The 144,179-nt window shown below is 37.9% G+C and overlaps 4 protein-coding genes across 4 annotated transcripts; 2 read left to right on the forward strand and 2 right to left on the reverse strand.

Moving 5' to 3' along the window:
• Nucleotides 1–1,198: 1,198 nt before the first annotated feature.
• Nucleotides 1,199–29,078, reverse strand: LOC139736814 (annexin A13-like). The gene is made up of 12 exons (XM_071647476.1): nucleotides 28,938–29,078; nucleotides 15,531–15,606; nucleotides 13,387–13,481; nucleotides 11,854–11,967; nucleotides 9,845–9,901; nucleotides 9,012–9,045; nucleotides 7,743–7,822; nucleotides 6,925–6,993; nucleotides 6,073–6,174; nucleotides 5,421–5,496; nucleotides 4,634–4,746; nucleotides 1,199–3,425 (listed from the first exon to the last, which is right to left on the reverse strand). The coding sequence occupies exons 1-12, from the start codon at nucleotides 28,953–28,955 to the stop codon at nucleotides 3,306–3,308; spliced, it is 954 nt and encodes a 317-aa protein (XP_071503577.1). The 5' UTR covers nucleotides 28,956–29,078; the 3' UTR covers nucleotides 1,199–3,305.
• Nucleotides 29,079–40,662: 11,584 nt separating this feature from the next.
• LOC139736819 (annexin A13-like) lies at nucleotides 40,663–68,771 on the forward strand. The gene is made up of 13 exons (XM_071647481.1): nucleotides 40,663–40,803; nucleotides 51,722–51,766; nucleotides 55,699–55,774; nucleotides 56,744–56,838; nucleotides 58,522–58,635; nucleotides 59,754–59,810; nucleotides 60,276–60,309; nucleotides 60,929–61,008; nucleotides 61,649–61,720; nucleotides 62,539–62,640; nucleotides 63,345–63,420; nucleotides 64,630–64,742; nucleotides 68,118–68,771. Exons 1-13 carry the CDS (start codon nucleotides 40,783–40,785, stop codon nucleotides 68,253–68,255), a joined length of 1,023 nt encoding a protein of 340 aa, XP_071503582.1. The 5' UTR covers nucleotides 40,663–40,782; the 3' UTR covers nucleotides 68,256–68,771.
• Nucleotides 68,772–71,690: 2,919 nt separating this feature from the next.
• LOC139736799 (uncharacterized) lies at nucleotides 71,691–95,609 on the forward strand. The gene is made up of 26 exons (XM_071647463.1): nucleotides 71,691–71,801; nucleotides 72,877–72,919; nucleotides 75,509–75,604; nucleotides 75,919–76,089; nucleotides 76,714–76,884; nucleotides 77,351–77,512; nucleotides 78,651–78,818; nucleotides 79,413–79,583; nucleotides 79,973–80,136; nucleotides 81,024–81,080; nucleotides 81,721–81,828; nucleotides 82,474–82,743; nucleotides 83,299–83,487; nucleotides 84,237–84,369; nucleotides 85,152–85,202; nucleotides 85,638–85,930; nucleotides 86,399–87,026; nucleotides 87,746–87,861; nucleotides 89,185–89,353; nucleotides 89,928–90,038; nucleotides 90,581–90,744; nucleotides 91,649–91,756; nucleotides 92,628–92,739; nucleotides 93,411–93,507; nucleotides 94,807–94,889; nucleotides 95,509–95,609. The coding sequence occupies exons 1-26, from the start codon at nucleotides 71,691–71,693 to the stop codon at nucleotides 95,607–95,609; spliced, it is 4,047 nt and encodes a 1,348-aa protein (XP_071503564.1).
• A 5,658-nt stretch (nucleotides 95,610–101,267) lies between these two features.
• LOC139736820 (monocarboxylate transporter 7-like) lies at nucleotides 101,268–109,891 on the reverse strand. The gene is made up of 6 exons (XM_071647482.1): nucleotides 109,710–109,891; nucleotides 105,850–106,146; nucleotides 104,876–105,336; nucleotides 102,661–102,886; nucleotides 102,244–102,387; nucleotides 101,268–101,789 (listed from the first exon to the last, which is right to left on the reverse strand). Exons 1-6 carry the CDS (start codon nucleotides 109,885–109,887, stop codon nucleotides 101,533–101,535), a joined length of 1,563 nt encoding a protein of 520 aa, XP_071503583.1. The 5' UTR covers nucleotides 109,888–109,891; the 3' UTR covers nucleotides 101,268–101,532.
• Between the last annotated feature and the right edge of the window lie 34,288 nt (nucleotides 109,892–144,179).

Below are 144,179 nucleotides of genomic sequence, written 5' to 3' on the forward strand. Positions count from 1 at the left end.
AACAAGCTCAACTTGACTATCGCATGAATTTGAATACACATCAGGGAATGCAATACTCCCATTTGGAAATTGAACACGTTGTCCGTGAATTTGATTTGATGGAAAGGAAATAAAAGTGCCCATTTAAAAAACAAAAAAACAAAAACAAAGATGAACTTGATCGATCGGATTCTGCATTTGAATGCCCGAATATTTTCGCGTGCTTGCGATGTGTGAATTTGAATGCACATTCATGCATTGGAACGACGAAAGAATGAAATTGACCCGGAAAACCTGTATTACACATTGCAAGCTTGTTTTGGGGGAATTGTGGCTCTACTAAACTAAATCGAATCTGTATTCTCAAGAAACGAATTGTGCGACTCCTAATCCATGCGGGGTCATTTCAAACCCCGTTGGCGCAACCACACCACAGCCCCCCCCCCCCCTCCATATCCCGGTTCTGTAGCTTTGGTTACGAATTTTGTGTTCATAATCATGCGTATTTTTTGTCTTATACAGTGTATATCACACATACAGCTATCAAAGGTCCAGTTTACCTTTGGGAGCAGTGATTTTAAAAATGTTCAAGATATCATTTAGATTATCACATTTGATGCATATGTGTAGGTTTGTTGTATCACAAAACATCCTACCATATAAAAGTTTTGCAATAAAGCCTTAGATATAAGGAGATATCAGTATTTTTCTCATTAAACCGTAACTGTAGACGGTTTAGTCTAGAAACATTTTTATTATAACTATTGTTCACATTTTGTGTATTTAACAACACTTAACATCGATTATAAGGATTCAAATTTTTACAGTGGTTGTTTCTATCCCTAACTCACATTTCAGAACTATTTTGACACACTAATGCTGGGGTTTTGTTTCTTGTGCAAATGGTAAATTATGCCTTTAATAACAAGATACTACCCTCTCGATAATTTGATATCCATTTACTGTACATGTACATGTAATTCATGTATTCAATTTCTGTAAAATATTCATGTTTCTGTTGGAAATGGGGAAAAAAATGAATGAGTGAGTGAATGAATGAAAGCAGCATAGTGTTGGCAATGTGACAAGTTGATAAAGGTAGCAATGAAAAATGTGAAAAATAGAGGGCTTTTTTCTCCTTTTTTCAAAATTCTGCGCACAGTGAGCAAAATGTTCAGTGCCAGGGATGTGGGAAAAATTCAATGCGGGAGACTTATGATTCTCTTTTCATTTTCTTTTTAATTGAATTCAGCCTTACCTTTATTTCCAGCACATATGATGTCTTTTCCTTTACAGATGTACTTTACATTATTACATAAAATCATACCTATAATTATAGTATTTTTGCATAACTTACAAAATACGAATAAAGATACTAAATTGAACTCTTTGTTAATTTCCGTTAAAAGGAAAAAAACGCACAAAAAGGGAAGTAACCGCGCAGTATACGCAGAGAATATGTACACGTTCCTTGGATATGCATACAATGTATGCATGTTTATTATCTAAAGGTGTTATATCCGCATCCACGGTTGCCTTTACACCATCATCATGTACTGATCTGTTTAACAATCGAGGTCTTCTTGTAAATGAATTTATATGGGCAAGTCCACACCGAATTCCAAAATAAATTTGAAAAAAGTCACATTCATTTTGCAACCGAGACGCCTGAATATTCCGATTCCATAACGCGTATAGTATACAAAATATTGACTGCTCATGAGGATAGATAGATATCGATAGATAGAGAGGCAAGCGACGTGCACAAGCGGGCAAGCATCATCAATCAGCTGTTGCTAGGAGATGAATTAAGGGATGAGGAAGACAGACAGACGGAGATATAGATGGATGGAAGAATTGACCGGATAGACAGATAGGAAGAGAGCTGATCAATAGGTATTGAGAGAAAAACAGACAAAAATGAAGACACTTATAGATGGATACAAGGATAGATGGACAGATAGATAGATGATGGACAGATAGATAGATGGATAGACCGTCAAACATACATAGATATAGAGATAGATAGATAGATAGATAGATAGATAGATAGATAGGTAGGTAGATAGGTAGATAGATGGATAGATAATTATGAACGGATAAAGGAACAAAGATAGACTGACATATAGATGGAAACCTAGATAAACATATAAACATAAAGATAAAAGGAAAGATATAAATAGAAGATAAATAGAACAAATAAAGAGAGAGACTAGGAGAGGTGGATCGATAGAGAAAGGGAGAAGAGTTTGTGGACTGAAGAGGGAATGAACAGACTCTTCAGACTGGTGAGGGAAATGCTGGTTTTAAACAAGAAATCATCTGCATGTAATTATCATAATATTCTCTTCTACTGAACCTCTTGAATAAAACTACGTACATATTCCAGGTACGAACTTCTCATCAGAATGAAGTATTAAATCGCTGACACCACATTATTATCATCATATTAATGCCTAAAACCACCAAATTCTACCTATCGTAGTTCAAATCCATCACCTCTAAATTTACAGATAACCCATTACCTCAAAATCTGCTGTGTTTTTCATATTTCAGCCTACGAAAATGTGACGACAAAGATTCGTTATAAAAAAAAAATAAAAACATGCGTCTCCTTTGCTTCCTAAGTGACAGTTCACAAATTCTTGGAATATTGAGTTCCATGACTCCCATCACACACTAAAAAATAAAACAAAAATACCAATTCAAATAGAAAAGATATTGCTGTTCGTGTACCATTCGAACTTTTGAACATGCTAATAAGAATGATTAAAAAATGAGAAAGTTATTTCAAAATATACTCTCAGACACATTCAACATACGTTGGTACAGTCATTGATCTCGGTGACAACGAGCTATCTGTAAGTTTAAATACAGATAAATCATTATCTGGATTATTCATTGAAACATATTTCGCAGCTATTTAATTTAATAGACAGTTTGCAGTAATATAGAATGCAAATTAGACTCGTCTTTTCTTCAGTTTGAAAATTTCAAACTACGACTATCCTGCTAAGTAGCTCAACCGTCTTGTCAAAGCACAAAATATAGAAAACCCTATCTAATATCTGGGTATTGACTTGTCACAAAGCAAAAGTCAGATATGCAGAAAGAAGATACTGAGATAGGTGCTAAGAACTAAAATGTTAATTCAGACGCTCTTATATTGTATTGTTGACATGACACGATGAAAGACATAAGAATGTGGCATTTATTGGTGAACTACAGAGGGCGCTTTATCAATGGTACTTTCGCCATTGTGCTCCAATCCTATTAGGTTGACAAGGTAGTGCAGTGCAGCCAGACGGACAGTGTCGGGGACGATCTTATGACAAGATGGCCTGCAGTGCCCTTCGGAAGTCTCCGGACACCTCGCTCTTCACAGCATCGGCCAGACTCTTGCTGTGGTGAGCCCGGTAGCTGTGGGCAATGTCACCGAGATCCAACTGGTACCCGACGTGACAAGAACCAAACGAAACCAAAAACATTAATGGCAATCATGAATCAGGCGGGTTGCGTGCTCCTAGACAACGTGTGCTAGTCATCAGGTAATTCTGAAAGTCTGAGCTCGTTTAGTCGTTTGGTGAATGAATTTTTTCCCTTTATTTCTTTGTGCTCTAACTGAGATGGTAACAATTTGCCACGTCACCCCTTTCCCCAAATAGAACATTATTAATGATGATAAATCACAATTAAACAATAGCAGAGTCAAGGTTTAGCTGTGTCGCTAACCGAACTCCAAAGAGCTCAACACACTAAACACAAAACAAAGCAAAGCAAAACAAAACAACAATTAAAATAAGACAACTACACGCCTATCCTAGTCTGGCTGAATCTAACTTCGTGAGAGCCAATCAGATCGAAATTGAGTCGAATCGAGTAAAAACATCGAGATGAGACGGATGTGGGCTTGGATCAAGTCTTTGTCAAAGTCAAGACGAGACCAATCGGGTATGTCAGGAAAGCTTATCCATAGTGATTCCTGGTTTTTGATTGACAATACACACTGGTCGTCATTCTAGCATTGATTTTTGTAGTTTGGTGTGTAGGTAGCCTATATTGCTCAGCGAAAGTGGCAAATCATTTTTAACAGACGAATGTGCTTCTGTGTGTGTCACCATGTACTGTGGTATGTTACTTTCTATGGGACTACATTAGACCAAGTGAGAAGTAGACTAAACGGGCATTGGACGAAATTGATACAGTAGTAGACCAAATGGCCCGAATTCATGAAGGTGGTAGGCCTACAATCTTTCTCCATGGTTTAAACCATGGACAAAGACGGTAGCTTTAGTATCGGGCGCCAAGTGTCGCATGGCCTATTTCGTTACAAAATCAGTCATTTCGTCGACGAAATGTTAACATTAATTTATAACATCATTCTGTCGACGAAATGACTGATTTCGCAACGAAATAGCATAACATTTGTCGACGAAATGACTGATTTCGCAACGAAATAGGCTATGCGACACTTGGCAGCCCATACAAAACTACGGTCTCTGTCCATGGTTTAAACCACGGACAAAGATTGTACCACCTTCGTGAATTCGGGCCCATGAGTTTAGCCGTAGTGGTGTTAGACGAACTGGGAAGTAGACCATCTGATAGTAGACCAAGTGGCAATAAACCGTTATTTGCGGGTTACTGCCCTCACCTCAGAGCGCATAATGAAGACCCGGATGAGGCAAGCTTCGTCCGTTCCCGCCCCTTTCATGGCCTTATGGAGCTTGTCAACGTAGTATTCCACGGGACCGTTGATGAATCGCACTAGAGGGACGAGTATGATGGAAGACAAATTCACGTGGCATCAAAGAAGATATTGACGGTATGGTCTAACAAAATAGTCTACCAGCATTCTAGTAGTATTATGTAGCCCGAGGGTGTGGATAATGATAATGATATGTGAAGCGAATGCTTTACAGAATTTTACGGGCAGAATCCTTTTCGTGGCCTAATTTATGCAGCCGTGACTATGAAACAGCAAACAAAAGCAACGATCATTTCTTAAGTCAACTGATGATCAGTAAAATGTTTTGGTGGTGGGCAAAGTGAATCTAGAAGTTAATAAAATTTAGTACAAATAGAGTTTATGCAAACAAACGTTTGGCATATGAAATGGAGGAAAAAACGCTGGACAGACTGACAGATACACAAATAAACAAACAGTCAGGGAGGCATTCAGACGGACAGATCGTCCCACCGCCCGACCGACCGACCGACCGACCGACAGACAGACAGACAGACAGGCAGGAAGGCAGTCAACAAGACATACACACAAACACACAGAAAGACAGCCACATACAGACAGGCTAAACAGACAGACAGACGGAGAGAGACCCAAACAGACAGACAGACAGATAAACGGACGGACGGACAGATATACAGAAGAATGAAGATGAGGCTAAAGACCACCCCAAGATGGCAGGTGTGTAAATTCTTACCGATGTTGAGGTATCCCGTCTTGACGTTTCCGGACATCTCACTCTTAATGGCGTCCACGATAGAAGTCCCTGTCAGCTAAAAGGTTGCATGAAAATAATGACGTCATTATTTCCGTTTACCAATGACGAAATTTAGTTCAAAGTCACATGGTTTATGTGTACTTCCTTTATGTGTATCATGAATGTATGTGTGAATGCTTGTTATGCACATTTGTGACTATCGCTATACAATAGGTTAACAAAGTTCGTCTTTCCGATTTTGGTGTCCGTTTCTTCTTCCTCTTCTTTTTTTTTCTTCTGATAATTCATCTTTAATCAAGTCATTTTGTTTTTTATTCACCTTGATGCTTCATGTTATTGATGCAGAGCAAACAGGGGAGTGTAATTATCAAGCTCGCGAAAATGACATGACCTCCACTGCTGTCATACTTATTGCAAAAACACAACTAAAAAAACCCCACACACATGAAACTCTAGTTAGCATCATTTACTGTCTGATAAAGATAAATTCCAATGTACACGAAGTTATCAGTGCATGAGTAATGATCGCTACCGTGCATGTATTGAACCTATCAATGAAGATGAATATTAAATTAGGTTTAATCCAACCAATGTTCCTACATTGTCTCATGCCGTTGTTTCCGAAACTTACCGAGCCGTAAGCCGCGAAAACCTGCCGAAGATGTTCGACACTCCGTCCAACGATAATCCGCTGGAATTCGGATTCGTCCGTGCCGAACTGGGCAGCTCCCGCCTGATAGAGGGAGACAGCGAGGGAAATAAATAATTATGTCTAGGTTAGCCAGCTTTTCTTATCGAGACTGAATAATTAGCTTACATGCTAGAGACAGAGTTATACAGGGAGCCTAGCTAGCAAAGCTATGGCATTCTCTCCACTTGTTTCTATCATCAAACATAAACCTACGTGACCCGTAAAATATGAGTGGTATGATATTGATTCTCAATTCTTGGTTGACAACCGAGGTAACAACAGACAAAGGAAAAAAAATCATAATTTCACCAGGTTGAGGTATCAGAACATTGCTGAAGGTGGGTCGTTATTTTGAATTCTCAATTCTTATTCTTATCAATTCACTGTGTAAGAAAGAATCATTTGTGGTATCATTTGGAAGAAAAATACAATTAGCCACAGGTGAGAAGTGACAAGTAGACAGAGAAATCGCGTGACCATAAAGTTCCGGCATTATAAAAATCATATTTCACAATACTATCATCAAAACTTTTACTCCCGATTCTGATTTGATGAATTCTACTCGTTTCTTTCTTAATGCCCTCGACTGCTTGCACTTTAAATGAGCTTTCTTGTCGGACTCAACTTATTTCCAGTGCTACTTCAGGGTTTCATTTCATTGTTTCCTTTTCATTTCTTTTGTAAAAAAGAATAAATGAATGAATAAAGAGGGGCCCGCGCCCGGTGCCCCCCCCCCCCCCCCCCCCTCTGCATCCGCCACTAATCCGTAAAAGATCACTCTTCGTTGCTTACATCGTAGAGGGCTTTAGCGTCGGCCTGGACTTTGGTGGGGTCAACTCCAGCACCCTCATCCCGGGCTCCCTACAGGTACGTAAAAATGAGATTGAGGTGAAAATGGATTATTCGTTTTCTTTAAGCATCGAAAAGCCAACAGCCTACTATACAATACACCTTTATCGTCATCCTAAACTCACAAGAATTGTTCAGTGCAATAGAAGGTAGCTATATAGGAGTAGCGAATGAAAACGCTCCTGAATAAGGTCATACTAAGCACTCATGTGAAAGATCGACATAACAGAGTAATCAACACGCACAAAATCAGTGCCTCAACCTACGAATCTGTTCAATTTATCGCCTACAGAACAAATGAAATAGATAAAGAGGAAAAAAAAAGGAAATAATTACGCTTCGCATTACAAACTTTCATCACTTTGCTATGATATCAGCTGTTTAAAGAGTATAATTGTATTATTTGATGATTACCATGCAGCCACAATGCCACATGATGACAAATGTCTTAAATGAGATAATGACCAAGAAAGAAACTCTTTCTCGCATATTTTGGGAAGCCCACTAAAAGGAGAGAAGATTACTACATTGAAACATATTACATAAAAATTTAAAGTTATTGTGAAAAATGTATGATAGACTGTACGAGAACTTTATAATGTTTAATGCAACAGTGTACATTATCAAGATGTATTTATTTGGTATAACGTTCGGGTTGCCATACAGGTAGCACAGCTATGTGAAAGGTAAATACAGAAGAATAGATATGGTAAATTGATTGTTTAATATATTTCAATAGCAGATAAAATATGCCCACATACCACCGAGAGTCCAACCAAAAGTCGCTTCAGGTCCCCGCTAGTGTCACTCTTCAGATCACTCTCGAGGTCACCAAACTTTGCTGCAGTCACAACAACAAAGACAATCCAATTCAATTCAATTCTTTCTTTTTTTACTTCATACTTTTCGTATACATCAATACTACATCAAAAGTAATAGCACAAGTTCTTGTACCTTGTCAATAATGTACAAAACAAACAGAAGCAACATACAATATAAATACATGGTATATTCAGTAGTTATGATAAGAATTAGTCGAAATCTTGGGTTGGGTTGTACAAAGAGAAATATGACGGGACATACATGAGCTAGAGCAAGCTTGTTTGGCTGTAAGCCCCGAGTAATCAGTGTTTGTGAAAGTGAAACGGAGAACTGATAAAAGTTAAGACGAGGTGATTTAATTAAACCAAAAAGGGAAGCCGGAAATGCTTATATGATTAAAAAAAAACAAAGAAAAAAACCTATGGTAAAATTTGAACCATAATTGTGACAAACGAACGTGAAAGGGAAAAAAATGTTTTTCCTCTTCCCCCATTTTTGTGATTGTAAAAAAACAAAACAAATAAAACCAATTTAGACTATGAGAATATTGATGACTCATTATGATAAAGCAGAGTTTGTACAGAATACGAAGGCTTTTAAAGTTGCCAGTACCCTTTGAATATGGATTATTCATCTGGCAGGGCGCTCTGGGCCCCGTTTCACAAAACTCGTTATCTTTATTAAGTAACGATAGTTGTTACAAGCTACTGAACTCCATGAATCTGATTGGCTGAGAGCAAATCTATCATAGAAACGTGGCAGTTGTTGCTGATAACAAGTTTTATGAAACGGGACTCTGGTCCATCAGTGTCAACACTGCAGAGGCTATAATTATACCCTGGATAAAGAGGGTCATGTTATTATAATACTTATCACTATAATCTGCAGAGAAAAAATGATATTAAACTCGCATGTATTCCCTCAGTCAACAGGGAAAAAAATTTATCAGTTTTAGTGCTTTTCTAGTTTCCCTAGTTTTGTTTTCCTATGGCTGGTCTACTAGATAAGACCAGTAAAAAATATCCAGTAGTTATATCAACACACACACAAACACACACAAATACTCATACACGTATATTCATTACATGCACATATTATTATAACACTTTTGTCTAGGACCCAAGTCTATTTTTTCTGTCTCTGAACAAAAATTCGTCTTCATTAAATTATTGTTACATGTATATCCTAAAAGACTATTTGTTTCTTACCCGTCTTGTAGGCCTTCTTGATCTCTGCAATTTGCTGTCATTATGAGAACAACAAAAAGAAAAAAAAATGATAAAAACAAACCCGAACAATGAAAATTATTCAGACTCTAACAACTAAGGTTTTGATGAAGTAACGAAGTATGTAGAAATCATACTACCAACATCCGCTTACACACAAAAATGATGTAAAACAAAAGAACAATACACTACTTGGGTGTTGAATAGTCATCAAGAAAAAACAAATTCTTAACAATGAATTAGAATCAGCTCAGTGCAAATCGTCTTAAATGGGGGTTAGACGTGTCATTTGGCAATGGACAAGTTTCGTACCTAATGGTTATACTATGTACATGCTAAAATGATTTTCTTGTGATTCCTGTTCAAGCAGACAGAATAACTGTCACGTTAGTTTTCATGTAATATCACCATTTTTCAGTTTGACGTCGAAAAGGTATTTAAAGACAGAATGATAAGAAATGCCTCAAACGTAAATTATTTGAGACTATCAATAAGCATGATTATTTCTATGTAGGGTTGTGACGTCATCGGACGCCATAGCACTTGTGTTATTTGATTTCAGATGTATAGTGGTTACGGAATTTGATTTTACACGGATCTACATATAGTCAAACTGAAACCAGGTTTTAGGGTTGCAGAATTTGATTTTACACAGGTCAATAGTCGAGCTGAAGTCCCCTGGTTTTAAAATTGGAAGCTTCTTCAGTTTCATAACCTGGTTGATACTTTCATTTTTTAAAATCATTCTTACAGCGCCAAAGGGCTCTGACCACACACCATGGAGACAATGTTTGAAATTATGTCACTCAACTCACCGCGTTGTTTCGGGCACACAGGATTTCCAGAATAGCGTCCTCATCAGTTCCCAGACCCTTAGAGAGAGAGAGAGAGAGAGAGAGAGAGAGAAGGAGGGATAGAAAGTTCGGTAGCAAGTTGACACAAGTGACGCAGCATAGGACTCAGCCCAGAGTTTATTCTATTTTCAATCTTATTACTACCTTTTCCTTACGATCATTTAAAAAAATAACGAGATACATGATTGCAAACAAAAAGCATATACACACAATGTCCATTAATGAACAGAAACAAGAGTAACATGAAGGGGAATCTCCCTAAAGAACCGGTGGTTTTAAATGTGTCTCTGCATGATAATTATATACAATCAATATCACAGGCCGACAAGCGGCCTATATCGACAGAATTAACCAGGCACCAAGCAAATCTATCTATGTACACCCCGGGAGGTTACTTATAGCATGACAAGGCACTGATGACGCATGATATCATTTGTTTCTACCTCATGAAGCTAGATGACCATCATGACTTTCCTACCAAGTAATATCTCGCTGACTCATAATTGTACTAGGCATGCTGAGCAAACTAAAAACCCAAACCCACATTTCGTGTTCCGTATATATTCCTGCCTTGGTATCGCCCTGGTATATCAGATCAAACTGATAAGATCCGCACTGATATTGAGTTAGTCCCTGCACTGCGGGTTCGTTTTGTGACGTTGGTTAAAGGCCCACATCACCTCTTCCGCTCCCATTAACAACAGAAGACGAAAAAAAAAAAACGACAGGAAAGACAATCAAATAACAATAAAGCAAGCCGCCTGATTGGCAAACTGCCTATGTCAAATCCATTGATATCTCAAACTGATCATCAAGCGACGAAGAGTTCATGTCGCCTGATTCTACTCTGAGCATATTTCAGTGCTTGGATTTTGCTTTAGATTATTGACTGATGCCAAAGGCCTATACATAGACATATATCAATGTGTTCATTTTTTACAGACTTCAGACTTCATTTGGTACTGTTTTCAACTGTTTTGGAAGAGGACATCAAAAAGTCATACCATTAAATGATATGAAGTGGAGCCTTTTCTGACTTTTGCGAACATCCTTCCACAAAATAATCATGCAAGAATAGTACTTATCATGGTACGATATGCATGTGTGCGTTCGTGTATCTGTAACAGTGAGAATCAACTGAACTATCAGGTTGACTATCACTGACTTTTATGTTTAACAAGACCACTAAACAAGCAAGCATGGTATTAAATCTTTAAGTCCCCCAATCCCCCCCCCCCCCCCCCCCCCAGTGACATGTCTAGAGGTACAACCAGTGCTGCCAGGGAACTCGAACCAGGTATAACTTGATTCAGAGTCCGTAGTTTTATCCACAACATCTTTTTTTGTGTTGTTTGAAGGTTTGCATGGTGAAGTAAATGAGGGAGAAAGATTTGCGGTGACACCATGTGTATGTAGTCCTTAACCGGATCGTTGTTTGGCAGAAGAGCCTAGAAAGAGGAGAAACGAAGAGGGAAGCGACATATGGGGGTTGTGAGGAGGGCAAAAAGTGAAGAGTGGGAGACAGTAATGGGCTAGAGGTTGAAGTTGCACAAGTGGAGACGGTAGAGAAAGGAACACAGAGAGTGGTAAGGAAGAATAGTGTGAGAATCAAGTAAGATGTTCGGACATCGTTAGAAGGGGAAAGATGAAATAGAAGGGAAGAGGAAGAGGAAGGAGTTGAATGTTGGAGAATCATGGAGATAGGGGAGAGCAGTAAAGATTCATGAAACCAAGAGAAGAAAAACGAAGTCGGCGAACAGAGTGGCTATGGAATGCGGAATCAATGGAGAAAGGACGAATAATCCCTCGAAGGAAGGGTAAGTAGAGGAGAGATGAGAATATGTTGATAGAAGGGAGAGAGAGAGAGAGGCGGGGGGGGGGGGGGCAAAGAAAAGAAGTAGAAAAGAACAAATTGAAATTCAAGACATCTTTTTTATTGTGTTTTTTCTTCTTTTCTATTCCCACCATACCTTCATGGCCTTCTTCAAACACCGTGCGTCGTACATGGCGGGTGGGTCCATCAGGCCCACGATCACGTCTTCGAAGTCGCCGCTGAGCTCGCTCTTGAGATCATCGATCAGATCCTAGAAGACAAGAAAAGTAATGATGATCATTCAGCGTTCGTTCTGCAAACAGGGAGTCTTCTAGAACTCGTGGGTTCTTTGTTTGTTTGAGCGCTGTTGTAGTTGTAAGGTGATGGATGCAGATCTGGCATTGGTCAAGTTACTGACTTTTATACTGGTCAGATTGAAAAGACGGTCTTTATAATCCTGCAAGTCATTGGTCATTGGCCTACAGTAATCGGTTGGTCATTCAATACGTCACAACGCCTATGTGTAATTGGTCATAATACGAGTCAACATTACTCATGCGGATCGTCTGGTTTGGTTCGGTCGCTGCGCTGGTTTGTGTTATTGTGTTATGAATGCTGACCTGGTAGTGGTACTGGTCAAGAACTGGCCACACTTGGCTTAAATGAATTGATGTCATTGATCTTCGAAGACGGTTCATAGTTGATGGGTCCTTTACTCCTGGTCCCATTATGGGTAATTTCTCATTTGGTCTAACATGACACTATCCATCCTACGGATCATTTCTGTCTGCGCATCACTAGTCCTATTGTGTTTAGCCAACAAGTTATTTTGGATCGTATCGTGGATACTGTCAATATGTACTTCGTATGATAAATCGTTAGGCAAACTCTTCATTTGCACAGACTTAGGGTCCGACTTTCCGACGTAGAACAGGGTATAGCTCATCGTATGGGAGTCAAAAAGGTGTCAGATGTAGTGTGCAAACGCTCTGACCATGACGATGACCCCTACCTTCCTTTGTGCTCCGACGATCAGATGGAGGCTTTACTTCGTGTGAGATTATTACAATGGGAGACTTGTTAAGCTGGAAGGCGTCGTACAAAATATTCTGTACACGTTCAAGTCATCTTTTATTAAATGTTGACTTTACTATTATCTATTCTTCCTCATCCCTCTCCCTTTCTCCCTTTCCTTTTTCTTCTTCTCATCTACTATCATCATTCGTTTTCTTTTTATTTTCTTATTCTTATCATCATGCTAATTATGATTGTTATTGTTAATCATCATCAATATCACTACCTAGTACTATCACTTTTATCTCTACCATTATCACAATCATGCTCTTGTGATGAATTGACATTACTCCTATAGTAATTGGCTTGGGTTCTCAGTCACGGTATAAGAGCCGCAGGCTATGGAGCCTCTTCTAATTGCGTTGTCACAATCGTGTTCTTATGTTGACTTGACTTTACTGGTGTATTCATTTAACTTCTCACTGTTTTTCCCCTATGGAGTCACAATATTGTAACTGATCTGGGGTATGAACGCAACTCTTCGGTATGTATTATCTATCTGCACTATACAAAAGGATGAACTGAAAGAAATTGGCTCGAGTTTCTCCGTCACAGTATAAGAGCCGTAAGGAGCCTCTTGAATAAAGTAGCTACGTTGTCACTCGTTGAGACCTACCCTCCCGAAAGCAGTCTTGTAGTGAGCCTTGATTTCCTGGCGCTGTGCGTTGCTACGGTAACAGAGGACATCTATGATGGCCTTCTCATTGGTACCTTGAGTGGAGGAGAAAGAGAACAACACAGAGATTTTAGGATTATAGTTAAGACCATCTGACTGTTCAGACATCACTGCTGACTCATGTATAATAACAGAGAGGTAATAGCATTTTGATTTCCTTTGAAGCAACAATACAACAAGATTGCTTTGTTTTGAGTTTTCTCAGCCATTTCAAAACCGCTTTTCATCAAACCAACTTTTAATGCCTCTTAGAGTTGTCTGCTCTTTCATATTTCATATAAGTGGATTCTAATTATCTCACAAAGAGTTAAAACCCGAACCTCCATCTCAACCGAAACTACAAAACGGGAAAAGAAAGGGCAATGAAGCACCCCTTCAAAGGAGAGAAAGGGAGATAGAAAGAAAGATAAATAAAAGAAGGAAAAGAAGAAACTGAACGAAACTGCGGAGATTCATACTCGTGACAATGTGATAAAGCCAAACCCTTGAGAGTCATAGTTAGAGTCAAAGTAATATACTCGAGAAGAAAGTACAGGAAGAAGCATTCATCATTTCCCGTTCTCTGGACAAACACTTCCTGGTGGTATTTCTAACTACTTTCACAACTACTGCCTTAATGCACAGGCTGTACTACAGGCAGACTATGTTGGGATCTTATGGTTGCCGAGAGTTCAAATGCGTGTCTGATTGTGTTTTTGATTACTATAATATTATATCATGAGTACAAGGGATAGAATGCAATAATACATTTTGAAAATTAGAGGTGTCAGATTCTGATGTCAGAGTTAAACATACTCTCCTATTTGTTTGTAATTGTGTGTTTTGATCTGTCTTTGTCTCATCCCATTCTTTACGTTTTGCCTGTTTTGAACATATTGGCCCGAATTCACGAAGATTGAACCCATGGTTTTAACAAACCATGGACATGTTGTATGGAGCGCCAAGTGTCGCATGACCTATTTCGTTACGAAATCAGTCATTTCGTCGACGGATCATTTCGTCGATTAGAAGAAAAAAAAGAAGGACATTTCATTTCTGGCTGCTGCATACCATATATGCACTTATTGTCTATTTGAAGAACTTGCTTCCAAAAGGCGCTAAATCCATCAGGCGCTAAATCCATCATTTTTCAAAGGATTTAGCGCCTTTTGGTTGCAAGCTCTTCATTTATTTTTGCTACTTTATTTTTTACTGCTTAAGTGATAAGTATGTAAACACGGTAACTGTATTCTAATGTCGATGTTTGTATTTATTTGTAACTTGTTCATTGCGTCGGTGAAATGACGAAACGTGAAAGACATTGCTTTCTCACCCCTTTCAATCATTCTTTCTTCCACTCTCGTTCTTTATCACTTATCTCTCTCCCTCCATTTTCTTGAGAAGAAATGGCGACAAAATTTTATTAAGCGAGAAATAAAAGCAGATCATTAAAGCTTTCACTCCCTGCTCCTCTGACAATACATTCAGACTGAAACACACACCATGAAGAGACACTCTCCATTAGACCCGATAGACTTGTTATCTTCTGCTCAAGAATAGAAACACATACTAGATAGATATATAAATAGATAGATAGATAGACAGATAGATAGATAGAGAAGTAGATAGAAAGATAAATAGATAGATAGATAGATAGATAGATAGATAGATAGATAGAGAAGTAGATAGATAGATGGATAGATAGCTAGATAGATAGATGGGTAGGTAGATAGATAGATAGATAGATAGATAGATAGGTAGATAGATAGATAGATAGATAGATAGGTAGATAGATATATAGATAGATAGGTAGATAGATAGATAGATAGATAGGTAAATAGATATATAGATAGATAGGTAGATAGATAGATAGGAAGATGAATAGATAGATAGATAGATGAATATATGGTTGGATAGAAAGAGAGATAGATAGACAGAGAGAGATAGAAAGATGGAGAAAGCAAGTTCATACCAGTTGCCCAATAATGGAAGAGTAAACGAGATACGTAGCATAAACACGCCATGGAGAATAATAAAAAAAAAAACCAAAACAAATAAAACAAAACAAAACAAAACAAATAAAACAAAACGAAAGATTTTCTTACCAAGTCCTTTCATAGCTTTTCTCAAAGCTTGCGCATCGACGTCCTTGTCGAAATGTGGCAAAGGGACAATCGTTGGCTGCGTGGGAAAGAGACAAACGTGAGATAATTATAACAACGTATTGTCATGAACATGTAGTAGTGTACAAAGTGGATGTGACACCTGTTCGGCCCAAGACATTGAAAAAGAAGATGGGTCGAGGGTGGGACGATGGCGCTTGAGGCGAGGGGAAGAATAAAGTTTACTTTTTACTTTAAGTTTGATATCACTGGTAGTGGTGATTTGTTTTGTTGTTAGAATGTTTAACATGTTGTTCGGCCACCAGATTTCTCTCCCTTCCATAATAGTATCATAGTAATCATGTTTTATCCAGCCGCCCTTGCTACCCAACTGTTGCATCACCCTCTTCGCGTATATTCAATCTTGCCTAGATGGATCGGTTTTCTTAACCTTCTTACTCAATTTCCATACATAACCTCATAACAAAGGGTGTTAGTGACAAAATACGGTCAAGAGTGAAACGATGCTCAATTCGTGACGAATTGACAGGGTAATCAAAAAATAAGCGCAAGATTTCTTGGAATTTGCATCTCATTGTTGATTGTGATAATCAGTGGAATTTTTTGTCCATACGGGCAAAAAAATCTCGAGTGCAAATACATCGAGATTTCAATCCCACTTAATCACCTATGTGTGAATTCCACTATAATGTTCATAAACTGGAACAGAAACCGTCATAGTCCTATCAAACACATTTCGCGCGCAGAATAGTTGTTGCTTCTTCGAGTAAGCCTTTGAGGTTGTCTAGATCTAGTTAATTTCAGTTGATTTGTTAATTTGAATGCATACCGAACGCAGTCCATAGGTCAACAGAATATCTAATATGAACGTTTAACAACATTCAATACATCAGTGCGGGTATTTTCAACACTTTTAATAAATTGTGACAGGGTACTTGTATTCATTGTCTGTTTGACGAGGTCTTTATTTCCAATGTAATATTTAAGTTCTGAGCTAGTACTATGAATATACACTCAGGTCATAGAGGGTGGTACATTTAACAAAGGTTTTCTATCCATATACCGGGAACACATCACACAATCTATCCAACAAAAGTCGTGATGGTTATAAACAAAATTCCGATGCATTGTTGGAGGTGTTCTGGCAGAGTGGACAAGAGCATTCGTCTCTGGCGTGGTGGTATAGGCTTGTAGCCCCATGTCATGCGTTCGTGGGTTCGAGCCCGTGCGAAGCCCGACACGTTTGCCCTTGGCAGGGCACTTTGTCTACATTGCTGCTCTTCACTCAGGAGAAAAATGGGTACCCGGTAGGATGGGAATGTTTATGTTGCTTGATCAGTATGTGATCGCCTGTAAAATGGTAACACCCTGGAATGTTCCCCAGGGAGTGGAGAGTGAACATTACCATGGTGCTGGTTGGAAATAATGTATCCAGTGACCGGGGTAATAATAGTTAAAGCGCATTGAAATTCCTTACAAATCTGCAATGCGCTTTATTAAAGCTTAGCTGTTGTCATTAGACCGGGGAACTCAAATCGCATTTCACCTCACAGGTGCGACTAAAATAACTGGCATGAACGTTACACAATAAATTCTTGGGATTCTTCGTTGAGGGCGTAAACGTTCCACATACCAAGAAGACATGGGGAGACTGATTTCAAGTGACATTTAACTATTCACCCCCCTTCTCGATTGTTACGTTATTGTTTCTTAAAAAAAAAAAAAAATTATATAGTTATCACAACAAGCCTGGCAACTGTGTTCTATATGTATGCGTCTGTGCGTGCTTGTGCGTGTGAGTGTTTTTAGTTTTGTTTTGTTTTATCCGTGGGACGTTAAAAGTGCTTTGGACATATCTCATGTTGAGGAAATGGAGAATTATCTTTACTCCAACATACAGTTCTAAGAAAAAGCAATGCCTACAAAAAGATGGTAAAGATTGTCGGTTCTCATGTTGTACAATAATAACAAACGAATGTAGAGAAACAAAACCCAAAAGATCCATTAAATAACTCGAAACTTTCTAGCCGATTGCTCAAATTTCCTGAAACTTTCACTGAATATTTCCCAAATATGTGTGTCTTTGTTGAATGTGCGTAGGTCTAATCTATGTTTCAGTAATCCTCACCAATGACACATTACTTTTTTTTCTGTTATATTACATTATCATATTATAAACGGAAGGAAGCGCGATAATTTTATGACGTATATCTCCTTTAATTGGCTTGTTTGTTAGCTCTTTGTGAACTTTCGCATTGTTGCAGCCGCCACAAGTCGTGACTTTGCGATGCATGAAGTTCTATGTGATCTATCAACCGATGTGTTGCTCTCTCACTACCCCCTCTCTATCTCTCTCTCTCTCTCTCTATCTATTCATCTATCTCAACCTATATCTATCTATCTCTCTGTCTATATCAATCTATCTTTCTATCTATATATATATATCTATCTATATAGTACATTATACCTTTCTTTCTATCTATCTATCTATCTTATATCTATCTATCTATCTATCTATCTATCTATCTATCTATCTATCTATCTATCTATCTCTATCTATCTATTATATCTATCTTTATCTATCTAGGTATAGATTGTAATTTGTATGCACTGGAATATTTGCATTCGAATTTAGTTTTATTGACAATATCCTTAGGTGGATACAGATCAGTGATTTCAAATGTAGCTGAGCCATTCATTCTTCCTTTGATTTTTCATGTTTGTTTTTCTTTGTTTGTTTTTTGCGAAATGAAACGACAAAGGAAAAGAATGATTTCCCAGGTATTAGTATTGTATTTCTTTCACACGTAGTAAAAATGGTATATCTTGCTAAAGAAAAAAGTTGAGGGGGCGAGATTAGACTTTCTTTTTTCAGGAGAAAATAAACATTTGATATGGTCTGCGATCTAGCCTCTTTTTTTTTTAAACAAGTCAGAGTGCTAATCGAGGGCCACGTATGTGGGTTGCCAAACACAGACTAGTACTACCTACATGGTACAATAGCAGCTCCAAATGAAAGAACATATGGCAATCTCGAAGTTAAAGGACAAGTTCACCTTCATAAACATAAGGATTGAGAGAATGTAGCAATATTAGGAGAACACGTCATTGAAAGTTTGAGGAAAATCGGACAACCCGTTCAAAAGTTATGAATTTTTGAAGTTTTTGTGTAGTAACCGCTGGATGAGAAGACTACTGCAGTGTATGAATAACTTAGATGTCACATGCGTACAACAATATAAGGAAAATATAAAGAGAATTTCACAAAATTCCATCTTTTGAAAAAAGTACATATTCCCTTGACTCGTTACCGACATATGTTAGGGGTAATATTATTCCCCCTGCTTTTAGAAAGAGACAAGTCAAGTGCTCTTTTATTATGCGAAAAAAGTGAAAATATGTTGAATTTTCTTTACATTTTCTTTATCCTGTTGTACGCATATGACTCACAAGCTGTAGTAGTCTCCTCATCCAGCGGTTCCAACACAAAAATTTTAAAAATTCATAACTTTTGCATCGATTGTCCGATTTTCCTCAAACTTTCACTGATGTGTTCTACTAATATTGTTGCATTTTCTCAATCCTTATGTTTATGAAGGTGAACTTGTCCTTTAACTGATCACATCATGACCTCGAGAAAACCACAGCAATTATCGAGCTTAATCTATTATAGTGCAAGAGTGAAATATGAATCTACCTCAGCATCCCCCACAAACAGAACGAAATGAAAAACAATATACTCAGTCGTGACATCAGATTCTAGTCGTTTTTGAGAGATTTGTACGGGATAGATCAAAAGAAAGACTACGTTTCAACCATTAATTTGCAGACAAGTGATATTGTTTTAAGCCGGCATATAATGCGTCTAGACAGTGAATCCGCAAGTAGTGACATAATAATATTAAAATAAAGATACTAATTACGCAAATATCCATTAAATGTCCGATGGAGTCTCGAAATGATCTCGTCCTTGTTTATCAAAAAGGAAACGCATGCGTTGATCTCAACACGGCATTGATCATTTTGTTCAAAATCAACTATCATCGTATCCAAAACGAATGACGCACCTCGAGTTATAGCCATCCAATGACAACCAAGAGCATTCACAAGCGAGAGAAATGAAGATATTGAAGCTCTTCTTAAAGTTCCTAACGCTTAAAGGGATGGTACAGTATTGGTGGAGATGAGGATTGGGCTTTTCACTTTTTGCGAGATACCAAGAAAACACTTATGAAATAGTACAGAGCATACCATTTTAAGAGGAATTCAAAGTTTATTTGATGAAAATCAGGTTTGGAATGACTGAAACATCCAAACACAAAGTAAAACAAAGCGATCATGATAAAGTGTGGGTCCCACACTTTATTAGAATCGCTCTTTTTTGGATATCTTATCCATTTCAAAACCAATTTTCATCAAATAAACATTGAATTCCTCATAGAATTACATGCTCTTTCATATTTCATAAGAAGTTTCTCATCATCTCACCAAAAAATATTAGAAACCTGAAATTAGGTATCAACCAAAACTGTACGATCCCTTTAAATGTTGGCACAAAGGGGGGGGGGGGGGGGGGGGTCATGAAGCGTTTTGTTGGATTTCTTTTTCCTGACAAGTTTACTCTCAGCCAATCAGATGCAATGATTTGAATAGCTTATAGTTGTTTGTCAGGAAAAAAAATCTGAAACACGATTTATGAAATGCCTCTAGAACTATAACCGCATTTGGCTGAAAAAAACCAACACAACATGTTGTGCCTATAGCTGATTAGTAACCCATGTGATGTAGGGCCTATAACTTTGTATCGACTGTTCTAACAGGCAAAGCTTTGATGACAGAAGTCATATACTCCTTTCCTTTCCCCGTTTGTCATTAATTTTTGTCTGCTACAAGGTCCGATCTCTGTGCAATTGGCTTCTTCCTTCTTTTCTTTTGTTTTATCCATTCTAAAAGGTTGCAAGCAAATCAAGTTATATGCTTTGACTGAAGCTGTAGCCTTTCTATATTATTTATTTCAAGGCTTATTCACTTTTGTGACGCATTATAAGTCCAGATGAGACAAAAATACTTTTTAAACTATAAATATGTTACCAACTTATCAGCGCATGTGTTCAATGCTAGCGCAGGAACCAATCAAATCAATTCATATCAAATCAAGTCAAATCAAATCAAATCAAATCAAAATCTAGGGTGTGTCAGTTCAAAAGATAATGATTAATCAATTTTAGGCAGTCGTCAGAATCCTTTGTAAGCAAATCTCTTAATATTCCCCTGTTATTCTCAATTCGAATTCCATTCTTTATTTAAGTTAACACCCCCCCCCCCCGAAAAAAAAAATGATAAAAGTACAATCAGATAAACAGAATGGTAAGATTGCATTAACATCAGACTAAAAAAAATGATAAATACTGGATTATGGTATCTTAAAGTTTAACATGCTTTCAACGAAGACCGAATCAAACTGGCGGTTATATCACCAACTTACGTACATCTCTTGTATCTCAACAAATACATGATAAAATCATCTGTGTGTGTGTGTTTGTTTTTTTTCTTAGATGACGATCTAAGAAATAAAATCCTTTCTAATTCATTCCTTGAGTCATTATATACATAGGGTATTGCAAATCATAAACAACAATGGATGATACGAAAAACTTATATTATGTTTTCTTTCTGGAATCAATGTCAAAAAGTGGCATTTATAGTGAAAAGTTGTGTGCAGGCCACCTGAAGCCACATCACCACGCAATCGTACTTGTTTGCATATTTTGTTCATGGTGGCTATATTATACTAATATCGCAGCTGTTTGACGGACACGTGTGAAACAACAATGTTTCATAACTGTTTTCGCATATCAGTAAAAATCCTACTATGAGTACACCTCTACATTTTTGTTCATTTCATTTCACTCTATTTGTTAAACCCACATTGTTTAGCATGGCGCGGAAACGTAGTCGCTTATACTTTCAGACGGTTTTAAATTGTCACTGCATGCTACATAGTCCCAAGCTCTGTCATTTCCTAGTGATGTTTTCGCAATATTTTATGTCTCCATTTTCACGTGAGTTATTGCTAAGAAGTTTTTATGACTGTCAAATTTAAGATCACTTGCTCGAAACATCACATGACTTCCTATTGTTTTTTCACCATATTTTACGGTCATTTCCACGCGTGATTGAAACAGCAAAACAAAGCCGCAATTTTGTTCACAACATGAAAGCATTGAAAGTAGGTAATAATGCTAGTGATGTGGTGGATTTACTGAGATCAGGGAGGTGTGTGTGTGTGTTGGGGGGGGGGGGGGGGGGGAAGGGTACCACCTCCCTGATCACCACCTCCACTTCCCTGCTGAGATGAACGATTATGCACAAAACGACCGAAGATATCAAGACCTTTACTCATTCACACCCGGAAACTCTCTTTTTGACACTGTAGACTGTCAGTATAAGGAGATCAGGAACTTGGTAGGAAATTGGTTAAGGTAAATCGAGGGAGACGTCATGAACAATCAAACACGTAAATCGCTTCAGGGAAATGTAAGTAGAATGATTTAGCCAACCATGCAGAACCATCGAATGATTATCTTTCCAAAGATTTTTAGCCCATTGTTGTGGTGAGCGTATTTCGCATGCCTTGATTCTTGCATCGCGCATTACTATAATCCATTTCTCTCCCACACACGCGCCCGCACACACACACACACGCACGCACGCCCGCACACACACATACACACACACACGCACACACACATCTTAAAATACAGCTGTAGTTGTACTCATTAAAATCTACTGCAGTCACGCTTCTGAGTGCGTTACAAACACATTTCCAAGCGACACACAAGCACGCTTATGATGGCCGCGCTCCACAAATTGCTTCTAATGTATGAATTCACTTCCTCTTTCTTCGCCCGTTCTTGCTGGTTTATTCCATCAATAGAGTTCCTTAGAAACTGCTTCCCTTGAGAAAATATGAGAGTACAATCAGAATTATTGAGCTAAAGTAAGCAAATGTATAGGGGGCGGGTCCACACACCAAAGGCAAACTGTCGAAATTACGTATAACAACAACAAACAAAAATAAACAAACAAAAAACAAACAAACAAACAAACAAACAAAGAATAAGGAAACGATGTGGTCTAGTGGACGCTCCTCTGGACTCTGAAACAGTGGGTTCAAAATTCGAATACTGCCAGGAGCCAGTACCTCAACATGGACAAGCAGCTATAAGCTTTACCACTAAATGGTTCAGCTGGCAACGTTTGTATACAATGATAACTACAGGGCTGCCGTGTCCTGAAAAAATATGGAAGATGTGTCTGCCATGATTGATTTGCAAACACTCATCTTGTTTCATTGTATTAAGTGTTCAGTGCCGATCATGGCTGTATCTGTGATGTAACCCCTCCCCCTCTCCCACACATTCTGCGTCTCGTATAAAACCATAACACCATGGTATTGAAATTTCTATTTTCTACCACTATAGGGAGGTTACCCCCCCCCCCCAAAAAAAAAAGAAAAGAAGAAGTAATAATAACAATAAATAAAATAAAACAAAAACAAAAATAAACTAGATCTGTCGTTTTTGGGACACGATACATATGGTATAAGTTTGAAATTGATAGGCAGAGGACTTTCTGAGCTAACCTCTGCACAACTTTTGAGGAGAAATAAAGAAGAAGAAAAACAAGGAATCAGTACAGATACAGAAGGCGATCCGAGAGGATACTCGGATCACCTAATAAAGATCAAACAACATGGTTGCCAAGGTGCAGGGAAGACTTGCTATCCATCTGGGATTGTCTTGACAATCGATTCACATAATTATGGTCATGTATACACTGTATCCGTATTACTTTAGCCGATATCCTTTTTTCGAGTACTTTCAATTTCTTCAAACTAATACATTCTATTTTCGATCTGCATGGACCGTTTACAAGTCCTCCAGGGACCTTTTCCCAATCGGATTTGGAGGTTACCGAAAGGTCACAAGAACTGCTCTTGAAATTTCCTTAAAGCGAACGCGGAAATTTATAGTAGATAGTTTCTGCATTCATCAGTTGTGTAGCCATCTTTGTCTGAGATCGGGTGAATAGCTCGCTGTCAGTGATTCAATGTAAACTCATGAATTTATAATAATAATAATAAGTATAATAATAATAATAATGATAATAATTATCATTATTATTATTATCATTCATATTAACAATAGTATAATAATAAGAACGCTAATATTAAAAATAAATATAATCATAGTGGTAATAATAATAACACTAATTATAATGATGATGATGATGAAGATGATGATGATTATTTTTATAACATTTATTATTATCTTCATATTCATTAATTTATTTATCATTTATTAATCAATTTATTTATATCTATTCATTTCAGCTTGTTAAAGTCCATGTAGGACTTTTTCATTTCTAAATCATCAACAATGTTGATGAGCGTATGAAAAAAAAATCTATACAAAGACAAATCTCTTTAATTATTTCCTATGTACACTTCACAGATGACATAAAAACGACGGGTAGAAAAATATATAGGAATACGCACTGAAACTTTAACCTTGTAGCAGGAAAAAGATAACTCCTTGTTATACATCGAAGAGGTCAGGTTTGTCTGGTACGGCAACTACAAAATAAGTACCTCGGGGTCATAAGACTGGAAAATCCCCATCGTGTAGAATCTCTGTTATGTTTTGCTATGTACATCACTGTATGAATTCCTTACATAGCAGTGACCATCATGTAGGCGTAATGATAATGATAATGATAATAGGACCAGGTATATATCCATAATAAGAAGGAAAAAAAAAGTCAAATTGAAAGAGAACGGGCTTGATAATAAAATTTCTTAATTTCCAGAGCAGAGCAAGAAAAAAAAATTTTGAAACGTTTCATGCACAGTACCAATGACGAAGTGACGTCATTTTTCCCATCTAGTTTTCATTCCATTTGTGTATTTTGTCTTCTACTGGGTTAACGACATTGACACCAATTATTTTATACGTCTCACTCTTAATGAGACTAATCTGGGTTGAAACAATCGATAATAATGGAAACAATCAATAATCCTACAAACAACAGAAATAGCATTCATGTGTATCCCCTGATTTTTTAAATTCTCATTTCAAGGAGTTAGCAGAATTACACGTCTTGCGTCTGTTTCATTATTCTTGAACTTTGGCCCTTTATTAGGGAAGCGAGTTTTCGTTTTGCACATGGTGGATTGAGATTGATGGTGGGTTATTGCCATCGATTTGCGTCAGATGACGTTTCGAAATCGGAATGACGTCACGTCGGGAACTCCTTGGAAATACTTAAAGCATGTTTTTCATTTTCTTCTTGTTTTTTTTTTCTACCTGACATGAACCAAAGACGGCAAGACTCAGGTAAAGCCCATTGAAGACTATACTTATCAATGACAACATTCACGGCGTTGAAGTAGGCCGAGTGATCGATGTAACAACTGCAAATATGAAAGGCGTGATGACGTCATGATAAACGACAGAAAATGGAACCATACTCCATAAATTATCGCACTGCCATTTTAAATTATTCTCTCTTTTTTGCGGGGGAAAGATCAAGGAAATCTTTGGACAATAATTCGTCGCGATTTGCACGCTGAGAAAACATTGAGAAACCAAAGGCTAATTCTAATCCAATATTTGCAATCTAGGCAATGTAAATGATGACTTTTTGTGGAGGCATATCCTTCCTGGTTTGTTTTATGCTACTGGTTGGAAAATATTTCGATAAAGCAGGCACGCAAACATACTTGGCGTTTTGTTTATTGAAGGAGGGTACTATAAATCGGCTGTAAAGCTCATTTTGATATTTATTCATTTGAGGAAGCAATTCAAATGTGTACTGTGTGACGTGTTTAACGGGATTTTTTTATCGTTTTATTAAACCCTTGAAGACTAGACCCGAGTATACTTGGGTATGGTGTCTATGAGAAATGCGTGTTATAGCGCAATCAGCTTGTCCTCAGTGGGTTAATACAGTGCCCTTCCACGTCGCATGCATGGTACTCTCTTCATTACAACGTGATTCTCACATTGATAATATCATACAGATCTTTACGTATTTTCTGCTGCAGCATGGTGTGATATGCACATTGTTTTCTAACACACATGCATTCACGCATGTGTGTGTGTTTTTTTCGCACAAAATCAATATTATTTGTACCACCTCCCTGTTTGTGCGACACGACCATTGTCTTTGCACCTGGAAAGAGACGTGTGTAATATTGTGACGAATGAATATTTGTGTGTGTTAGCGTGTGTGTGTGTGTGTGGGGGGGGGGGAAAGATATTTCACGGATACAGAGCGAGAATTTTATTTTCTTCTAAACCATACACATGAATATGCCTAGATGGGGGAATGGAGCTTCATTTTCGAAATGGCTTGAAAAGTGGTTGAATTCTCGGGTTCGATCTTTTTTTTTTCTTTTCACCTACTAAACTTATGAACATTAGTCCTAACTAAACTCCTCAAAAAAGTCCTGCAAGTCCAATTTGATGTATCATATTTTTCTTAAAACTACATCATTTCATTCAAATGTGACATCAAAAGAAAGCCTGATTAATTTTCTTTACAACGACAACTCACTTGTTTACATTATGCATTTCTGGAATGCACAGTATGACTGAGTATGAGGAAAGGTCAAATGTGAAATATTGCAAAATAGAGCAAACGTGTTACGTCAAATAGTATAATTCCCATTTGCTCTGCCATTTCAGCGAAGGAATGCGCTTGAAAAGAAGGCATTGTGAGATTATCATTAGATTCCAGGCTTCATCCATGAATTAAAAACTGCAGTTAGTATCTGCAGATTAAAATTAAACATAAAGGTTGACCAAAGAGTCATCTAATGTCTAGGAAATGGGAGTTTATGAAAGTGCTCTAATTTCAGCATTGCTTATTCCTGTGGCCTTTTTTTCATTAAAACTGTACATTATCAATAGCAGAATTGTTGCGACTTTTCACTTTTGATCTGTCCCCATACCCAGCTGTTTTGCACATTCCAAGAACACCCCGTCATAGCAAGTTAGGTGTCATTTCAAAGCTAATTAATCAGGCTTTCTTATGATGTCATAATGTGGGTATAAGAGAAATATGATATATCAAACTTTAATTGCAGAACTTATTTTGAGTCGTAATAATACACAGCCTGTGTGAGTGTGTTTGTTGTATGCCGAATGGGCAGAACAGGGAAGTAATTCTTGCAAAACTCCACCGAGAAACCTAACAATCATTCTCTGGTTGAGTACTCTTAGAATGCATTCACCCCTTGTGATACTATATTCTCTGATCGTTCGTATATCTATCCACCTTTTGTCATTTTCAAAGCGATCAGCAGCCGTAAAAGTCAACAATCCATGGTGAGTGCTCTTAAAGAATTTGCTGGGCCAGCGATCAAACCGAACAGCGATTGTAACACAAAAAGTAACCAACACCCGACTCGACTCTCCGCAGTATAGTAGACATAAACACCGCATTTCCCCATGTTCTGCCGTGGAAGGATGGATAGTCGTAAAACCCTTTTGGTAGTAAAAGCATGCCGGAAACATTAATATTGTAAAAACAACAGCGAAACTCGACTCCATTGTAAACCGAGTCATTGACCACGCAGGGCAAGCTATTCATGCCAAGTTTTGGTTTTGCTTGCTTTCAATGCTCATGTAGGATCAAAGGATCCCTAAATTAAAAGGAAGTCTCTGGCCGACGTATCATATCAATTGGCAAATGAATCTGATATTGATTACATATCTTTTATTTTTCTATCTTTTTTTTTTAGCAAAGGAAAGGATCATTCGACTGACAGATTTGACATAAAACCGACCCTCTTTTATCACACCATTTCGAGAGCGAAAATGAGACTCCTCTCGAGCAGGGATGGCCTAATTCCGTCTGGATCATATTGATATGAATATGGCTGTTCTTTCTCGATATAACAGCAGTGGCGGATCCAGAGGGGGGGGGGGGGGGGCACCGGGCGCGCCCCTCTGTATTTTTGGTTAAAGCAAAAGAGACAAAAAAGAAAAATGGGGGGGGGGGTGCGTGCGCCCCTCCTTTAATTTTGCAAAGGTGCCTCCCCTTGATACGGAATTCCTGGATCCGCCCCTGTAACAGGGTGTAAATTGTGCACTGTCTGGTCTAATCTACACATACAGACAACAACAGTGATTGCAGAGCCTACTGTTGCATGCCGCTGACCCCGTGTATAGCTGTCAGTGTCGGTAGCAGAACCCACATGCGTGACGATTATAAAACAAATTCGTCACGGTTTTCCTTTGGATCAAATTTATGTTCACACCCGCTTTCTTTTTTCCTTTTTTTTTACCACATGCATGGCTGGAGGCCAGTGGACGGGTCTGGTCAGGCACCGTGGTATAGCGAATGATGCTATCGACTTGTAAACCATGGAGTCGGGGTTCAATACAGAGCTGCCCGACGTGTACACTGATGTGACTGGGTCAAATAGCAGGATCTTACGAGGCAACACGGCTGACACTATAGAGGCTAGCTATTATGCACCACGATCAAATCAAACCATGTCTTCAGTACTACTTGTATTTGATATGAATTATCAGCAACATAAACCACGCAATGAGTAGTCACTGGAATTACAATTGTCAGTGCTCACAATCACTACAATGCATTATTCAGAGTCGTGGAGACTTCGCCTAAAGTTGCATAAGCAACTAGGAAGTAGGAACTCGTACAATTCTAGAGGGAAAAGATTTTGGTCCAAGAGCGATGTCTAAAATCACGATTTAATTCTGTCAGTTTCCATTCTATTTCTTAAACCACACGCACACTCACACATGCTGCCCATGTCAATCACTGATCAATTAGCAAATTAAGGAGCGAGCTGTGTTAATATCTGGCTTCCCAAGTCTCAAACCCGATCAGCTGTTGTTGACTAGTGACTAGTCTGGGACGAATCATTCACTTTGTGCTTCCTAAGAGGGCACAGCGTTTCCCGGGCGTCGGCTGTAGCAATTTTTACGGATTTGTGCACCCAGAACATTGCTGAAGAAATTTTTGTCAACTTCAGAAAGTACGGATTTTCAACCCTAAACTGACTACCGAGAGTTTTGAGCAGTTAGCGAAAATGATTTGAGACACAGAGGGTCACAATTTAATTAATTTGCCTGAAGATAAGACTAACTCACACACTTTCGCAGTTGCCCTAGCAGGGGAATGGGCGTGGCAATTCAGTGCGAAGAATAACGTGTTGTTGATACGAGGGACTGCAAGCAAAGTGAACTATCTAGCCTTAACAGTTTGATGCATACACTACCCTCCGTTCGAAATACCAACAGACTTTCAAACAGACTAATATTTTAAATCATCAAGTTAGTACTGTCTTACCGTTGATCTGACGGCCATGGTGTGTTTTCTGGTGGTGGGAGATTTGCAGAAAATCTGACAACAGAGTGACAACGCAGCAGGACTCTTCAGGCAGTATGACCAAAGAGGTACTGGGCACTGTTCGTGTTCTCTGGGTGCGAGCTAGGCTGCACACTAGACTGGGTCACCCACACAGTGAGGAGGCGTTGAAGCGCTTAGGCTTTGGTAGTCTTTACTTTCAGACCTTGGTAGCCAATGCACATCGCTGATAAATCACAAACCTGTTATATAATTAAGTACATTATTTAATGATGATCGTAGTGTGAGGGATAGGAAGAGCATTAAAGCGGAAAATGAGGCTGCAAGTCTTAATTTTGGTCTGAATCACACTTCCTCCCATATGGTTACAAAGTTCGGAAATGGATGTGGAAATGACAAAACGCGAAAGGTCCTGAATATCAAGAAAATGCTTCGCGATGACATTTTGACTGAGAAGTTCCTTGATCGTATCATGGACCCACTCCAATGATCGTATTACTACCTGTGACCACAAAATCTGGTAACGTGATTCCACGTAGTGATATGTGTGTGTGTGTGTGTGTGTGTGTGTGTGTGTGTGTGTGTGTGTGTTTGTGTATGTGTGTGTTTTACTGCAAATTAATTTTTTCACGTACATCGTATTGTCACCCGCTGTTGCCCAAATATGAAACTCAAAGAAACCATGCTAATAAACTACATATTTCGAGAGCGACAATATCTATGTAATCAGAAGTTTGTTCTCAATAGCTATTAAAGCGGGAAAAGCGGGGAAAAATCCTTTACCGACGAAAGATTTTTGAGGCGCTATTATCACGAACAGGATTGTGGGTATGTTGGACCAGGGAGGTGTCTCTTCCCACCTCCCTGGTTGGACTTAAAAATGTGATTTTCTGTATTATTGCGTGAAGTGTTGGCCTATGTTTGTTTGTTTGTTTTTGTTTTGTTTTGTTTTGTTTTGTTTTTATAAAAGCAGCATAGCAAAGATTTCATCATCGAAACCCCATTGCTTCTCTCTAAACATACCTTGTCTTTGGGCATTAATTTTATTCATGATTTTTGATAAGCTTACTTCTTATTTTTCTGGACATGGGCTAATGGAAATTGATAGAAAATCTTTTTTTCTGCCGCAGAACAACCACCAGTATCACAGTTTGTTATATGAATGTATTCACATGATAAGTAAACATTGTTAAGAAGAATCTTTTCACAATAGTTGCTAGCTATACTTCCCTTTTGAATTATAAGTTGAGATATTTGCGATTAAAGCGGATAAAAATGAGACAAAAGTACGGGATATTTTTAATCATAGCTTCAAAATACAACATTCTTTTTGTATGTTACGAATGAGGTATCACTGGAAAGGTTTAATTTGGCTCCATGTGATAATGGACTTAATTTTAAAATGTTTAAAATTGGCGCTTAGCTCAGTAACGAATTGCGATCAAACTCCATTGCCATTGATCTTATCATTCCACTCAGTATTTTCGAGTGACACCTTTGTAGAGAGTCCCTGCTTTCCTTTCCTCATTGTTTTCTTTTTTTATAATCTCCAAACCCACTCCCCACATTCCAGCTTTCAGGTAAACACAATTTACTGACGCCAAGATACATCGTTGTGAAATGCAGATATTTTCCTCACCCACGTTTCGTCAAATGGTACGGATGACAAAAAGGAAACGTCGCCCTCTATGGCAATTGTTTGGCTCTGCTTATCTGCTCTTGAAGTGTTTATGATCTTAGTACCCATCTACGTACGCCTCATGCACGTCGGCTGGCGTATTATGCTCTTGCCATATTTGATTTTCCTGAACTTTTTAAGTTTTGACACCTTGTTTAATCCTTTTCTTTCCTCAGTCGATGTATATTGGGGGAAATCAACGGCAGTGAACTATTAGTAGGCCTACATGTGCATTGCATTTCTCACTTATAAACTGCAAGAGAAACTACGGAAAAAATAATAGCAATTGAACGCGCATGCATCGAATGGCTAAGCTCTTCCGTCATCATTCTTTGAACAAACATTCTTAGAAACTACGATACACACCGTGTATCATAAAAGCTTTATAATGACTCCTCACAACAATGACAATGAATGATGTCAAGTTGTATGCGCGCGCGTGTGCGTATGTTTCTTGTTTGTTTGAATTTTGCGTTTTGTGTTTGTTTGTGCTTACATTGCTTCTATACCGGTCCGGCCTTAATTGTTCATTTTTATTTCATTTCATTTATTTCCACTTTCATAATTGATTTACAAACTTTGCATTAAAAACAAACAGACAGACAGACAAACAAACAAAAATACATGATGTCAAATATGATAGTGGCGGAATCATGAGAAGCACAAAGTAGGCTTATTGAAAATGATTCCTTAAGAAATATCGTGATGTAAATATGTGTAATCATGTAATAATCATTTGTAACTGAATTGAAACAAACGTGAATGCAAAATACGATAAGATTCACAACTTGAAGTCAGTAAAAAAAACCGCATACGTGTGGATATGAAAGAAAAGAAGAAAACTCCATACTTAACTATTCATCAACTTGTAACTTAATTGCATCAAAAAGATGTTATTTATATAATCTTCTAAATTGTCTTACGGTCTTACTGATCCTGAAAACTATATTCAAATTATTCCATAAGATGGTACCTTCATAAAATATTGATGACTGTGTACAAGATGTGCGATTTAATGGGAGATGGATATTCTGAGCATTTCTGGTATTATAACCATGAATTGAACTATTCAGGGTGAAATAATCAGAGAATACATCAGGGAGAAGGCTATTATTAAATTTAAACATGAATATTGCAGACTCTAATGAAATCAAATCTTGAATAGGTAATATCTGAGTTTCTAAAACAGAGGTAAACTGGGGGGGGGGGGGAGCATATGTTGAATTGGTTATTAAACGTACTCCCCGTTTTTGTAATTTATGTATCCGATCAATATTCTTATTAAAAGTGAATCCCCATACAATATTGCAGTAATCAATATATGTGATGAAATCAAAGCATGGTATAACATTTTAAGGACATTTCTAGAGAGATAGTGTAATTTATACAAACCCCTATGTTTCTTGATATAATTGGCTATGTAGTCAATATGATAAATCCAAGATAATCTTTCATCTATAATTACCCCTAAGAACTTAATGCTTACAACTCTATCTATTTTCATATTCTTAAAATACAATTGCAAATTGAGGTATGTTATAATTTGCATACCAAATAAAATATAATGAGTTTTATCTATATTCAAAATCAACTTATTGACTTCCATCCAATCACTAATATTATGCAATTGTCTATTAACGATATCTAACAGTTGACATGGATCTGAGCCTTTACAAAATACACTGGTATCATCGGCAAATAAGACATTATTTGAATGTTGAGTTGATAACGGTAAATCATGAGAAAAAGAAGAGTACCTAAAATCGATCCTTTTGGCACACCACAATTGTTCTGATATCAGATTCAATTCCATTAACTACAGTTAACTGTTGACAATCTGTAAGATAACTACTTAAAAGTTTGAATGGGGGGGGGGGGGGCACGTATACCATAATAATATAATTTTTGTAATAAAATGAAGTGATCTATAACATTATTTCCTTTGTTTTTATGTGACAAAGGCATAAAACAATAGATATAATAGAGATAATTGAAAACAATAATATTTTTTAAAGATTGCCCTTATATTTTGAGTTATTTTGATTCCTTCACCCAAGTTATGCCTCTAATATCATTAGTTTATCGTAATAAAATTATCAATTTGCAATCTCAAAATTCCAGTATTATGCAAATATGAAATGTCATAGCTATACATGTACCCATACCAAATATTTCATCTCAGGTCTCATAATGTATCACTATGTTGATATGAATAGCGCCCCCATGTGGTGACCTTGAGAAATTTCAACCATGAATAAAATTCCTCTTGGCTATCATTTGTGGCAAATATGAAAATGATTGGTCTATAATAAGACATATATAATGGGGATAAAGAAATTATACAGAAAAATCATGTTTTTAGCATATTTCCTATGTATTTCTTTATATTTTGGTAAATAACGCCCTCTATGGGTGACCTTGTGAAAATTCAAACGTACGGTCATGTAGAGTATGAGTTACTCTACCCACGTGCCAAATATGACGATGATACATCAAATAATAAAAAAGTTATATTGGGGGCACAATGTGCCCCCCCCCCCCCTCTTGGGCCTGCGAGGGGTCAAATTTGTGAATATATTATCCAACAAAACATAACTCAGAGGTTGCAGTTATCCGAGTGGGACTGTTAATCAAAGGATCCAAATAAAATCCATACAAAATATCCATAAATAATTCAATTTTGGAATTTAAACCTATTTTCACTAAATCTAAATTCAAATCACCCATTATGAAACAATTACATACACGTGGATTTACCTTATGTAACAAATTTGCAAATTCATTCAAAAAAAAAATTCATTATTACAATTCGGGGGACGATATACCACACCAACAATTTCTTTTTTTAACATTTGGCACTGTTATTTACTAACTCTACAAATATACTTTCAAACAACTCAGATATAACTGTCACCTCTTGTCTAACAAATACATGTAAAGAATTATGAACATATACGCCTGTTCCACCATCTCGTTTGTTAATTCTATTACTACAAAATAAATCATATTCATCTAAATCATAAACTTCAACTGAAGAAGATTCATATAACCAAGTTTCAGTAAGTCCTATTACCTTGAAATTATGATCAATACTGCTTATATACATATTCAAATTATCGAAATTTTTCGACAAACTTCTACAATTGAAATGAACTAACGAAAATGAATCAGAAAATTTTGCATCTTTATATTTTGAGTTAAAGGCAGGCACATCAAAATAAGATTCAGGTAAGTTTTGTTCATCATGGATCGTATCATACATATACATATTTTTCATGTAAGAATATACAACGGAAAGACAAGATATTCACATCGTTGAACACAAGCAATATGACATCGCTGTTGGAGTTTCGTGAAGCAGGAATAGAACAGAATGTAACGGAGACAAGGTAATGAATGGTAAAATACTGGTACATCGTTAAGTACATGACATGTAATAATGAACACAATTTATGACATATACAAATCTATAAGCTTGATTGCAGTACTAAAACGATAAGCAGAATAACATAAATCGGAGTAGAGGATTGTATTGACATGCATACTTAATATAAACAGTAGTAAACAGGTAAGTATACTTTGTATTTAAGTAATCAAAAATATATCATTATAAAAGTGATTAAGTGTTATTACGAAGCATTCAACTATTATTGTCAATGTAATTTCTTGATGTCTTTTTCGCAGGTGATAAGTTTTGTTGCTGTCTTGCCACCCGAGGCACTGATAAGGGCAATCATCCGTCCATCAGAGGACCAGGCAGCTGTGATGTTCTTTGAAGCACGAGCCAGTGACAGCAGTCTTTTATTTCTTTTGTCAGATCTTCTGCGATGACAATCCCTGATCCCATTAGCTTTCTACGATTGGTGATGATTTCCTTTCTCTTTCTGTAGCTGTTTAGCTTCACGATGATCGGTCGAGGACGGGCTTTCTGTGAGGATGAGCGACCAGACTGTGAGCCAGACTCGCGAGTGCCTCCATTGCGATGGGATCGGTCGATGTCTTTCACTGGATCCAGGGACACGCCCAGCTTGGACTGGATGACCTCGGTGACCAGCGTGTCGGTATTCTCTCCTTTCTTTTCTTCCAGGCCAAAGATCCGGAGACATGATCGTCGTGAGTATTGTTCCAGGCTGTCTACTGTGTGCTCCAATCTGCTGATGTTTGTTTTCCTGGTGAAGGACCTTTTCACCAAGCCTTTTAACCTCTCTATCCTTCTCTTCCAGGTCTCTTTTCAGATCGAAGACTTCCCCTTGCACTTGTACGAGGAGCTCATTGAGTTTCTTCTCAATCGCATTGCCAACAATGCTCTCCAGCAAGTTAATGAACTCTTCATTCTTCACCAGATCAGCCATCACTTGAGTAGCGATGGCAGCTGATTGTCTTGTGTTGATACTTGTTGAAGCTTTAGTAGGCATAGTGAATGAGAAGAGCAGCAACCAGGTACACGTACAATAATAGAAGGAAATGAGGGGGTGCTTCTAAGTCGGGTATTCACAGGTGATCAGGAGAATAGGTCTGCTAGTATTACAGTTTCAAAAGGTCAAGTTCTGGCTGAGTCCCATAAAATAGAGTGTGCACAAGTTACATCTCAGATTTGAACACGTGGGACTAACCGAGTAATGGAGTATCAAGACTTACTTGAGAGTCACATTTCCAATCCGCTTTTACTCCAAGTTCCAGAAATATCACAGATTCATTTTTGTCCAAGTAGGCTGAACTGTTCCAGAGAATTTGCTGAATATGTCAGTGATGTCGAGTGACCAAGGACATAATATGGAGTAATTTGACAGCAACTTTGAGACCGACTTAGTTGAGTGAGCGAGGTGTGTATTACTTAATTGTTGCCTAAGAATTGTCCATTAAGCCATTGGGGATATCTGGATTGAAATTTCTTGTCATCTTATGAACGTAAGTAAAGACATACATGTATATGATTGTTTATTATTGTTGTCAGTATTGCTATCATGATGATGATTATCAGTAGTATTATATTATCCACCACATTACCGTCATAACTACTGTTATCATCATAGTGATCATCACTGGGGAATAATCATAAACGTATTCTCTCTTACGCTATTTTTTTCACAATGCACACGGTAATATCTAATAATAAAAATATCCCAAATAATCTTTTGACGTCGATCGCATACCTTATACTTCAATCGGAGCAATCATCAAAATTACGTGTATTAAAGTCGATATGACACAGTAAAGAAGTCTTTCCTTTTAGAGTGTGATCCTCAACTTTCACATTAAGCGGAGATTCAGAGTGCAGAAAAATTATGATGAAACCCTTCATGGAAGATTGAAAATAATCAGTCAATGCTTTTTTTTTTCCACGCTTCCGTTTCAATTCTTGATGCTGCCCTCTTCAGGTGAGAACTAAACAACAATTCATGATGTCACAACTGTAGACAGTGATCTGCAATTATAGCGCAATGTGTACGCGATATTTGAAGGTGATTGCTTAAGCATGTGAGATACCATTGCTATGGCGAGTTTGTGTCAGCATGCTTGTAAACTGTTCTTTTTGGGGGAAAGAAGATTGAACTTTGAAAGCGATTATCTCAGTTTCATGTTTTCATAACTCATCCAACTGTATTCAACACTTTCATAGTGGATATCATAAGACACTTTGAAAAAAGAAACCCCACAAAATCTCTACAAGATGAAATAGGAATCTCAATTTTTGATTTTACCCACAAGAGCCAGAATTCGCCAGAGCCAGTCACCTTTCATCTTCAATATTAATGAGCTCACATGCTACCTTGTCAATTCCTGCTCCATTGGCAACACCAGTCCTTCAAAATGTTACAACTCATTCTCAATTAGAATTTTATCTAACTTTTACCATCACGTTCCTTTCATTTTTCTGGTTCTATCCAAACAACGGGGTATGATAAGTGTAGATGTTCCCTTTAAAATAAACACCATTATTGTACAGTACCCATTAAAAAAAAACTGCACAACAAAGCAGCTATGCAATCTAGAATCCCCCATAGGAAATGATTATACACAAGCGAGCAATCTACCGTATCCCTGCAAGACAACTGTTCGTTCCTTTGCAATTGAAATCCACGCTCTATCCATAACAAAAACAAAACAAACACGTGAAAATGGGAGGATTATAATACTCTCAGGTCCTGTCGGATTCTGATCCATGATATAATAGTAATAAACATAAAAGTGATAATGATAATAATAATAATAATAATAATAATAATAATAACAGTAATAACAATAATGATAATAATGGTTATAATGAAAATAATAATGATAATAATGATATTATTATCATTATTATTATTGTTATTATTATTATTATCATTATCATTATTGTTATTATGATAATCATTTATTCAGTTTTATTTTATTATTTGCTGCATTACAAAATGAGTTATATATTACTCTGGTGTGAGTAAAATACAAGGGAAATAGATACGTATTATAATATACAAACATTGACATAGAAATAGGAGCCAGTCGACACAATTAGAAAGGGCAAGATAGCTTGCTCATGCCATACTATTGCCCTAGATCTAAATCTTATCATTAATCTCCTATATAGTAAAACAAATAAAACAAAAACAAAATCCTGAGTGAACTCATTTAACCCGACACGTAGGTGAAGAGAAACGCCTACTCACATGAACAACGGTTACGAGGGTATCTTCGTATTGCTTTCCAGACATTTATCACTCATTGAGAATCAGCCCACGCTAACAAACAAGAGAGCTGCGATAATGCTTATTTCCGCCAGTATTTTCGGCATTTCCAATCGAACCCATTTCCTGGTACGTTTAAAGGCACATGGCATCAGAACATGCTTTCGATTTCGAATAACGAATTCACTCTCTGATTTGGTACAATCCGTTTGATTACTTGTTTCTGAATGAGAAGCACGCACACTGGCATTTCTTGAGAAGCTCTCAATAAGTCTATACGATGATTCATTTGATTAAAGTTGATTCTATAAGTTGAAAAGAGAATTTCCTTAAATGCGAAAACACAATGGTTTCGCGTATTTTTCATCATAATTTTCCATCCCGAAACACGGTAATTCCTGCGCAAGTTGTTTCAGAATCTTGCATCATTTGACCCATTCGAAAGACATTTGTTAGACATTGTTTTGGAGTCATTAATAACTGTTCTACCATAAGTTATCAGGGTTCCCTCGTTAGAAACAGGAAGTATGTTTAACATTCGTACGATAGATTCACACAAAATGTCAAGATGTATACGGCTTGCTGCATTACTACGGATGATATCGAGAAGAGAATTTAGTATTAATATACCCATTACTTACAGAAAATCAAGTGCTTGCTAAACAGAACCATAGTGTAAAAACTATAGAGATAATATTTGATAAACTAAAAGTGTACATTCTCTACATATTTTTAATATCAGTTCTTATCACCCGAGTCTGTAAACAGCACGAACTATTATAGTCGTATTATATTAGTGTGCTTGTTTTTCCTTGTCTGGCATTCCCTTGCCTTGTGAAAACAAAAGTTTAAAATAGATGTCTCGGTTGTTTTATGTTTTGTCTTGTAACTTGATATTGCCCCTGTGCCAATTCTGATAAAGCCAATTGATATATGATAAGAATATTACGTCAAAGAAGCAGACGTTTTAAGAAAAACGAAATAACAACAGTCGACATTTTTAGTGGCACTTCCGGGTTTCTTCAGCTGACAAGCAAAGAAAAAATTGTATATATATATATATATATATATATATATATATGTGTGTACATATATATATATTATATATCTATACATATATAATTATATACAAATATAAATACAAATTATGTATATACATATATCTTTTTCACTATAATATACATATAAATATTCATATATATTTTCTCTATAAGGACTATTATATCCATATTGTTTATAACATGGCATCCATAACATTATGCTTATGAAATGAAACATTCATATCTTACGTATGTGCATCTATGGGCAATTCATTCATTTAGTTTAAGACTGAATGCAAATAGATTTGTGTGATATCCACAACCAGCTGTGTCTTAAAGGGGCATTCCAGACGATTTTCAGAATTTCACATCATGTAGTACATAAATCAACAGCTCCATGCTTGCGAGTTCATCTGTGTGTAATCTGTAATATGCATGCCTTCTTCTTTTGTTCTACTTCCTTGATTCCCAACTCATGCATTATTATGGTGACCCTGCCATGTCATCATCCTTGTTCATTGCATTTTTTTTTTATAAATTTCGAAAATAGTCTTATTCTTCATCCCAATTATCAAAAATTCTGAAGCTCTGTCCTCAGTACAACTATTTATAGTTGTTCAAATGTAAATATTTGAAAATCATCCGGAAGTCTCATTTAAATAAATGAATGAAAGTTGCGCTGAGGACGTGTTTTTTTTTTTCTTTTTCTTTTTTTTGTTTTTTTTTTTTTGCTTGTCAGCTCATGAAACCCGGAAGTGGTACCAGCGATATAAACTAGGCCACCACTTTTAAGAAAGTGGCGACGGTCATGCAGTAGAACCCATGGTCGCTGCATTTTGAGGAAAATCGGACAATCCATTCAAAAGTTAGTACCTTTTTCTAAGCTTCGGTGCAGCTATCGATGGATGAAAATACGAAAGAGCTCCGCATAATTCATTTTTCTTTCTGAAACGTACACTATTTTTCCGAAGGTTCATTAACCCGAAAATGAAATATGGTTCGTTATTCCGAAGGTTCGTTAATCCAAAAATGACACAAAGCTCGTTATTCCGAAGGTTTTTTACGGACCCTTTATCACTTCGGATCAACGAACTTTCGGAATAACGAACCCTATTTCATTTTCGGTTAAAAGAGCCTTCGGAATAGCGAGTTCTATTTCATTTTCGGATTAACGAACCTTCAGAATAACGAATCTTCGGAATAACGCCAGAAAAGTTCGGATTACGGCGAACCCTTTTTCATTTTCGGATTAACGAACTTCTAGGTATAGGGAATTTGTGTGTTTCGGATTAACAAACATTCGGAATAACGTACCTTCGGAATAACGAACAGCACCCGATATTATGTCCCCTGCTTTCTGAAAGAGCATAGTCAAATGTTCTTTTATTACATTAGAAAAGTAACAGTATGTTGAATTTTCTTTATAATTATTTTTTCATATCCTTGTTTATAAGTGACGTATTACTTAACTGACCAATAGGATTGATCTTAAATTGATGAACGGGAAAATGAGAGAAAGATAAAAGGCATAGATAGAGAAAGAAACTACTATAGGATATAGAAGACAACAAGAGATAAAGAGGAAGAGATAGACAGACAGAAAGATAGACATAGACAGAGAGAGAAAATAAGCACGAAAGAAAGAAAGAAAGAAAAGGTGGATGGAGTGAGAGCTTATGGATACTACAATTTTATGTACTTTTGAGAATTTGTAAAGCAAGAAATGTTCGCATGAATTTTGATTTCGCGAATTTTGTGAGAGCCAAGATCCGGGAAATTAAAATACACCTGAAAGTTCTTGTCGGCACTGTAGGCCTAGTCACTGAATGCCACTGACTTCGCGAAAATTTGCAGTTCCCTGTGAAGGACGATTGATGTGCATCAGGGGAAAGTGATATATTTTTTACTTTCCTAAATAGAGATCGAGAGGGGAAATCAGCAGAAGATATAGCTTTAGCAACGGGACATGATAGGAGCGTGACGTCTTGACGGAGGGGGAGGGGGAGGGGCATGCAGGGGTTTAAAGCATAGATGGACACTATCTTAATTCCTGACTTAGCATAGAATCCAAGTATTTTTCAAACGAAAACGCTGTTCTAGTTCCAAATGGCTTCCTATATCTCTCGCCCACCCCCTCATGCTCTATACACCACCATGCTATTTGAAGTAGTTCCAAAGTTCACCATCTTCAGACAATGACGTCATCAAAGGAGCTCTGTCACAAGGTGGATAGCCGCCCGCCATTCGATGGGCACGGTCTTAGCGGGTTAATCATAAACGAAACTCCGCGATAAGTTTTCTGTAGGGCGTGGAACTCGCAGAGGGACTGTCCTCGACTCGGTCTATTTGCCTCCTGAACTCCCCCTCGGCAAGTCGCTCGGATCACTCCGTCCAGTACCGTCGTTCTCCCGCTCCGAAAGAAAGATAAAAATCAATCCAAAATGGCCGAAGAAGTCGCTGAGGTAAGCGTAAAGTAATGTCTGTTTTCGTATTCTTGCACGTAAAACATACGGAGTGATATTATACATTGTGTCCTTATAATTGTCGTACGATCAAACACGAGCTATAAGTTCAAACGGAAGTGATTAACTGTTTGTACCACTGGATTCCCATCGATGTGGAATACTTGCAGATTACACTAAAAGTGAAAAAAACAAAAACCTCAAGAGTTCACTTCTCGGAACACCACATGGTATCTTAAAAAAAGACTTGGTAACATCGTGTGTGTCGCAATTGTATCACACTGTTGCCTTTGCACCTGTTTATGTATGTGTGGATGAAAACGTGAAATTGAGTTTCGTGTCATCTTTGTTGTGTGTTAACGGCTATCATTTCGTATTTAATCCAAAGAGTTAAAATTCGCAATCATGACCGCTGTCATTTAGAAACAAAGTTTTGTCCTCCATACCACTGTGAAGTCAACGCTATCTAAAACGATCACACTATAGCTCATCTCAGATCTAGATTTCCCATCATACATTGCAACAACCTGGCTTCTTTCTTTCGCATTCTTCACTTCGGTAGCGGGAGATAGGGGGATACAAACTTGTTACGTCAGGACTATTTGCTTAATAGATCATTATTTTGTGTGGTTGATTCTGGTACATTTGGGTTATCGCTTGGCCTATAGTTTCGAACTGGCAACCAAGTCAACTCTCCAGCGGTCAAATTCACATATAGGCAAACGTTTTCAAAAAGTTTTAATTTGCTCGTAAAGTAGATTTGTAACTTTTCCAATGAGAGAGAAGAGTAACCTCACACTGTTTGTATGGGGTATTGCCTAGGCGTTTGCAAAAGTAAAAAGCATAACAGTAGTTTAACGTCCGAGGACAACCTTAAAAACCCTTTGCAACATTACTAGTAGATATTTCATTTTGGTCCACGGTTGTTTGGCATGTATATAAAGACAGCCACTAAAACAAGAGTAAAAGATGCAATTGGCTTTGTCACTATTTGCATGAGGCGCCAACATGGGGAACAGGTCATTCGACCCTCGAAGAAGAGGTCCCGCATTGTTTTACATTGCATATTATCGTATCAACTTTAAAAAACCAATGCAGCCCCCCCCCCCCCTCCATTACTGCTCCTATTACTTGGTGTCTTTCGATCCTCCCTCTCCACATACTTAAAGAGGAAATCCACCCCAAAAATGAATAAACTTCAAAAGAGAGACAAAAAAAAAAATCCCCTACAGAGCGACACAAAATGAAAAAGAAAAATCGGATAAGAAATATCAAAAGGAATATATGACTTTCTGAAATGTCAAATTTCTTCGGAAAACATTTCTTGACCAATCCTTATGAATATTCAAATGAGCAAGTTGACGATGTTATGTTCTCACAGTTACTTCTTATTCATCTCATTTTTCAGCTGTATAAACAGATGAATATAAAACTTGCCTTAAGACCACCCAAAGTATAAAAGAATAATGTTAACTCTGATATACCTTGGTTTTACTTTTATTTTGTAGCTAAAAATAACAATTTTTCCGAATTTCATATATAGCATACATGAAAAATTATGAGGGTATGACATCCTCAAGGAATTCAAAGTTAATTTGATGAAAATCAGCCGAGTAAAACAAAGTGATCGTAACAAAGGGTAAGTCCCACCTTTTATTGGAATCGCTTTGTTCAGGGTATCTCAACCATTTCTAAACCAATTTTCATCAAATAAACTTTGACTTTCTCTTAGATTTGTATGCTTTTTTGCATTTCATATGAGGTTTTTCATTATCTCAAAAAATATCATCAAAAGAAGCTGGAACCCTGAAACCCCATCTCAACCAAAATTGTACCATTGCATTAACAATTCAATTAATTCGTTGTACCATCCTCTTAACAATGATTCAATTAATTCAATTCAAGTTAACTTTTTTTCCATTTCCATTGAATAAACAGGAAAGATTATATAAAATACATTAGCAAAACATATTTGTATTTGTTTAACCATAACGTCCGATTTCCTCAAGCTTCACCATTGTGTTCCATTAATATTTTCCCATTCACTGAAGTACATGTGTATGTGGGAGAAATTGTTCTTTAACTCTTTATGTTCCACGTTCGCACGTCCGACTCTGTCGACGGCGTGCCAACTTCGCATATTCTGCTCAACAAACAAAGCCGCCCAAACCGATCGAGAAATCACCAAATGCCACATTACAATGAAAGTGTTTCTCGTGATTCCGTTCATCTCGTCTATAACTTGCATTTTTATGTGGAGATTGACTAACAAGCAGTGTTTCATACTGGATTTCCTTGCAAATTCTATATTTCTGTCACTACTTTGTGTGCAAAAAGTCACACATTCACATTAATGTAGCTACTGGGCATTCGAAAGAAAAGCAATTATAGATTTGTCATAGAATTTACATCAATGCAAAGCTTGGCATTTTCTCTACAACTTTGCTTACGTCGTCTGCAATTTAACAGAAATCTGCAAAAGTTATATAAATTTAAACAACAGAATGTTTCCTCAATGCATGACTACGTTGGTGTCTCAGAATAATGTGGCACACGGGGGAGGGGGGGGGGGGTTCCACCATGGCACATAAAGAGTTAAGTAAAAGAGGACACTAACAAAACTCATTTTATCTCCTGAAGGGGGTGGTCTAGCTGGACAATTGCTGGGGCGGTATGATTCTGCGCAAAGCGTTTATAAGACCAACAATACATGCGTGGGAGTTGAATTGCTATCCAGGTGTAGGAGATCGTGCCTGACATTATTCCAGAGTCACTGAACATTTTGTGGCCGGACGTCTGTCAACTTATAGGGAAAACATTTGATGTCTTTCAATAATTTATTCCTGATTTATTTATCACCTCAATGACATAATGTTTTCTCACTCACGGTCCAGAATCTACAATCATGACGCAAATATCCTCCTCACAGTTCTTCATGCTCTATTCCCTCTGTCAATTAATCATTTAGTATCACTTTCTCCTCAAGATATATAGCCCTTTAGCGGTAGCGCTCAGCCCATATATCATTACAAAGTTTACCTGCGAGAATGGCTAATGGCAAAATTATTCGAAAGTGATCTACTGTCCTGTATTCTTTCCAGAAGCTAGATTAGTGTGAGAAAAACACTTCTGATCGCATTATAGTTTCTATTCTATTTATAACCATCACTTCATCAGGTAAGAATAATCAATGGTGAAAATAAAAACTTTAAACGAAAATACAATTTGTGTGAAGAACACTTCTGATCGCATTATAGTTTCTATTTTATTTATAACCATCACTTCATCAGGTAGAGATAATTTATGGTGGAAATAAAAACTCTGAACGAAAATATAATTCGTCGTCGATTTTGATTGGTCAATATACGCAAAACGAGATCACGTGAGAGGAGATTCACTTACAGAACTTTGATTCAGTACATAGATCTGAATAAAGTTCTAATACATTTCTGTGTCATTTTATCTGTCGATTGAGGTTGCGCTGACGTGAAGGCGTACACTCACAATCTCGTGAAAATCACACGGAAATGGGGAAGCGTGACTTTTCGAATAAGCGTCTGTCGACAGCCGAGATTGGAAATATCCTTGATTTTCTGCACCAGAGTGAGTTAAAGTGAAACGCGACTTAACGTTAAAGCTCGCTTTGAGGAATGATAATCAAGGAAAAGGACCAATAAGACGCTTCTTTGATGTCAGACATGATATAAGAACGCAAATGAATGATAGTTTCACATGTATTCGCAAGATAATGATACCAGATTTATTTAGCCATAATTCAGATGAGGTTGCTATGTCATTTCCTTACCCATTAGTTTGCAATAGGAACGTTTTATGTACATGCCAGTAACGTTGCAGAATGGAAACACGATGACGTCATCGCCTAATTCTAATTTATATGTTTAATTGTCAAAGTGCAATAACTTTCTTACTCTATGTCCAAAATTTCTTAAAATTCTAGCCTTCTGCTTGCTTGATTTTACTATTCTACACAACGTGGAGCTTGTAGTGGCGATACACGTTTGACATTTCAGATTTTCTTAACTGAGTGCAGGAGCAGCATGATGATGACGTCATTTAGAGCATGCTCAGTATGGCGTATACGACGACGAGTAAGATCTTGTTTTCAGGGTAGAATCTATCGCCATTAGATCGCAGGTGTTAACAATTAATACTACACCAAATCATCAGTTCCTATGGACTACCAAACAACTGCGCTCGAAAGAGATATGGAATACACTGAACTTTTGTGAGTGTGCTGTTCACTTTTAACCTGGATCAGCTGCATGTATGTTTGGGTTGATACAAATAGTTTTTAACTATACAAAGCATTTAATTGACATTTATATAATTTCATTCCTGATTTGTTTTTAATTTTTGCCTATCCAGCTCAGAGCGGCACCAACATCAAATTAAATTTGATGGATAGATAAAGTAAAAGATATTTTTTGCAAACTATTTCAATCAAGAAAGTTTATCACCTCTCTTGCTATTCTTTATACCGCGGTAAAAAAAGAAAGATATAATGATGATAATGATAATAATAATAATGATAATGAAAATAACAAATAGATGCAAATTGACGTGAAAGATACGCGCACATCGAGTGGATTTCATTACAGAAAAGGATACTCTCAATAAAGATTCTTGTGCAGATTGATAACAGGTTTAATGGTTTGTGAGGCTACGTGATAACCATGTAGCATCATCTTATCTATTTCTAAGTGGTTAGGTTTGATTTCACAATGACAATATTGAGATCCCATAAACTTTTCATTTCATGTGAAGGTCGCTGAAACTTCTTTCATTCAAATCCCTTCATACACTTCTTGTATAAACATCGACATTGATCGTGAAGCGGAGTCCCACTCTATAAAAAATGAGTAGTTTTGAGAATGACGAGTGCTCCCGTTGAGTTTACCGTTAATGATCAACTGAAACTTTCGTTGTCTCCCAGGATTCCAATTAATTATTCGCCAGACATAGAAAATGTCAACCGGGTCTGTGCTCCAAATTTAGTACCACTCGGTCGCTGACGATCCTTGCTCAGCGGATATGACAAGAGAAATGATTGTAAGGATCATGCAACCCATTGTTTGCCTTCCGCGTTGCCATGAAAACAGTGCCAAGACGGGGGGGGGGGGGGGGGGGTATAAGTCAAGAATGATGCTTGCGGAAAAGGAAAACTCTTTAAAGACTCTAAATCTGAAACAAGATAGCACTTTGGGTGGATTTCCTACACTACACTCATATCGGAACGATATCAAACACATTTCTAGCAGACAACATTTTCCCGTCTGACAGTTATTGCCACGTCGCACCCAGTAACAGTTTAAACAATCGCTCACTAATTAGCGCTACAAATTGCACGTTCTCAAATAGCGCCGTCCTTGGTATTAACGTATGTTTTCGGAATGCACAAATACTAGCAGATAAGGCCCGTCTTTCCTGTACAGTTACTCATTGTCTTATTTGAGCATGACATCATAAACCTTCCTTACTTGTTATCTGCAACAGAATATTTGGTGCGACACGCCTGTTTTTTTGAAGACAGATATTTCCCGCGCTTTAATTATTGCAAAAGTCTTGTCGTGGGAGTACATGTTTCTTTTTTAGAGCAAATTCCCCTTGGTTTGCAAAAATTTCAAGCTTTCCATTTCAAGTATATACTGTTTTATCTGCAAGGTAGAATTGTTCATTCTTTGCAACTATTTCTCTTCCTATACATGTCCCCCCGCTCTTTCTCTCCTCACTTCTCTTCAGGTCTTGTTTCTCTTGTAAGTGCACTTTTTATAGGTAAATAGAGACTGCCAAGTTTATGAGTCACGACTTTTAGCGGTTGTTCGGAAAAAAAGAGAGAGAAAAGATATTTAACTGGAGATTATCACATCAATTCGCGAAGAATTCTTTCATTCGAGTCGTTGTAGCTCAGTGGATATGACAAAAGACTCTCAAAGTTGAGGCCTCGGGTTCATCTCCCCGTATATCAGCTCTTGTGCAATAACTTGGCCAAGGGACATTATGTTCATGCTTAATCAAGTGGACTTTGAAGGGATGATTTAGTATTGGTTGAGACGAGGATTCAGCTTCTAACTTTTTGCGAGATAGGGTAGCCTACTTAGAAACCATTTTATGAAATTTTAAACAGCACGTGATTCCGAGAGGAATTCAAAGTTTATGTGATGAAAATTGGTTTTTAAATGGCTGTAAAGTATAGCAAAACAATGCCATCCTAATAAAAGGTGGGTCCCACCATTTATCAGGATCGCTTCGTTTTGGCTATCTAGCCATTTCAAGACTAATTGTGGTTAAATAAACTTTAATTCCTCTTAGAATTATATGCTGTTTCATATTTCATATATCTCATTATCTCAAAAAAGAAAATCATCGTAAAAAAAAGGTTGGAAACCTGAAATCTCATCTCAACCGAAACTGTACCATCCCTTTAAATATTACCATGTTGTTGGTTTTGACTTTTCGTACGTCTCAAGACGCAGGTCCAGACATTCGGTCTTTTTCTTTGGATGCAAACTGAAACTCTCTTTACATTCGCAGCAGAGCAATTAAATTACTTTTTCCAAAGAACTTCATTTCATGGCAAGGAATGTGGTTCCGATGACTGACGTGAGATCAAAGATGCTACGCTGCTCTCAAATCTTTTCAGCTTTGATTTATTATAGAGACGGAAAGAGTTTTGTCTCTGTGTGTACTTTAATCTATACACCTTTACCAGTACATCATATCCACTGATATCCATTCATATTTTACCACCGTCTATACCTTGACTAACAGAACTACCAACACAAAGAATGTAAAAAGGAACAACACACATGAATGCAAAAAAAAAAAAGGAGACAAAAATGCAATACCAATCTTACACGGCATTCCACATTCTTAAGCGAGCTTCATTATACGTGCACTATATCTGTACATCTTAAACACAGGTATGTACGGGGACCACCGAAGGAGGAAAAGCACGCTAATGAAAGAAGTAACCACCACCTTTATGCCGTTATTGTGATAACCCCCGGGTTAATGAGTAACCACACAGCACACAAATGATTAATCCTCGGTAATGAGGTTGTGATAAGACACACACGATCGGAACTATAGGGGTGACGTGACAATTAAGATGCTGTGGTTATCCACATGACTCGTGTGTGAGAGGCTCGGGTTCGAATCCCATCAACATACCCTCCACGGCAAAACCTCTATAATCTATCTGAGGTGACATTAATGATATAGAACGATAGAAAGAACGATAACAGAACGATATAAGTTTAATTGGAGTCCCCTGTAAAATGATAATGTTTGAGAAGTTTGAAGTTCACCATAATTGATATCTGTCACAATAATAATTGTATGAAACTGGAGGAAATGATAAAAAAAAAAGAAATAGTAGAAGAAATCGCATTTATCGCAGCTAGCTACGGTTGTTATAACCTTGCGTGGATGATGTTTGATGTATATATAGTGGCAAACTTATCTGCCAAAAACATGTGCTTTATAGTCATTTGCATCAAGCAATTATAGGAGAGGTTCTTAAGACAGTGACATCCTCACTTCACCCACCTGATCGATTGATATTTCGTGAAAAAACATAATTCCATAACTTTTATATTCCTAGTTAAATATCAGTGAAATTCTTCTGTCCAGTTTGACTTATTTATTCATCTATCTATCTATATATCTATCTATCTATCTATCTATCTATCTATCTATCTAATTATCTACCTATTTATTTATCTATCTATCTATCTATCTATCTATGAATTTATTCATTTAGTAAGTATTATTTTTCACAGGGTATCCCTTTCAGTTAAAAGACTATTTTACAAAGGGGCCCCGCATAAAAACCACACAAAATACATACAAATTTTCATACAGAATTACAGAAAAATCAAGTTAATATAAGTATAATAAATACAAACTGAATACAAAATTAAGATGATTTTAAAAAATGATAACTGGCGAAACGTAATTCGCAAAAAGGGTCCGAACACATCCATGCCGTCAATCCCTCGTTTGAGGCGAGTCCCCAACTGAGGTATACCCAAAGTGGGGTGCGTATATTTGTCGTTTGGGAGTTGGGAGTCGAAGTACTTGTTCATTGCAAATAAACTTTCTGCTCAGGCGTGACAAACCTGGAGGCCAAGCCAGGGTTTGATGACTCCAGCAGCTGTCGTATTACGTAAGAGCATGATAAGGATATCTGCCTGTGGCAGACCATTCAAGGTGAACTCAATTTTCTCTATCCTTTCTAAAGTTTTCAATTTTATATTCTATTGAGAAATTCTATGGTCATCCATTTTACATTTCAAACGAAAAAAATTGACCCGTAAATAACGAAAATACAGGAATAAGAAGGAGAGCATTGCCAGTTTGCCGGTGCTATTTGGCAGTGAGTTACAACGGGGAGGTGAGACTACTCCCTGGTTACAATCAGCCTGCTGACTGGATCGTTGAGAAAGCAGCTGTCGTATTACGTAAGAGCATGATAAGGATATCTGCCTGTGGCAGACCATTCAAAGTGAACTCAATTTTCTCTATCCTTTCTAAAGTTTTCAATTTTATATTCTATTGAGAAATTCTATGGTCATCCATTTTACATTTCGAACGAAAAAAATCGACCCGTAAATAACGAAAATACAGGAATAAGAAGGAGAGCATTGCCAGTTTGCCGGTGCTGACAATGTGCTATTTGGCAGTGAGTTACAACGGGGAGGTGAGACTACCTCCCTGGTTACAATCAGCCTGCTGACTGGATCATTGAGAAAGAGAGAGAGAGGGAGAGAGAGAGAGAGAGAGAGAGAGGGGGAGAGCGAGGGGGAGAGAGGGAGGGAGAGGGGGAGAGATGGGGGAGGGAGAAGGGGAGAGCAAAATGGAATGACAATAGTTCCGGTCACTACAGTACAGGCATGCTCTGTCTGCATACGCTGAATGTCTACACTCACACACACACACACACGTACACACACACACGCACCATGGAGCTACATGGCCCATGCCAAAACCAAAATAATCTCCTCCTCTCGCGGTGCCCCCCCCCCCCCCACCTCCTGTGGCGCTGTGGCGACGACTTATGCTTAGATTAGGCCAGGGTCAAGAAACAGGTGTTTTATATCTTTGACTTTAAGTCATTGATTGCCAAGATATGCACTGGCATTATTTACTGGGGTGTAGCCTCTTCAAACGAGAGATTTGCGTCATGTCCCTACCACCAAATGGAACCTACTTAATGATACACAAGCGACCCTTCTGCTTCGTCTACTACCGACACTATACCTTAGTTTAATATACAATATGCATTGCAATACACTTCTAGTATGGTTATTCTTCGGTTATTACCATAGCAAATATGATGATGCTAATTTAATGATAGATAAATTCTATGAAACAGCAATGTTTATGATAATGATAAAAAGAATTATTACAGTACTTACAATAATCATAATTACTATCGTCTGGTAGTGTTATCAATTGTTGAAGTAGTAGCAGGAGAAAAAGTAATATTTATTACCATTGTGTGTATAGCATTGTTATCATTTCTATCACTATCATAATAACAATAATTATAATAATAATAATAATAGTAATAATAATAATAATAATAATAATAATAATACATATGATAACAATAATTATTATTATTATTATCATTATTATTATTATCATTATTATTATTATCGTTATCACCATGGTAAATACGCCATGAAAACGGATATTATCGGGTTACATCAAACTTGGTAAATTGATTATGAAATTTTTGAAAACTTCCCAGACATGATTCTTTTGTATTGTCTCAGTGATGACGTAGACATCGAACATAGTATCAGAGGATAAACACTCTTGTAATATCCTTTGTACCGGTTGTTTCTCAAAAGTTCTGGAATTGAGTGTTCTGAATTTATTTCTTTATTTTGTCTTTTTATAATATCCGCACTCCATAATCGCGTGCATGCATATACGTTTCAATTTCCCACAAGTTGAAGTCTAAGAGCACTCAATTTACGTAGACAGGTTTAGACAACAATCATCTTCTGTTTCGAACAAATGTCTGAAAGAGAGTGTCAGTATAATTATATAGCTGCGTTGGTGCTTTTACGATATTTTAATTATCTCTTCTCTGCTCATACAATGGCATAACAAGAGTCTCTTGCTGCTCGTAAAAAGAAATTGACAATAATTTTAGTTGTATGTGTCTGGGATATTTTCAAATTTCAGACAATTGATCATGACATGGTATTAAAGTATATATCTTTTTCTTATCAGAAACAGTTTGGTATTTATAATTCTTGAATTGTTAATGATGATAATGAATAATGATTATATCTTGGGGTGTGTGCAACATAACAAGGCTATTTGGCTTTCTACGCACATACCATTTTTCGATTAACTTCACACACAGAATAATGATGTTGCTCTTGTGTTCTTTATGTACCTGTGCAATCTGTTTTCCCATGCCTTTTTTTTCTTTTTTCGTAATCTCACCTTCTTTTCATCAATGTTTTCATTGTTCTATATCTATAATTTTGTATAGAGTTTGTTCATATTCACATAAATTTTTGTATTGATATATTGAATCGGAAATAGAGATTAAATTAAATTGAATTGAACTGAACTACTCACTTATAGTTAAGTAGTAATATTGACTCGAAGGTTGGGTGTATGCTTTGCCTTTGATTCACATGTATTTTTATATCTATTTATTGAATTGGAAATAGAGATTAAATTGAATTGAATTGAACTACTCACTTATAGATTTGCCTGGTTGTAGTAGTATTGACTCGAAGGTTGAGTGTACTTTGCCTTTATACATAACGTATTTGACACAAAAAATATTTCAAGAACGGCGAATCTAATGGTATAATGTCATAAACATTCTTAACGTTGTTTGTTACTTTATCTTTTATACCTGCAGTACGTCATCAAGTACCGTCTAGCCCGTGAGGGCATGGAGCTACTGGTGAGTATTATTAAAACTGTGGCAGATACGAAATTGGATATAAAGTTTATTATACTTTATGATCCTTGTATAAATATTATGCATTCTTACCACGTGATACAACAACAGTTGTGTAATACATGATTTGTATTTGAAGAGTTTTATCGCAAAACGAGCTAACTCCATTCTTGTTAAGTTGAGATATTTGTGATTAAAGCTGCTAAAAACACAGAGAAAATAATAAGAAAGTACAGAATATTTTTAATCAGAACTTCTGGAATATTCCTTGTTATGCCACAAGTGAGGTATTACTGGAAAGGTTTAATTTTGCTCTATCTGATGACGAACTTACTGTAGAATGTTTAAGAATGGCTCTTAGTTCATTTTGCAATAAAACTCGTCATTTTGTTTAAATTATTGTTGGAATGATTGAAATAAATATCAATTAAACTGATCTGATCTGAATTACATGATGGGATCCACTTTATGAGAAGAAGGAGGGAAGACACAGGGCAAAGACAAGGCGGGGGGGGGGGGGGAAGAGAGGAGGATGGGGAGAAGAAAAGATAAGGATAGAAGAATCAGAGGAGAGTGGATCGAGAAGGAAGGAAAAGGACGGAGAAAGAAGAAGATGAGGGGAGGGGAGTACGGAAGAGGATCAAGAAGAGAATGAGAAAAAAAAAACCCGGAAAGAAGCGTAAACGGTCAAACAGACAGACAGACAGACAAACAAACAAAATAGGTGAAAAGAAATACACTCTAAAGATGAAATGTGAAATCAACATATTCACGTACTCCTCCAGCCTATTGTTGAATGTTTAAGTTAACACACAAAAAAAGGTTAAAATTAACACTCAAATTGTTGAATTACCGGTTCAGAAATGGTAAATCCAACATTTTGAGTGTTAAATCTAACATTTACACAAAGGTTCGAGGAGTAACAACATTTTAAACACTGATACATATACCATTTCAGTATTTAGGGTGTAGGTAGACAGACAGACAGACAGATTGACAGAAAGACAGAGAGCGAAAATGAGAGAAGTAGACAGCTATTAGACTTCATAATGCGGGTACGTTCACATCCGTAGAGTAATAAATCAATGTCTCCTTGTGCACCAGTCCAGATCAGATGCTTCGCCAAGCTGGATAAAATATATATATATATATATATATATATATATATATATATATAACGGAAAGCAAATACTCTCATAAAACGAATCCAGTCGATGGAGCTATGTACACAGAGCAATATACGCATTAATGAATCATTTTCAATATAGAAAACAGAAAAAAAAGTATAAAACGAATCTATACTTGATGATGAAATGGATAGGTGACGGAGTTCTCAATTCAGAATCGCGATCCGAGTAAAGTTCGATTCTGCCTATATGGAGTTTGAGCAAGGAGGTGGAAATAAAGCTCCGTGATTCGAGACTGTCACACGTTGAATTTGAGCGGAAACGTTCCACCCTGTCAATTATTTCTAGTTCAACTTGAGCAACCAGGGCTATTATAGTCACCAGCATCCATCGCTGACCTACTTGGGAGATATTTTGGGGTTCCTGCTGACAGACGAAATTCAAGACAATTAATTCTCTGATTCACGTTTCCCAGACAATGGTTTAATTCGTAACCAAATCAAAAGAGAGGAGAGTTGGCTGGGGGATGAGGGAAGGGAGGAGGTTTAAAAGTACTAAAGTTTTTGAGTGGAATTGGGTTGTTTTATAGCTACTTCGAAGCAGAATCTACCGACCGAGGAACAAAGCGACTACCGAAAACCAGTCAAGAAATAAACAAACAAACAAATGAACAAGGAAGCCAAGTATAATTCCTTAAAAACAAAAGAGGAATGTAGCAAAAACCAATTGGTATTATGGTATCATCAACAAAGAATGTGTTGGAAAAGTACAACTAACTCTTTCGAAGCTATCTCATTTTTCAGGCGACTCTTCCCTATAAGGTTGTACCTTGTCATTCGAGGTCTGAATTATCATTACAAGTGCACCCTTATTGATCCACGATGAAATTGATTTCTTCCAGACAAAACTGGCTTATATCAACGTACGATGAAAAAAAAGTACTACACATGCACGTATCGAAAATTGTGTCTAACATTATGCTTCGTGCCCATCGATAATAATTATTATCTTGACGAATGTTTGACACATGCTAAGAATCATTAACCAAAGTCTTGGCACTTATCGTCTTTAGAGGCGAAGTTGAAGTAGCAAAACGTGAACGTCTGGTTTTGTTAAAGTCGCAAGCCGTCTTTATGTTAGCAATTAACATTACATACAGGCTCATTTCAGAATTGAATATAACTTTGCCGAGCTCACATCAATCTACATAATTACACCGGTGTTACATCCATGTGAGAGTCCTACAGCGTATATAGGTCCTTTGGAAGATTTTGAAGAAAGAGCAAAATTGGGTAAAGATTTGGGGCATTTAACGGCTACTAATATTTCCAATACCGGGGCCATTTGTCGCTGATCCCCCTTTTGCATGTGGAGAACATTACCTTTATGCGCCCTCACACGCCCACCTGCTTTCTGTCTCTGAAGTGGTTAAGGTATAATCGGTAATATCAAGATTATTTACGCAGACAAAGAGGAGGTTATTGACATAATGTATCTTCAAATATCAGCTAAAGTTGGCCATTGACACATTAACGAGGAAGTGATCGAAATAACTTTTATGTAGTGCTCATATGCACTCAGAAGTAACTATCTAAAATTTGAACACGATTTTTCGAGAATTTCTCTCTACACATATTTGCCACTTCAATGTGCAGACAAAAAAGAAGAAGATAGTATTCTCAAAGAGAGGTTACTGTGATACAACGGTCTTTCTAGAATGAGGGAATTACGCTAATCAGTCAGTTTGTTGATCTCGGGACACCGGCCATTGCCGGCTAGCAAAGCAACGCTGTCATTAATTTTGGCATCCTCCCTGTAACCAATGTCAAACAAGTACCATTCTGAGAAAAGTCGAGTACGATCTCAAACGTCATGCCCGGTAAAACCTGTCATAGCTTTATGATACGTACAAAAATGACACATCACGAACTTTATTACACTGTGACAAAAACTTCTGCCTCCCCCCCCCCTCCAAATTGAAAATTGCAGCCCTCATTTTTCCAAGACCATAGGCATCATTAATATCCTGCGTTCTGATATTAAAACAGTGCAAGAACACATCTGTCGACTTCTTTAATACGTTGGCTTCTGTACAAAGTTTACGGGATGTCATCATAAACGAGTCAACAAGTTCCCTAGCCTCCTCCCCCCCCCCCCCCACACACACACACTCTCTGTGCTTGAGAATAGTGCTGGAGAATAGACCATAATTATATTCTTAATTTATGAACTGTGATGTGTATGCAACTTTCACTGGCCTCCATCTTGACTCAATAACTCAAAGAGGAAATAATAGTCAGGACCAGTGGTCTACAACTACCTCCACCTACATCACTACTGTTACTGATATTACTATTCTATGAACTGTGCTACTACTAAACGACAACAACTATGATGATGATGATAATAATCATAAGTTCCATTTTTTTGCCACCCCTATTACGAAGTTTCTCAGCCGCGCCTTAAGATAACAGTGAAAGCAACACTAACACGATGTTTCCCCATCAATACTGACGCTCGTCAACCTATCAACATGGTCGAATGACAATGATCAGTGGCGGATCCAGAGGGGGACGCCAGTCCGGAACATGCCCCCCCCCCCCCTCCACCCCTTTATTTTTCGTTTTTATTTCTTTCGTTAAACACAAAAACAAAAATAGAAAGAAAAAATTAAATGAAAGACGGAAGTGACACCAGAAATATTAGTCTCCCCCCCCCCCCCCCCCCACCCATTTACAGAATTCCTGGATCCGCCCCTGATGATAATATTAATGATTATGACTATCTTAATCGCGTTTTGTCTCCCAGGGAACGATTCTTGCACTGGACGACTTTGACCCTGAGGCCGATGCTGTTGCTCTGCAGGACGCCATCTCTGGCATAGGTGAGACAGGATTTCGTCTGCAGTTCCTCGTGTAAAGTAACTGGTCCGACACAATATTTTTGTAGTATTTTATTTCCCATAGAAATGTGTGCGAAACTCTAGAAGTAGAATAAGAAATAAAGTAAAAAAGAAACAGCACAGCAACAGAACCTGTCAAGATAACTCTCCGCAATTGAGAGGGGCCCCAAGTTTATTTACCCCAGGGCATCAATGAAACCTGTATGCCATTTTTTTTTCTAAGGGGGAGGGGGCATTGGAATATAGGGTTAACTCCATGCTTCCATTATTCCATTTTACGTGAAGTTCATTCACTGGCGAGCTGCCAACAATTCCACCCCCTCCCCCATAATCTCAAAGAAGAAATATCTGATGATATGAGATACATTTGTAACAATGTTAGCAGACTCTCAGTTTTATTCATAATTCTAGATCAAATCTCAGATAAAAAGTCAGACACTTCCATGTTGAATGTGATATACCAACACATGGCGTTAATGAATCATGGAGATTGATAACATGGGGATATAATTAACCGATCAAACACGTGGCGGTTAATGAAGTTAGAATTTAGCTCAATGTCCGGGGACATGAAGTGCTTTCGTGTTTCCCCTGTTAAAGGTAAACCTACTGTTTGTCATTGGGAGCAGTGATTTAAAAAATGTTTGAGTTATTACATTTGATGCACCTTTGTAGGCCAGTTGTATCGCGAAACATCCATCATATAAAAATTTCGCAATAAAGCATAAAATATAAGGATATCACTATTTTTCGCAATAAACCACAGCTGTAGGCGTGAAAAAAAGATAACTATTGTTCACATTTTGTATATTCAACAATATTTAATATTAGTTATTTTACATTTGGTTGTTTCTATACCTAACTTACATTCTAGAACTAATTTGAAGCACTAAAGCTAGTTTTTTTTTTTCCATCTGCATTAATGGTTAATGATGCCTTTAATCTATACAGGAACCGATGAGGACAAGATCATTGAAATTTTGGCCAACCGCACAAATGAACAGAGGCAGCAAATCAAATTCAAATTCCTGTCATCTTTTGGCAGGGTAAGTATCATCCTTATCTCCCTTCTTAAAATATTAGTCTACCATTCTAACAATTCATTAATGACTTCCTCTTCCTGCTTGGCTTACGGAATTCCCCTTTTTACATAATGATTAGTTTCTCCATATTTTACTCGTATCTTCCCTCTGTCGTGTCTGTTTTTAACATGATGGTGAAATTCTGTTACTACTCTCGTAGACATTGGTATAAACAACAACAAGGATTAGAGAAGAAAGAAAAAAAAAAAAACCTTTGTCAAATGTATTGTCTCTTTTTTTTTTCCTTGAAAAGGGAGAATAAAACCCAGCCCGTTTTGTTCATCCCCATATGACTAGCAAATTTTAGCAACCAGTATCAACCTGTCATGTATCATCCACGCAAAATTGAATGAACGATAATGAACCAAACCTTTTAAACAAACTTGACTTCATATCATAATTATTTACGTTTCAAAAACGCAATGGTGAGAATTAACTGAAGATTGATTCATTTACATAAGAATAAAAGTGAACAAGAAAGATGGTGTTTTTTAGATAAAAAAAAGATAGAAATGGTAACCACAATAAAGACGGCATATTCAATGGTTCAAATAGTATACTACCAATATAATATATGAGGAAAAGTTAAAAATATGAGAATGAATGAATGAATGAATGAATGAATGAATGGATGAATGAATGAATGAATGAATGAATGAACGAATAAATGGATGGATGGATGAATGAATGAATGGATGTATGAATGGATGAATGAATAAATGACATGAATTGGTAACACTCAACATTTCATAATTCCGCACTATAAAGCTTGGCTATTTAGGATAGTCCATTTATCAGTGGATGACATACATTTCGAACACTTGTTAATCAATTAACCTGTATAAATACCCCTTGTACTCCGCTATGTTTGACAGTTCATCAAAACGATAGCATAAAAATTCAATTGACAGATCTACTAATGCATTCAATTGCATTTATTACTCATTGACCGCCTATCAATAGATAACTCACAGTCTACTAGAAGTGCTGTGTTCTGTGCAAGTCATATGGGAATTTAATAAACTCTTTCTCCACTGTTTGATATTTCTATCAAATAGTATACCTACCGACATACACGTACCTGCAGTCCAGATGGCATGCAACGGGCAAGTGGTTGGCGAGCTTCCTGAATTCGTCATGTGGTCCTTTGCCATACACATTTGAAGTAATTAAAGGGTGGATGGTTGTTTCCTAACTTCAGGTTTCTAACATTTTTGGTGAGAAAATGAGAAACCTCTATGAAATATGAAAGAGCACGGGGTTCCAAGAGAAATTTAACATTTATTTGATGAGTATTGATTTTGAAAAGGCAGAGATATCCAAAACACAGCTATGCTAATAAAAGGTGGGACCCACATTTTATTACAATTGCTTTCTTTTACTTTGTTTTTGGATTTCCCAAACATTCCAAAACCATTTTTCATCAAATAAACTTTGAATTCCTCTTAGAATGGTATGCTCTGAACTATCTAAAAGAGGTTTCTTGATATCTCAAAAAAGTTAGAAGATCCTCATTTCCACCAGTACTAAACCATCCTTTTAGCATGTGACACTGCTATCGAACCAAGCTCAGAAGCTGTTGAATGTTGAGTTCTATCGCACATGTAGATCATGAAACCGGATCGTTATTTCCTTGTTTGATCGTAGAAACTGCAGGAGGAACTCCGCGATGAGGTCAGGGGAAGTCTGGAGAAGACGGTCGATGCCATGCTCGACCCGCCCGCCGTCTACGACGCCAGGACGCTGCGAGAAGCCATGAAGGTTTGTCAGGGGGCTTTCTTGGGGATAGATAGGAGGGCGGGGATGGGGAGGTGGGGGGGGGGGGGGGACGGGACTGGTGGAGAAATAACAGCGAATACATGAAATGAGAACGAACACTCGTTTTGAAGATGACGCTGTGAGGAAAAATGGGAAAAATGATAATATTGATAATGATTCAGGGCCGGCGCAGCCGTGGGGGTCGTGGGGGCTCGGGCCCCCACACTTTTTGTGCACCATACAAAGGAATACATAAGGTGTCATCACTTTGGGCCCCCACACTTTTTTCAACCCGGAAGTACGTAAGTGGCACTAAAAAGAAATAGAACGAGATTTTGAAATATGGCGGCGGTAAGGTTAGGTGTTTTGTCTGAAGACCTTTTTTTTAATAACACCCGGAAATGGGAGGGGAGAGAATGAGCTGAGGACCTTTTTTTTTTTTTTTTTTTTTTTTTTTTGCTTGTCAGCTGAAGAAACCCGGAAGTGGACGGGGAGAGATGAGCAGAGGACCTTTTTTGTTTTTTTTTTTTGCTTGTTAGCTCATGAAACCCGGAAGTGGGCCCCCACACTTTTGAAAACACTGCGCTGGCCCTGTGATTACTAATGTCGATGGCGGTCATTTTTTTTTCGGTTTTCATTTCGATTTTGTTGTCGTTTTCAGTAATAATCGTGGCCATGAGTGCTACGTTTAAGTCTTCAATAAGCAAGATTTAATAATGTAAGTACCGATAATGAAGACCAGCTAAAAATTGATATGTACGTATAGCAAAATAATGTAGGGGTTCAGGTTTCTCCATGATTTCATTACAAATAATTCTACAGTGAAATAATTATTGTTACACCTGGTAAATTCATCCCCCTCTTTCTGTTAGAGTATGATTCCGAAATATTACCTTGATGGACAAGTAAATCAATGCTGTTAACCCGTTACCTGCGAGATTCTGTAAGTCCCATTAGTCTGTTATTGCACTTTCTACCCGGTTCCCGTACGCAACGGGTTAATACACGCCTAAATACAGTATCTCTCGAATCCACACTGCCGCAAACATAATATGGCATGAATTCATAATACTTCACTGAATATATGTAAATTATGTTCACATCCATCTCTTATTCCACAGGGCTTGGGAACAGATGAGAACACTATCATTGAGATCATGTGCACGAGATTAAACGCGGTAAGTATTCAGATTTTATAAAATTGTCAATATCTTTAAAATTTTCATCCTTCATGTAGAGAAATTTCAATATGACGTATAGATTATAATTGCTAAATGTTCTGTCTACTTATAACTCTTTCATTATGCACTATAGCATCTAAACATTTCTTCCCTCTTTTTTGTTGTTGACCAAATTATACTTGATTTTTGTCCTTCTCATTTAAGTTACTCACGGGCTGATTTTTAAAGTGCGTTATCTATGTTTTGTTTTGCCATCTGTCTCCGTATCTTTTTCTGTCTGTCTGTCTGTCTGTTTGTCCCTCCCCCTCACACTATCTTACTCTGTAGACTTTCCTAAACTTGTATAGCGCTCATCGCTAAGCTCTGATAGCCTCACTTCAATCCGTTTCCATGTAAAGTCAGGCTGTCATTGTCGTATACTTCATCCGAGTTCGATCTTCCTTCTCTGTTTTCTCCCACTAGGAAATCGAGGCGATCAAGATGGCATACACCGCAAGTAAGTTATCAATTAATCACTCATATGGGAAGAAACTACCTCTAACAAAAATATTAGTACCAAGTCTGATTTCTCAGACAACTTGCTTTAACCCGTTCCATATTGAATGCCCATAGACTTAATGCGCAGGCCACAGGTTCCCGTACGGAATGGCTTAAGTAGGAAACTGTTTGAGACCTACATTATTCTTATACTTCTTTTCGCAGACTAAAAATCGACAAATCGCTATATTCCTCCTTGTAAAATTCATTGGTAAACATATCTTCGGAAATCTAAAATTTCTGTCGTTATGAAGCATGTAATTCGGGTGTTTGACATTGGTGTCAAGCATTTATATTTTGTATCGTAAGCAGATGAAAAAATCCGTGCTTCCTGGATATTTTCAGAAATCTTTTTCACCATGTGGACGGGTTTATCTTTTGTTTCCGTGGCACAGTGTAGTTTTATTTGTTATTTGCTGGTTTGTCGGTCGATTTCTTTGAGATTAAATGAGTGTGTATTAGATAGATTTGTATTGGCATTTCGTCCAGTAACTGGTTGGTTTCTTTGAGATTTGAGTGCGTATTAGACAGATTTTTGTTAGCATTACACCAATAAAAGATATTTTGTTTTCTCACAGTTTACGAAAGAGACTTGGCGGAGGACTTAGAGAATGAGACGTCTGGCAACTTCAAGTATCTCATGCTTGCCATCTGCGCGGTGAGTTAAACATTACTGGTCATGATCACTACACTGACACATTCTCAATTATGTTGCCATAATGAACTTAAAGAGCGCCCTCTTTTGTTCTTGTTCAAAAAAGAGAGCGTTCGTCAATAGATAATATATAAAAGTATGGCAGTTGGCTCTTTGTTTTAATTTTAGTAGCACTTCTTGTTAGCAAATTCATGCGCCTCTAAAAGCGTGTGCAATATCGAAATAATTAATTTTTAGAATATAATATTTGCAAGTGGTAAATGTCATGAAATTTATTATTTTTGTCAGGATTCACAGTCGTGCAACTTAGAAATTCAACTGTTTAGAGAACTAGTGTTTGATGTTTGCACTCTATCCACTTTGCGTGACAAGTGACAACGGTGAGCTAAAGAGCTGATGTTGTTTAAGATTAGACGTTGTGAAGTTAATCACAACGTCTTCTATTTTTCTGTTGGTGGAGTACTACACGTGCTTTTATGCATTTGGCGTTACTGGTAGTCAATAGTGTAAGATAGTGTGGTGCATTCAAAACTCTACACTAACCCCTTCTTGTGTAGTATGAAATTTGTAAGCATGCATTAAATCTTATTGTCGACGTTCAACAATGTTTGCTATTGATTTCATTTCTCCCGTTGTCGATCAGGGAGGTCGTGACGAGAGCGGCGAGGAAATCGATGAGGAGAAAGCCGCCGCCGACGCCCAGGAGCTCTTCGACGTAAGTGTGTGCGTTGTCTTTATCGGACACGCCCTCTAGTCATAACGATCGCCCCGTCAACTGTACAGGCATGCTAATCTGGAGACATTAAACAGCACATTACTTGAATATGAGACCATTCTGAAGCAAACAATTTTCACACAACAATAGATATGTACTCTTAAATGAATCCCACAAGGATTGGAACAATCATCCCCCAGCTTTCCTATTGATTCCCACTGATCAGTTACTGGCCATTCCCTTTAAGTAGAGAGAGGGTCAGCCGTGAGGGCTGAGTATTCGATGTTACATCCAGTTTAGCTCTTTGTGCGTTTTGAAAGCCGATTGGAATACAGGAAACCCCTTAGCTTTGTGCACACTGTCGAAAGTCCCCGCTAGAGAAAAGATTAATAAATTGCATGACCAGAATCATTCCAAAAGACACCTTAAGCTTTTCTTTTTTTTCACTGTACAGGAATGGTTCAGAGGGACGACGTAGCAATGTATAGATATCCACACTGGACAAAGTTAATTTATTAAATTAATTTATTCCCTAGTGTATTCTCATCGTTTGAGAAAACGGAATGGCCTGCAATGAATTGTGTAATAAGGCTAGGCTTTTCCCCTTAAAACCTACAATAATACCGTGTATAAAATGGCAATCTCATTGGTATTACGATCTCACTCAGAGCTTCTTCCTCTGTGGATATACATATATCATCTTTGAAAATGACAACTGACAGAGATCACCATGTATGTACACACTAAAAGCATTTCAAAATGTCGTCACTCTACCCTACATCGCTCACCATGCCTCACATCTACCTCTCTCCACACAGGCCGGTGAGGATAGATGGGGTACAGATGAGAACGTCTTCACTCGTATCCTAGCAACGAGAAGCTTCCCACAGCTTCGCGCTACATTCCTTGCCTACAACGCAGTGAGTATACATTCGGCCATGTCGTAAATAGATATATTTATATATATATATATATATATATATATATATATATATATATATATATTCCTTTTCATCTGTACAGTTCTCTTACTTTTCACTAATATTTCTCTATTAAAGTGACCTTTTTCTCTGTGTGCCTTTTCATTTCAAAGAAGGCTTTACTTGCCACTTGCGCAGCATTCAATATTAGTTAATGCTGACGATCAGTTGAATGCAAAGCGCAGTGATGAATTTAATGATAAACAAATAGACAAAAAGATACATACAATTGTGTATTATTCATACTTCATGTGATTTTTTTATTCATTGTTACATGTATTATCATTTCAATCAAATAGTTATTCTCTTGGCAAAGCAAAATTGTAATTGTCATCGGTACATGACGAGTATGATGATAGGTAGAATAGTATACTGATGATAACGATAATGATAAAAGTGATTATTAAAAATCATGCTTCTAATTCAAGTGATAATACTACTAATAATGATACTACTTCTACTCTTACAGTAATAATGTTGATGATGACGTCATTATTTTTGTATATCATTACTATCTTTATATTTTTTATCATGTATAATCATGACAATGAATAAACCGAAGAAGAAAAAGAATTAGTATCATCATTGATATTATTATCATTATCATGATTATCACGTACAATTTTTCCCTAAACCTGCCTCAGGTCGCTGGCTGTGACATCGAGGATTCGATCCGTGATGAGTGCATGGGTGATCTTCAGGACGGCTACCTGGCTATCGGTGAGAAAGAGATTTTGATCATTTCCTTTCGTTTCGTTTTATTTAATTTCCAACACATATTATTACAACTTCTGAATAATTTCCTAAATCTAAAGGTAAAGGTATTCAAACTGAAAGTTTCTTTTACATTGCATGTACCATATCAAGAGAATTCCTTAATTTCGGACCAGAAAAAGAGAATACAGATTTATCAAAAATAGTTCTGGTTAAAGGCAAATTAAATTCATTGGATTACCCGGTAGGATGTGAATGGACAATTTTATTTTTTATGAATATTGAGCCAAGTACAGAAGGGAGAGAATTACTATTAAACTTGCGCATTGCGATCATTTACGCACATTTGATTTCTATATTCTGTATGATTACTATACAGAGAGCAATTATAAATCAAAGCTTAAAAACTTCGTCACAATACATGAGCTATGTATACTTGTCATGATACTCATGAAAGGCTTATAATAATATGAAAGAAAAACAAAGCAAAATAGAATACAATCATCAAATCCTTTTGCTCTCCTGACTAGAGCATAGTTGGTCATGTCAATCAATAAATATTTACCTTGGTTGCAATCCTTCGACCCGTAATATGCCACCCTGTATTCAACCTGATATCCAACCTTAAAGATAATATAAAGTTTTGGTACCTCAAAAGTTTCCCTGAGTTTCCTTGTCTTGGTTTGTGTTTCAGGTTAAAGTACCTTTCATATAACTAACACTGTGAGAATTACTCGCCCCAAAGTGCTCTCATGTCTTAGTAATCATGCAATAATGGTTTCGTACCAGAGCAGAGCGGGCTCTGAAAAATTCGAACGAGCCGTTAGTTTGACTCAACGCGGTACCGCGACAATACACGTATTGTACGAAACCATTATTGCATGATTACTAAGACATAAGAGCATTTTGGGGCGAGTAAGTCTCACAGCGTTAGTTATATGAAAGGTAATTTAACCTGAAACACACACTAAGATTAGGAAACTCGGGGAAACTTTTGAGGTACCAAAACTTTATATTATCTTTAATGTATAATTATCAAGATACTTCCTGAAAGGTGCTTCCCGAACAGACTTTGCTTGGCTTTGCTAATAATATATGCCTTTGTCATTTCGTTTTTCTTTCTTTTCTTAGCAAATAGCGAAAGTTTTGAACTATTATTCGCTTGTTTGAATTTGCTTATTGTCCATTTATTGCTATGTATGTTTTCTCCACCAGTGAGCCGCTCCCGAGAGGTCGGCCAGTACTTCGCCGAGATCCTCCACGACTCAATGAGAGGAGTCGGCACTGACGAGGAAAAACTCATCAGGGTGATCATCTCACGCTCGGAGGTGTGTAGTTTGTATGACATCCCTTGGTATAGAGGCGGTTGTCATGGGGACAAGTGCTAATGGTGATGTTTATTTTTCTCCCGAGAATCATATCTTGTCCCTGTAAACACGCTTGTTGCCATGATGGAAGCTGTTATGATCATGTGGCCTTTAATGGTCACCAAAACTCATCCGCACTTTGTTATTCCCATTATCATAATCACCATCTCCATTAACGTCTCGTTTAATTTGATCATCATCATCGTTTGTAAGTTGTTATCGTCATGCTCAAGATTATCATTAACTGCTGTTTCCCTGAGTTAGGATGATCGTCAGTCTCAAAGATTGCATTCTTGTTTAGATTCTTCAACTTATTAGGTGATCCGAGAATCCTCTCGGATCACCTTCTGTATCTGTACTGATTCTTTGTTCTTCTTCTTCTTCTTCTTCTTCTTCTTTCTTTATTTCTGGACAAAAGTTGTGTATCTACGTACTCAAAAAGTACTCAGAGTATCAACTTCAAACTCATACCATATATGTATCATGTCCCAAAGACGACAAATCTAATGTATCATTGTGATTGGTCGATCGTGACGTCACTATGACGTCATTATATGAAAACACATTCTCACTCCTATCTCATTAATGGAATAGAATTTTTCAATGAAATTTACGTCACATATAGTTCAAGTCAAGCGCATTCTACTCATATAATCAAAATTCATATTTTCTCTTAAAACGTGCGCGTACGCGCGCGTTGAAATATTTGTATGCTCAAATCGAGCTCAAATTTTTTTTGCACACGTTTCAGACCATTTGGAGCATTTTTTGAAAAATTGAAAAAATTGGACGGACGCGTACGCGCGCGCGCATATACGCACGTACAGCTCATATGCAATAGAAATTTCCACTTTCTTTACACAGATCGGATGCCTGAAATGTCAAGGAATATTTCTACCAAGTTTCAAGTCAATCCCACTCAAAATGACGTCATACGGGTCCGTCAAAGTTGAAATTCCGCGCGCGCGTCAATGGCGATATACAGTGCAACTATGCCAAAAGACTGCCAATTTTAAATCCGATTTTACTCGTCAGGATGGACGGTGACCCCCCATTTTCTTTACATATTCTGAAAGCTGATGAGTTGTACATGTCATTTCATGGGTTGGCAATGCTGGAAAAATGATTAAAATATATCAAATTTCTTAATAAAGTTAAAAAAGTAAATTTTCAAAATGACGTCATCAAATTTCAAGTTCATTCAAGCATATCTCACTTATTCTTTAGTTGATTTTCGTCCAAATTTCAATATGTTGTAGCTTATTAAATGGTCTTTCAGATATATAATAACAACAATTTGATTAGATGACGGCATCACCTCGTAAAAAGGGATTTAAAGTAACATTGTTAAATTTGACCAGTTTACGTGTTATCTCTATGGGAGTGCAGTTTTTCTGGAAATGAAAACTGACATGACTATCTTTATCGAGCACTAGCTCACTTATGCTTCGGTGAATTTCTCCCATATTTTAGTATGTTGTAGCTGAGACTTTGGGCTATCGTAAGTGTGCCCTTCGTTTTTTCATACGGAGTCGGCATCATGCCCAAAAACTTGGTTGAAATTAAAGCTTATCTTCCATGTATTTTCATATTCCTTTCTTTCTGCAACTTTCTTTGCAATAACTCAAGAAAAACAAGCTCTATCAGCCCAATATTTTGCACATGTTTAGTTTATGTCACGTACATTATTTCATAAAATAACAACTACTTGATCGGGCACCTTCTTGGGTATGTAAATTAGGGTCAAAGGTCAAAAATGTTTCATCCTGTATCTTGGTGAATACATGTCTTATCTTTCCCATATTTTGCATACGTAAAGACCATGTTACAAGAATCATTTCACAAAATAACCACTTTTTGCTCAGACGCCATCTTGTCTGTGCAAAGTAGGGTCAAAGGTCATATGTACTTCTTTCTTTATCTTCATTATGACGTGTTATCTCTATGGGAGGGAATTTTTCTAGATGTGAAAATTGACATGATTGTCTTTATCGACGACTAGCTCAATTACCCTTCGGTGAATTTCTTCCAGATTTTAGTATGTTGTAGCCAATGTAATACTCTTTAAGTTTTGTGAATCAAAGTTTTAATCGGATGATGTCTTCACCACTTGAAAATGGATATAATGTAACCTTGTCAAATTTAACCAGTTTACGTGTTATCTCTATGGGAGGGTATTTTTCTGGAAATGAAAATTGACATGACGGTCTTTATCGAGCACTACCTCACTTACTCTTCTGTAAATTTCTCCCAGATTTTAATATGTTGTAGCTGAGACTTTGGGCTATCATCAGTGATTCTCCATTTTTTCATACGACGCCGAGATCACGTCAAAAAAACTTGGTTGACATCAAACTTATCTTCGATGTATTGAGATATTTCTTTCTCTCTGCAACTTTCTTTGCAATAACTCAAGAAAAACAGCCCCTATCATCATCATATTTTGCACATGTTTAGTTCATGTCACGTACATTATTTCATAAAATAACAACTACTTGATCAGACACCATCTTGGGTATGTAAATTAGGGTCAAAGGTCATAAATGTTTTAACCTGTATCTTGGTGAATACATGTCCTATCTTTCCCATATTTTGCACACGCAAAGGCCATGTTACAAGAATCATTTCACAAAATAACCACTTTTTGCTCAGATGCCATCTTGGCTGTGCAAAGTTGGGTCAATGGTCAAATATACTTCATTCTGTATCTTCGTTATAGTGTATACCGAATTTGGTAACAAAGATAGCAGACCTGACTCTCTTTTCTAAATGAGAATCCAAATATCACACGTCCAATGTCTCTAAACACAGATGAAACCTATATGGTCATGCCTATTGCGATCAGGACTCGAATAATTGATTAAAAAAAAATCGGATCACCTAATTTGTCAGTCTTGACAAATTCCAAGTCTAGTTGATATCTGTTATCATTATCATTACACTGGTTCTCGGTATAGACACTGTGATTAAATTTAACAAGTTTTAAACAGAAAAAAATCGATCTGCTGTAAATGGTCAATAGAGGAAAAATGGATTCTGTCTCAGAAAAAAAAGGAAGAATCAGGGCCCCATTTCGTAAAAAGTTGATATGACAGCAACTCTTGCTGGAATGGCAATTGTCATGGTAACGACAAGAATCCAGCATCCTGATTCTCTGCTGCTATATATGGGAAGTTGCCATATCATCAAGAGTTGCTATCCTAACATCTTTTACGAAATGGGGCCCAATCAGTCATTCTCATCCCAAGTGAGGGTAAGATTCCAGTTGTTGCCATGACTACACTCTTGATGGTTCCTTGTCACTGGCTCCTTGTCTTCTCATTTGCTTATCTCCAGATCGACCTGAAGAGGATTAAGATCGCGTTTTTCGCCAAGTACGGGGAGACGCTCCACTCTTTCGTCGACGGCGACTGCAGTGGCGACTTCAAAAAGATGCTGCTCGCCATCCTCCACGGGGAGAATGACGAGGAATAAATTGGATGCGCACACGTCCGACGCGCTGCGCGTCCCAACCGCGCAACGTCACGCATGCGCATGAACCGAAATTCAGTCTTTTGATTATGATTGAATAAGTTACGTGTAATGTCGGAAAATAAGGTTAACGGTGCGTGTCCGTATGAAACATCACTAGTACAGGGTTGAATTTCATGATAGAGTAATCTTGCGACTTATCATCACCTAGAGTTTAGTCAGTCATAAAGGCCTTAAATGCACCGGTGTCTCGTAGTCAAAGAATTATGGTCTGTAGAATATCGGAACGTGTTCATCTTAAAGTCGGTATTTTGCGTATATGCCTTTCATCGCCGCTTGTTGAGAACTAGAAAATGAAATTCAAACGAGGTTTTCCTACCGCAATAATCAAAGTGACAATATTACATGTAACATCTGCAAAGAGTATAAGTTGTACAACTGAAAAAATGTAAACGTATGTATACAACAAGGTATCATCCTTTTCTATGAATTCGTCCATGATGGTATTGCAGATTGGGGGGGGGGGGGGGGGGGAGATAAACAGCTTTTTTCTTAAATGCTTACCAATGGTAAAGACCATCAAACGGAGCGGGTAACTCGGTATTAAGCGGTAAACCCGATACTCTGACGCATCCTAATCATTTAATAATACACTGTTGCCAAGCTTGTACACTTTCTTTAATACAGGCTGTTTGCATATTATGCGGTATACATAACGTTTTTTTATGCTATGTGCTTGTTTTTGTCACATATATACAAGAAGTACCAAAGGCGATATTTTGAACGTGGTAGCTAGAGTGTTTGACGTTGTAATTGCAATGTTTAAATTAATCTGAAACGATATTAAATGATGATATTTTAGCATAACAAAACATTGCGATGGGTGACTGACATTGAAGGTGGCATTAACCAAGATAAACTGTGTCGTTTATAGGCAAATAACGAGTTTAGTAATTGATCAGGAAGGACTAAGACTGAAACATTTCCACAGAATATTTGATATATATGAACAGAACAATTCCTAATTACTTGAAATTGCTTGACTTTGACGTTACCTTCCCAAAACTTGCCATTATCAAGAAGTCGGGATCAACAACCCTGGGGTAAAGCCAACAACCAGAACAATAATAAATTCGCCTTTCAGTTCATATATTTCTCAATAGTCGTATGAAATAGATGTATGCCATGAAGTGTTATGTTCTGTGTTATGTTTTGTTGGAAAAATAAGAATGAAATAAAAAGAATCGAAGCACTTGAATAAGACATGAAAGCCGAATAAATGAATGTCGTTTATCATAAATCGAAGCGCCCCCTTGTGTCGAGGATGCATGTTCACGTCCACAGTTACAATCATTTAGTTGTAGATCTTGAAATGAGGCTGCCGAGAAAAAAAAAAGCAACATGATAATACAGATTTAGAGAGATGGAAATATCAACACAGATATATTGCAAGACAGATTGGTAGATATCCAGATAGATATGAAGGGTTTGTTTGCAAAAACCGATAAGTCCATATTTGCCAAATGGAGATATTTGCGATTAAAGGTCAAGAAAAATAAAGAGAATGATAAGAAAATTTTTGCTTTTTTTGACCATAACTTCAAAAGTGTGCCTTTATAATAGTGACCAATATATCATTTAAAAGGTAATATTTTGTACTTTATGACAGAGACCGTACTTCAAAATCTTCAAAAATGGACTTATCGGTTTTTGCAAACAAACTGTTCATATGTAGATGGATAGAAAGAAAATAAGAAAGAAAGAAAAAAAAATAATGGGGTGGCTGCAATAGAGTTCATGCTGAAAGCGTGGGATTGCTATATGGATGGTATCTGTCTGTGTATGTATGCACGTGCATAACTTAGGGAATAGCATTATTTTGTTGTTTTATCCGATACAGCTTATATAAAGAGAAAGAGAGAGAGAGAGAAAAAAACCCCTAAACACTGACAATGATCAAACCTGATATTGGTTTTTTACATGAAAGTGATGACGGTACAAACTTATTTGACATTCCATCTGATCTTGTTGCCACAATCTTTCTATTTCATTTAACCAATTCATGGAAAACAAAAACAAAAACAAGACAACACAAAAACAAATACACAACATTGAATAAACTGGAATTTTCGTCAAGGTTGTGATTGCAGTCCCTATAAGATAAGTACTAACTCAAGTTGAATAAATCTTTATGACTTGTGTCAAAGCAAGTTAAAGTATTGCGCCAGTATCACCGATCATTAAACTTTATTCATAAGAACATGAACAGTCTTTCACCGTACGAGTACCATGTATAAGCTTAAAGTAACAGTTACAAAGCAAGCAAAGTAATTTCGATAACTCCTGTACATACTGAATGCCGTTATAAAAATAATCATGAAGTTAGGTGAATGAGGAAACTGAGAACTAATAGCAGTAGTAAGGTAATGCGAAGGGGAAGAATTTGAGAGAGAGAGAGAGAGAGAGAGAGAGAGAGAGAGAGATGAGAGACACGTGAACGCGGACAAAAGGACATAAATTATAATCTTACATTTATACAATAATGGGTTATATTCATTATTCCAAATGTTCGTTAATCCGAGAATAAAACATAGTTCGTAAATCCGAAACACAAGAATTCGTTAATGGGCTCTACCTAGATGTTCCTTAATAAAAAAAAAAAAAAATGAAAATGGGTTCGTTAATCCGAACATTTGTGGCTTTATTCCGAAGGTTTGTAATTTCGAAGGTTCGTAATTCTGAAAAGGATTTAATGTTCATTATTCCAAGGGTTCGTTATTCCAAAGGTTCCGAAAATGAAAAAGAAGATGCGTACTAATAAACCTTCGGACTTACAAAACTTATCTCGTTTCTGACTAACGAACCTTCGGAAAATATACTTTCGGAATAACGAACTGTAACCATAATATTCATTGATTACAAATTGAATAAGAGAGAAAACCCAGAGATTCATACATCGTCTGCAAGTGTATGATATACAGGGAGAATAGAGTGGTGTTAATTACTGAAAGAATCAATACAATATTATTCAGTCGTTATATATTATCGTTGGTGGTTATTACGCCAGCCGAAGTTTGTCTTTATTTGGTCTTCCAAAAATAAAAGAAATTGATAGAAAGGAAATCTTGAACTGAATGATTTAAACCTCACACTATGCAATGATTTTCATTTTGCATCAACTCCTTCCTCTACTGACATAAAACATCGTATGAAAAAGATGAACATGGTCTGGTCAGGATCGACAAATAAGAACCGACGTGGTCTCCAGACTGCAGCTATACACCAAGATGTTACTAAATCCCTCTTCACCATCAATCAATAACTTCACAAGACGATCGATAAATTTGCATATAACCGAACTGGAAACGCAAAAGAAGACGGCGGTCCGAATCTATAACAGACTCTTGTGACGTCGATAAGCGAAGATCGATTAAGAGGATGGTACATAACATCGGAGCGAAAGGGGGTGAGTCTTTTGAGAGAAAAGGAAGAGTTTTACAGACGACGCACAAGCAGAGTAAGCAGGTACAGCTCCACGACATCCCCAGAGTTGGCTGATGTTTCGTGTAAGACTCGCCATGCTCGATTAGAAATACCCCCTTCTACTGGAAAGGGTTTTTGTCGTTGGCTAGTACCAAATTCTTCCGCTAAGATCCAAAGGAGAGGGGAGCCCTTGTTGGACATCACCAACACTAGGAAACGTAAAGCTTTCAGGAATATTTCACGACACGAAAGCCGAATATCGCGGTGTGATGTAAATGGAATATCAGTGATAGTGTGTGGATTGCTACTGAGGATGACAAGATGGCGTCCTTACGGCTTTCTTTGTTTAGTCTGGTAAGCAAAACGAGATGTTCGTGAATCATTTTATCTATTTCCCCTGGTTTTCATCAAGGATTAATCTATAACTACCATGAACTCTTAAGTACATTTCTGAACCTTGTTCCTGAATTTTAAAAATAAACAACGAAAAATAAGCAAAACTCATAATAATAATGTCTGCGGACCCATTAGAATGATACGACATGCATTGAGTTAGCTCTTGGACTGTCTGCATTACTAACCATTGATTTAACGAGAGACATGAACAATTTAAACTCCTTGACTTCGAGATCATGGTAATCCCCATTGGTATGATAACGGGCGTGTTTTCGTGGTTTGCTGTTTGTTGTTTTAAAGAAAAGAAGAGAGAGAAAATGTGATATTATCAACCAACTTGCCTGGTTCCTTGTAAGCAATATGTTACCTTGTTAACTAAGGTTTAAACCATCTACAAGGGAAAGTGTGGAAGGAGGTATGATACTGAATATTCGACGTGTTTTTCAGTTTTCTAACATTTAACAAACAACCATGACAACTGCACTAAAGGATTGAATTCCTGAATAAAGAAAAAGAAAGTGTAATGAAACAAACTTTGCTAGCATTTACAACTTAGTTATTCAACATTATCATTTTGCAAGGCAAATTCCCAACGTGGAACTGGATTCAATATACATGGAAAGTTCACAATGATAACCATAGTCAACCAACGCCTCGTTTTTATACCGATGAATGGAAACTCGTTTGTTCTCGTGTTCGTCGAACTTATGTGAGTTTGTTTCCACTTTTCTCTCCCCATCGATAGATTTTGTCCTTCATCTCATGTTTTCAGTCCAACTGTGTGAGAGGTGAGTTAAAACCTGCCAACCTTGGGTGAATTTGTGCCGGGTTTAACACTACTTTATACACTGTAAAAACATCGGTGTTAGATTTAACACCATAGGTGTTAAATCTAACACCGATCAAGCTTCAATAGAGGACCACACCCACAGGTGTAGAAAATGTATTGTGACGGTGTTAAAAAGTGTTCACCTGGCACTTCGTGGTGTTAATTTGACACCGTGGCTGGTGATATTTTTGACACTGAACTAGAGTTAATTCAATAATGACACCGCATGGTGTTGATTTGATATTGGCGGGTGTTAATTTCAATAATATAACACCCGTCCATCTTCAATAGGAGACCACACCAACTGGTGTTACTGTGGTGTAAATGTGTTTACACATTTTTTTCAAAAATAAAGTACTTTATCGGAAATTCTTTATCGTCTTGTTGAAGTTCAAAATTAACAAGAAGTGCAGTAACTAAGAAACTATTCAAAAACAATTTTATATTTTGAAATGACACCCGGAGGTGTTAATCTAACACCATGAATGGGCACCGGAAATTTAACACCAGCTCGGTGTTTCATATTTAACACCGGACTTTTTGCAGTGTAGCAGTTAGTTCAAAAGACGCAAAAAGCAGTTAGTTCAAAAAGACGCAAAGGTGTATAATTAGTGGTTTATGCTGCAGCAACATCAGTGTAATTTCTAACCTGACAGGTTAGAACACTCTTTATTTACAGATTATGAATGTTAATCCGCTTGCTGTGATATACCTTAATACTACGCTTTGGTCTGTATTCCAATGTGCATTTTATTCCATGTATTGCACATTATTTTCTTGTTTGTTTGTTTGTTTGTTTTTAGTATTTGTGTCAAAACTACGTCATTTTTACCGGTAAATCCCGGGATCTGGTTTAAAAAAGACAGTGATACATATGAATTTCTCCCTTTTGAAAATAATAATTGTCGATGTGTTGTTGGCGTCTTACGTGAAATTCGTACATGTTCTTCAGAATTGCTTTCTTGTTTTTATTTTACTCCAACCATTTGCTTTATTTTGTTCGTTTCAAGGAAAGAATTTAAATGAATGAAAAAAAAAAATAACATGAAACTTGAAATGAGACCGAAAGTGTCCATTAGTATCGTTTCATGATGATATTTTGATATGATATACCCCGCATATGTCTGGCGTACATAAATTTCATATTGAGAATGTTATTTAGTGTAATGTGAATAGGGCGTCTCTATGAATCGTAATTCCGTTTCCTGATTCATTGATAATGATAGTAAATTAATGGCAGAAACATTAGGCCCTATATGCAACACTGATGTACTCGTCAAGAACAAAGATTGATGAAACACTTGGCCGGGCTAGGGTGTCAGAACAATTGGGAGACTGTTCTCTAGAAATCCATAAAAACGTTGTGAACCCGCAGTTACACAGTCACTGTGGTAGCTATATAGGCATTTACGTGCATTTCATCATGAACACATTTTCCTTAATATTTGCCAGTGTAATCAATCGTACTTCTTGCATGGTTTCGTACAAAAGTGAGAGGAAAAAGGGGTGCAAATTTCGAGACTTCGAGATACGTTTCACGCTTCCAAAATGGCAGCCGTGGTCTAAACTTAGTTGGCACATGCGAAATCAATAATGCCTTTCATTGGCACGTTGGCACCTTGGGCTAGAGGTCCCTGACAGGGCTTGTCAACAAAAGTCTCACTCTGGAAGGACAAAAGAATTGATCGATCGGGACGTGCAGAAAACATTTGGGGAATAAAATCATCAATAAGTGACGACAACTTGCGAAATGCCTTCAGTCAGCGCCATTTTGAAAGGATCCCTGGTGTGGCCTGTTCTACTTTTTACGTCATGAAATATTCTATGCATTTTCTTATCATTCTTTCGTGTCATATCATTACATTTTTTTCTTTTGTTTTTAAAATCTCTCAGAAGCATAAGACATTTTGAAGAATGAGAAATACATGCCTTTGAAGAAGTGAGTTTATAAGTAGAGAAAGTAAAAACAGTATCGTCGAAGCACACATTTTGTCACGTCTTACGGTTGGATACGTGACCAATGAATCATGGTGATCATGGTCAATATTAGTTTCAGAGCAAACAAGCAAAAACAGTGATATCGAAGATTCGCTATTCAAAGACCGATCTTTACCCGGTTTCAAAGTAGGGCAAATATAACAATTGAGACAAACTTGTGTTATAATTATGTCACTCATTGCCTTCGTCACCATAAAATAGCTTTACAATGGGGGAAATTCCTTTATTTGTTGTATAAAACCATCACATCAAAGCAACAACAACAACAACAACAACAACAACAACAACAACAACAACAACAGCAACAACAACAACAACAGGAATAGAAAGCTACAGATTTGCAATACGCCATGGTCTCCTGTATCACCAATATTCCTTATGATGCGAGAGTAACGCTTCGCATTCGATTCAAGGAGTACCGGCGTACTGCTTTAGCATTGTTCCATTGTCGTTCGCCTTTACTAGCTGCCAAAGTTGTCTAAATTCGAGATTTAAACCATAATTGAAATCATTTCTATATTTTGTTTGTTTGTTCTGATTCTTATTTCAGGGGAAACCACTATTTCCGTCACCCTACCGAGTCAGTATACTACCGAGGAGTTCACCCAACAAACGACGACACTATCCGATGGCAACTCATCAGCAGGTATGGTTTGATGACTACATCCATCTTTGTAAGATTTAAAGCTTTGAAATGAATGATAACAATAGTAATACTGATTGCAATTGTAACCCACTACGTGCAAATGCTACTAAGACAGAAAATTTCCAGCTGTATCAGTAAAGAAACTCTGTTTGCATTCTTATGGTTTAAGATTGCATTTATAGCGGCATGATGAGATTTCATTTGTGGATTCTGGTAATTAGTCTCTCATATTTTGGTTATTGTCTAATGTTTCATAAATAACTGGACATCATCATATCCATATACAAAATTTTGTGAACCTTTTCTATTCCTAGTCGACGGCGGATGGGGCGATTGGGGCGAATGGCACACCTGTACGCACACCTGTGCTGGGGGACTGACGGTCCGCTTTAGACGGTGTAACAACCCGCCGCCATCCAATGGCGGAGCCAACTGTACCGGCTTTGAGATGGAGCAGGGATCGTGTAACAACGACCCGTGTCCAGGTAGTTAAACAGATGTACATGTAGATAGTTTTTTTTTTTTCTGATATTCTTTTTTATACTCACCAACAGAATCTTAAAGGGGCAAACATACATGACATAGGACCACTTAAGGTGAAACACAAAAGAAGATGGTCTTAAGGAGGGTTTTCATCGCAGATCATTGTATTTTCTGTTTTATGATTACAGTTAATGCATAATGAGATTACATCAGAGCAGTAAAAACAAACAAACAAACAAACAATAAAACCCAACAGCAACAACAGTCTTCGTTCTTGGACGTGTTTGGAATCAGTGCTAAAGAATGATCTGTCATTGATTGCTCGTTTTCATGCAGCAAAACCACAGTATCTTCTTGCTTCTTCGGTTCTTGTTAGAAAAGAAACATGACCATGCAATTCAAGGGTAATCGCATTCCATTTATTTCATTCGTAGGCCTACATCATCACCAATATCAGTGCCTTGCTCATAGCACTTTCAAATCTGTGCATATATCCCTGGTACATGATAAAAACTGAAACATCGGAACGAGACAAAGTTCTTATATGAATTGTGAATGAAAACAGAATGAGCCAAAAAGAGTCTATTAAAACATTTGCTTCTATGCCGTTCCCCGCCTTGGACCAGTTGATGGGGCTTGGTCCGACTACTCCGACTGGAGCGCCTGTTCCGTGACGTGCGGTGGAGGAACGCAGACTAGGACCAGGTCCTGTTCCGACCCAGCTCCGGCCTACGGTGGGGCCAACTGTACCGGAGAGACCGAACAGACGCAGAGTTGCGGAGACGCGATATGTCCAAGTGAGTCCAGGGGTCACTCTCGGAAAATTCAGTGGCCATCGGACAAGTTATCGGGATTCGAACCCGAGACCTCCGGATGCTAGCCCGGTACTCTACCGGCTGAGTTAATGTTAAAACTTGGAACCTTTGAATTTGTCTAGTGCGAAAGACTAAATACTTTTCTTTTCCTTTCCGTCACTGTCCGTGAACCAGCCTCTTTGTCGGGAAAATAACTTTAGCCAAACAATCATTACTCTTTAGAATAGATCTTTTTCTTTCATCAAACTGTGAAAAACATGGCAACGTTCGTATACGACATTCAAAAGTGTAGTTGTAACATTGTATTGAAAAAGTGAAGGGTTGGCGCAGTCTGAGCGATATATTTGCCAAAATGCATTCTAAGTTAAGACTAAAAGAAAGAAAGCAATCTACCATTTACTTCGATGAGCTAATTTTGCTCAACTTTCTTTTGCATTTATGTTTATAGTCCATGGAAATTGGGGTCCTTGGGGAGCCTACACGGCGTGTAACACGGCTTGCGAGAAGTACCGGTATCGGTCGTGCAACAACCCAGCCCCGCAGTTCGGCGGGAATGACTGTGTGGGTGACGATACCTACGTGTCAGGATGTAGCATCCTAGATTGCCCTGGTGAGTTCATCAAATTGGTACTTGTTGCGCAATACAAATTCTTTAACAGAATCCGTAACTCAATTTCTTAAGAAGAGTACATGAGATAAAGATATTACACAGAGAGAGTGAGAGAGAGAGAGAGAGAGAGAGAGAGAGAGAGAGAGAGAGAGGGGAGACAGAACGTTTAACGATGTTAGGTTGATAAGGAGAGAAAACAGGTATATCTGCTAATGAGATGGTTCGTCCTTCTTCCATGTCTTTCCGAAATTATTCATTTGAAACAAGAAATTAAGACAAGATTCTGCCGTTCATGATAATAATTGTGTAAGTCACTATTCACTAGGGTACTTTAACAAGGTTTCAAGTGAAACTGACGGTGAAAATCATGGTCAAGTTTCTGGTTGGGACAGAAGGACATAAGAAATGTCAGTGTGGCAAATTACTTATTGGCTTCAGACCGGAAAAAAGTATGTGATTGACATCAATTTCCAGTGGTTGGTCAGTGGCGAAAATCAAAATGTATTCATGGTATAAACGTTCTGACCTATGACCTACGATGGTCTTTGTTTGTAATATCGGCTTTCCCGGGCTCGAATCGATACAAAGTGCGCTGGAGCAGTGTTTACATTGCATCTATCGATCCGTGCCTTCTAACCTGTGTCTGGATGAATGTAGCCAGCAAAATTTAGGGCAATTGGAATTTTCCCCAAAAGTAACTGTTTTGCATTCAGTGAATGCGTTCATTTATATACAAGTACTACCTCGTAAAGATTATAGGAGCGTGATAATCTTGAAATGTTTGATATTACATAATTATTACTTTTCTGTGCCAACATACAGACCAATCGCGTCTTTGATCTATATTATTTAGAATTTACAAGGAAAAAAGGGAAGAATTGCGAAGTAGCGTTCCAAGCTGTTTTTGCAATATTAATAGCCACAAGCTCTTATCAGGGTTAGAACATATTCCGAAGAGTATCTATAGTGTTAGAATAAAACTCAATTACAATCATACTAGACAAAGAAATCATGATGGTTAAACAGTGATTCAGGGTGATAACACTTACTCCATGCTCATGAAACCTATCATATTAAGCCCCTGTGTCTTAAGAAATGATTATTTCCATTCATTCCCATTCCTTTCTAAACCATGCAGTTGATGGTCAGTGGAGTGAGTGGAATATTATTTCCTGCGATGAAACATGTCGCGGGGAGAAGACACGAACGTGCGACAACCCGCCTCCCTTGCGCGGCGGGGCCGACTGCCCCGGCTCTGACTACGAAGCCTACGGGGATTGTACGGGATTCAAGTGTGTACAGAACGGTGAGTGTGAAATAAGCTCGAAAGTTATTTAACCCTTTCTGTGCGACAAACTAAGACAGTGTGCATACAACTGTCTACACCGACAATCGGCAATCAACATTTTATTTCATTTAATTTCATTTATTTCATTCTTTCTTTTTTAAATCAGGAGATTAAAAAATTATTCATGCATACCGGCAAAATACAAAATTATGTTTGGAGAAAAACAAAGAATTGAGAGGTCCACTGAAAAGCATGCTTGCAAATTATGAATTTAAATTCTCAAAGCGCAAAATAGGGTTAATGATAATGTCTGTCTGTCTGTCTGCCTGTCTGTCTCTATCTCTGTCTTTTTTTCGTATTATTATCTATTTGATTGATCTTACATAATGATGTTCCCATTTTTACGATTTTAAATAATCTACTTAATTAAAGATAATTACTATGATAATCATTATCATCATTATCATTACTATTATTATCATTATCATTATTATTAATATCTTCAGCATCATCACTGTTATCATTCAATGTTATTTTATAAAAATAGGACGGTTTTAAGATGTTGACATGTTTATTGGCCATGTCCATGTATTCTCTGCTTGGCGTCTATAGGGGCGTGGTCTGACTGGACCGAGTGGTCGTCATGCAGCAAAACGTGTGGGCGTGGCGTGGAAACCCGCATAAGGACGTGCACCAATCCTCGGCCGAAGAACGGTGGGAAGGAGTGTCCTGTGGAAGACCATTCCTCCGAAGAGAAGCAGTGTTTCTCGCACACGTGTCCAGGTATACGATTTCTATCGTCTGTAGATTTAAATCGCTCATTGATTAAGCGATAATTTATAATTACAAGAACTGGTGCTTTGGCAAAATATCTTTTCTTCATGATAGTTAGCAGATAGCAAAATAGCATGATATTTCAGAGTACTGAACACAAAATTTAATGGCATTTTTTATTGTACTTTATACTTTGTCTCAATCATTAGCGGAATATACATCATAGAACGAATTCATCATTGTGAGTTAGGTGTAAACATCCCACCAAAAAGCAACAAACAAACAAACAATCAAACAAACCAAACAAACAAAACGTACATTATCAAACTCAGACAACGGCCACAACCTGTTACATTGATCACTGATCCGCTGGTACCCATTGCTCATCCCGCCCGCAGTGCCTCCCGATTACGTGCGTCACGTGACCAGGAAGCAGCGAAACGTGGACTACGCCCTAATCCTGTCCATCATCTTCGGTATCCTGGGCGTGTTCACCATCATCCTCATCATTGGGCTCCTCATTAGGAAGTATCAGCTGAACCGGAAGAAGAAGAAGCTCTTGGTAAGAAGGGTCACGGCACTCACTGCAGAAAAAAAAAATAAAGAAGGAATTTGTTGGAGATCAGGAGATGTGTATTAGAAATGACTGTATTTCATTTGTAATATAAATTACTTTGAATTTGTATTTGAAATCTACCTTAATCTCCCCTCATATACGCATTGTCCTCTGTCGCATGAGAGATATAGAATGTCTGTCTATATTTAATCTAGCGCTGATAGCGTAAGTGCAAAGGATCGTCTGAGTTTTTCTTCTGTCATATTCAACGGTTCGCCGCTTGAAAAGAGAAAGTGTTGAGGAGAAACGAAGAAGTGTACACGTCATTGTTTATAGGATGAAGTTAATAGTAAAAAAAAAACTACAAACGAACAATAAGATGAGGCCAGATATCTTATTTACCGGCATTTCATTTTTTCCAATGACGTTATGAAGCAGACAACAGGCAGAACAAAAATATCACTACTTGCAAATTTTCAGTGAGCAAAATTTTCAGCATAATTATGTGCCGTTAACTTTTACCTATATCTTAAAAGCTCCCCAATATTGTCTGCTCCTGACTTCAAAAATATATATCGCCATTTTTCAAAAGGAAGAGCTCCTAAATTGCACCACCATTTCTCCACTTTGTGACAAATTTGGAAATTCAATGGTTCACTTCACCTGTCATCCCAGTAAAGCTGCAGCTTACAGTGAGAGCTGCCCTATAGGGTTTAGGCCTACCTCATAAAGTATCAAGTATCATAATAACAAATATCGCATAATCTTAACTTAGCATATAAAATAATAACAACTATCAAACTCGTTGATATACATGCAATGTGTACTCGAATAGTGATTTTTAGAACAATGGCCAACTCCCTGTGTTCTCTGTTCTCGTTTGCATTGTACAGGAGGAACGAGAAAAGGATAAACTGTACAAGGAGGCAGCAGAGATGAGCATTATACCGGTAAGACACGCGAACCATCTTCCTGCATGTTTCTAGCGAGATTGTCAATTTCCAAAATGTTGAAAATTTTCCATGTTGAAAAAGTTCCTGCAATACACGAGAGTATATTCTTTTCAATGATGTTTAAGTCAATAATGACATAACGAAAATAGTGCTTGCATGTCTAAAGATTCATACTAGTCAAAATGGACGCATACATCCGTAACCTGGTCCATTACTAATGTATGACGATTGGGAAGACCATTATCGAACACACGACATCTGTATGAAAACCAAAGAGAGTCATTCATCGACAATTTTAATTTAAAGTAAGTATGCAGTAAGGTTGTCAATGCGAAAGAATTGTAGTATTTTAATTAGTAGAGGTCATTACAAGTTATGATTTGTCATATTGTTCTTTCCCTTGCATTCTTTTCTTTTGTTATTTACTTGTCAATTGCAATATGCGATATTATCTCTCAATTCATGTATTTCATATTTTCATATTGTGGTATTAGTAATCTTAATGTTCTGGAGCCCATGGAAGACCAGCGATGTCACGTTGGCATCGCTGAATATGGGTTATCCAGCTGTTGTCTTTTATACGGAAAACAAAATCAATCAATCATCGTCATTATTTTCCATTCTGTGTTTTTCATAGGAGGGCAAGAGGAGTGCTGCGGAGAAACAGCGCCGCCAACAGCTGAAGGCGAAGCTGAAGAAGAATGGGCGTGTCGACGAGGATTATCCGCTCCTTGGAGAGTTCGGCGTAAGTTTCGTCACCGTGGCAACAACTTCCATTTCTTTAAACTTATCAAATCTCCTTTTTAATTTCAATGTTTGTTGACATAGTGTCTGTAGTCTAGAGAACATTGCAGATAGAATAATATAAAAATATTGTGAAATGGCAATAATGAATCATGAAAAATCGTCAGTTAGCATGCATACAGATATGAAAGAAAAAATACTAGTAGGTGTTTTTCCAGTGGGTACGTTTACATAGTCATTAACATAATAACAAAATCATTGCAGATATCATAAGTTGTGCGCAGATACTCAGCCTTGTCATCTTGCAGAGATTGTTAACAGATATTCCTTGATATTTTGTAGGCGATGTAGTGCTTGGAATAAAGATTCCTATTGTGGTTGTTAAAGTAAAAGAAAAAAAAAACCTTTATTGATAGTGATCATACTGAATTTTGACGTCATGACCAACGCTGTGTCACGTAATCAACCATAACTCTGAACTTAAAACAAATCTCTAAATTATTCATGATGTCGGCCCACTTAACGAAGCATTGTACTCAATACACTCATGGGTTGTTGTCATTATACATTATTTACGTTCTGGGTCAAATATGAACATGGGAAATCAAAATAAAGTTGCCGCTTACGTATATACCCTCTTTAACAGCTTGACGACTTGCTGAACAGTAGGCCAGGAACCGCCGACTCTAGGCCAGGATCGTCTTTGTCACGTCCTGGTACTGCGAGACCGCGCAGTGCTAGACCAGGCACTGCGGCATCGAGACCTGGAACGGCTGCATCGAGACCTGGCACTGCTATAGACAGACCAGGAACCGCTAGAGCCAGACCGGGTTCGTCAACCTCGAGACCGCGCACTCCCAGCTCTCCTCCGCCGCCGGCCTCCGGGGAAGGTTCAGCGACCGTGCCGCTGGTGAAGGTGAGAATGGCTCTTTTAAGTCTTGAATACGAAGATAAGAGTTACTCTTCTGTAAGAAAAACACGTAAATCTTCAGATGTCAACTTCCAGTACTCATGCTCTTTTTTGTCCTTCATGCAACGTCCTCAACACTTTAAAACAGAGCAAATTCAAGAGTCAGAGGAAACTGTTGTTTGTTTTTTCAATGCACAGTGCATGATTTCTGAAGAAAATCATCAGTCATTAACAATGATTCAAATGATTACAGCAATGATAACTGCGGGAATATCTTTGAATCATAAGCAATAGAAATCATACAGATGACGATGATGATAATGATGAAAATGATAGTAATGATGATAACAAAAACACTGATAATGATTCTTGTAGGCCTAATATATAACAAGAGAAGAAGAGGGGAGAAGAAAGAAGAAGAACAAAATGAAGGAAAAATATAAACAACGATAGGCCTACAATAACGCCCAGTACGCCCTGTTGCCCAGGATGCAGTATTAATTTTATCCAGACTCCCTTGTAAATGATTTTTGATTTTGACTTTATTTTCCCATGTCATAGATCGACGAGCCAGCGGGGCAGCCCGGCGGGCCGAAGAAAGCCAGAAATCGTCGCCCGAAACCCCAGAAGAATGTTCGGCTGGTTACGGCCAGCATCGAGCGGGAGGACTCGGGCTCCTTCGGACTTCGGGCCGAACCGACAGACGAACAGCGCGTTGCCACGCCGGTCATGATGCAGCACCTGATGCAGGTATCGATCAGGGAAATTCGATCCAGTTCTCCATTATCGATTCACTGATATCGATGGATGCTTGAAATAACTCGTGTAGATAACAGTTTTAATGCCATATTTTTGGGGTGACGACATCGTTATGCAGGATGTGTACAAAATGAATCCTCCTTGTGTCAGCTTCATGTAGCGGCAAATTCCCGGACCGCTTTTTGTGATATAATGCAGACAGTGTTTCTATTCTTAATTACTTTCTTATCATTCCGGTAAGAAACAGGCAGATAGACTCTTAGACGGGTATGGCCAAATGGTAGGCAGACAGATATACGAAGATATGTTAATTTAGACAGATAGATACATAAGTATTTTCGATTATGGTAGAAGTGGACAGGTATAGCGAGGAGGCAATGGACAACATTGGGGACCGCGCATGGTTTTAAGTCTATGTTCGTTTTGTGGAAAGATTTTCAAGACGGAACCCTCGGAAAGTCATGAAATTTGCTTTTTTTTTTTCTAATGGACTAACAAACTTATGGAAGGATAGACTTTAGAAATGACGCCACAGATACAGATTACTTTCATTACATTGATAAATTGAGTGGATTGACAGACTCCGAAATAGATTAAGAGAGAAAAAAAGTATGGATAAAGAATAATCATGATAATGACATTCTGAACAAGAAGACATAAAAGAGCTATATTCAGCTTACACACCAGATTTAGAGTATATTCAGAATGATGTCGATTTGGTGTTTTATCTCTTTCTACAGCTTGACGCGCAGCTAAAGGAGATGGCTGGACACCAGGCGTCACAGAACACCGGGGGAGCTACGGGAGGGCCAGCACCAGCGTTCGCTGGGCTGACTGATATCCTCGGGGAACCCATTACTGCTGTTATGCAAGGTATAGCTGTTTTCATTGCTATATATGTAACACTTATAAAAATAGGAGTTTTTCCTGAATTCGATCACTCTTTTTATTCTATTCAAAACAAAAGTTTTTCCTGACTACCTGAAGATTTGCTGAGACCCCTTTGACATACTGTAACAACAACTTGATGCTTAGCAAAGATAGATTACTGGCAAGTGTAGTGTACAAATAGCAGTTATATTCGACAAGTGATTGCAGTAGTTCGTATCAAGATAGTCAGGGGAGAAATAATCATACCACATTAATAACTGATACATGCTTTTAAACAAGAGTGCTATACTCATGCACAAATGTTTTACTACATCGTAGTGTGATGACGATTATATTATATTATATTATATTATATTATATTATATTATATTATATTATATTATATTGTATTATATTATATTATATTGTATTATATTATATTATGCATTTTCCAGGAGGTGAGAGAGGTAGAGAATATAAACAGATATATAATAGATAGACTGTTAGATACAGAGAGAGAGTGTGGCTAGAGAAGTAAATGAAGTATGAACGTTATGTCTGATGAATCTCAGTCAGCAAATCATTTTTAGCACTTGAACGGCAAAAACAAAAAATGTTTATCACCAAACTCATCTTTTCCTCAGTAACGCTTCTAAATATGAAGCTTTTAGATATGAAGATGCTTCTTAATATGAAGATCAATACATAGTGTAGTAATTATGATCTCGTCCGTAGCTTGCATCGTCGAAAATGCAATGTCATGTTTCTTACCATATCCAATCCAGGTAAAGCAGCCGACGCTAAGGCGAAACCACAGATGCCTGCCCGACAAGGAAGTAAGTAATATCAATACATTTTGTTATACATTTTCAAATATATTTTTGAAGCTTTTTTCTTTGTTTGTTTATGATAGTTATATCGTGTGAGTGTGACTACAAAAAAAAATACATGCCATTAAAGTGAGACAATACCAGCAATAGCAACTGAGTAGACCTGCCTCCAAAGCTAATCAAGAATTCAATTAACCGCGTATTAATATTGAGGTTTATCAAGGCATTAGTCTTTGGAGTGAAACGCCACTAATATTGATAAGTAATATTTTGGCCTGATAAACCTCCCTATGACCCCCAAGGAAAACGGACAAAAAAGAATGAATAATCAAACCTCGAAGTGGTTAGCAGTAATGAATTCAGTTAAGTGCACAAAACGCCTTCATGAACTTTGATGAATTAGAAACAAACAACTCTTCATGTTTAATTTTTTTTTAGCAGAAAGCGTTGAAGCCAAGAATGCCAAGGCGCCTGCCCAACAACCCGCAGCTAAAGCCGGAGGCATCACGATGTCTCAGGCCACAGCGGGCAAGAAACCTGCCCATGGACCAGCCCAAGCGCAACAAAAACCGCCTCAACAAGGGGCGGCGGCAGCAACCGGTGCGGCGGGCGGCATGAACTTGCAGCAAGCTTTGGGCGGGAAAGGAGCCAAACCTGCCGTGCAACAAAGCCAACAGCAGAAGGCGCCAAACGCAACGGGAGGAATGACTCTTCAACAAGCTACAGCTGGAAAGGTACATCAATATTTTTGCTGAAAAATGTGTGGCAATATCAATTAAATCAACAGAATCTCCAATATCATCAGATCATAAAAAAAGTCTTCCTCTATCGACTCTTTTATATTGAGATGTAATTCCCTCAGTTCTATTTAGTTTAGTTCAGTTCATTTTCTTTAATCACGGCAATTTGCTTCAGCAAAGCTGTTTTTCGGCAAATCCTTGAACAACACACACAACACACACACACACACACACTCACAAATCCATACAAACTGCATACAATGATAGAGTAAACGACACAACTCAACGAAAACAAACATAAACAATAAAAAGTACAATCAAGAAAAAAAAAGAAATGTATAGGCTACCATTAAACAAGATAAAAAAATGATAACTTTGGAGCAGCTTGAAACTAGCAGAGAAATATTAAGAATTTGGTTATTGCATTAATGAAGCTCTTTTTCTTTTCTTACCGATTTGCAGGGTGGTGCCAAAGCAGCCAGCGGACAACCAACCGGAGGCATGACTCTACAGCAAGCCGTAGCAGGGAAGACGGCAGGCAAGCCGCAAGGGGTGCAACAACCCAACCAAGCACCTCAACAAGCCGCCACAAAACCGCAAGGCCAACCTCAACCGCCAAAGGGCAGTGGCATGACCATGGCACAAGCTACCGGCGGTAAGAAAGCGGTTCAACCGCAGCCTCCGCAGAAGGGCGGAATAACCATGGAGCAGGCGACAGCGGGTAAAAAGCCGGTTCAACCGCAGCTACCAGCCCGCGGTGGAATGACCATGGAGCAGGCAACTGGCGGTAAAAAAGCGGTCCAACCGCAGCCGCCTCCGACCGGTGGGATGACATTTGAGCAAGCGACAGGAGGCAAGAAAACAGCGGCACCCCAGCAACCTCAAGCTCCCCAGCGTGGCGGCGGCATGACGATGGCGCAAGCGACCGGCGGGAAAACCGCGGCACAGCCGCAACCCCCGCAACGTGGCGGCATGACATTGGAGCAGGCAACAGGTGGGAAACTCGCAGTCACCAAGCAGGCACCTCCGCGACAGCAAGGTGGCGTAACCATGCAACAAGCGATGAACGGAAAGTCAGGACCAAAACCAGGTTAGTATATTATTCGTCAATTGCACCAGCATGTTTCATATCAGTATTTGTATTAACTCATTATTTCGTCATGGAGGTGTACTTAATAGGGCATATTAAATTTTTGTAAAAATGAGGTTCTTTGCATAATTACCAGAGATTATCATTGCATTGAATATTTCACTGTGTCAATGTGTCGGATAATTTGAAGGTGGCACCAAATACACTCACATGGTTTGATGGCACACAGAATGAACTTCTTCTTTTTTTTCAAAGACACTGGTGTCCGGCAATTTTTCAGTTGATATCTCTTTTGAGTTTCGTGAATAATCCAGTCGAGCGGTGATGTAACCAACTCTTATGATGAGAGGATTCATTAACAGTAGTTTCAAAGTGAGTTCAAAATAAGTAACATGGTAATGTTTTACCGTAAGAATTGAGATGCGCATGAATGTACCAAGCGGATCGTGCTCTGTCAGATATAGACTAATGCATCACGAAATCCTGTTTAACATCGAACACGGATTTTAGCATGAATAGTATAACCCAGTTCTAATGTTAGTTTGTTCGGAATTTAACAGGAGAAAAAACACCCCAACAAATGTGTCGTCCATAATCATAATAATGTCGACAGGGGAAAGGAATGTTGCCTTTAACAAGTCGTTGATGAAAATCCCACTACCCCCCCCCCCCCCCCCCCCCCCACCTGCCCACCACAGCCGCTGCCGTTGCACCTACAGCTCAGCAAGCTCCAGGGGCAAAGCAGCGGAGAGAGTCGGAGCCAGAATCGGGTGCCAAGCCGGCTGCGGGCGCTCCTGCTGCCAAGAGACAGTCTGTAGCAGCTTTGCCGAGACAGGTACGGAAATTATGGTTGATAACATAATAGTGACATAATAACATACATGTAGTGATTGTTGAACTCAAAAAGATAATTAACGAGACAGAATTTGAATTCTCCACCATGAACACACGATTCGCGACACCACACATTCTGTCTATGCACGGAAGCAAAAAACAACAACAACAAAACAAAACAAAAACAAAAACAAACAGCAACAACAACAACAACAACAACAACAAGACACAGACAAAAAACCAACAGTTTTAAAGGATAAATGTCATGCCACTTAATTGGAATAAAGACTTCGAAAGAGATTCTTCAATTCATACATTACCTTCAGTGCTGTCATAGCGTACATTCACTGATATTAGTAACGAGAGCTGCATACGGAGAGAAGTATTATTGATGCCTTGATATTTACTGATGATGAAACAGTGGACTCCCGTTATAACGAAGTCCTAGGGACCGGCAGTTTTCTTTCGTTATATCGAAATTTCGTTAAAACCGAACCAATAAACAGTAAAAGGAACATAGAGCGGATAATGTTGCGATCTGAAATTTTACTTCGTTGTAACCGGAATTTCGTTATAACCATGCTCGTCACGCTCGTTATAACGGGAGTGCACTGTATTGCTGATGATACAATGACAAAGAAGATGGTGATGACGATAATGATAGTGAATCGACAATGATTATGATGGTAATGGTGATGACGACGTCGATGGTGACGATGTGATAATAGTGGAAACGATGATAGCGGTAATGATCATGATGGTGGTGACGATGACAAAGACGATAATGGTCATGATGAGGAAGAGAGTGATCATGTTGTTTATTCTAAAAACAGATCCTTCATTGCTTGTCTCATTTGGCACATGTTTAGTGTAGTTACGGATGTTGGATGTGACCTGATAGTGAGTGTAACAAAATAATGGTTGCAGACTCAACGCAGGGGATAGCAGTGAGAATGAAGATGCTGGTCGGTGGTGGTGATGATGATGATAATGGTGATGATGATGGTGATGAAGATGACGATAATGATGATGATAATGATGATGATGATGATGATAATGGTGATGATGATGGTGATGAAGATGACGATGATGATAATGATGATGATGAGGATAATGATGATGATGATAGTGATGATGAGTCGGATTCAAACCTTTCTTAACAAAAAGACGATATGTTCTACGGGATGGTGGGGTGGTGAGATGGTGGAGGTAGTAATGATATTGGTGATGATGATGCTTTTAGCGATGATTATGATGACAACCAACATCATGTCTGCCATCATTGTCAATGAAAGTCATCCCCCCGTTTTATTCTCCATCACAGAAAAGCGACCTGGATGAATTCAACGAGAACTTCTACGAGCTGCCTCGAGAAAGTATTCAGCTGGCCAACGAGATCTCCCAAGGGACGTACGGCTCTGTCCACCGGGCCAGAGCTTCGTCAGTGCCGGGCAAAGATGGACCGATGGCAGCCGTGGTCAAAGTTCTCAATCGTAAGGACTTCTCCCTGTCTTTCAGATTTCTTTCTTTCCTCATTTTACCTCCATTTATACCAACATTGTTCACCGGAAATAAAATCATGGGATCTATTCTCCTACCAATTATTTTGTTTGTTTTTTAACGTCTTTCATCTTTGGGTGATGGTACAATACAATCAGGGAGGTGGCCGTCAACCCAGGACAGTCTAAAACTAATTTGACAATGCACAGAGGGTTAGACTGAATTTTGAAGAGAAAGAAGATGATGATGATGAAGGAAGAGCAGAAGAAATAGCGGAATAAAAGAAGAACGAAAAAGAAAGAAAGAAAGATGGGAATATCCTTACATTCTAAATTCACAGATTCCAGTATTAATTTGTTGTTGTTGTTGTTATACTTGGATTACACAATCTGGATTTTTTGTTTGATTTGAGGTTATTTCTTTCATTATTTTTATTTTGTAAGTTGATAGATTAAGTACAATGTTCAATTTACGCAAGAAATACCTTGCAACATTTTTTTTACCTTTTGCCTTGCATTCATATTATTCTCTCTCTTTTTTAAATATCCTTTTCCTTTGGTGAATCAGGTAACGTGACAGCTATGAGCAAGGCAGCCTTCCTAAAAGAACTAGAAGCCATGAAGAGACTTCGCGCTCACCCGAACGTCGTGTCCTTCCTCGGCTGCTGCACTTCCTCAGGTATTACTTCCGGGTCATGAAAAATAAAGGACGCTCGCGACGTTGTGTGCGAGACATTGCTTTTCCTTCCCATGTTGTAGAGTGGACTCATTCTCAGTTACCCTCGCTGAGAGCTGGCCGTCGTTGATTACCTCATACTGGCTTTGCTAAAAATGTCAGAATGGATTAGCTGCTTCCTCTAAAGACGGACTGTCTTAATCATTATAGATAGCTATATTGGCTGCATAAAATGCGGGCCGTTTACTTTAGTTTTGGGAGACATAAAAGCGACTCTCATTGGACGAAAAACTTTTTGAACAAACCCTTCATTAAAAAAAAAAACAAATCGCAGTGGACCTTTTTTTTTGGGGGGGGGGGGATGCGTCTTTCTAATTAGTCAAACTTGTTGACTTTTTGACACTGTCTCAATAATTATAGAATCCTATGTGCTTATTGTCATCTAGGACCTACAGGTGATACTTGGAATCCCAGGTATATATTATGACGAGGTCTGTTATTACTTATGTTTGATTTCACCTCATTGATACTTTCTTCTGTTGTAGATCCATACTACATGGTTCTAGAGTACGCCGCAAAGGGTCCACTCCAAGTATTCCTCCGCCGGAACCGACCGGGCGTGGCCGGGGCTAAACCGCCCCCTCCCGTCATCTTCCTGCGCTTCGCAGTGCACGTGGCCAAAGGCATGGCCTTCCTCGCCTCTGAACGGGTACGGACCAAGATGGCTCGGGAGATTTGCCCTTGTCAAAATTGCTTCAGAAGTAATCTTTTGAGACTTGCAACCTTATGTGATTGTGATGCTTTGACCACCTCTCACAAACTACGACAAAGAATCCCAAGAATCAAAGTTCACTCAAAACGATTGGCTTTGCAATGACAAAGGATTAGATTCTATACTTAATGGGGTAATGGTTTAGTGATTTCCCAGAGGAGCTACAGAGGAAGAAAGTGTTAACCTTTGGGGACACAGTGGCCTAGCGAATAAGACTCTTGACTTTCATTTGGAGTGCTTAGGATCGAATCCTGTCAAGTGCCTACGTCCTTGGACAAGATGTTTTTATTCACGATGTCCCTCTCGACCCAGGTGTACAAATGGGATACTTGCAATGCTAGGGTAGTAATAATGGCAGGGCCCTCTAGTAGAGCAGTGGTAACACTGAAGAGGCCACCTTGGATAAAGAAGACATTGTTATTATCATTAGTACTACTTTAATTAGCCTTAATCGTCAATTGATATCAAATCGAGCTTAGGCAAAATGCCTGTCCAATATGTCCCTAATTATTCTGTTTTTTGCATACATTGTTGGACATTTTTTCCCAGGAAATACAATCATACCGAAGAGAATTCTCCTCGACCAAAATGATCCTATCATCGATATCATAACCCCTGTACAGATCTTCCTTTTATGCCTTTTTTCTGCTTTTTTTGTTTCATTTTTGTTAAATAAATTTCATTATTATCTAAACTAAAGAAATGAAAATGAAACAGAAATCTTTCTTCGTTTAGCCATACTATCTGTGCCGCAAGGATTCACTTGCTGTAACCATGGTAACACCATTCACATGATGACATCTCTCCATCACTCCATCATTTTGTATCATTCCTGATCCAGGTCATCCATGGCGACTTGACAACGCGCAACATCCTCCTCAACGAGCGACTGATCGCCAAGGTGTCAAACGTCAGCCGCGTTCGCAACGTTGTCGAGAACATCGCAGAGGTACTAATCATTGACCCTATGCCCTTTGAATCTATTCAACTTAACCCCTCCTATATCGAACATGAAAATATATTTGCTATTTTGAAGTTCAAATGATTTTTTTTTTTGAATTACCAGTGATTTTAGGCAGCAGAGGATGATTTGTGGAGCAACATTATTGAAACTATCATATGATGTACTTTAATATTACGAACTATTCATCATATATTATTGAATAAGTAGTTGTGGTCGGTGATAAAATTAAAACCGGAGGATCTCCCTGTCATACCATGCCTACACTTTCGATTAGTTGCTCCCTGCATATCATGGAAGTTGATATAATCATACTTAAAACTACTCATTTATTCACAGCTATGTTACAATGTCAGGACAGGTGGGACAATCATTAAGGCTTTTTTATTGGTTCAAGTGGAGAGTGAAAAACAAAACAAAACACCCCTTTCAAAAAAGTCAATGTTTGAACAGTTGATTGGTTTATGTGTAATAAAACTTCCAAAAGAAAATGTCTGTACAAAACTGTAAAACATAGTGTCGGTATATACAAAATAAAATACAGTTTAAGAATTCGCATTTGTGTTTATAACCACATTCAGAGCAAATTCATAATTATGTATGACCATAGTTCTTAGGATTCCTCCGTATTTTACACCCAAAAATCACAAGGAAAGAAAAAAATGTGATCTTTATTTTTTCTGCGATCGGCCTGTATACCAGTATTTGCCAGTCGTCAGTCGACGTTTTCGTTTTGTTTTTAAATCTGAGAAGATGGCTGGGTTGCCATTAGATGTACTATCTATGTACTTCCGAGGATAGTTTTGTCAGAATATAAAGATAACATTCAATCATTTCATCTGGTGTGCAACCTTTTCAGGGTCGACTCGGAGTAAGATGGATGAGTCCTGAGTCGATCTGTGCTAGCGTTTACACTCCAATGAGCGACGTCTGGTCCTTTGGAGTTCTACTGTGGGAGCTGGTCTGCTTCGGTGCGTACTATTATCTGTAGTGTCTCGGCGAAAGGCTATTGTGACTATTTTGTGTAAATGATATGCAAATGTATGCTGACACCAGGCAGCAGGTCAAAAAGCACGTTGCAGACAGATAAAATATGCGTTGAATGAGGATTCAAGGGAGTTTTCGATAATGGATAAGAGTAGTGAGAAACATAAGAACCAGAATAGGCCTACCTGTGGTGACTTTGTCATTAAATTTATTAGAATTGACCCAATCAAGACATAATGCTGTGTGAATGAACAATAATTATTTTGCAATAACCCTACATATATCCTGCTAGGAAGAACACTGTGTCCCACACTGTGTTCACAATGTGTTTACATAGTCTGCCACGTGAGAACTTCAAATTCATGAAATTCTTCCGTCGAGTTAAGTCGATATAGGGCAATTAGTTAATCAGTTGAAATAGTATTATTCTGTTTGACACTGTGAATTGATGATTCACAACACAATGTTAAACACTCGAATTCTAGCAGTGTGAAAATATTTCTCAGTGTGTTCCCAACGTGTTCACACTGTGATTCACACTTTTGAACACTGTGTTCTTTCCAGCAGGGGTATACTCACATACTCACACACATAATAATCATTTTGATTTTAGGTCCAATTTATCAATGACGTTTTCATTTGTTTGATACGACAGGTGCCACGCCTTACCCCGGTCTGACGTCACGGGAGATCAAATCCAAAATCCAAGTCGGCTATCGCATGGACAAGCCTCCCCAGTGTTCCGACGAACTGTGAGTTTATGGTTTCTTTTTCTCTCAGTTATTCTTCAGTTATTCTACTTCCACAGGGACAATTCAAAATGAAAATCGGCCTTATACACCATAGCATATACGCTTGAGTTTGTTTGTCCGGTAAGCCCTTGTATTTTGACGTCAACATGACGTGAATAAGTAGGAAGCATTGCTAAGCCTGGCAGGGTGGAAAGGCATACCACCAATGCATGCACGTATGATGAAGTGCCTTTTTTCATTGGCGCACAAAGAGTTAATACTCGACGTCCGAAATCACCCAAACTTCCGCTGGACCCCTGAATACCTAGTTTGTTCCAGCAACTTTATCTAAGATGTGCACCTTGTCTGGTAAGAGTATTCGACCTTATTTCATAATAATAGGGACAGTGACTGAACCTACTTTTTCTAACCTCTTTCTAGTACGTTTACGATTGTCGAACTACGTTTATAGTCACCTGACTTTACAAAAAATAGTTCAACAGAGCGATGACGATATCTCACCGACTTTTCCGATATCTTTGACAGAGAAGTGATCCGAATTCGATTTTCATTGATAGAAAGCTTTCGAGTGAACAGCCACGGGACCATGAAATGGCTTTGAGTCCCACTAGAACGACAATGCAATGAGAATTACCTATCTTGCCTGGGGGCACAAATGCTGCAGCGCTAAGGTGTTCGAACCACGGACATCGTGCTTGAGTACCCGTGGTCTTGTTCACAAAAGCTACAACGTATACAGCTCCGTCCTCCTGTAATCAGTTTGCTATCTCAGCCACAAGCGTAATGTCTAATTCTCGGTATCGCCAATACCAGTCTCACCTCCCTGCCAATACCTAGGTGCCGTGTGTAGAGCAGCGTTTTAGATGCATTATGGGATAGCTCAGGGGACAACCTTGCCCCGGTTTTGGATGCATGTGCACTCAAGGTCACGTTCCGTCTGTATTCAGGGGTATTTTTTTTTTTGAAGACTTCTTCGCTTTCCAGTTATATGACCAGCACATATTGAAGCCTTGCATTAGTGAAGTATGACTCTAATGACCGCAAATCAGTACAATTTTGAAATTTTAAACTCTTTTTTTTTTATTCTAAGCGAAGAAAAAAGCAGCAACGAAAGAAAAGCATTATGAAAATTACATTGAATTGCGTGGAAGACACGCGCAAGACAACTGGAAGCGACAATGGCACCGAGGAATCCCACAGTGCATCTGTGACAGGACTTTTTTTTAGCATGCGCAAAAGTTTTCTGCGCATTGACAATACCGAGAAATAAACCGCTGTCTGTGTTATTTTTCTGTCCAGATATTCCATCATGAGGAGCTGTTGGCATGAGGAACCAAGGAAGAGACCCTCATTCAAGACTCTTGTCCTCCTCCTGGAAAAGATCGCGGCAGAAAAGAAGGTTAGAAATCTTTGAAAGTGGATTCGAACATTTTGAAAGCTTAATTCTTACACCAACATATCAGCAAGCAGCAATAAACTAAACAGAAAAGGATTTTCCCATAATTTGTCTCAAGATCCTCTCTTTATCTCAATTGTATTCAATATATTAACCCGTTACCTGCGAGATTCTATAATTCCCATCAGTTAATACACGGTCTAAAATAAAACTTTATTTTCTCTTTTTTCAACAGAATGTGCAAAGAAATTTATAAAATTTGACATGCATTTTATCTAATGATACAAAGGTAGATAAGAATAAAACTTGTTCATGTCTATGATCAGTAAAAGAAGAAGCATCTCTTTCCTTGTCTCCTTCATTTATCTTCTCTTTATCCATCTTTCAATCTCTCTCTCTTTCTTTCTTTATTTCTTTCTCACAAATTGCACTCTCTTTCAAATGAAAACCCGACTAAAATGTGTCGCATTATCGACGAAGTTCTGCTTTGCAAGTGAATCTGTAGTGATACCAGTAAAACAGATTCATAAGAGTTATGAGATCTAGAACAAGGATTACTTGAAGAGCTAAGATATTTAAGCATTTTATTATTTTTTGGTTTCGTTTTTCACCCCAGGAAATAATTGACGTGAGCCAGTACGACAACAAGAAATATGAAGATCTTAACGACAGGCGCCCTCACACGCCCGGTTCGGTGTCAGGGTAAACCAAGAACAAATCGCGATCAGTGTACCGTAGTGCTGATGAAACCAACATAAAACGTGACTACCAACTTACACAACCTTGGAGTACCTTAGCTTCTTTAGATACGAAATGAAATATAGGAAAAGAAAATTAGCATAACCTTTCAAAACTCCATTACTGAATGGAATGGTTGGAAAATACAAACAGCCTTTAGAGGATCTTGTACAATTATTCATGGACCCATAAGGGGAAGTCAATTAAAGCATTTGTACTTTTTAAGGTTAGCAAGTATCTTTATTTTTCCTTTGCTTCGCGCTACACCAGTTTTGTAATTAATAATGTGCTACACGTGTGAAATGACGTCACAGGACGAAAACTAGAAACAGAAACAGTCAGATTTCGTCGTCAGGATGTGGTAGTCTGCAGTTTGATCAATTTGGTGTAGAATACAATCTATTCAAAGTGTAGTCAGCATAACATACATGCAGGCTAATAATCACAACCTGCAGGTTCTCCATCACCTTTAAAGTCTAAACATTGCATCAAAAACTGCTGACCTCGACAAATATAGCATAAAAAGTAATCATGTGTACTGTTTTTCATTACCTCAGTCCGGTTTCTTAATTCGATTCTACCAGCAATAACATGCCCCTTCTGTTGACACTGTTGAACTGGTTCTTTAAAAGCATCGTTAGCGATCGCGAGTTGATCTTTATCCCCCAATTATCTGTAGTTTGAGGCCTAAAACAAACACATTAAGTGGGCGTCGTGTCAGGCGAGCTGTCTTAAAATGTATTCAGCTGGGAACAAAATGACAGTTGTGGTTGTTTAAGAGTGATATTATACGATGAATCTATAAAAAAAAAAAGAGTAATACGAAAGATTCTAATTTGCCAAGTGTGATGTTAATATATTTATGGCTGTACAGTGTGCTTAGCAACACGAAGTGTAAATGAAATCGAGATCTTTTATGAGAATCCGTTTAACGACAGTGAGGTAAGCCGCTGGATAATGTACTATGTAAATATAACTGTGCCAAGAGTTGAACAATAAGAATGCTGTAAAAAGTCTATCAAAGTAGGTTATGTAAGGCGTACTTTAATCGGATCAGAGCTGACAAATTTACGATATAGCCAAGATTTAATGGCAATCCCGAATTATACATTCGCCAATGTTTTCTTGTAATGCCTTTATATCATGCCCATGTAAAATCTAACAATACCATCTATCATAACACGCCATGTAAATATAATATATTATATCAATACGCTCATAATGTGCTGTAGCATATCTAGATCCAGAAAACATTGTTTACTCAAAATTGAAAAGATATTATGTACAACATGGAAATTACGGTAGCTTGATTGATTCTAGAATTTGACGACCAGAATTTGTTTTGTGACTTTTACTTTCATGTTATTCATAAATTATTTTACATGTATTAATGTTTACAAGCCTGTGTAATATTGATATTTGAGCATTTTTCCTTTCCTCCCAGTCTACATAAATGATTTATATGAATATGTAACAAATGCAGACAGAATAAAACTGATCAGAAAGAATATAATTCATTAGTGGAAAAATGAGCAAAGAAAAGGGGATTCCACCGGGAATCCCCTTTTCTTTGCTCATTTTTCCACTTATGAATTATATGAACATGATTACATTTCTCAGTTTAGCAACTATACGTCTTTGGTGATTGTCAATGAACATAATCTACCATGTCAATTGCCCAACAAGTGGAAAATAAGCAATTGGTATTTAGACATTATTATTGTTTGAGTAATGATAATGCTGATAATGGTATCAGAGTAATGATAGTAGAATATTACTATCAATCGTCTGTACCTCTCTACTAAGAATTAGAATCGTCATTCCCTATGATAAATTCAATTACTCCCTTTTCAAAACCGCTCATGCATTTATACTAATGCAGCTTATAAAATTCCGAAAAGTTTCGAAAAGTATTGCAAAAAATGTCTGAACGTGACTGCGTTTGATGACGGAATCGAACGTTTGTTGTTCTTACTGAAAAACTTTGTGCAGAATTGCATGGATCTATTTTGTTTTTCTTATATTAAAGTTACTTAAAGACCATTCTAAACAACTGAATTTGTCCAGTTATGTTTTTATTTACAAAATAGTCCAGATTGATGAACAGAAAAACACTGCCTTACGTTGCCATTATGTTTCTGATTTGACACACACAAACACATCACACACACGCACACACACACTAACACACACACACACACACACACACACACACACACACACACACACACTAACACACACCCCCCCCCCCACACACACACACACAAACACACTCACACGTTCAATTCATCGATAGTGTGTGATATTAACCTTGCACAACGAGCGAAAATGGGAGAGGTTAACCGTCATATTGTTTTCATTTATTCACAAAAGCCGGATGAAATTTCCTTGGCAAAGTTGTTGATGAGGCATTTTGTGTGTGTGTGTGTGTGTGTGTGTGTGTGTGCGCGCGTGTGTGTGTGTGTCCTTCACTGAGGTATGATAATGCACGTATCCACAAAAGAGATTGGTTCCACATTGAGGATTAAAGAGATGCTACAGTAAAAAAACAGTAAAAATTCAACTTTGACTTTTTTGCGAGATACTTACATAAAGCACTTCTGGAACATGATGCACGTCAAAGAGGGATCCCGCTTCATTTATTCTTCGCAAAGGGCAGGGTGTTTAACCCGGTGAAATGGTCGCGCCTCACATCCAACTGGATCCCATGGAGAACCAGCTATTGCAGCTGGCTATGGGCTATCCAGTCATCTTCTCAGATGGAAATGAACAAACAAACAAACAAACAAACAAACGAACGAATGAACAAACGAAGAGCATTCAATTCTTAGAGGAAATCAAAGCTATTGGATGAAAATCGGTTTTGAATGTCTGAGATATCCAAGAACAAAGTTAAAGAAAAAACGACAACGATCCTAACAGAAGTTGGGTCCCACCTTTTATTATGATTGCTTTGTTTTGGATATCTTAGTCATTTCAAAACCATTTTTCATAAAACAAACTTTGAATTACTCTTAGAACTCTATGCTCGTTCATGTTTCCTAAAAGCTTTCTCATTATCTCAACCAATTATCATAAAAAAAGTTGGGATCCTGAAGCCCTTTCTCAACCAAAACTGTACCATTCCTTGAAGTAAACTTTTAGCAGCAACACCGTTACAGAGAGAGAGAGAGAGAGAGAGAGAGAGAGAGAGAGAGAACAGATAGTGTGTGCATGTATGTAACCATTAATATATTTATATATATATGTGTGTGTGTGTGTGTGAATAAAAATTATATATATATATATGCATATATATACATTGTACTAGTATATATATATATATATAATTATATATATATATATAATTATATATATATATATATATATATATATATATAAAGAAAGCATGAACATGATTTTCCTAGTATACAGTTTACGGCATCATGGGTGTACCAGTTAATTTCAAAACTCATACTGGGCAAAAACACACACACGCACCCACAAACACACGTCTGCCATCAACCGCATCAATGAGTAAGAGAGAGAGAGAGAGAGAGAGAGAGAGAGAGAGAGAGAGAGGGAGGGAGGGGGGAGGGGGGGGGGGAGAACAATGCATATCCATCTCCCCAAACTAATGAATAATGAATAATTCCTTTTCTTAACTGTGAAGGCTCTTCAAAAAACGAAATCACAAACCATTCTCTTCTAATTCTGTTAAATACTCTCATTTATTCCATGATATAATCGAAATGGTTCATACCCAAAGGCACTTGTAGCCATAAGTTGACTGCAGCACATGACGAGTATATGTAATATAATTTGCTGACGTGAAATAAGTAGACTGTTTGATATGTATACTCAAAGAAAACCGAAGAAACTTTTGAACACGATGGCCGACATTTATAAACTTATCACCACTATCGAGAGTACGTAGAAGCTCGAAGTAACATGGTATAACGGAAAGAAAGAAAAGTTTATGTAATAGTATTCTGACATTAACTGGCAAGAAATAACGAAAAAGAAAATGAACGTCTCCATGTCTACTTGAATGTAGAAGCATGACTATTGGAACCAAATACATTAACGCCATTACATTAAGCAGCAGCATCTTTTAAAAACGCATATTTTTCGTTAACACAGCGAAAAGAAAACATGAGCAATCTAGACATTTTGCCTTAGAAACAGGAGACTGTGTGTTAGTTTTCTCTTCACCGCGAAGATCTAACAATTTATGACATTTATATATGAACATAGCATGAAAATAATATACTGTTTCTTCTAACCTCGGCCGTTCGATCTGCCGCATACTGATTCGTTTTTCCGTCTTAGAAATTTACAGTTATTCACACACTAGACAACTAGTAGAAATAAATAGGTTTACTCAATAGAGTACTTACATACATGCGCCTGCGCATAAAAAACATATTTTTCTAAACATAGCATCTAAAAACATGGAAACGGATCAAACACATTAAATGGTTTTGTATCAGGCGAGCTGTCTTTAGATGGATTCAGAAAGTGTACTGACATGGCTATAATGAATAAAATACTCCCATCATTTATTCTCTTGGAATGTTCCTATTTGATTGGGAGATAAGGTTTTCATTTTTTTAAAATTCTTTTGTCACTTACTGACTTTCCATAATAATTTTGTTCAGTAAAATGCGCCAGCGCATTTTAACTCTGTAAGCAAGCCATCACGACATTCACACAAAATGTATTTGTTCCATCGTATTACTATAACAGGACAGTCTTCACACACTACCACGTCCGAGCCATCCCTTTCCTTTTATAGAAGATTGTATAAGTCGGACGTAAAATAAATGAATAGATAGATAAATTAGCAAATAAATACCAATATGAAGATCAATGAATATCATCAACAGGTCCTCCAACATTGATCATTGGTCCCGATTTGCCCTCTGGCCTATAGCTTTCTTTTCTTCTCTATGCTTTGGGCAAAATTGTTTTTACCATTTGTTGCTTCTTTCTGGTAGCATCAACTTCAGTAAATTGATACCTATCCATATTCCATGAAGTAAATCATATCGCAGACATATGAATAACTGCTGTAGCACGACCGTGTTCATGACGCTATCTTCATGACGATGACACTTCAGAACTTTTTCTACGTGCTCTATTCAAAGTAACATGTCAAGTTTGAGTAGAGTCCTATAGTGTTAAAACTACTTATTGTTAGTCTGAACTATTCTTTTGTTGCTGTTGTTGTTGTTGTTGTTGTTGTTGTTTGTCAGACTGATGAACACATATATGACAGTTTGTACTATGCAATGGATAGCTAAGGAGGAATCAAAAGAGATAGATAAATCTGAAAATTAATTGGAGCGGTGAGTAGGACTGAGAACAGTTAAAGTTTGAGAAACTCGGTCTTCTGATCTCCGCGCTCTCGTCTTCCACTGTCTTCCGGTTTGGTGAGACTCTGTTCACCGCTGTTGATACTCTTACAACTGAAGCTGAAACCTCCGAAAGTTTTATCTCTGCCGTTACAGAAATGAACATCTAACTTCACCTCAGCTGATTTTCGCTAATTCCGTGACGAACGGTCTTGAGAAAAATAGTCCTCACTTTCCCAACGAATGTCATGGCGCGCTTACGTGGAAGTTGAGCGGTAGCCGAGCTGGTCTTCTTCGTTGGAGAAACGAGCGGAACGCTCCGTTGCATTGAAGTTGCAGTTATATTTCTTGAAAGTTCGCTTCGAGTAGAAGTCTGGCTTCAAGTACTGCTGAGTGCATCGTATGCTGCTCTGTCTTTTTCCCCGTGTATTTTGCGGGAAAAACGCCACTTCCAACATGCAATAGGCGAGAGAACCTCAGAGCTCCGTTCACTGACGAGTCGTAAGTCGGGTCGTATGGTAAGGTGGGTAAAATCGTGCCAAATCACATCGCACTTCAGACCGAGGACTCGATGTCAAAGTAGAGCTCCGTAGTCTCGATGGGTGGCGGATTGAAGATCCACGACTCGAACGGTCCCATGCTGTCCGATTCATCCTCAGATTTGGGCTTGGTTCTCGCCATGATGTAGCGGTCCGAGGCGAAGCACCGCTGGTAGAGCGGCACAAGGAGATACAGGAGGGTGGCTACACAGTATATTCCGACGCTGGCGTAGATGGCGTCATCATAAGAACCTGTTCGATCGACACTCTCACCTGTTAATAGAGAACAAGAGCATCAAACACAAAGAGTTACAACCCTCTTTGTAACAACTTCACAATAAACAGTAAAAAATTTAAGACAGGAAAAAGACTGTAAATGGATGCTCAACTGCAAGATATTGTTTACGAGACAGCAGACTAGCTGGTTACAAGATGTGAAAATATATGCGAATATAAGCTGACAAATTAATCGAAGAAACAAACAAACAAGAATGACTAAATGTCTTCAAGTCTGAGATCAACAGGATGCAGTAAAACATTTCTATACAATTTTTTTAAGCAGGCTATAAATAATTTGTTTGCAATTATGGTACGTATAAGAAAGTCTGGCTAGCGTTAAGGTCATTATATTTTGCGGGGTTTTTTTTAAACTATCATGACAAGTAGCGATTATGACGTCATGGAGTGAACTAGACATACAACGACGAGGGCAAAGCCGAACACGTACCGAACAGAGAGCCGAGAATCAGGCCGAGGCCATTGGCTATGAGGATGACTGTGCAGGACTCGACGCTGCGGGCAGCACCGAAAACCTGGTTGCAGATTGAGTACGGCAGGGCGTCGAACACGGTCATGATGAAAAATCCCGTCACTGCAGAACAAACAAAGTGAATCGAAACAGTCTGATAAAATGATTCCTTTATAGAATAATGTGCCGTAACTACATATCATGAGGTTAGAGTTTAAGCTTAAGAAGGAACGAGAAACACGAGATATTTAATTTGAAGGACAATTTCATGTTAATTGAATTCAATGTCATTGTATTATCTAAATTCGCTCTGATCTAATTAGATTTGATTAGATTTAACTTCCTTATTTTTTATTGTGTTTTGTTTTGTTTCGTTTGGGGTAGGCGGGAACGTACCGACAGCAATGCACATCATGGCTGCGATGGACTTAGCGGCCATCAAACCGAACATGACCCCGATGCCGAGAAGGCTGGCGATGACGAAGAGGTAGATCTTGGGGAAGGGCAGGTGGTCGCCGAAGGCGGAGAGGCAGATCTTCCCGAAGACCTCGGCGACGGCGATGACGGTCATGATGATGGCGCACATGGACTCCTGGATGCCAGCCGTGGTCATGAAGTTCACCTAAACACGTCATAAAGAAAAGGGGCGGATCGAAAATGAAATAAGTGATGGTAAAGTGCAAGCACCCGGCCTTCTTGGTAGAAGGCAGCGGGACGGTATGGTGACGCCAAAGCGGAAAAAGAGCCAAAATTATGATTTGATTATCTTGACTCGGAAGAAATATCTTTCAAGGACAATCGCAATGACAGATAGATGATTATCTGCACGTGATCCACTTTGCGATCAGCAGTCAAAGCTTAATTTCATTTTGATGTGAGTAATGATGTCATTTTGAATCATGTAATTTCATTTTCCTGAGCAGAGATCGAGCGCGTCAACCAAGGACGTTGCGAAAGCGTGTTGTTTGCTGTCGTTTCGACAATACGGGAGATCTGTGCACTTTGTTAATACATGTAGTTATCTGTCAGGGGATTTTGGCCCACTAGTCGTATGGTTTGAAAAAAGACTTTATCTTCGGATGAAGAGTTCGTGATAAACCATGGGAAAACCAGGGCAGAGATGTTCGCGGCGGTCCAGCGCTCCGCGAAACAGCTTACTACAGCCCGGTATCTCATCTCACAAGTCCTCCTCGTTGCCTTATCAGTTGTTTACGTATTCGGTTCTACTTTTTTTTCAGTCCGTTAAGTGCCTACTTAAAAGATGTGTCAAGTAGATTTTTAAGCGAACTTTGAAGTATAATGGGATAAGATGTTTACTCTTCACCAATCACTGATAACAGGTGCGCCGTACGCCCATACACCTCATGTCACCAACAAGCCTCTTTCGTATTCTTAATTTTATTTCTTTTGAAGGAAAAAGAAAACTTGGGCAGCACTCTTTTGACATGACAATCGTGATCTTTTTCATGATAATTTTGTTGAACTACTTTACTTTGTATTTAAATGATACTTCAATGTCGCGGGAAAAATGATAGATTAAAGTTCAAACACTTGTGCATACTTTTACAAGACGACAAGGACAAGGTGGTATATCGATTATTTACATTGATTAAAATTAATCTTGTACCAAGAATAACACTTGAGAAAAACAACGTAAATGTATGTGCCGTGAAGAAGTGGGAAAAGTTATTTTGTCTCACCCTTTACATCCTATACTCATAAAAAGTCAAAACAGAAACACCATAAGAACAAAGAAAAGCCCGTTTGATTATACATCCCTCTATAGAATAATACATTACTATGTTACATTGTTACATTGTTATGATGATATTATCTTATTATCAAAAAGGTGTCATACATGCTAAATACGCCCGATAGTGTGGTATATTATGTTGGTAAGTAAATGCCTAAGATAGCATCATTTTAAACTGTATATTTGCTATGTCGCCACTATATAGTCAGAATTGGAAAGAGAGAATCAGAGTTTAAGATTGGTGCCAGCAAAGGCTTTTGTAGCATTCAACCAATTTTATTATAAGGAGAAAAAAAAAACAGAATGAGAAGAAACAGCATGCCTGAATTCTTCACATTGCATTATCCACATATTTTTCAATGACATAAGAGTAAAGCACGCCCTCCCTCCTCATGGTGAGGATGGGATAGTCTTTTTCGAGAGCGATGGACAGTGGTCCTATTGCAAGTTAGACTGTTTACAGTTGTTCAATCATTAACCGATGCGAGACGGGTCCAGTAAAAACTGCATTACAGGTCAACTCGCAGTGTTTGGTGACTGGTCGAAGCCCATCTGTCCCCGTTCCCAATAAATTCTTAACACGTTTTGTCTTGTCACTATTTAAGTCTGAAGTCTTGTGATCACTTTGAACACCCCCCACCCCCATCCTTCTTTAGACGGTGCAGCAGTAGACTAAGTTTTGAGAGTCTCCTTAAGATCTTGATATCGAACTACATTAAGCTCATGTTACCTAACAGTCACCTAACAGTGACTGACAAGAAATCAAATCAAATCAAATCTCAGATGAAATCTCAGATGAAAATATGAGCTTTGATTTGAGAAGGAAAGGTGAAGGTGATGGACATCGTGGTAACTTACCATGCTGACGTAATAGAAGCTCATTGTCATTGCACATCCCATCAGGCCAAGGGCGAGGAAGTAGATTTCCGGATAGGTCAGGATCACCAGACACCTCTTAACAGTCTCCATCCGGGTCGGCTTCTTTCCCGGAATCTGAACTTTAACCTCTTTCTCATTCATCCTCACTTCCGTCGTCTGCTTGGTCTCCGACTCCTGCGAGGAGGAAGAGGGCGGCAAGAGGCCCTCCGCCTCGGCCGCCTTGGCAATAGCTGCCTTGCTCGGGGCGGGCTCGGAAGCGGCGAGAGGCTTTTTCTTCTCGGCTTCGTCGGCGACCTCGGTGGGCGGGGTTGGCGGCTGGCTATACGTGGAGATGGAAGGGATGCCGAGTGCGAGGATGATGCCGGCCATCACCCGCAGCATGTTCCTCCAGCCCAGGTTGGTGACGAGGTAGAAGATAAAGAGATTCATGGCAAGCATCCCTGTGGAGAGCGAGAAGACGAAATAGAAACCATCAGTTAACATTGTTATGTCATTGTTAGTCAATACGTTACTGCTAAATTTCCTGTGTACGAAAATAAAGGGATACCTGTTTATTCTTCATTCAAGGTATCGAACTTATGCTTCTTGCGCCACGATGTACCCTTAAACCATGATGATGATGTCAGATATTCCCGTAAGAGTATCACCAAATCTAGCAATGTCAAGACGAATAAGTTTAAAGAAGTTTCATCAGACTAGGAGTCATGCAAAAGAACAAAATACATAGGTAGAATAATACTCGATAAAGACCACTTGATCATAACAGTGGACTTCCTTCCATAAATGTCCTTAAACTCTTCGATATGATTCATTCCCTTGTTGGTCTGTAGCTTGCATTTCACTGGTCATTTCAATGCAAACACTTTTGTCTTTCGGGGATATTTTCCGCTTCAGGTGAATGACATGAAATTTGTACCTACACACGAGCAAAAAGTAGAAAAAGCTCTTCTTACCTGATGTGGTTCCGATCAAGGCCATGCTGGTTGCTCGGGAGCAGTTCTTCTTCGGGAAGTACTTGAGGATAAGACTGATGGAAGCAATGAGCACCATGTTGATTCCGATGCCGAAGAGGACGCTGAAGGTGAAGAACATCGGCATGATGCTGGGCATGAAGGATGTGATGACCAGCGACCCCACGCACATGACGAGGCCGATGCTGGCGATGAGACGGGAGCCGAAGCGGGCGATGAGCGGGTTGGAGATGAAGCTGCCAAGCGTGTGGAACCCGATGGCGATGGAGCCGACCCAGCCTGGAGAGAAAAGGGGGTAATCAACATAGGTTGGCAAAGGGTGGAGCAGCTAGCGGATGCTGAGGGGGCTGGTGTGGAGGGGCAGGTGGTATCGTCCGTGGTAGTGTCCCCCTATCGTGAAAGTCGATGCGGCCAAAAGTCATTCTCATTACCATTCCTATTAAGGGGGTATGTGAGAAAACGGGAACTTTCGCTGCAAGAAGAGAAGAGATACAACAAAGAGAGGGGGAAATGGGAGAGAGAGAGAAGACGAAATGAGAATTGGTTAGCAGTCGAGCTCGAAGCACCAGGGGGTGGGATCAGGGAGGTGAGGTCACCTCCCTGGTAGGATGGATGCCTGTAGAATATTACCATGTTGGCAGAGCTCTACGGAGGCGAGCAAAGATTACTGATGCAAAATGGTGTATACGATTGATGCCTTGCTCTCGGGAAATGATATGAAATGACCCATGGAAGACACAAAACAAAACGCACAAATACCACACTACTCTGTTTATACATCATACATAACACTCCACACGTGGTGTACAATTGTAGCTACGTTTGGCAATTGCATGATGTGCCGCGTGGGGCCAGGGAGGTAACCGGTGAGGTATCCAGTGACGTAAAGGGAGATGATCTGTTTAATCAGATATAATAAAAGGAGAAAATGAATAGTTGAAGCCCTGATTACATGAAACCATCCCTCTTTAATGCCCCTAGATGCTCTGATAAAGAACACCGTAACATGGCGTCCACACAATAGTAATGTGTCGTCGGTTTGAAATTAAACGAGACCCGAAGATAGTAAAACTACCAGAAGCCATGATGACCAGTTATCACTCGCTGTAGTTTACAGAACCACGAACAACCTAGTAATAATCTTTTCGGTTATTTGTTCGGGAACGAAATGCGTCGTCTAGCCTTGAGGATGTATTCGTCCAGCAATCAAAGACAGCAATAAACATCCGTATCTCGATTTTTTGGGGAGACTGAATTGAACGTTTGCTGGAGACACAAATTATATGACCATTTAAAGAGAGAACACTCAGGTTTATGAGATCCATATTTGAGTAAGGTTAGATGTCCTTCGAAGCATGAATGATGTTTGCTCATTCCATCAGAATGATGACACTTGGGAACTTTACCACCTTTTTTTCTCTCTCTCTTATGTTTCTCCCTTCAACCAAAATGTGGGATTGAGTAATGGAAGGCTTAATTCCAGTGTAAACCATTACAATGTAACCTACAAAAACCTAGTATCCTGCGCGTTTGACCAGATACCACAACAGCAAAACTGGCTTGTTACCACGGCAATTGCTTTGAAGTTACAGCAAGAAATTGTCAGACCATAGACATGTTATCCAACAGGGGGTTTGAGACTATGACATCATTTTTACAAAACGGAAAAAAAATCTCGTCTTTCGTCATTCTATCTCGCATCTTATATCAAGCGGGGTACATGGCTCCTTCGCCTTTAAAATGTTACCAAGTCATTATCGCTTGTGTGGACAAAGTCTATGATTAATTGTACTTTCACAACGATTATCACTTGATTTGGAGGCTTGGTCGAGCGACGAGGTAATCAGGCAGGCCCTGGAACCGGTTCAATCTACTTTATTTCGGGTATTGACGAAGATAGCCGCGGTTGCGGGCCGGGTTTTGTCGATATGTCATGTTTGATTTCTCGTGGTTAGTGATTAGAGATGTCAGTGCGACGCGGTAAATCATCAGGGTATGTGACATTCTCGCCAACAAGTGTAATCGTGCTTTCTACTTAAACAAAATATTTTTTTTCAGTTACGCTAAGTAATATTCACGGTTGCATGCACTTTAAGGTCATTTGGTATATGAGTTAGTTACATAAATACAAAATAGTTAACATTGAAACAGCTATCGTTTGATAATAAAATAATCTATTGATCAAAGAAATCAATTTCGATTGACTTATTTAGAGACATGAGGAGATCTGGATCCATCCACATAATCACATTGCCCTTCTTGTCGTCAAAATCTGTTGTAGTTCTGGGTTAAACGGTATTACTGTGCTCAAAGCCTGCGACACTGAAGGTTTAAGAGCTTCACGCATTGAATTAAACCAGGGGAGCAGAACCGAGTTTCTGAGACCATAAACAAGTGAAGATAGGTACTAGTATACCAATACTTTTCAATACATCCTTGATGTATAAAAGTATTACGTTCAGATCATTGACAGCAGTTAGAAATGTCCTTAGACAGCACGTAGCAAGAACTGTATTTCTAATTATAGTTCTATCTCTGACAACGTAATAATGCGCATCCATTTTTTTTTCTAGCATTACGTCTTTCTACCACAAGTTGTACAGTCAAGATGATACAATTATTGATTTGCTTCCTATTTCTAACGAAAATGTTATTCTCTACAGCAGGCATGGTTGAAACATCTGGATTGTTGAATACTGGTGAAACAAATACATAATGATGGCCGCAATCTGGTTATTTTTTTCAGAACAACAAGGGATAATGTATATCCATGGGGCGGTGGGGCGGGGGAAGGGGCGCTATTAAGCTGTCAGGTATTATCCTGTGGTGTCGTATGGTAAAAAAAAAAGATCGGAATTATTATAATCTGAACGTACAACCACACTGATCAGCTACTAGCTAGGACTTGATCTGTAAATATTGTTATAACATTCCATGTCTCCTGAGAATCACTTCTTCTCTTCCACAGTGTGAAAAGATAAAGGAATTCATAACGAATGTCCAGAGAAACATGAGTACAGACACCAGATAATTCAGACATTACATAGCTTAGATACTGCTCTGCATAACATCATTATTCTCATTCATTACAATAAATTACGAATTAAAATTTTAGAGTTCTCAGTGACGGAAAGGGGTCTCCATCGCGCTGGAACAAAAATCGAGAAAGATAGTTACAGGAGGAATAAAAAAAGCAAGACACGGTGGACGAGCCCGTCGACAGGTAGACGAAAATTCCACTGCCATGCATATTATATTTCTTATATATCGACCGACAAAAAATTGTGTTTAATCTGCAGGTCATTGTATAACTACGAGGAGAACGGAAAATATCCAAGTGGATCTAAGTGGTGGCGATTGTGCAAGATATGAGGGAGATGCACGGTGAGGGTAGGTTTTTCAGCGGATTTCCCGAAGTTTAAGAACGATTTGACAGACAATACGGTCAATGTCATACATCCACACTCACAACGAATCATTGAAGCAATATTGACGAATGAAATCACCAAATCATTACACGAATGGATAATATGAAAGTAAGGAATGAATGGATGGATGGATGGATAGATAGATAGATAGATAGATAGATAGATTGATAGATTGATTGATAGACAGATAGACATGTTTATATAATCATTTAAGACGAATGAATAAATCCATGCCAGCACAGATACATTAAACAAAATGAACAGAAAATATAGGAATAAAATGTTGCAGATTTCAAACACAGGGAAGGATGTAATTCAAGGATGGAGGAGGGCCGGTACAGACTTGTCTCAATGTTTGTAACAAAATGATGAGGATAGACTGATGTATAGAAACAAACAGGGATTGAGACTCACTTGTTGGTGAGGCTCCACTTCCGAGGTCCTCCTTGAGAGCCACGAAGAGGATGCCGTAAGAGTAGAGCATCCCGAAGAGGGCAAAGAAGGCCACAAAGGCAGCGAAGGTGACCACCCAGCCCCACTGCTTCCGGAACCACAGCTTCACTTTTTCCATGTTACTCTTGAAGGCAGACATGATGATGATGTTGTTTGTTTCTCCTAAGGATGCGTTGCTTGGTAGAAAAGTACAGTCACGCGATGAGATGGCTATCAACTTGGCAGTGAAAGATTCACGAGTTGCTTTGGACGAAGCGAGGTTTTGCGAGACTGTCCGCCGAAAGTGTTAACCAGATTCACTCACAACTAACTCTTACAACCAGCTGTCAGGACAAAGTGGTTGCGTCGTCTGCTTGCAGTCGTTGAAGATCGACAGAAATTTGTTGCTTGAGAAATTCTGCGACCCTTTCCGCGCTGCGGTGGTTGCTTGGTTTTGTGCAGTTGGTGGTGGGCTTGATGTAGGGTCAGGCCTACCGAAGGCTTCAGCTAAAGGCTGATTGAAATGAGCTGAAGAGCTCCTAAAAGCCGCTGTCACCTTCTCGTAGTCATGAAGAATTGCTTGTATGCTGTGCTCATACCACCATCTATGAATTTATACGGCTGAGGTAGCCGTGGCATGGTAACAGCGAGGGCCTGGTAACAGCGTACGCTGCTTCGGGGTTTCACTGACAGTTCGCAATCAGCTGTTCGCAAATCAGCTGATTGCGGTTTATGACGTCACGATCGAAGGCGAGGGCTTCCCTCGCTATAACCTCGTTTGCCAGTCGTTTCAATGCAATACTTCCCCTTTGTTCGGTGGTTGAGCGCTGAAGAGGCCGCGCGTATCGTCGAGAGCGAAAACACGCAGCTCACGTACCCGCCTACCAGCGGCGACCTAATTCGCTGACCTCGAAATTTGGTATCATTCAATGATTGGCCATGCGAGGATCTTTTGTTTGCAGTTTGTACTGACTTTATCATGTATTCCTTCTCTCTCCCTCTCTCTCTTCTTCTCTTTCTCTCCCCTCCCTCATGCCTTTCCCTTGCCTCTCTTTTCTTGTTTCTTTCTAACAAAAACAAGTGAATACGATGAATGCTGGGTAAATACACCGTTTCATGGTGTAAATTATCATACACTTATACCCACAAGTTGCAATTACTGCAATCGCCGCAAACATTACAGCAACGTATCATCCGTTTCGATTTCAACTCCTAATTTGATACTTATAGCATTGTTCAGAATATGTGCTTTTACAGGAGATAGTGTCCTCGGGCCATCTCTCAATCTAGGGGGCAACGAAACATGATGCTTATTAGGAGATGGCGTTCAAGTCAACAGCGCTAGAAATTAACTATTTCGTTGCAACATAGGCAACCTGTTTGCATACAAAACCAGTGACATGTGAAGGATCAATCTCTTGGGAGTTATACCAAGGAGGCTCGCCTAGTACCTCCCGGGTTCTGCCTTATATCGGTTGCCGGTGATACACTTTATACACGTCCCCTCACAATTATATGTAATGAACTATGTCATTTGAAGTCAGGTTGAATTATATATGTGCAGATTCATAAGAATCAGAGCTAGCTATACATAGCTAGCTAACGAGCTAGTCCGGTTGGCCTCCACATGGAGTGTTGGACATGTATGTAACAGAAGAAGAAGAAGAAGAAGAAGAAGACGATCGAAGAAGAAGAAGAAGAAGAAGAAGAAGAAGGAGAAGATGATGAAGAAGAAAGAAGAAAAGAAGAAGAAGAAGAAGAAGAAGAAGAAGAAAGAAAGGAAGAAAGATAACTGAAGTAGATCAAACATCAGGGCTCGAATCAACAATAACTGAGATATACACAATGACCAAAGTCTGTGTGAATTATTCTTCTGTTTTGTTCAGAGTACGCAACAACACTGAAGGTGCGGTAACACTGTCTCGTATAAAACGCCTAACGTCAAGCCTAGAGTCGTGACCATTGTATTCATTTATGCTAATTCATCAGCTGTATGGGCTGCACTGCGATCACACCTCGCCTTGTTTCGGGAACTGGTCAAAACCGGTTCCCAAACCTGTCACTGGACTAGATCTAATTATTATTTCTATGTTACGTGAAATAATACCTCGACATTGAGATCAAGTTCGTAGCAAAGTAGTTGCACAATGCAGGTCTCGTGTTGTTTTTCGTTTGCCCTCCCCACCCTGATTTCTGTTCCTATGTCTTTCTTTCATTTTTTTTTCTCTCTCTCTCTCTCCCTCTCTCTCTATCTATCTCTGTCTCTCTCTCTCTCTCTCTATCTCTGTCTCTCAGTCTATCTATCTCTCTCTTTCTACCTCTTAAAACTGCTGAAAAGAATCAACCTACTTCACGATACGACGTTTCAGCTCAGTTGTAAGCGTATGACGAGGTCGAGCAAACAACAGGTAAAACCCTTCGAATTTGTGCTATACACTCCAAAGTCGGCTATTTACGTGAAATCTCGTGCAAGAATAGGTAAACCGACAACAAGTGGTGTAAACAAGAAAAGACACGGGTAGATACCCAAAGGTATACGTATACTCATAATTATACATATATATTAATCAACATGTTCACCCGCGCCCGCGCGCAGGTTGTTGCATCGCTCATGAAATAATGCTCAGATTTATAACTATTGCGGTCGAAGAGTGCAACTTGAAGGGGTTGAAGGTATTTATAACTGTGTTGAAGCATAATTTTAATACATTTAATGCAAGATGAAATTATGCTCGAACAAAAAAAAAAGTTCTTTTCATCAAACAGAGTTATGTTCGTTTCAAGACAGCTACCTCACAGCACCTAATAAAGAAAAAAGAAAGAAAAAAAGAACAATAATTGAACTAACTGATAAAATTAATATGAATGAGAATAACAGGTGATATATGATTCTTCTGTCAAATTTTACCATTTTAATTTCAAGATTTCATTTCATCTTAATTTATTCATCCATTTCATTCACGGTCCAGGCATAACGAGGAACAATGATAGAGGGAGATGACTCTTGTTGAAGTAAAAGCTATCAATATATCTATGTTATATTCTATAGTTATACTTTTTTTTTTTTTACAAAACTCTTGTACAGCGATGATATTTGCAAGAGAAATCATTACTTTATGGTTAAATAAATAAATAAATAAATAAATGGTATAAGTAACATCGCTTTGAGCGGATTCTCACCAAGTAAGTTGACTTCCTGTTTCAGTCTGTTTTGTTTTTGTTTTTTGGTTACAAGAGTGTATAGTAGAAAATAAATCTTGATGAGACTGTCATGTTCATGTAACCATAAATATCACTGTCTCCGAACATAATCACAGTGATATCTTTACACCTACTTCAGATTAGCATGAATCGTACACAACTTATTTGCTTTCGTTCGAACGTGTCACGAACATACTGCACGTCCGTTTGCGAGCGATCAATAGTAATCAAAAGATACTTCGAACATAAAGGGGCGGAGTCCCGGTGAATACTTATCTCATAATGTATATAAACAGTGTTATCATTGTGACATGTACAATGAAAATAAAATAATCTTCAAAACATAGATGCGTATAGATACACAGCTCAAGTAGGCGCACTATACCCTATATTACGTGCACATGAGCTGAACAATTATTGTTTTTTTTTTTTGAAGTGCGCAAGCTACCGTTGCAAGTCTGCTTTACAGCCACAGTATGAGCAAAGAAAACTTGAATACAAATCGATTTGGAATGATTTGGATTTGGAATGATTTTGAATGATCAGTTGTTCATAGCCGATATGGATTGTCTATACGATTTGACCTATATCTTTTTCTCGATGCATGTGAGGGATATTCCTTAAGGCTTGCTGAGATTCTTAAGAAGAACAATTGATGAAAGTGGAATATTACCCTACCGGTTATATTGAATTTGCCAGACAATACTATAAAACCATTCATCAAATGTTTCTCTTTGCATTTGTTGTTGTTGTTGTTGTTGTCTTCTTTCGTTCTCTCATGTATGAAGTTTGAGTGTGTTGTTTTATATTCCACTCCATTACCACGATACTTCATTTAATATTTCAAAGAAAGTTTTTTCTGATTGTGCAAGAATTGAATCATACCGGTTTTATTACTTTTTGTATAATAAGACTTTTCTCACAAAAATAAGAACTTTTAATTTTGTTCGGTTATCAATAAAATCTCTGATAGAGATAAAAATAAAACAATAGAATAGAGGTTTTGATTAATATCATATACAAAAGAAATTGGTACCACATGAATTGTTGTTTCATTGTATAAATGTTATCAGGGAAACGTGATGTCACAATACCATAACTAAACCAGCTGAAATGCTGATGTGATTGCGCACTAAAGGCCTAATTACTGTTGTCCTTTCTTCGAAGAAGAAATAACATCATGATCATTAAGTTTTCAAGTGCGGCTCAGATCTAGCAAAACTGATTTGAAATGAGATTTATGGGTCTATAATTGCTACATTATTCATCCCAACATGATTTTAACATGGTTTCCGTCTGGCCACATGCAAGGGTTGTATGTACATGGCGACGGTATCATCACCGCATTATATAACTTGCTGGATTGTCTTTTGAAAGTAGATCAAGACAATATTATGTATTATGCTGCATCTCATCGTCATGTACGTCTTTATTTCACATAGACGCTTGGGTCATCAAAATGATTTGATAACAATTATGATGATGATAATGAATATAATAATAATGATAATAATAATAATAATAATAATAATGATAATAATAATAATAATAATAATATAATGATAATAATAATGATATAATAATAATAATAATAACAACAACAATAATGATAATGATAATAATAGTAATAATAACAATAATAATAATAATGATAGTAATAATATAACTGACACTTATTTAGCTCACAGTCAATTAAAACTAGTCAATGCGTTTTTCATATACAGCTCTCCAATATCCTTACTTTACAATAAAAAAAAATGTGTATTTAAGTTTCTCTTAAAGATAATGTTGATGAACAAAGCCATAAGCGTGCTGACGAACTATTCCACAGTTTGAGGCCACGTGTATGAAATCATGTGTTATACACCAATAATTCTCAACTTATTTCCTCTTTTTGATATAACAATTCAAGACGGAAACAGATGTCAGAGATAATGTGAAAGAAGATATAGATATGAAATATTTTATCTTTCCGTGTATTTAGAGCGAGGTGAATTCCTTGGTCCGTGACTGCTTTTATTCCTGGATCTCCGTGCCCGAATTAAAATGAAATTCCTGGGTCCCATTTCATAAAAAGTTGATATGATAGCAACTCTTGCTAGAGTGGCAATTGTCATGGTAACAGCAAGAATCCAGCTTCCTGATTGGCTGTTGCTATTGGAATTTGCCATTCCAGCAAAAGTTGCTATCCTAACATCTTTTATGAAATGGGGCCCAAATCAGTCAAAAGGGAGACGCAACAGTAAACATTTGATTAAAATCGGATTAAAATCATTGAAGTTAGGTCTATACAATTTCAAAATTTCGGTAGGTTTTGCAAAATGATTTTTGAACAGTCGATATGAATATGTAAATGAGTGAACGGATGATGTCATCACCTAGTACAATTTTCAAACTTTTCCAAATTTATCTGCTACAAAAAAAAATGTTATTCCTCGCAGAATAACTTCAAAGTAACGAACAGTCAGATAAAGTAGAAGAATTGAGACCGATAGGACATAACTGAATTCGATAATAAAAGAAAACAAAAATCAATTGGAAATATCAATATTTTATGTACAAAGTCCGTGACAACTTTTGAGGCGATAACATCATCAACTCATTCATTTGCATATTCACACAAAGTGTCTAAGAATTGTCTTGTGAACATTGTCGAAACTTAACCAAATTCGGAAGTCCTTTGATACCAATCAGATTTTGCTAAAATTCTCAATGTTGCACATGGAATTGTTTATGAGACTACCGTCAACTCATCCGGGATTCTACTTTAACAATACCGAGAATCACAAGAAATTTGGATGTTGCATTGCAACAGAGGGAGGAGAAAGGGTTAAGCAGGCGGAGCAGTGTAAATTGAAAGATTCAAAATGAAAGACATAACAAAGTCTGTTGAACTGCAGATCGGAAAGAGATGGACAGTCACGCAGACAGACAAACAGACAGACAGACAGACAGACAGACAGACAGACAGGCAGACAAACAGGCAGAAAGACAGGCAGGGAACACCAAAATCTGTTGAGGATATCAACAACTTCCCTCTCGTATTGTCCGTAAATCCCAACAAACCAGGTCGCATAACCCAGCGCCATAGAGGTGTCAAAATGGCAAGACGTTATCGCGTGACACCTATTCTTCACTTTGCAACGGGAAACAAAAGAGGTTTCCGTCACACTCCATTAACACATTGATTGTTCTAACACCGGTCGGGAGTAACGTTTCACACTAACAGGTTTTATGAAAAGAGTCACAAATAGGGTGAATGGAAAAGAGGTATATTCAGAGTATGAACCTATACAGTGTAGTTTCAATACCTTCTGGTAAAACTTGGAGGAAATCTGGATTGAGAGAATGGAGTAATATTGATTGGACACAATCATCAATGACGGTTTGAGGGAAATCAGATACTCGGTTCAAAAGTGAAGTTTTTTTAAAGTATTTTTTGAATATTCTTTTTTAGTTTCAGCGCCGCCATCGCTGCATGAGAAGACTAATACAGCTTGTGATGTCACATGTGTAGAACGACATGAAGAAAATATAAAGAAATGTCAACTTTTTAAAAAAACTTTTCTTGCATGATAACAATGATTTTCTAATAGCAGGTTTCAGATTTTCAATTTATACAAGTTCAAAAATTTAGAATCTGGATTAAAAAATAGTTTCAGAGATATATGCTTCTGATTATGATTATTATTATTTTGGGGGAACTTATACACACAAGAGAGATTCAAAACATCATCAAATTGTATTTCATGAAAACCGAAAAGTTTCTCATCTTATTTTTCAAACAAACGTTATCCAATCGATTTAAAAAATTTTGAAGAAAGTGTAGTTTAAATACCAAATGTTTGATATCTAATACCAGTTTATGTATCAGAAATCTTGAATAAAGTATGTCATGTATACATACATGTACAATCATGAGCAGAATACTAAATACATTCGGGAGGATAAATTAGGGCATACGTTACTTTATTGATTATTTTGGAAGTGGAAAATAAAATTAACAAAGGAAAAATGACTGGAATATAGCGTAAAAGCGACCCAGACGTGTGCTAATGAAAATATGATAGACAAATAGAAAGCAACATAAGAAATAATGACAATTATGTGAATGATGCTGTGGGAATTTTATTCAATGCCGAATACCAGATAGAGGGGATATGATGATTAATAAAGATAACACTGTGGCGTCGATAAAGGAAACTGTTTTGAAGGTGAAATCACCGGAGAATGCATGCGGGAAAACCAGCAAGTAATCACGGAGGGAATGAACGAATGAAAATAAGCGGAGGAAGAACTTAAAAATACATCCCTTATTTTAGATACATAGAGAACGAAAAAAAAAAATAACAACATTGAAATGGCAACACCGGAATGAAAAAAAACAACAACAACAACAAGGTGAGAAGATATTACGGAAAATAAATCTATTATTATATCTGCAGTATCGCTGTCAGATTATATAGTGAGAACATCTTCATGTAACGTTCCCCTTTCGTGTTGTTATGTTAAATCTAACCTCCCAGGCTAGATAGTAAACATGTTTATAAACTGATTAATCGCAGTTGTTTGAATAGTTGAAATCATTACTTTTCTCTGTTTGCTTAGGGTGGGATTTCACGGAGCACGCGAACGATTTGCGAAGGACGCGAATGGCAAAATCCAGCATTCGTATTTTAGTCTGAAAAAGATCGCCAAACGAACGTGAGGGTTCGGAAGCGTCGTCAATTGTTCGCGAATGTCGTTTTTACTTCGGCGATGATTTCAAAAAAGTTTGAAATTTTTTGCGAACCTTTTCCGCACACTTGGTCGTGATTTGCTCGTGAATTGTTCTCGAAAGTGTCTTTAAAGCCTCGTCATATGCGCAAGACCTTCGCAAGACACGCGCGATGTTCGCAAAATGTTCGTGAAACCCCAAACAGACTCCGAAACGTTGGAGAATGTCTCGCGTATGTTACGCGAAATCTGCGATGTTTCTCCGACCATTTTACGACGTAATCGCAAACTGTTCGCGTACCTTTTGAGACATTCTCGCGAACGTTTGGCGCACGTTTGGAAATGTATGACCTATACGTTTTCTACAAATAAAAATCGTACCATACATCTAAACATCAAACAATCATTAACAACTACAATAACAAAAGAAATTAAAGACTACCAAAGAAAAAGACATGTTTGATATACAAAAAAAAAATCACAGAATCTTAAAGGGAAGGTAAACCCCAAGAACAATGTGGACAATACCAAGAAAATATAAAGAAAATTCTGCAAAAATCCATTTTTCATGAAAATTACAAATTCCATCAACTTGATATTGACATATGTTAAGGGTAGCAATTATTCTTCCTGCTTTCTGAAAGCGGTTGGTCCATTGCTCTTTCATAATTCTAGAAAAGTGAATTTTTGTTGAATTTCCTTTATATTTTCTTTGTATTGTTGTCCACTCATACGTCATATCCTCCAGTAGTCTCCTCATCCAGCGGTTCCAACACCAAAACTTTAAAAATTCATAACTTTTGCATCGATTGTCCGATTTTCCTCAAACTTTCACTGATGTGTTCTACTAATGTTGCTGCTTTCACTCACTCCACATTGTTCTTTGGGTTTACCTTCCCTTTAAGTATGTAAATTTCATTTGAACTATAGAGATTATGTGTTGGAGGAACTGCAAAAAAAAAAAGGAACAAATGCTTTACTAGTGGAGATACGTCCTAGGGGGAAAAATGTAGGCAAACACACGATAGAGAAATGAGAGAAAAAGAAAGGAGAAATACAGGAAAAAAAAATCAACTCAAGAAAGCTTTTTGAGTTGATTTTTTTCTTGCTTCCACCTCTCCTTGCTACATTTTCTCCCATGATTATTGAAAATTTTTCGTTGTTCGCATTTCCTTCGCGTGTTCTTCGTGTACGTAACATGCTGTACTTTAGCAATGATACACACGACATTCGCACATACGTCGTGGAAACTTCGCACAAATTGCGCAAGAATAGTTTTCGGCTTCATTGTCGGAAAACATTCGGAGAAAAACTTTTCCGAATGTTGGATTTTGTCAGTCCCGTCCTTCGCAAATCATTCGCGTGCTCCGTGAAATCCCACCCTTATACAGTGCCTCACTGCAAAATATCGTTTCAAGTAAAGCTTGGAGCTAAGATCTCGCAACTTTCCTTATCTCATTACTTGTTTGATTCACGGTGAAACTTTCGTAGTTTGCTTTCAACAGTTCTTGACTCGCTCTTGACTATCTTTTATCCCCAGTTGGATTTGGAGTAGAGTTTCCGGTCTAAAAAACACAACAACTATGTCTGTTTGCTGTTTTGGTTTGTTTTGTTTTGTTTTTATCTTCAGGCCACAGACATTTTATCGCTATTGCGGGTAACCTTAAAAGAGGATCTTTGTGGTCACGCTTATGTGCTAGGCCATACAGCGGTTGAAAAGAGAGAAACGCACATATAATTGTTTGATAGCTCTGCTAAAATTCACTAACCTGACATGTGGAGACAGCAAGTGTATATAGTTACAGGTGCTGAAGTTAGGTAACATAATAGGTCATATAACAAGACAGCATTTTATAGAAAGAGAATGGACAGCACATTGACTTTCTTATTTTCGTTATACCTGGTAGTTTGAGTTTTGTTCAATGGTAATTTGGCAAATTTATAGGCCTATTTATGGTATGAATCGCAAAAGAAATGTGGGCGTGCTCTGTACACAAGATTCATTTACACGCACGTTACCGTGATCGTGAATAGAGCGCTCACTTTAGATGCCGGCCTCAGTACGGATATCAATACCCTTTTCATAAAAATGCACCCTCCAAGAATTTGCATAAGAAAAATTTGGATGATTCGATATGAACTGCGTTAAAAAACTCTTTAAAGATCGGTACATTTTTGTTTTTGTGTTGTGTTTTTATCGAACCCTTGAAAAACAAACAAACAAAGCCCGGATAATGGCCATGGTGATACCTTTACGCGCCTCTCTAAAGATATCGTACTTTTGTGTGCGGAAAAGATGTTTCTTTTGAACGCACATTGGAAATAACAAATTTGCATCATTTAGAAATGCGTTTACAGACTCCAAGGCCCGAATCCACGAAGGTGTTACAATTATAAAACATGGTTTAAACCATGGACAATTTGTATGGAGCGCCAAGTGTCACTTGGCCTATTTCGTTACGAAATCAGTCATTTCGTCGAAGAAAATAAAAATGTTGTCATTTCGTTACGAAATTATCATTTCGTTACGAAATTATCATTTCGTCAACAAAATGACTGATATCGTAACGAAATAGGCCATATGCGACACTTCATACAAATTGTCCATGGTTTAAGACATGGTTTCAATTGTACCATCTCTTCGTGAATTCGGGCCAAAGTCTGCAAAGTCGCGATCCGGACAACCGATATGCTGATAAATGCAGTGTCGAAAAAAGTGCGGACTGCTCCGTTTCCACTCCAATGTTACTAAAATAACTACTCCCCACCCCCCTCCCAAATAATGCGGATATGATCCGCATGAGAATCTATGACGGTCATAAGAAAGGAGAGGGGAATTTCCTTTCCTGCTATCTGTTTCCTTTTGTGAAGCACCATCAAAGTCTGACCTAAATCAAATGTGCATGAAAGCGGCACTGCAACTTTAAATTAATCCTGAATAGAACAATCATTATGTCACTTCTGGTGGTAACCAAGGAAAACGCCGGTCGTTTTAACAGAAATGGGTCTATCGAGTGATAATGAAATGATCAGTGTGGAAGAAAGGGAGAAAAGAGGAAGTGGCCAAAGCGTCAAGATAGGGCAGCGAAGACAATACACAATGAGTTGAGTACACTGGCCGAACTGGTCAAGAGTGCAAGGACACAGACAAACTGCAAAAAAAAAAAAAAAAAAATGCAGGATTCCTTTTGCGAGATCAACCTCTTAGCAAGTAGGCCTATACCTGCATGACGTAACAAAGATGCATGTTTGTAAACACTTTTTTTCTCACCCTCTCAGCCCCAAGCACCCCTCAGTCTCTCCTTCTTGTTTTGCAAACGCTCTAAACATAGGATTTCATGACGACATTTCACCGCTGTCTATAATGTCCTCCGAGATGACACTATTTGATCAAGGAGGTGGGGTTCCACCTCCCTGATTTGATCCTGTTAGTTAATGTTGTTGAGAGAATAAAAATCCTTCTTGCTATTTTCTTTTGTCCTGGTCATAATGTCACCACATTTTTTTTCAGCTATAATCATAAAGAAGCACTACTCATTATTTTGTTTGCTTGCTCTTTACCCCTAGACAATGGAACTGTATTTGTCTTCAGTTGATCGTTCGTTCATGCTATAGCTCTTATGTTGACTTGGATTATAATATCATACGTTCCATAATGTTTTCTTATGCTATTCCTGTGAGGTTGCTTTCCGAAATGTTGCCATTATCTAGTGAGATCAAAGAACATCTTAAAAAAGAAGAAACAAAGAAAATGATTAAACAATATCATGGATGATAAGAATCGTAATAAGATTTCCATAAAGACATATAATATTTATAAAATTGTTTCATAGTATATATAAAAATAGATGCTTATCACTCATGTCACTATGACAAAAAAATGTAATTGTAATTTCAGCTTTGACAGAAAGTGAGGAAAATTATGAGACGCGTCGCTCGAATGACTGTTCTTTTATCAATAACTAAAGTATTTGTATAATAGCAATAGAAAACAATAGCAAAAGCAGAGACAAACTACTTTTAGCTTTCATCCATATCAAGCCAGCACAAACCAGATACAGAAAACTAAGAACGAAACATAAATTTGGCCTTATTATCACCCGGGCCTTTGTACTTGACTGTATACAAGAAGTTGGTTTTATTTATATCGAAAATGGCATTGGAGAAGCGTCGATCGAATCGCTAGGAAACCTTCCCGGATGTTCAATGCGGTAAACAAATGGCATTGCCCAGTGCATAAAATTGTGATACAATTGACATGTTGCCCAGATAATAACCTCCATCACAAATCTAGTTAATGCAAACAACACATGAAGGTTGCTGCGTTAAAAAAAAGACAACGAGAAACACTTACAATGCCTATGACAAAAGAGACAGTTAGTGTACACCCGTGATGATAACATGCTTACATTATTACATTGATTTTTTTTTCTAATGTCCATTCAACGATTCCTTCATATTGTGCCTCAAGACAACGCATGACTTCCCCTTTTCTTGTCGAGAAACCTTCTTCACGATGACTCTGTGGCGGCGCTCTTTAAAAGAAAACTGACATTATAACCGAAAGCGAATCATTCAGTTGGCAGTTAGGGGGAGGCCTCAGTGAGAGCCAGAAGGTTAAGACGAGGAAATAAAACCCATAAAAGGTGAGGGTCAAGCTAACCTGTCAATGAAGGGGTGTGCGCAGCCTTTTTTTTTTTTTTTGTTTCTTTTAATTCTACAAACACATGCGGTTATCAAAGGTAACTGTACTTTTTAGGTCGGTGCCTGTGTTATGTCTGTAGGGAGAAAGTTCGCGTTATGGCGCAGAGTTAAAAAGTTTAGATTTCATAACGACTCCAAACCATGCCCAGCAGGCCTATGTGACTTACTGATAAAACAGACATTTGTTCTTCTCTCATTCTCTTGACAAAAAAAAAAATGATACAGAAAATGCATGAAAATATGGAATATGAAAGCATTAAGCACTTGTTTGAAGGCGGCATTTTAAAGCTTCGTTAAAGGTATTGTTTACCGTATTTACACTGCAAAAAGTCCGGTGTTGAATAGTGAACACCGAGCTGGTGTTAAATTTTCGGTGCTCATTTCTGGTGTTAAATTAACACCTCCGGGTGTCATTTCCAAATTTTATACTGTTTTTTGAAGAGTTTCTTAGTAACTGCACTTCTTGTTGATTTTTAATTTAAACAAGACGATCAAGAATTTTACATTAAAATACTAGATTTTTGAAAAAATGTGAAAATAAATTTACACCACAGTAACACCAGCTGGTGTGGTCTCTTATTGAAGCTGGACGGGTGTTAAACCATTGATATTAGCACCAACAAATATCAAATCAACACCATGTTTGTTTGTTTGTTTGTTTGGTTTATTTCTGCATTTTCTTTCTCCAAATACAATTGCAAATGAAAACAAAATGATACAGATACATACAAATCAATACAAAAAAAAAATCATTTGCGTAACAACATTCAGTCTGAAGTGGCATAATTATGAATCAAAATAACATATTAAGGCTTACTGTATCTAATAACAAAGGAGAAATCAATACAGGGGACCGTCATCATAAGCAGAGCTTGACGTGGATGAGGCCCTATCTGAATATGTGATACCAATGTAATACAACACCAATTATATATGTACTCATAAAACTCTTAATCTTAATACACAAAACACATTTTGCTACAGAAAAAAAACAGAAAAGAAAAATAGTGACTTTGCGCTTTAGAACAAGAAAAAAAAAACAGCACGCAGCACCATTGACTGCTGCATGGTATAGTAGACAATAAAAGTGTAGGTGTGTGCGAGTGACAGTGCGTCGTGTGTGCAGGTGACAGTGCAAGAGAGAATAAAGGCTGTAGCATGCCTATTTTGGGGGTAAGGTATACGCTTTAATGAATGTATGCAATATCATTATCAAAGAAAGGAAAGGAACGGGAGGGAATGAAAAAAAAAACACTTTGCATGGATCAGGGCTTACTGAGAATTCAGAAAAAAAGAAGAAAAAGTACATTGATCAAAAACTACTAACTGGAGACATATTTCAATAATAAATACTTTTTTAAATGAGCTTTAAAGGAAAACAGTGAAGTACACTGCTTTAATTGATCAGGTAGGTTATTCCAGACATCGGGGCCGTAATGTCTAATTGATTTCTGAGCTAAAACAGTTTTGGGGTTTACAAGGTGAAAATCTGTCGAACGGCGAGTTGGATATGTGTGTATATTCGAATTTAAGTGAAAAATATTATGAAATAAAGAGGGAAGTTGATTTGTTGCATACTTGTACATAAATATACCTGTTTGTAAAATGTGGATGTCCTGAAGCTTCAAAGTATGCAAACGATGAAATAAAGGATCTGTATGAGATAAATATGTGGAATTAGTAATAATACGAATAGCACGCTTTTGGAGTAAATACAATGAATTCAGTTTAGTAATACTACAATTTCCCCATACAATATTTGAATACAATATATGAGGCAAAATTAAAGAATTATATAAAATAATCAGGGATCGTTCTGATAAAAGATCTTTCAACTTCCAGAGTACACCAATATTTCTTGATAGGGTCCTTTGTAAACAGGATATATGTTCGTTCCATGTTAAATGAGAATCGATTGTAATGCCTAAAAATCTAATAACCTGTTTCTCGCAAAGAGAAAACCCATCAATTGATATGTTGACATTAAGATCCTGTGAGTAGGGTTTTCTAAAATAAACGAAATTTGTCTTATTAACATTCAAAGATAACTTGTTTGATTTAAACCAATTCAATATATTCAATAATTCATGTGTTATCTTTTTTTAATTAACACCAGTACAGTGTCAAAATAACACCAGGTACAGTGTCAAATTAACACCACGAAGTGTCAGGTGAACACTTTTCAACACCATCACAGTGCATTTTCAACACCTGTGGGTGTGGTCCTTTATTGAAGTTTGATCGGTGTTAGATTTAACACCCGTGGTGTTAAATCTAACACCGATGTTTTTACAGTGTAGGGCAGTGATTTAACAAAAAAATGTTCAAGTTCTCACATTAGATGTATATGTCTATGTGGGTCAGTCGTATCACAAAACATTGTACCATTTAAAGATTTCGAAATAGCCTGTAATATAAGGAGATATCACTATTTTTTCTCCAAAAAAATTACTGTGGACGGTTTATTCTAGAAACAATTTATTACATAGGCCTACTATTGATCACATTTTGTATATTTAACAATACTTTTATTTTGAAGCACTAAAGCTGGGTTTTTCTTTCATCTGCAAACGGTAAATAATGCCTTTAGGGCCCCATGTTCGTGACAAGGGATAAAAACAACCTTTTGAGACAGGCGCATCATGAGCTTTGTTCAGAACGAGAAAGGGAGAGGGCGGATCCATTAACCCTTTGTGGGCTTTGATCGTCGATTGACACGGAAAACCCCACAGTGCTGTGCACTGTGTTCAAAGTTCCTGGTACAGAAAGGGTTAATTATTGTCACGAAAGCAACCAGTGTTGAGCCCGAAGACAAAGTGACTTGTTGAAAACCCCAAAAAGGCGCCAAAAATAGGGCTCTGTCTGTCCTGAACATGACGCCACTGTGGATTTCAACCGGATCCTTTCCTTGACGAGGTTCCAAGACTCGCCTTCATCATTCTAACCGCGCTTTGTTCATCTATGTATTGATGTGAAAACCAGCGAGCCTGTCATGTTGTGTCAAGTAGAAACAGCAAGCAGTTTGGAGCTTGTTGGTCTTTCTCCCGTCGAAGACCTACGAAAACACAGAACATGGAATTAAACAACGATGACAAAATACACTGAATCTGTGATGCATGTGCTAGAAGAGGTAGGCGGTTGGCGAAGCGAAACATGTTAGGAAAACGTGCTTTTCCGCTTCAAAAAGAAAGAGAGTCACATATTAGAAAGTCAAATGTAAGTTCCCGCGATTGTGACAAACATTTTGCATCCTGTATCACCTGTATGCGGGAGAATCCGATTAACATTCCACTCAAACAAAACTCATAATCATTTCAGTATAACCATGCTTATATATCATGCATATGTAATAAAAAGGGACATACAAATAATTCATATTCCACTCGCACATGCGAATATGGTACTTTTTAAGTGCATATCTCAGGATGACTCCAATAAAGAAATTCTTTACTTTCTTTACTCAAATAATAAAGAAAAAATCTACAGCTTAAAATGAATTGCGGCAAACAGCTAATCTAACCCCTTTTCACACCACCAAATATTTCTAAATTGTTGAGATATCATGATAAACATGCATCTATAGATAAATAGATCAATGCATAAATAGATATAAAAAATTATATATATATATATAAAGATAGATAGATAGAGAGACAGACAGATAGATAGATAGATAGATAGATAGATAGATAGATAGATAGATAGATAGATAGATGGATAAAGAGAGAAAAGAGGAGGGAGAGGTCTTGTATGGATAAAATCTTTATCGAAACATTATATATATGTCTCAGTGAACGTCAAAGCAACTTTTAGATAGATGATCATCAACACTATATATTTTACGAAATGACTGTATTGACAGATTCTAGTCTACTATAAAGTATCACTCACCTGATATAGGTGAAAACTGTATTTGGTTGACACTATGTAACTATTAATTTACTATACATATCAAACTATATAGGCGAAGGACCGATAACATTTCAACCCCAAGTCCTATTTTTTAGTATGGTGTATATTGAGCGGGTGATAGGGGGGTTTGAACAAGCTGCAAAATTGTTCTCGTTTCAACTTTGACACACAAGTAGTTATAAAACAATGCTTAATTGTTTCTTTACGAGAACGAACTTCTTTCTTTTCAACGCACGCATGTCATCAAATTCGCCATGTTATAGCTGTCACGACCCAGTGAACCCTTTACTGGTCGGTCAGCAGAGCGGAAATGCAGGACCAATGAACACAGGCGGACAGGAAACTTTTCTGGAACTGTCTAACCTTAATAAGAGCAGAGTCTATCATCTTCCGACAAACCCGACTCATTTTCAGTGGTTGTTTTGCTTGTGTTTTTCTTTTTCAGAGTGCTACCCGCAACATCGATGATCATTGATTGAGGAGGGAAGAAATTAATGAGGGAAGAAATTATAGATCATAATAAAACAGTGATACTGATGTGATATTGCTACCAGCTTTGTCTCGGTGACAATGTAAACTGAATTAGCGTTGTTTTCATTATTGAATTTAAAATTTTGTAATGTACCTGATCCTTATTCTTACGTCTCCAAAAACATTCTGATAACACAGCTAAGATTGTTTTCTTAGCACCATGAGTCATTTTGACAGACGAATACCTTATTATGCCCATTGTAATTCATGTTACCCTTGGTGAAGGCAACATTAATGAGACCGCAAATTAAACTAAATCTTTATTAGGGAGATTAGAAAGATGAAACTTAGAATACTTATTTTTTCACTTATTGGCAGTTCTTATCTTACTTTTATTTCGATGAATTACTGGGTACAATGCAAACAGCAAAGTTGACCATTCAAAATACAATTCAGGGCTATGCTTCTTTATAAATTTCCCCCACATACAATAAACCACATTAGACAAATAAACTTTTCGATGTTTTATCAAAGTCTGTCCAGAAGTAGGAGAGTTGTGGCAGTTTCAAGTTTCACATGCTTCCCGAAACATTATCTTACTGACATTCACGTTTTTCGTAAATTAGGTAACGCTCATGGCTTCACCAGTCTTCCAATGACCTTCTAGTAACTCTTCATCGAACATGATTTTTGACTAAAAATCAAAATGAAAAACTTGTAATCTTCGCAAGCATGATTTATGTTCGGCGTGATAAATCTTACAATGGACTAAAATGTACTAACTACATTATCGAAGAAAAATATGACTGTATAAACTCTTTTGATAAGAAAATAATTGAAAGTGTGTTCAAATAATAGAGTTGTATGTTAATGATATCTTCAGGTCTTATTCGTAAAATGCGGTTGTGACAATCCCCCTATACTTAGTGAGATTTTGTAAATATTCAAAATATTTTAATCAACTCATATTCTATGTTCCATTTTAACTAACAGGCAAAAATTCGAAAAAAAAATAAAAATGTACGGAATTGCACTTTAATATGTTTATTTCGGTGATACATTTCCTGCTGGGTGCACGGTCGGGCCACAATATTCTTGACTCACAAATTCAACTCTCGGAAGTCGCTTGTCTCGCCCTGGCGTCATTCTTCAATGTACACTCTTTGTTTTGCCGTATAAAAACCACTGAAATAGTATAACAATGTTCCCTTCTTTTAGCTATCAGACTATTGGCCCAGACCCATCACGATCCGAAACTTACTTTACACTAAAGACAAATTTCAGTGCCGCTGAATATCGATGTTTTCATTCGGTTTCCTGTCCTTCTTTTTATAGTATTTCCTTGTTGTTCAATTCCCTTTCACTATCTGTCCTTTGGTTTCAGTCTTTATGAGTTGATATACTTTAGGTCAACGGTTGTTGCGATGCGGTAAAGTGAGAAATTGCTGATTCGTTTCCGATTCACCAACCACAGGCTGTAAAGCCAGACAAAACAAAACAAGCAGAGATTTCACCTTATTTCAGGTGTACGCCTTGTTAAAGTAAAGGGATCGTACAGTTTTGGTTGAGACCTAATTTCAGGTTTCTCACATTTTTTGGTGAGATATTGAGAAACCACTTATGAAATATGAAAGAGCATGTAATTCTAGGAGGAATTCAACCTTTATTTGATGAAAATTGGTTTTGAAATGGCTAAGATATCCAAAAAAAAAAGTGAGATTCAAGGAAAGTGTGAGACCCACACTTTATGACGATCGCTTTGTTTTACTTTGTTTTTGGATGTTTCAGTCATTCCAGACCCGATTTTCATCAAATAAACCTTAAATTCCTCTTAAAATGGTATGCTCTGTACAATATCATAAGTGTTGTCTTGGTATCTCACAAAATGTTAAAAGCCCAATTCTCGTCTCCACCAATACTGTACCATCCCTTTAAAGTATTATAGAGAACAGATGGTTTACATGAACCATTCGTTAAAAGTTTTGTTCATGATTTGTCGGTCAGTGTCGCGCGCGGTGCTGCAAACAGCCTGAGTGCTTTTCTGCAACGTCAGGTAGTTTGAACATTCTTTATTTGACTCGATTTTATTGTTCCACATCTCAAGGACAAATGCAATGATGCAATCGAAAGAACATGATACAAGACATAACGTCGTTTTCAGGAGAAAATGTGCTTTTATTACAAACATGAAATGCTAGGAACCTATTGAGAGCAAATCTTGTATTGTACAGGTTCCTAGACGAAAAGGTTAAGGTCTTAGTCAACAAACAACAAAACAAGGAAAACGTCGGAAGGAATGTACGGGACATTGAGGAGAACAGACCCAAAAGATGGAAAGAAATAAAGCAAGAAAAACACACAAACAAAGAGAATACAATATAGAACATACCGAGATAGCCACCTGTAATACGCTTACAAAGTTCCTCGTCACCTGAGCAGCGTAGTTACCTAACAATGTGCAAAATATGAGGATGATAGGGCCTACATGGTAATTCAGAAAAGCCTTGACATTTAAAATTCGTTTGTAAAGCCCAATGCCCACTATGCGACCTGAGCCTGCGAGCTGGTGGCGAGCTGGTGCGAGCTCTATGGGGCGCCAAGTGGCGTATGGCCTATTTCGTTAGGAAATGACTGATTTCGTGGGCATTGGGCTAAAGAGACCTTGTCACACACACCCGGGCAAGCCTTGCTACCCGAAGATCCCCGCAGATGGCCCGCATAGGCCTATGCCAGTACCTAGAGCATATCTCACAGTTCCCCTAATAAAATGCATGCAGAAACACTAAATTAATTGTGCATGGGGTCGTAGAGAAAAAGAGAGGAAAAGAAATGATAAAGAGGAAGAGGAAGAAGAAAGCAGAGAAATTTTGAGATTTCTTTGGGTATTTTGCACCGAAACTAAATAGTCAATTCAAATTTAACCTTGCCAGCAAAGAAGAAGAATATTCACATGTCACGCAATGAACATCGAGTACTTTTGTAATATTTGCCAGGTGTTTCCCACCTAAATTGATGACCAGGACTTCGTCGTAATGTAGAAAGGTCTGCCAGCATTGTTAGTTACTCATATGAAGTTGCTAGCAAATGAGATGCTCGCATTTCATTTTGTTTTCTGAACTGTAGATCAAGTGAATAGTCGTGACATGCAATAAGTGCATACTGTACTGAGAAACGGTCTGCTGGTCTTAATGACGATGTCATTTTATATTTTGAAAAATAATAAACACACTTTTTTTTTGTAAATAGTCTTGTTTCCACTAAGATTCGAACTATGACAAAATATCATAAAGACAAACAAGCAAAGAAGCGTTACATTTATGGTTATGAAATACCGATATGACTTCTTTGTATTTCATATCCTTGCTTTATATTCTTAGTTTGGATGAGTGTTTAGGTAAGGGCAAGTGAACGAAGCATGTTTCACGAAAACATAATAAATGTTTACTGCAAGTCAAACAAAATATATTTGCGACACACCAAAATCTGAAATGATAATATAGTGTTGTCCAAACGGGAGCATTTTATCACCGTTTCATAATCAGCTGTTGCAGGTAACAACTCACGTCAACCCAGTCGATATCCAAATATTTTGAAAAGGGAACGCCACCTTGACATTCATGTGACTCTGAGAGCTGATGCTATAATTAACGCCAGTCTGTTTGTTGATTACCCTCAGTTGAGAGTCAACACTGTAGCGTGATACTTATGTCTGGTGATTTATGATTACACCTCGGACAGCTGCAGGTGAGAAGTTCTTTTACATAAATTTTCTCGACCAAAGTACAATATAGGCTGTACTCTATCTAGGCTTTATCTTCGACAATGATTAGGATGTCCATGTTTTGATTCAGTTCGTTCGACCCTTCAGTGGAATAGTGCGTGAGGGTAGTAATTATTAATCATGATGACAAGAATATAACTAATAATGTTGCTGATTGATGTAGTCATCATCGTCAGCGTAATAAGCATCGTCATCATCATCATTACAGCCATCATCGTCCGAATCATCATCATCATCATCATCAGCATCATCCTTTTCATCATCACCACATCATCATCATCATCTCTATCATCATCATCATCGTCGTCGTCGTCATCGTCATCATCGTCATCATCATCATCATCACCATCATCATCATCATCATCATCATCGTCACCAACATCACTATATCTTCTTTCTCCCTATAGGTAACCTTCGGATAATTTTGCGATTATTCATACCCAAATGGTGCTAGGATATAGAGTAGGTTAAGAATTATACACCTTGCACTTTCCTGGGTAAAAGGAGCTGGGGGGGGGGGGGGGGAGGGGGAGGGGCGGAGGGTAATAATGTTGATCAAGTATTCTGTGTAATTTTCACTCAAGGATGTATAATCATCTGGCTGTAATTGAGCCCTGGAATTCTCTGACAGTGACCCATCAACTACTAATACCTGCAAGTGCTAACCACTCAATAACTCAAACAAAAAAAAAATTATTGTATTGTATATTGATATGATTGTAGTAATTATGCCATCAGTAGTTGTCGAAATTCCCGCACATATTCGTCATTGTTCCATGATGAATGAAATGTGGTAAAAAGAGGGATTGATGATCTGTGTCCATTTCTATCTATCTAATATCTTGATGACTGTCGTATTTCTTTCCTTCCTTTTTCTGCTTGTTTGTGGTATCCAAAGGTCGTATACCGACTGACCAATGTCAGGTTTTCAATGATAACAGCTAGCAGGTGACAACAAATGGAAAAAAAAGATGGAAATAAAATAATAAGAAGTAAAAACTTGTTTCATATGGTATTCATACGCAGAAGCCTTGACGGGACCCGGCCTCTCTTCGTCCTACACTAGACGTTCCGGTCTCAAACTTTGGGCGAGTCGCAGAGGCCGGGAAAAGCTGAAAATGACCTTTGGTGTGGGAGTGATCCAGAGAATAGCCGATGAGATGTCAAAGAGTTTCTCTTTATGACATAATTATGGCACAGATAACGCCGTGTCCTTGAAAAGGTACGTCTCTTACATCACTAGGAGTCATGCTTCTGTATGCTAAGGACATAGGTTTGGCACAGTTTTTGGATCAATTATGAGCCCCAGGGACTATTACGCCCTGGACGTATAACCCCCGGCCTGTATAATCAATATCACCAAGTGCCATTTTTTTGTAGGACGATTACAGATACCCGGTCGAGGGCTATCAACAGTTGCGCGTATAATTTCCATGAAAGAGATGCCGATGAGACATCAGCCCCCCCCCCCCCCTATCTACCATTTATACTAGCCGCTTTTGAGACCATCAGCCAGTGAAAAGCTCAAGCTCACGTTCCACAATAGATTATCATGTTTTGTCTCCTTATTCAGCGAGCAAGCCTCCTAGACATGTCTCTTGGTAATGGGGGACGTTACAGTTATGTAATACCTAAAATTCGTTGTTCAGAAGGCCCTTTAAATCCGAAAATGAATATCTCATAAAGTTCGTCAGTATACAAGAAAGTTCGTCAATCTGAAAATGAAATAAGGTTCGTTATTCCGAAAGTTCGTTATTCCGAAGATTCTTGAATCAGAAAACGAAGTAAGGGTCGTGTTTCCAAAGGTTTGATAGTGCTCACCTTCTTTTCATTTTCGGATTGACCATTCTTATTTCATTTTCTGATTAACGAACCTTATTCCGACTTGGGATTAACGACCATTTAGGTATAGGAATTTATCCGTGTCGTATAACGATCCTTCCGAATAACGCGCCTTGCTTCATTTTCGGATTAACGAAACTTATTTCCAATTTCGGATTAACGTACATGTAGGTATAGGAAGTTCAAATTCATCTTTTCATAATAACGAATCTCATCTTTTATTTTCAAATTAACGAAGTTTCGGAATAGCGAACATCACCCATGAGAGAATGCTTCTTGATAACTGTAATACCGACACAATAACAGAAATTAACAGAACAGAGTGAAGTAATCATTAAACTGTTGATTTTCACTTGCGTCGCTTCAAGGGACAGTTTTATAATTTCACATCATGTAGGTCATAAATAGATAATGCCATGTAAAGATTTCAGGACTTTGCTTTCGTCCTTAAGCAAATAAACCAATATATTGTTAAACCCAAACTGAAATCCAGTGAACAAGGATGATAACATACAGGAGGCTCACATATTCTAGTAATTTATGGTAGCAACGTCATTACATGACAATGCCACTTGCAAAACAAGTTCATCTGTGTAGAATTTATACATGCTTTTTCTTCTGTTCTGCTTCCTTGAGCCCCAACTCATACATTCATATGATGAAGCTGCTGCAATGTATGTTATCATCCTCATTCAGCATGATTTGCTATAAATTTTGAAAACATTCTTATTCCTCATCCCAGTCATCATAAAGTCTGAATCTCGGTACCCAGCGTAACCAATTTATAGATGTTCAGATGCAAAAGTCTAAAAATCATCTGGATCAGGTCTCCTCTAATGCGACAAACATGGTGCAATACGTACCTTCATCGTTCTTCACAATGACCAGTAAAGTTTCGTCACCAGTTCGTCCAAGGTAACTCCGTGACACTTGATGTTTGCTATTACACCCATAGCTAACAGATTTCCGTTGTAGATTGTGTAGTGTGTGATGCCGTGAAAATTTCGTCATGACCCTGCAATAAGAGCTTGACTTGTAGAAACAGAAATGTTGCATGCATGTTTTATCAATGTGTTATAGATCATCCTATAAATGTTGATGCTGGGAAACGGGAAGGTGATAAAGGGAAATATCTTTTCAGAAGTTCAATTCTATTCTCAATCGCTGAAGATATGTAATTGTGTTGTTTTTTTTCCCCAATACAATACCATAATACATCAAGAAAAGAAAAACAGAAAGAAACAGGGGATGTAACACCCATCATGCTACTAAGAAACAGAATATCCCTAATTTAAGTGGCTAATGTTCGATGATGTAATCTTTACCTTGCATAACCCTTTCGCTGTGAGATTTCAATATCCCAAGAAATGTTTCACAGGACACATGAAACTCTCAGAGGTGATGGTTTACATTTCTTTAGTGATTAGACTACATGTTTGTATGACTTGCCTGCCTATTTCATTAAGATTTTGTGCTATATTTTAAAATCATTCTTCGCTCTCCTTTTTTCCTCTCTCTTCTTTTGATTTACTAGTAGTCAGTTGCTTAAACCCGTTCACAGTTTTATAAGATATATTGGCTGATTCCTTCTATACTTGTATAATCTTCATTAAGCTTTCATACTAGAAAGAAATAAAAAATAAAAAAAATAAATTAATCGATAAACCACTGGGTAATGCAATCGATATATAAAGGTATGCTAAATGTTCGCCAGCTGTTTAAAAAAGAAAAAAAATATATAATGTCAAGACCTCTGGCGAACTTTTCCCACTGATATAGCGTCAAATGATGATGTGAAGTTGAATGAGAAAATACTCAAGCTGGCAGGAGATTTGAAAATTAGTAGTAATCTGTCATCAAGATATCTACGAATGAGAACATCCCAGAATTGTTAGCATGTTGAAGATTTAGCGCAGGGGTATCTTAATAGGTATCTTCGAACGGGAACATTGCAGAATTTTACGCAGTATTATAGAGACACTACTAGAATGCGAGATCACGCAACTCAGTTACTGCAGTGGTATTGACTGGTGTTGTAAACTTTCGGCCATGAACTATGAAAGCTCGGATTTCCGATCTGACAAATTTAATTACCAGACAAAATGATTCCTCCATTCCAAATAAAATACCGTACTCTAGCACATTTTTAGTTTCGTATTCTGTTTGGATTCTACTCGTTGTCTTCATACCTGAAAATTTTAATTTGATTACTAGTTGATTTTTTTTCCGCATGAAAATACAGGAATTGTACTTATGAGAAAGTCGTCTTTTCCTCCCTCTAACCACAAAGTGGCAGTACAGTGTATTTCATTGATCTGCAACGCTTTGTATTGTTAGTTTACATATACACTGTATTTAATGTTATAGATACCAATTATGTGTGAACTATATGACATGTATAGATTATGTCAATTATAAAACGAAAGATTAGAACACAATGTAGTACCTAGTCCAAAAGTCATCCGCCACAGTTTCCCTGTATATGACGAATGCTTCAGGTATGTATTGCGCCAGACGAATATCAATTCTTGCGTTTTGACTTGAGATATCTTTTCATTGTGAATAAATCAATGCCGAAATAATGTGTCATGCTTCTGACGAGTTCACATATTTTGTGAATGAGACTGAGAGAAAGGGTGAGCCTACAGTTGCAGCTAGTCGGTGATTCCGCAAGGCAACTCATAATCTTCACCCCACGCTCAGGCGGCGAGCTGCGGCAAGTCAAGGTACGAACCAAACCGGTTCCATCCGAGTCCACCCTCGTGCTCTTTCACTTTAGTCTTGGAATGTGTATTATTACTCAAGGTTCCGCAAAATCTTCGGAGAAAATAATCCTCCCGATATGGTAAAGGGGAATTCCATGTTCGATCATCAAGATCAGGGCATGTAGTTAGGATCGAAAAGCACGTAGGTGACATCATCAATGTGTGAGATAACGTGACAATAGGCGATCAACTCGTGGATAACTAGTGGGTGGACTTTGGTCACCGTAGTCTACGTTAAAGAATGGCAGGCAGCTTTACCAAGCCCAACCAGATGATATAGACCTGTAGACCGAAAGAGGCATTGCGTACTCGTAAAATTGATTATCGATTCTCTTTGGTTTCTAGAGCATAAGTCGCAGTATTCGTTGTTTTATTTTTCTTCCTCTTTTTTTTTTCCAAGAGGATTTTTGTCACTGTGTCTAAATTTCTCATTTGACACCATCGAATAATGTCTGATTCATTGATAACTGAATGGATCAAGAGAACTATAAAACGACATACGTTCACAGCCATGCATGCTCCTTATTCAAGCGTTACAATAATTTTACAGATCTATACCGTTTATAAAAGATGTTTTTAAATTTCTTACTCTCTCTCTCTCTCTAGGTTTCATATTTTTCTTTGTTTGTTTTGCATCATTCAACATCTGATTTCAATGCAGTACATATGCCAGAACAAACCAACTTTCTTTCGAGGGATAAGACTTTAAAAGACGCACTCATTTTTTTTTTAAGGGGGGAGGGGCAGGATACTTTTAAAGCATTCTAAAGTCGTTATAAAAGACTACTGAAAGATTCAAACAAAAACGTCAGTGTATCAGATATGCTCATTTAATGTACGTATAGGCCTAGCATGTCATCCCAAATGCACCATCGAGGAAAGAAATGTCTGCAACGGGTACATTGGATAATATCACCCCCCCCCCCAAAAAAAAAATGAATAAGAATAGCTGAAGCACGAATAAGGCGTCGAGCAAAGGGGCATAGAAGCAGGGTATGATATCTCAAATGACCCTAAACCTTCGTCAGCGAGGACAATAAATCGTAGTGTGCTCGAAAACTGCATGTAAATCCATCTTGGCGATGTGTAAAGCAAGCGCCTTGTTCAGAGGCTACAGCGTCGCCTTGGTTTCAGTTTCAAAGGATTCAATTCAAAGACAATGGACAATAACGGACCACATTACAGAGTAATGCAGTAAACATCGAAAACAACTAATACAGAAATGAAGAATGACGAAGAAATGAAGATAGAAGCCAGTTCGCTCTGGATCACCATGGTGGCATAAAAATATAAAACAAATAATGCCCACTCCTTTCACTGCCACTTGGCAGTTTGAGGATACAAGAGATTATCAGCATCAAACTCCATGTACATTATTTTTCTAAAGGATGGCATAAATTGTGTAGGACGCTAAAAGGCTCAATAATTATGGTTTCGATTTCTGTGATAAACATTTTTTTTTTTGGCTTTGTCAATACAAGGGTAGTTAAAACGGTTTTAGGAGAAGCATGTTTGCTTTTCATGATGTTGTGACAAATATGTCACATGCATGACATGTGTGAGGTGTGTTGGAAAGGATCACGTCGACATGGAATATTGCGCCAATAAATTTTAGGCCTATTTGTTGTTTCGTCGAAAACAACCACATAAATCCCCTCACTAGCATTGACATTCAAATATAAATTTCGTCTTGTGCGTTATTTACATTCCAGATTTAGATGATCAACATTGAACGCACCTTGACACACATCTCAAGATAAGATGACTATTAATGTGAAAGAATTCAATCCACCTTCAACGCGAACGATCACAATGTTTAAGCTCACAAGGACCTGTTTATCGCGAATACCTGAGAAATATGAGTGGGCCTATCACAGAGTGATTATGCAATAAAGGCTAAGTTTTCCAACGTGACTCTGCGTGCAGTCCCTTATCTTGTCAAGTACACGTACTCAACAGGTAATTAATGACAGCTCGTCGTATCAGCTGTAACCAAACCGGTTCTGTCGGGATTTGCTCCTATCCAGTCCAAAGTACCCGCAGATGATTATGACAACGTGGTTGTAGCGACGCCGCGCCGTGTCGGCCTAAAGAGCTATTGTGAATATCGTCTAGATTTGCTTTCCGATTCCTTCCTTGTTCCTTTCGTAGGTTTTTCTTTTACGAAATGGAAACCGCGATGAATAGGGTGCAAAAGTTCGTCTGCGGTCTGCACAAGTAGGTGTGAAATCGCAGTTATCGATTTACGTTTTCGCAATAGATTTCGATCGAGTAAACTCAGGTCAAAACATCTATCAAGAGTCATAATGTTAGAAACTCAAGATCTCAAATACTGCTGTCTCGGGATGCATTATTATTGACACTTCATTCTCTCATTATCCGCTCTCTTCTTTCATAAATTTCCAACATTAATTTATACATACATATTTTCTTTTTGTTCTCTTTGATACTTTTTCTCTTCACCTTGTTTCCTCTCTCTATCTATCGATCTTCCACTCTTCATCCTTCATTTCATCACCTGATTTATTTTCATTATTTCTGCTTTCTTTTTCTTGTTCATTTTTCTATTTTCCGTTATCTTTTTCTATTCTTTTTTTTTTCTCGTTCTTGCTTCTACTTTTCTACGTCTTCCCCTCCTCCACTATCTTCATCTCCTTCTTTGGTTTCTCCTTCTTTTCTTCTTTCTTCCTTCTCTTACTTTCCACGTTTGTTCTCTTCGGTCTCCTTTTCTATCATCTCTCCCTCTCTCTCTCTCCACTTTGATACCTATTCTTGCATCTCACGTTGATGTAAAACAAATGAACTATGAATAGTATGATAAGGGACACTTGCTGTCCAGTCCTCTCAATAATGGCGCATGCGCAGTACAGCTCATTCTGTAAGATATGACCTACGTTCGAGGGGCGTTGGGTAGGTGTGTCGTGGTGTGTGCAGCATATTGTGGTTTGTTTCAATAACAAAGATAAGTTTACATGCTGATAAAGCCTGTATACTACGAGGGAAAGATCAATTTGAATATAATCATCTGGTGACCCTGAAAGGTCAGAGATAATTGCATGATACACATATTTCCGCGACTGTTTTGTTTTGTTTTGTTTTGTTTTCCTCCTTTTTTGAACAGTTACATCGAGGAGCAGGACACTCCCGCTGGGAAAGTACTCGAATAATGCTCCTTGCATTATTATTCTTGTTTTTCTTCTTCATTAAGCAGTAACACACATGCTTACGTTAAACTTGATGACTAGAGTAAAAAAAGAAATAAAAGAACTCTCAAATTAGTAGTCTGAGTTTCACCAGCAAAATCGATAATAAGTTAACGTTATGCGGTTTTAATATTTCACGTGCATGGTTGACAGTGATATTGGAAGCAAGTTACTACTTATGAATTGGAGATGGTGACAATGTAATAATGTTCTCGGACAAAGTCTCGCTTTTGCCTTGCCCTTTACAAACATCTTCAATGAACTCATCTTTACTTGAAATAGAAATAAGCAGAAAAGAATAAATCTCTCGCATCAAATCATAATGATTGTGTTAGACTACTGAGCAATATCGCTGGTAAGGAATATCAGTTGTAATAGCTTTATTAAAAAGAACAACTGTAATGTATAAATCAAGATAGTTGATGAAATAATCAACTATATATCATATATCTTATTTTCATATTTCGTTATGGCCATTACCACTGTTTGTTTGTGTTTGTTTTAAAAACACTTATGTAGTACTTTTCACAAAACTTTCATGAAGATGCGTTGTTTTGTTTGTCTGTCTTTTCTTTAATAATTATCACTCGGTGATATATGAAAAGAATGATAATGCCCATCGCAGACTTTACGCATATCAAACCCTTTTTTGTCAATGAGTCAATGTGCATAAAATCAATTTCATACACACGTTTTATGGACAAGAAATTATTGTGGCACTCAGAGGGTATAGGTATGGTTAAGAGTCAATTACGTGACCACTAGGTCCATCTGTAAGTTCTTGGAGTCAAATGAATTAACTTTTTTTTTTCGGATATGCAACCTTTCGGGTATCTTCACGGAAGTATAAGGTTTAGCAAGACGAATGATAGTTATCATGGTTAACGTTATCATTATCTTATGGCATTAAACAGATACCCAAAACGACATCCGGACGAACATGGTCATACTGAATAAAAACTTTTACTGTTTATAGCGGGCTAACGAAACCCACAGATCACTTTATTACTTACCCCTTCCGGTGACGAAGGCGTTTGACAATGTGTAAAATGCTACAGGGTTTTCTGAACCAGTCGATACTCAAAGCACAGGAGGGGATGAAAGCCACTGTTCACCACCTTAGCAGTGATTACAATCTGTTCGAGTTGTCATAATTATTTGATGCATATACAGCTTGGTATAGTAAAGTAAGTAATCACAAAACATCCAACCACATAAGCATTTCGGAATAAAGCCACATATTATAAAGAGATATCACTAATTTTCTCAATATTAACCATGACTGTACAAGGTTTATTTTAGAAATAACTATACTATTATTGTTCACATTTGGCATACTTAACAATAATTACCAATGACTATACTGATCAACAATTACTTAACTTTCATTGGTCCCATCCCTAACTCACATTTTAGAGTTATTTTGAATTACTTAAGTTTTTTATCATCTGCAAAGGGCGATTAAAGCGGCTTCAAGAGTCAGGAGCCGTGGCATCACAACGACTTACTGCAACTGATCTTATATTCTGGTCCTTTTTCATTGATTTCTCTCGTCACAACTGTGGCTTGGATACCGCTCGTTATCGGTTACGATAGCAGCAAGAAAAATCATCATAGGTTGAAGTACACTGATAGAGGAAATGAAGTAGGAAACTGATTATTACAAAGCTCAGAGGAGAATAGAAAATTAAAAGCATGAATGACCTTGTTTTTATCGTGGTAATGAAGCTAAACGTCCATCCTCCTCTGCTATCTATTGTCACGAGATATAACCCTGGGCTACGACATGGACAATCATGTATATAATGGTGTCATCACATCCTGCACGTCCTGGAGTAAGTACTTGTCGGCTGTGTGCCAAACTGGTTTCCTCTTCGGAAGAAAAGATTGAAGTCATCATAATTGTCACCCAAATTTCCCACGAACTTTCTTTCATTGAGCTTCACTTCGATAATAAAAGGCGAATATCCTCTCTTTCTCCACCTTACAATTTGAATGAGATTTCATGAAAGTTCTTTTACATTACTTTTCAGTTCAGATTAATTCAGTTTCATTTATTTTCCATCCGACATCCCACAAAAAGTACATCCAAATACAAAGTATGCCTAACACCATCACGTTATTATTTTTTTGATCAGTTTGAAAAAGAAAATTCATAACGCAATGTGAATCGTAAACTATATAATAAGACGAATATGTAAAACGAAACAGAATAACTAAGAACATCAATGCATGCTTTGAAAGTTTGAAGGAAAAAGATAAAAAAGAGTGATGCACTAAAAAGTATGGTGTGTAATACGTGGATCACTCAAAACGTAATAATAATACTATGTCATTAAACAAAATCATTATACCGTAGATAGTAATCATTCACAGTACAACAAGACTAATATTACAATGTTACAAGTTGATGCAGGCACTTGTTTGTAGCTCCCTTATCAGAATATTAATCATTATTTTTCAATAGTTTCTAACATAACAATTTAATCATTTTCTCTTTTTTTGTCAGCTTTGTGAGGCTTTGATTAATATTGTGTTCAGCGACAATCTTAGTAATGAGAACAATGATTATAATAGCACATCGACGATCTCAATGATCAATCAAGTATATGAATGATAAGGTAATGGACGATATTAACAAACTTACAATACAAAATGATTATACAAACTTAATCGTTTTATTTTCTGACATAATCTCATAAAGCAAATCATTGTGTTGAAGTATTATATAGTAAGAAAAGTATCATCTAAATAGGTTGGAGACGTAGATATTGGATGGGATGGGGTGGGGAGGATAAACTTTTCTCTACTCTGAAGCAGTAATGTATTTGTGGTACAAACTTTTGCTTCATGCCGTCAAAGGGTGACGGTAACGTTTCACCAGTGACTCTCTAAATTTTGCTAGTGCAACAGTCATAACAAAGGTGTGTGTGTGTGTGTGTGTGTGGGGGGGGGGGGGTGTTTCTACGCATGAGCCGGTTAAGGGCTTTTTACACTTGTGTTTCTTAACCCCGGACTTTCTCTGACCCAGGACTATCGTTAGTCCCGTACCAATTTTTTCAGCTTTTTACACTCGCCAATTAGTCCCGTACTATCTCTTGTCCGGGGCTAAGGAGAAAACTGACCTTTTTACACTCGTATTTCTTAGCCCCGGACTTTCCAAACCACATGAATATTCATAATTACGCTGTGTACTGTACAAGTACACGCACGCACCGGCAGCACTTGATTACCTCGTTTCTGATTGGTCAGTGAGGGTCGCGCTTCGTCTCCGTCGCTTAGCCCAGGATTATTTTTTCGTTCTGTTTACACTCACTTGCTTGGCACCGCAATTGCGGTGCTAGCACCGCAATTGCGGTGCTAACCCCTGCTATTTTGCAGGGCCAGATAGTACCGTACTATCGGTGGGGCTAGCCCACTTTGGCAAAAACGAGTGTAAACAGAAAGTGGGCTAAGGATAGTCCCGTACCAACGGTGGGGCTACACTCTTAAAAATATCTAGTCATTTTGTGACTAGATTTTTGGTTCATATTTTTTCAACTAAATTCTAGTTATTTTGACTAGAATTCTATCAACGTTCAAGCAAATTTGACTACAATCGAGTCAATCGTTTTTACGCTTTAGCTAGAACCGTCTTGTCAACACTTCTTTGAAACGTGATTGGCTCTTGTCTGCGCGCTGCACGCAAAGAGCTAGATGGCGGCGCAGGCAGAGAGCAAAAGCGTACTACTCGATCGCACGATCTGTGAGGAGTGTATGCTGAGCGTATATGTAACGCATCTACCCTAGCATGCAAGCGCCACGTACGTACGTACGTTAGTCAGTACCAAAGAGATTATAACACAAGAGGGCGTAGTCCAGTGGGGAGGCAGCCGCGCGAGGGAGCTGCCATTTCCCGTTGTGGGAGCCGCCATTGCACGGATCCTGGCAGCGCACTGTTTAATGCGCTCGACTTGAATATTCGGCGCAGTGACCTTGCGTTGTTTTATTGTGACGTCACAATGGTCATGTTTAAGCGCCATAATGATGCTGAGGTTGTTTGATTTTATGGCTTGAGTGGGAATGTACGCGAAACAAACGTCATAATGCTCAAGTACTGTCTAGTCTACACCCAAGTTCCCACTCTTTATTTTGCGAACAACAAAAAGGTCTGGACTCTACCAAATGGTTCAAATGATATGATACCATCGTAAAAACTAATATTCAAACAAATAAACACATTGAGTTTCTGAAAATGAAAATGTGTAATGAAGAATAACATATCATTCCAGATATGATATGAGAAGATATGACTTGAACGTAGACTTAGATCCAGTGCCAGGAGCTGAGTGTGCGCTCCCTCTTCAATTTTGGACGCACTATTTGTACGCACGCGTATGGCGACTACTTACTCTATAGGTATAATCTCTTTGGTCAGTACGTACTTGATCAAAATGGAGTTTGTGGATGACAAGCTTCCTGAGTGGGGCCTCGACAAATTTATCAAAAATTTTGAGGGTAAGTGCTGTATTTATTTTGTAGCATATCTTAAATCGTGTTTAGAAGCTTGTAGTGTACAGCTTCATATTAGGTATTGATTCAGTATTATCTAAAGAGATAATTCGCTAAAATTGGGCGAGCTCGGGGGAGAGCTGCTGCTGCCTTGGGCCTATCAAGTTGCCTCAAATTGTTCGTGCCTAGCCTAATGTGTAAAACGTGCTGCATGAACCGTTGCGTTGTTAGGCGGCAATGATTAGCAGCGTAAACATCGGTGAACATTGCAACAAAAAAAATCCCCCCAAAATCGGCTTTGTGACAAATATGGTTTCAAGCAATTGTAAGATATGCTGTTACAATATTGGGAGGTCTTTACTAATTTGGTTAGAGACGATTACGGTGATGTAATCAGATTTACCGCACTTCACCACCTTTCAATTAGCAGAACCTACGCCAGAAGGTTCACTTTTCGAATGAATTCACAAACAACCGCGCACTCGCAAGTCACAGGTGAACGAGCCGATCTCTGTCATTTTAGGGGGCTTAATTCATTTTGGCTCAACCCTGTCAGTCCCCACCCGTCCTCTTTCCTTCGGTCCAAGATCTATTTGGCACCTAGTTCTAACTGCACTTGGTACAATGGTAGCCTATAGGCCGGTGATCTATCTATCGAGTCTCTGTACTGTAGTGTAGACCTAGACCTATCTACCAGTACCAGTAGTACCGGACAAAAGGTCTAGCCTTCATGTAGAAGAACTCTAGGAGATTTATAGTATAAGGATGTAGGTAAAGTACTAGGTCTAGAGGCATCGTGAAATAGGTCCTCATTCACTTCTTCGCACGCGTGCACTTGCGTGTAAAGTACCGTACTAGAATCTAGCAGTTAGTCTTAGTTGCTTGATCTTTTCCTGATATGATAAGCTAGAAATATAGTCAAATACAATATAGATCTAGATACTTGGTAATTGAACATCTAGTCTAGATCTTCTAACTACAACGTATTCATTTTTGTTGGTCTAAGCCCTTTCAGTCCTCTTCTCATTTGGTCTAGATCTAACTGACACTTGCGCTTGGTACAATGGTAGCCTAGACCTCGGATCTATAGGTCTACTGTAGAAACTACCACCAGTTCCAGACAAAAGGTCTAGCCTTCATGTAGAACCCCTAAATAGTGAGAAGCTCTGGAGGCATTATCGTGAAATAGGTCCACACTCATTCACTATGCAAGCGCGCACTTGCGTGTAAAATAGTTTTAGACGTATAGTCTAGAATAGCCCGACCAGACGCCGTGCGGAGCCGGTTGAGCGACAGGGCTGTGTATGTACTATAATTAAGTCTAGAATTAAAAGTCTAATGACACTGACATATCTAAAGGGAAATT

Source organism: Diadema antillarum, unplaced genomic scaffold (assembly GCF_040938485.1).
Source record: "Diadema antillarum isolate AM-2024a unplaced genomic scaffold, OU_Dant_1.0 seq00000663_RagTag, whole genome shotgun sequence".
Classification (NCBI taxonomy): domain Eukaryota; kingdom Metazoa; phylum Echinodermata; class Echinoidea; order Diadematoida; family Diadematidae; genus Diadema; species Diadema antillarum.

Bases quoted from the DNA above. Each gene is read 5' to 3' on its own strand.
- LOC139736814 (XM_071647476.1), bottom strand. The intron at 9,046-9,844 runs GTGAGTTGAGTG...TCATAATGACAG, and splicing joins TGTGTGCCCGAAACAACGCG to CAAATTGCAGAGATCAAGAA. The intron at 6,994-7,742 runs GTATGTGGGCAT...ACGTACCTGTAG, and splicing joins TTTTGGTTGGACTCTCGGTG to GGAGCCCGGGATGAGGGTGC.
- LOC139736819 (XM_071647481.1), top strand. From the start codon at position 40,783: ATGGCCGAAGAAGTCGCTGAG. The intron at 51,767-55,698 runs GTGAGTATTATT...TTTGTCTCCCAG, and splicing joins GTGAGGGCATGGAGCTACTG to GGAACGATTCTTGCACTGGA. The intron at 61,721-62,538 runs GTAAGTGTGTGC...CTCTCCACACAG, and splicing joins ACGCCCAGGAGCTCTTCGAC to GCCGGTGAGGATAGATGGGG.
- LOC139736799 (XM_071647463.1), top strand. From the start codon at position 71,691: ATGGTACATAACATCGGAGCGAAAGGGGGTGAGTCTTTTGAGAGAAAA. The intron at 89,354-89,927 runs GTAAGGACTTCT...TTGGTGAATCAG, and splicing joins CGTGGTCAAAGTTCTCAATC to GTAACGTGACAGCTATGAGC. The intron at 92,740-93,410 runs GTGCGTACTATT...TTGATACGACAG, and splicing joins GTGGGAGCTGGTCTGCTTCG to GTGCCACGCCTTACCCCGGT.
- LOC139736820 (XM_071647482.1), bottom strand. From the start codon at position 109,887: ATGTCTGCCTTCAAGAGTAACATGGAAAAAGTGAAGCTGTGGTTCCGG. The intron at 105,337-105,849 runs GTAAGAAGAGCT...CGCTCTCCACAG, and splicing joins CTTGATCGGAACCACATCAG to GGATGCTTGCCATGAATCTC. The intron at 102,388-102,660 runs GTACGTTCCCGC...TTTGTTCTGCAG, and splicing joins CATGATGTGCATTGCTGTCG to TGACGGGATTTTTCATCATG.